At 37.2% G+C, this 144179-nt stretch overlaps 8 protein-coding genes and 2 long non-coding RNA genes across 16 annotated transcripts; 5 read left to right on the forward strand and 5 right to left on the reverse strand.

Annotated features, from left to right (window-relative positions):
- The first annotated feature begins 3085 nt into the window (after positions 1–3085).
- Positions 3086–17419, forward strand: ppp6r3 (protein phosphatase 6, regulatory subunit 3). Of its 3 annotated transcripts, none has more exons than XM_082159611.1 (25): positions 3086–3286; positions 6747–6925; positions 7076–7309; positions 7457–7643; positions 7723–7860; positions 8089–8154; positions 8336–8448; positions 8584–8697; positions 8783–8912; positions 9251–9403; positions 9797–9955; positions 10055–10119; positions 10242–10357; positions 10434–10519; positions 10642–10728; positions 10964–11061; positions 13012–13066; positions 13169–13299; positions 13392–13513; positions 13612–13786; positions 14187–14284; positions 14367–14550; positions 15760–15870; positions 16643–16729; positions 16822–17419. In XM_082159611.1, the coding sequence occupies exons 3-25, from the start codon at positions 7083–7085 to the stop codon at positions 16871–16873; spliced, it is 2754 nt and encodes a 917-aa protein (XP_082015737.1). In that variant the 5' UTR covers positions 3086–3286; positions 6747–6925; positions 7076–7082; the 3' UTR covers positions 16874–17419. The 3 variants fall into 3 exon arrangements, with proteins under 3 accessions (XP_082015737.1, XP_082015738.1, XP_082015739.1); XM_082159612.1 differs by having other exon boundaries at positions 10982–11061; XM_082159613.1 differs by having other exon boundaries at positions 11015–11061.
- Positions 17420–20848: 3429 nt separating this feature from the next.
- LOC309490687 lies at positions 20849–30418 on the forward strand. 2 transcript variants are annotated; one of them, XR_014202813.1, is made up of 3 exons: positions 20849–21203; positions 29776–29900; positions 30317–30418. It is a non-coding gene; the product is annotated as an uncharacterized lncRNA (long non-coding RNA). The 2 variants fall into 2 exon arrangements; XR_014202814.1 differs by lacking the exon at positions 20849–21203 and adding an exon at positions 29093–29239.
- A 1464-nt stretch (positions 30419–31882) lies between these two features.
- gal (galanin/GMAP prepropeptide) lies at positions 31883–36429 on the forward strand. 2 transcript variants are annotated; one of them, XM_082159562.1, is made up of 7 exons: positions 31883–31988; positions 32077–32157; positions 32985–33039; positions 33472–33543; positions 35268–35354; positions 35580–35651; positions 36258–36429. In XM_082159562.1, the coding sequence occupies exons 2-7, from the start codon at positions 32077–32079 to the stop codon at positions 36317–36319; spliced, it is 429 nt and encodes a 142-aa protein (XP_082015688.1). In that variant the 5' UTR covers positions 31883–31988; the 3' UTR covers positions 36320–36429. The 2 variants fall into 2 exon arrangements, with proteins under 2 accessions (XP_082015688.1, XP_082015689.1); XM_082159563.1 differs by lacking the exon at positions 33472–33543.
- A 142-nt stretch (positions 36430–36571) lies between these two features.
- On the reverse strand, positions 36572–41772 carry LOC309490408 (C-signal). 2 transcript variants are annotated; one of them, XM_082159560.1, is made up of 6 exons: positions 41558–41771; positions 41420–41471; positions 40689–40876; positions 40385–40540; positions 40163–40273; positions 36572–36837 (listed from the first exon to the last, which is right to left on the reverse strand). In XM_082159560.1, the coding sequence occupies exons 1-6, from the start codon at positions 41702–41704 to the stop codon at positions 36724–36726; spliced, it is 768 nt and encodes a 255-aa protein (XP_082015686.1). In that variant the 5' UTR covers positions 41705–41771; the 3' UTR covers positions 36572–36723. The 2 variants fall into 2 exon arrangements, with proteins under 2 accessions (XP_082015686.1, XP_082015687.1); XM_082159561.1 differs by lacking the exon at positions 36572–36837 and adding an exon at positions 39930–39961 and having other exon boundaries at positions 40130–40273; positions 41558–41772.
- Positions 41773–41895: 123 nt separating this feature from the next.
- Positions 41896–49978, forward strand: tesmin (testis expressed metallothionein like protein). The gene is made up of 12 exons (XM_082159558.1): positions 41896–42208; positions 42800–43195; positions 43330–43428; positions 43519–43608; positions 44337–44508; positions 44965–45074; positions 45836–45906; positions 46020–46079; positions 46273–46375; positions 46482–46619; positions 46705–46823; positions 49462–49978. Exons 2-12 carry the CDS (start codon positions 42833–42835, stop codon positions 49655–49657), a joined length of 1521 nt encoding a protein of 506 aa, XP_082015684.1. The 5' UTR covers positions 41896–42208; positions 42800–42832; the 3' UTR covers positions 49658–49978.
- LOC309490412 lies at positions 44168–56057 on the reverse strand. Its single transcript, XR_014202681.1, has 3 exons — positions 55924–56057; positions 50706–50839; positions 44168–45120 (listed from the first exon to the last, which is right to left on the reverse strand). It is a non-coding gene; the product is annotated as an uncharacterized lncRNA (long non-coding RNA).
- Positions 56058–56177: 120 nt separating this feature from the next.
- Positions 56178–57487, forward strand: cox8b (cytochrome c oxidase subunit 8B). Its single transcript, XM_082159565.1, has 2 exons — positions 56178–56402; positions 57255–57487. The coding sequence occupies exons 1-2, from the start codon at positions 56286–56288 to the stop codon at positions 57363–57365; spliced, it is 228 nt and encodes a 75-aa protein (XP_082015691.1). The 5' UTR covers positions 56178–56285; the 3' UTR covers positions 57366–57487.
- A 1022-nt stretch (positions 57488–58509) lies between these two features.
- On the reverse strand, positions 58510–67342 carry psmd13 (proteasome 26S subunit, non-ATPase 13). The gene is made up of 13 exons (XM_082159559.1): positions 67148–67342; positions 64235–64313; positions 64117–64151; positions 63919–63974; positions 63758–63801; positions 63589–63675; positions 63018–63189; positions 62736–62815; positions 61945–62070; positions 61734–61796; positions 61473–61553; positions 60978–61094; positions 58510–58729 (listed from the first exon to the last, which is right to left on the reverse strand). Exons 1-13 carry the CDS (start codon positions 67246–67248, stop codon positions 58634–58636), a joined length of 1137 nt encoding a protein of 378 aa, XP_082015685.1. The 5' UTR covers positions 67249–67342; the 3' UTR covers positions 58510–58633.
- Positions 67343–68752: 1410 nt separating this feature from the next.
- Positions 68753–81157, reverse strand: ric8a (RIC8 guanine nucleotide exchange factor A). The gene is made up of 10 exons (XM_082159557.1): positions 80703–81157; positions 77560–77607; positions 73446–74072; positions 72371–72465; positions 71682–71832; positions 70955–71050; positions 70322–70466; positions 69893–70037; positions 69672–69791; positions 68753–69580 (listed from the first exon to the last, which is right to left on the reverse strand). The coding sequence occupies exons 1-10, from the start codon at positions 80790–80792 to the stop codon at positions 69445–69447; spliced, it is 1653 nt and encodes a 550-aa protein (XP_082015683.1). The 5' UTR covers positions 80793–81157; the 3' UTR covers positions 68753–69444.
- Positions 81158–90112: 8955 nt separating this feature from the next.
- ehf (ets homologous factor) lies at positions 90113–98733 on the reverse strand. Of its 2 annotated transcripts, none has more exons than XM_082159892.1 (9): positions 98549–98733; positions 95144–95252; positions 94095–94352; positions 92978–93034; positions 92741–92797; positions 92525–92593; positions 91287–91316; positions 90888–91083; positions 90113–90788 (listed from the first exon to the last, which is right to left on the reverse strand). In XM_082159892.1, exons 2-9 carry the CDS (start codon positions 95241–95243, stop codon positions 90689–90691), a joined length of 867 nt encoding a protein of 288 aa, XP_082016018.1. In that variant the 5' UTR covers positions 95244–95252; positions 98549–98733; the 3' UTR covers positions 90113–90688. The 2 variants fall into 2 exon arrangements, with proteins under 2 accessions (XP_082016018.1, XP_082016017.1); XM_082159891.1 differs by having other exon boundaries at positions 92741–92800.
- Positions 98734–144179: the final 45446 nt, after the last annotated feature.

Genomic DNA, 144179 nt, shown 5'->3' on the forward strand with positions numbered 1-144179 from the left:
TGAACTCGTATTTACATATATGTAAAGTAACATATAACTTGCTTATTCAGCTGTGTGTAAAAAAAAGAGCCTCAAATCATGTGGCTTGTTAAAGGCAGATGTGCTTTTATTTCTCTAAGTGATCCGAAAGGCAAAAAAAATCCCTTAGATTTACAGTGAACAAAGAGCCCGAGGCTTCAATAAGGCAAATGTTAATTGAATTGAGCACGGTGTGTCTCAGTCCAGTGGTAAACCAACAAACATGACCAAGAATGCAGAAACACTTTGGATTATTCCAAACAGAGCTTTATGAAATGTTATTGTTGAATGTGACATTGCTGTAGTGGAATTGCGTGTTACGGTAATAAAATAAATCTGTGTTTGATCATTGCCAGTGGTTCGGGATTTCAGCCATTTTGTCTTCTGCTGCCCTCATGTGGGTAAAAACAACAACAAATACAAATGAGGTTAGTATGGCCCTCCTCCCCTCTCATATTTATATTAATATCTTATTCCTATTTGGAAAGTCTTAAATATATTTTCTTTAGTTTTTAGTCTTTAGAAAATAGTCTTCTTCATGTATAAAAGAGGCCTATTTACCCCGTTATACAGAAATGTGTACATATAATTTGTTGGGGGGTGGGGGGATATTACCTGTAATAGTACCATTCTCTTGAAAGACATTTGCCCTTACATCATTATTATTTTTTACTAAATGTTTCCATCAGATTATGAATGTATTACAAACGTCGTTTCACAAAGGCTGTAAAAAAATGAGGCCCAATGCTACTTTACAGCAGTTGGGAACTACACGTCCATTCCCCCTTTCTCATTTTTCATCTTAAAGGACTGTCTTCAGCACTTGACAGAAGTGAACACATGTTGTCAGGCTCCTGACTGGGCTGAAGGGGGTGGGGAGATGTCGACACCCCTCCGTGTACCCATCTGTCTGTCTTTGTTTATGATCCATGTAGTAGAGGAGTCAAAAACACGCCTTGGAAAAAAGACACATGAGAACACGTTTATACATGTCAGGAGGGAAAGAACCCACGGCATCCTGGATCTCCTGATTATACATTTAAAGACAAAATTGTGTAGCAGGCCACGTTTTGCCTAAAATGCCTGGTTTAATATATATATATTAGTTTTATTTATTTAAATATATATATTTTTTTTATTAGTCAGAAATCAGGCACAGCAAACTACTTTCTTTAGGTCTGGTTTAATTTTTGCCAACTAAAACTATTAAAATGTGTTAAATTCCATTAAGTAAAAAAAAATTATAATAATGAAATACAATAAAATAAATAAATAAATAAAAGAATAACAAAAATAAATTTTTAAAAAACGTCAGATTAATTTATTTTTTATTTTTTTTGCCTTGGCAACAAATTGAAATAAAATAACACCGATTGGAGCCCAATATGTATAAGTACTATGCAAACTAATCTGTGATTAATAACCCCAATTATATAATTGTCCCCAAGATTATCATTCTCTTCTGAACAGGCTCTTGTGCAGAGCTTCAAGTTTCATTCCTTTGAGTGTTGTTCATCTGAGAGCAGTACATTCAGAAGATATATGAAGAGAGCAAAATACCAGACCAAACTGTGCAATCGTGATAACTGCCTCTGTCTGATGAAAGATGGCATGAGAACCATCTTTCTCACAGCCCCAAAAGCCCAAAGTGCTTCTTAACATTCATTTTACACAACTTTCATGACATGATCTTTGATTAGTAGAGGCAGGATTTTGTTAGACAATCATATGCACATGTTTGATTTTTTACAGAGTAAAACCGCTTCAGTAAATTCATGGTTTTTGTCATAGAAACCCACGTCAGCTCATGGCAGTCCGTAATCAGAAACACAGTGGAATCATAGGGTTAATTTGACACATGTGAAACACATTAAATATGGCTGCTTTTACTCTACACAATGAATACATTGCAGATTTTGTTATGATTATGGAACATGCAACAGAAAATAGATCTTGCATGTCTGATATACAGCCGTCATCAGCTGTAACAGATCAGTTCCACAGCCTGATGCTGTAGATTTATGCCTCACATTTAACATAAGGGTCATACGTCAGATCCTATTTGCCATGCTACACTAAACCCGTAAATGCCTGTCTGCACTATGGACAGGCTATAGAGCATAAAAATGGGGCCCTGACCTTTTGACCCATATTTGATCAAAGGGCTCAATAAACAGAAACATAAAAAATACATAAAAACAAAAGAAAGATAGATTAGGTTCTCTTAAAGGGATAGTTAAGTTCACCTGGAAATAATCATTCACTATTCATTCATTTATTCGTTTGTTTGTTTGTTTGTTTTTGCGTGAACTATATCTTAAAAACACGCTTATTTTATACTATATGGGTTGGTGTGAATTAAACTCCTGTTTTATGTGATCAGCCCATTGAAATAATGCCTTTCTGGCAAATAATTCCAATCTGGCTGCTCCATTCAGTAATATGTGTTTCACGCACTCGTAGCTGATTGGACCATCTGCATGTCAATCACCGTGACGTCTTATTGTTGCTAGGGCGTTGCAAGTAACGAGCCGGTTAAGGCCAGGTTAAGACAGAAAGCGACACTGTGAACGAGGTGCTCTGTGTAACATTGTGAAGAAACTACAAACCCGTCGTCTTTATATTTTGGATATGATGAAATTTAAGAACTCAGTTCAAGGGACAAGCTCTCACAAAGAAGGTAAGATAAAGCAATATGTGCGTTTTGATATCGCCGTACTTTAGTTTTGAAATCGGCACTTGATTGGCGTTCTCGTGATCCAATCAGACGATCGATTTTAAATCGACCTAAAATACTATTGGCCCTAGGTAATGTGGGTGTGTTTAATTATTTAGTTTCACTTAAATAATGCTTCTAAAAGAAATGGTTATAACACTTTTTCTATTTCCAACAAAGGGGATGGTGTTTTAAAGATTATCCTTGTTTACATGACGTTTCTAAATCGAAGATTTACCTCACACGGTCCGAGATTACAAATACGACCAGCTTTAACTGGCATGCACTGTAGCCAATCAGCGCGCAGCAGTGGATTTTGATTGACAGCTCCTCTACCTTAGGTGGGGGTTGGGGCTGTTGAAGTTGATAACGCCGCCATCTTGAAAAGTGAACTCTGATGGTCTCTCTTTTCGCGCCTGTCACAATCTGTTATAAACACCTCATTTTCTCATACCTCGACCTGTTTTTTCTTTTTTTATTCCGGTGACCGTTTTATCCAAAGGTTCGCCCGTCTTCATGCCGGGCTTTGGCAATATTCCGCTTTCTTAATCGGTACGTATTTGTGTTGTGTGTGTCTCTGGTAGCTTAGCATTAGCCAGCTGCCACTTCTCTGTTTTGTCGAGTCAAAATGCTTTATATCTCCAGCATTTCTCCCATTCAACTAAATTATTTTTTACATATAATATGGCTAACGGCGTATTTAAACCAACCCAGGCTCTATAAAAGTGTCAAATCTGAACATTTCGCTGGCGGAAGCTCAGTGTCGGCTAATGCCGGGGCCCGACATACCGAAAAACTTCAGAAAGTGAGACACAAAGCCTGTGTATCAAAATATTTGTGAATTGTCCGCATAGACAACATTTTGGGGCAATTTGAGTGCTTATGAAGATTCTATTGTAATGTTCGAACGGGCTTGTGGTGCCCAAAAATGCTGTCTAGGTAGACAGTTCACTGGGTCTTGAGACATCACCAAAACACCAACAGAAAACCCGTCTGCACATGTTGTTTTTAAGATCATGTTTTGGAGACCCAACAAATCGAGTGTTTTAGGTACTGTTTTTGTTTTCATATTAAAAAAAAGTTACACATGTGTTTCATAAGGATCTTTCAAGGACTTTGGTTATATTAATTAGAGGGTAAGACATTGGGTTTAAAATGTAATTCTTTTCTATAATAATCTTATTTCACTGTAGATTCTAAACAGTCGTCAAGCTCTGTGGAGTTGGTTACGAGGCTGATCTCAGATCTTTGTGTTTGCATTTATTTTCCCACATCCTTATAAACACTGCCAAAAATCTTCCAGCTGTTTATTTCTTATCTTGTGTGATGTGATTTTATATGAAGGCGCATACAAGACTGTTAGCATGAGCAGATCGCTCACTCTTGTTAAAGACAATCTAGTTGGTTTGACAAGGCAGGCCATTTTTATAGTTCACTCAGGCAGATCATCTTTGCAGGCTCGATTCTGAGTGCAACCGGAGGACTTGTGGTGTTGTTGTGGCCTCTGGGATGCTGGAGAGGTTTGGCAACACTTTTTATAGCCCCTGAGAGGGAGTCACGAGGACTTTCTTCAGCTCAAAGTTGCTCAAGCTGAATGGTACAGGTATATAACATCTAGTGTAGTATGTTGTTCTTCAACCTTTTGCACTAGATAAAGTGAACCTGGAAAGATTTGTACCGAGTGTCAATGTCTTAAAAGATCACATCTAGCTTTGTGATGAAGGTAGAGACTAGTAAATCACAGTTAAGTAGAAATGGTCTTTTGGTATAAGGTGATATAAATAGATGACATTCATTTTAAAGCAAGTGTCTGGAATAGATGTTCTTGACGACCAAGATATGTTTACGTTAAATTGAGACTTTTATGCCAGTCAGTTTTTAAGTGCATGTGAAATTTTCAGACTTTAAAAGATGAAAAAGAAATGTGCCTAATTCTAGTTATGTAGAAAAGGTCATTCTACTTATATCCAGTCATAGAAGTTTATTGACCAAAAGTATGTTATGTTTCTGTAATGTTTTGGATGTCAGCTTTATGCATAGTATTATTAATATACTCGTTCAGGCAGTCTAGGCTACAGAGAAAAACCTGTGGTGTCTGTTTTTTAATGCACGCATATAATTATAGATGTTCTATTTGGCTCGTCGCTACCATAGACTGTAAAAAATAGGTCGCTACATATTAATTTAAAACTCGCTCGTCACTATTGATTAATGAGTTAAGAATAAGAGGAAGGGCTAGATAATCATGATCTGTCACTTTGATTGATGGTATTGTTAGTATTCCTTTTTTTCTTTTTTATTAATGTAAAAAAAATTGTCGTGGTGTTTTTAAAAATGTTTTTGAAACAAGCCTCTTATGCTCACCAAGGCTGCATTTATTTGCACAAAATTTACAATATATTATTGCAATTTAAAATAACTGTTTTCTAATCAATTTTAAAATGTAATTTATTCCTTGTAATGGTAAAGCTGAATTTGTAGCTGTCTTCAGTGTCACAGGATCCTTCAGAATAATAATAAAAAAAAGTGTTTAACAGTTGTGCAGGATTCTTTGATGAATAGAAAATATTACATTTATTTGAAAGAACTTAATATAATGTAAAAGTCTGTCACTTTTGATCAATTTATTGCTTCCTTGACTTGCTGAATAAAAGTTTCTTTAAGCAGGTGTTTTGACCTGAAACTTTTGAACAGGCCATTTCATTTTGTGTGAAGAGTATTTGTTGATATACCCAGTAACTAAGTATCAATAGGCTATTAATTGTCATTTTTTAATTAATGAGAATATGTGAGCACACAACCCTCCAAACTGCTTCACCCATGGATGTTGTTTTTGCAATAGCAGTGATAATTTATGCCTATATCATTTGAGTTTGTCTATAACTGCTTAGGCTTGAACAACTATACATTTAAATACAGATTTAAAAGTAAATCAGGATTGTTATAGGAAATTAAGTTCTCTTTATTAATTCGGTCACAGACTTTTGAATTCTATAGCAAACTTCAAGTTAATGTCACTGTACAGTGAAATGTTTTAACGCTTGTTATTTTATTTGTGAAATTGATATCACAAGAACTTTTATAGCAATAGCTCTTTTTGAAGGAGTTTTAGGAAGAATGTTGGGTTGTTTGGGATGTTTTTAAAAGTCTGTAAATTGACGGAAAGCATGTTTACTTGAGAATGGATGGAGGCCAATGTCAAAGCTCTTTCGAGTGAGCCTAGCTCAACTCCCTTAGTCTATTAATAAGCTTTCCTTCCTCTTAACCATTCATGAAAGTCCAGATGGCTGCTTGCCAGCATTGTAACCTTTCACCTCAGTGGTGTGTGTCCATCCACCTTGTAGACTGGAAAAACAGTTGGGTACCCTTAATAATGCATAGCTGCGTGTTGGTCTCTTCATTTATAATAATTTGATGCCAAAGCTGTCAAATGGTCATATTTGGATTTAACCCGGTATAATTGAATCTCTTATTTGGATTTAACCCGGTATAATTGAATCTCTTATTTGAGATATTCCATCATCTCTGCCTTATTTGAAAGAAAAACTAACTGAAAGGAAAATGAAACCACAAAGTCATGTGCACATTGAGGTAGTGACTGATCAGAGTAGTTAGTCTGGTATTAGTGCAACTGTTTTTGTTGTGTTGCTAGGTTGTCAGTGTCATAACAAGGAACTTGTTTGTTTTTCTTTTAAATTTGTAAACTGGTGCATTGTTTCTGTATTAAATCACACTTCTTTGATATAACGAATTAAATTGTCTTTTTGAGAACCTGACAAACTGGAAAAGGGTTTCTTGTTGTTAACAGCATGTGTTTTTTGAGATATATTTGTTTTTAATGCCGTGACTAATAATGACTAGCGAGGGTGATCAAAATCGGGCAAGTCTGTTTATAGAAATAACTAATCTTTGATTTGTTTGGGTTAGAGGAGAGATGAATTTCACTGTTTTTTACCGATGGCTAAGGTATGTTAGATGTAACACACTCAATCCTGTCTGTTCTCTGTTGCAGGTGTGTGTTGAGTGCTTTTGCTGTGGCAGAGGACGTTTCTGCTGCATGTATCCTTTACTTGAGGGTCTGTCCAGTTTCTACCGCCTGTGGTGCCTGTAATGGGCCAGAAGTCCCAAAGAGCACAAGCATTATTTTATTTTTAATCAGAGTTTTTACTCTCTGGTCTGTGCTACACTCAGGTAAGCCTTTTCGTAATTAGTCACCTTTTTAAATGTAGCATCTTCACAGTCACAATGCAATAAAAAAAAAACTCATAGATGAACAAAACCTGACTTTGTTTTCAGTTCTTGCATCTGAAAACCACCCCCTCCTATTTATTTATTCCTCAGCAGCACCATGTTTTGGAAATTTGATCTGCATACGACGTCCCACATTGACACGCTCCTGGAGAAAGATGATGTTACGCTGACAGAGGTAATGGATGAGGAGGACGTCCTACAGGAGTGCAAGGCTCAGAACCACAAGCTTGTGGACTTCCTGGTGAGGCCACCGTGCATGGAGGATCTCGTTGGCTACATCACCCAGGAGCCCAATGATGATGTGGAGGAGAAGATCAAATATAAGTATGAATATGTTTAATGCTTGCTCAAACACTTGTGCTAAAAAAGACTGTTTGACCTATGTTGGATGTCTAGTTTTAGGGTGCATTAAATTAAGGGGTATTTGACTCATTATTTAGATGTTTAATTGCATGTCTTTTTCATGGAAAGGTATCCCAACATATCCTGTGAACTCCTGACCTCAGACGTTGGCCAGATCAATGACAGGCTGGGTGAAGATGAAAGTTTACTGATGAAACTCTACAGTTTCCTACAGAATGAGCCTCCCCTCAATCCACTGCTGGCCAGTTTTTTCAGCAAGGTCCTGAGCATCCTTATTGGGAGAAAACCAGAGCAGGTACGTGATCAGACGTGCTGGTTTGTGTTCAGGAGATATGGAGGCATGAAGGTGAACTAAATCTCCTTTTTACCTCTAGATCGTGGAGTTCCTCAGGAAGAGGGAAGACTTTGTGGATCTGATGATCAAACACATAGGGACCTCTGCCATTATGGACCTCCTGCTCAGGATGCTCACCTGCATTGAGCCACAGCAGCTTAGACAAGATGTATTAAATGTGAGTTATCATACCTACATGAATGTATATTAAGGTTTCTATGATGCTACGTCTCTGTTTTGTTGAGGTAAAGCGGTTTGGTTTTGTGCATGCACAGTATTTTGTTTTGTAGATCTGGATGTTTTTTATTTGAATACAGCAGGGAATTCATCATGGATTACTCATTTAATCCACTCACTGTCATCATAATACCACCTCACAGTTTCCTCTTCATCTGTTCTCCTGCAGTGGCTAAATGAAGAGAAAGTTATACAGCGGCTGGTTGACATGGTACAACCATCACAAGATGAGGATGTAAGTGAAGTCCAATAAAGATATTAACAAAACAAAAAATTCTATTTAAAATGTATAACTTTTTTTTTGTGGTGGAAAGTTAAACTGAAATGCGTGCCTGACCGTCTCTTATTGTTGAGTCCTGATGACCCATCCCTACTCGATAGCTGCGTAACAGTAATTGTTTGTTCCCTTCACATAGAGACACTCAAACGCGTCCCAGTCGCTCTGTGAGATTATTCGGCTGAGCAGAGATCAAATGTTCCAAGTACAGGGCTGCTCGGAGCCTGACCCCCTGCTGGCCACTTTGGAGAAGTAAGTCTGTCCATGTCAATAAATGTATTTCTATTGACTTCATAAAGTGGCATTTTTGGAGGGATTAAGGTTGAGCTCCAGTTTCAGGCACGCTAAAACTGTAGTACTGAATTGAATGTTTTTTTTCCTATTCAGACAAGAGACAGTAGAGCAGTTGCTTTCAAACATCTTCGACAAAGAGAAGAACGAGTCTGCCATAGTCAGTGTAATCCAGATTCTCCTAACTCTCTTTGAGACACGAAGACCAGCGTAAGTACATTTTAGCACAAGTGCATTTTTGTTTTTTTGCATTTTCAGTTTATGTCTGAAAATCATTCTTGGTTTTCTCTTTCAGGTTTGAAGGCCATCTGGAGATTTGCCCCCCTGGAATGAACCACCCATCATTCTCTGTCAATCAGAGTATTCTAGATGCCGTCAGACCAAGACTGAAAGATTTTCACCAGCTTTTGCTCGAGCCCCCAAAGGTGAGTGTGAAAACACTGTGAATGTGTGTTGCAACTTTGGCACATTATATCAGCTGACCTCATTTAGACTGTAATCTCCAAATTCCTAATTACATTAAGCTTTAGACAACAAGACTTTGTTCCTGTACAAATATATCCTGGCAGAATTCTTACCCTTTCAAAGAATAGCTTGTTATACATACATATGCTGTGATGGTATCAAATTCAATGAAACAGTTTAGCCTTTAGCTTTATAAATAGCTTTATTTATTTATTTTTACAGACTTTATTTATTTATTTTGTATTTCATTTAGGTCTTTCAGACTTGTCTTTACTGTTTGTGTTTTTTTTAACATTAGAAAACTGTCCTGAACACCACATGGGGAGTGTTGGATCCACCGGTGGGAAATACTCGTCTTAATGTGGTGCGACTAGTGACCAGCCTTCTACAGACCAACACGCATATCATCAACCAGGAGCTCATTGCCCTCAACACTTTGGGAGTCATACTAGTGAGTGTTTGAGACACAGTTAAGAGATCTGTGACATCTTTTTGCTATGAGAAAAGCTTGATTAGCTATGAATAGAAAGTTCAAAAGAACATTTATTTAAAATAGTATTTTTTTTTTGTTAATGTCTTTACTGTTTTTTTTATCAATATAATGCATCTTTGCTAAACAAAACAATAAAAAAAAAAAGAAATCTTACTGACACCTACATTTTTAATGTGTAGTCAGCTATCTTGCTTTATACTTACTATATATGCCGTTTTATAATTAGTCACACTGAAACTTTACATGCTCATTACAGTTTAGACTATTTAGGACAGAAAGGATGTTTATAATACAATCTGTGCTTTATAGCCATAACTGTTTTAAAATAATTTTTCATTTTTTTGTCTACAGGACATGTACTTCAAATACTTATGGAATAATTTCCTACACACACAAGTAGAAATCTGTACGGCGATGATCTTAGCGATGCCTTCAACCCAAAGTGAATCTCCTGAAATAAACAGAGAAAACGACCAAGAGCCCATAAGAGAAAACATCCTTATTAAACATGTGGGTTTTTCATCCCTTCCACCCACTCACTCTTTGAGAAACAAGCTGTTTGCTTCACACATCAAAGTTTAATGTATTCTTCTCCATTCTGACCTGCAGCTCTTTCAGAAGTGCCAGTTAATACAAAGAATTCTTGATGCCTGGGGATCAAATGAGAAAGAGCAGTAAGTAACTCCTAAATCTGATTGGCTACATGTGAAGAAGAGGAACCATCCTATTTACACATCTGTGACTGTGATTTTGTCTGGAGAGGCCTTTACTGAATCATCCTCCTTTCTTTCTTCAGGGCCGAGGGTGGGCGGCGGAGAGGTTACATGGGTCACCTGACAAGAATAGCAAACTCTATAGTCCACAACAGTGACAAGGGCCCCAATGGGGCACAAATTCAGCAGCTCATCTCAGGTTCGTTTGACAGCATTAACATATCTTTATGCAATTTTTTTCAAAGCCATTTCCACTCATATTTCCTCGCTTGCAGAGCTTTCAGAGGAGGACAGGGAACGATGGGAGGCCTTTACTTCAGGACAGCTAGCAGATACAAACAAGAAAAACACTGTAGACTTAGTAAGTGTGCTCAGTTTTATTCACTGGTTTCTGTTGCTTTTGTTTTATGATGCTTAAAAGTAGCTTTGATAGCATAATTGGCATCTAAACTATATTTTCCCATTGCTTTCCTCCATTCTCAGGTTAACACGCACCACATACACTCATCCAGCGATGATGAGGTAGATTTCAAAGACAGTGGATTTCATCAGGACTCCTCCCTACAGCAAGTAAGTCTGTGCCTGGATGAGCTCATAAAAGCTGCTATCTGCATGATAATATGTTCATGGTACTGTTAATATAAAACTAATTCTTTCTATTGAAGCTGTTAATGCATTTATAAATTGTTTTAGTCCTTTTAACACTTTTTTGATGCAAGATGCTTAACTGCTATCAGCTGTTTTAAAATTAAGCTTGTTTGTAGTGTCAAGACTATATCATTATCATTGGTCCTGGGTTTGCCAGGCCTTTTCTGATTATCAGATGCAACAAATGACGTCCAATTTTATTGAGCAGTTTGGCTTCAATGACGAAGAGTTCGCCGATCAGGATGATGTCGGGGAGTAAGTACCCATCGTGCATGAAGCTTTTCAAATTTACCGCCTTTTCTGCTGGTAACATTGGGGAGGGTTTAGCATTATTGGTGGGGCTTTGGTTGATTTAAGGTTGTTTTGGGATGTGATTTTGCTTTTCAATTAGGGATGCACCGATACCACTTTTTCCAGAGTGAGTACTATACTGATACTGATACTGATTAATTTTTGGTATTCACCGATACCTGTATTTTCACTGCATTTGTAATTTGTAAATGTATTAGTAGAGAAACCAAAAGAATATAAATCATATTAGTTGGCTTAATTTGTTCATCAAATATATATTTCCTTCTGTTATTTTAATGTTTAATTAAGCCTGCTAAAATGCATTGTATGAGCTTCTGTTACTTTCACTGTTCATTCTATTGCTCATATTTTATTTTATCTTTCATTTAATAGTACAGCACATATTTAGAGCAGCTCCAGTGGGGGTCAGTGGTTCAAATGTTTAGACACCAGTGAAATATCAATTCTTTATTCCAATTTTGATACTACAACAAAAACTACCAGCCTAATTAATGTGAATTTAAAACATTATTAGAGACAAGTAAGCAGTCAGTTCTAAAATAAGAACAAATAATCGAATTACAAATAGCACAAATACAATAGAACAAAGGCTGCAAATAGTGTTTTTTAGAGTTCGGGATCTAACAGGTACAGAAATTTGAATAAAGTAATCAAATGTGAAAAAAACACTGCATATTCTTTACTGTATAAATTAAATACAGATGGATCTTTTTGCAAAGTTACAGAAGGTAGCCTATTTAGTCAAGAGCAGTGAGTAATTTTTTTTTTTGTCCCTTGTTTGATTAACATTAAAACAGCAGCAGGGTTATTAGACTGCTGCCCCTTTAAGACCGAACGCACGGACCCCGTTTGAAAATACTGTATACGTTCACTTGAGATATAACTGACTTTGTTTACTAGGATACTGTGTTTTTACATAATTTTGTGTGAATTCGTCCGTACAAGCGCAAGACGTGAAAGGCAATTCAGTATTTGCGCGTTGTCTGAGATGTTTGCGTTCATGGAACTTCTTGACCTGCGCACGTCCTGTAATAATATAGGGAACCACTCATTATACATCAAGTAACAGTTCATGTTTTACTTGCATAAACGGTTTAGTTTTTAATCCTAATAACATGTGCTGAGTGAAAAAGCAATCAAGAGCATTCAACAGAATCTCTCTCTCTCTCTCTCTCTCTCTCTCTCTCTCTCTCTCTCTCTCTCTCTCTCTCTCTCTCTCTCTCTCTCTCTCTCTCTCTCTCTCTCTCTCTCTCTCTCTCTCTCTCTCTCTCTCTCTCTCTCTCTGTGTTAACGTTAATAAGCTACATCCCTTGTTTTACTTTCTACAAACTACAAACTTTCCACTGACGTCTGTGAAAAAGGAATGCGCTCGACCAGCTCGCGCGTCTGTGCCGATGCGCGCTCAATCCACTGCGCGCTTTTCTCTTATCAGCTTGCGCACTATATTTTGTTTAATATTCCACTAATAAGATACATTTACTTCATAGACAGCCTTCTTATTTATCCCCATTATAGCCTTCTCTCTGTTGTCAGTGTTTCTTTGTCTGGACACAAACACTGTACACGCACTGCCTGGTATTGGTTGTTGGTATCGGAGCATTTTTATGAGTAAGAGTACATGAGCTCAGAATCGGTGCATCCCTATTTTCAATGAACTCACAAAGCCTGTTTTGGGGGTTGTGTGTGTTAAATCATGGATCATACAGTGTTTTATCTGATCACTTAAATGTCTCCGTTCTGATTACCCATGTGTTCTGAATATTCTGGTGTGGTGGCCTTGGTGACCGTAACACATTTGAATGGGTTCTTCTTTTGTGTTAGTCATGCTGTGGGTGATGGGGTGCTGCTCTAAGGACCTTACCAAACTAAAACCTGTTCTTTTTAACCTTGCAGTATTCCCTTTGATAGAATATCAGACATCAATTTTTCCTTGAATACTAATGAAAGTGTAAGTATGTGATACATTTAATCAAATTAATTTTAATTATTAGCTGAATTTATTGTAAAGCTCATGATGTGTTGTCATAGTTTGTTCATGCTGTTCCCATAGGCAAACATGGCACTCTTTGAGGCTTGCTGTAAGGAGAAGATCCAGCAGTTTGAAGATGCCGGATCAGATGAGGAAGATATCTGGGATGAGAAGGATGTCACTTTTGCCCCTGAAGCCCAGAGACGTCCCAGGTATTGTAACCAATGGAACATAACTTTTGAAATGCTTTTCATCATGTTGCTGCTGTTTTTTTTTTAGTCTCCACATCTTACTTCCTACACAGGAGCTCAGGAAGTACAGACAGTGAAGAGAGTACGGACTCTGAGGAGGAGGATGGGAAGCGAGACGCATTCGAGTCCACTAACGCCACCTCTGACGACAGAATGGAAGTGGACACGGGGGATGGTGAGAATAGAATTTCTCAGCTGCGATATACCACCATTTAGCTTTTAGCTGAAGTTCAAGGATCACACATCCTTGTTCTGTGTCTTGCTTCGGATCAGGGCCGGTATGGACGGCAAATTTTGATGACATACCCATGGACACTGGCAGCTCCACTACTCCCAGCGCACCTGTGTCAACCTCACCGGCTGCAGCACCTGAATCTTCAGGCTGGAGCTCTCCAAACGCAGAGACAGAGACCAGTTGGGCCGACTTCTCCAGCTTCACACCCGTCAGGTACATTCACATGCTGTGTTGAATGCACGTTTAAAATGAATTTGCACTGATTGTGCTTAAGGTCATGTGAGCGGTCATGCATTTATTATTATTTTTTTATAGTCTATGCAGACTTTTATTTAACAGTCTTCTCAATTTTCAATGGTTTTGATTGTAAAAGGCTCCCTTTTCTCCTTTTTAATATGTATATTAAATATTATGTGTTAACATTTAAATGCATTATATAATAATAAATAATTATATTATAATAAATTATATTCATGCATTTTTATGAATTGTAGAAATGCATTCGACCCACACTAGTGAAGATGTACATACTGCAGCTCAAAGCAAGTAAATGTGGAAAAATCATTAGAGGTTTAAAAAAAAATTCTTTCTTTTTTTTTCTTTATTTATTTAGCCCCAAGGATCCTTTGAGGAGCAATTCCCCTGTAGCCATGGATACCAGCATAGAAGCGGTGGACCCTCTGGGAGTCAATGCGCCCATGCATCAAGAAAGTAAGAATAGGCCCTCTTACTATTCCTCCTGTCCATATGTCAACTCTCGCAGCGGTTCGAATAAAACCATCTTGTTGTTTAGACACGGATCAGTGGCTTTCCAATGAAACCACCCCGACTTCCCCTAGAGGGAAGGTAGGGGATGGCTCGGACCCTGAGGAAGAGCCTGTCAGTGACCGCATCACAGAAACAGTCACCAATGGCTCTATGAAGGAGACGGTCAGTCTTACTGTAGACGCCAAAACTGAAACTGCTGTTTTCAAAAGGTGAGTCCTGCAGGTTTCACACGCAATGCCTCGCATCACTTCCTCTTCTCCCCTTTGAGACACAAGCTTCACTTCACTCTGCATGTAGACCTGATTTTTCCTTGTCACGTATCGTCGTCCTCCTGTACCTAGAGTCAGTCAGGCCCTGGACCGCCCACTGTCTCTTTTTAACGGGGGCTGTTAAGATGCAGAGCTTTGTAACATCTGTTTTGTCTGTTTGAGAATGCAAAAAAAAAGAACAATCTGTCCTTCTTGAACTGCAACTCTTACAACATGAGCTTCCTCTCTCTCTTTGGCGTGCGTGTGGCTTCAGAGTGTTGAAATCGTATCGGTATGTACAGCCAATCAGGGGGCGTGTCTTGTTTTATTTGGTTTTTCCCATGTCAGCCACTGCGTTTTGGTTTGTAACCATGTTTTGTTTGTTCGTTCGTTCGTATGTTTGTTTGTTTTTCTTTTAAGCCGTAATGTATCATCACCATTTGCATGTTAATGTCAGTTGTACAGGTTGTTAACGGCATGAAATGCCCTATACATCCTTTTAGATGTAGCTCATTATGATTCCAAAAGATTTAAGCCCATATGTTTCCCAGTCTTTCCAAATCAGCAGGTGGTGATTTATGGTTTCCCTCCTCATCCTCTGCTGAGGTTTGGTCCCATGGTTCTTTCACATGGTTAAATTAATGAGTATGAGCAGACCCGTTAATATCCAGACACTGCGTGAACTTTAATTTGTGTAAATCCGTCTTGATAAAGGAGGATGCTTCTCTGTAGACCTTCCCTAGACCAGAAATATGCCATAATCTTCTTTGCATCAGTCTTAAGTGGAGGATATAGTTGTTACTGAACCCTAATTAAACACCTTTTTACTGATGCCACCCTAAAGGTAAAGATGGCTGGTATGCGATCATGTTGCAAAAATGGCTAGCTTTATTACACCATTTCACCTACTAAACGTACTAAACGAGCTCATCGTCTAAACCAGTTCTTGTGTGGTTCATAGTCACTCCCATCTCTGTAAGTCGGTATGCTCACATCTCATTTGTCCATCGAATCCCATTTCAGAACATTTTTCGTTTTGCCCCGTTGCTTTGAATGTGTGGTCCGTTACGTTCTGCATGTTTGTCCAGGGATTTAAAATGGGGGTTTTCGTATTTAAGAGAGCAGCAATGAAAGCTCCTTAAAATGCTGTCCTCTCTGATTGTCCTGTAGCGAGGAAGAGAAACGATCTACCTCTGAAGACGCATCTGCAAAGTTGTTTGTTGCAGAGAGTGGGGAACCTGAGAAAAGCAATTGTCCTCCTGGCAACTGTCAGAAACCAGGGTAAGAGTCTTTATTGTATTAATAAAACAATTAATTTTCTTTTAGTAGAGTCTAGGAACTGGCCCATATGGGGCTTTCAGTGATGTTACTATAATGCCAACATAAACATAATGCAATTGAATTTACATACAAGATGCTTATTTACAATATTTGTTATTCAACGACAAGACTTTCAGTAGATTTTAAAACTGCCTCTTCTGTTTATTGGCCAAAGGTGTCTCTAGGTTTTTAGGTTGTCATATTACCAAAAGTACTGGCTCCCCTTTGTGTAATATCCTGAATCTACTGACAATCTTGTTGATGGATAAATACTGACCCATAAATATATTCACTGTTATAATAGTTCAGTTATGCATTTATAACACACAAAATATGTATAAATATATTAATTTCAGATATTGTCTAGATACTAAAAAGTTCATCACTAGAACTATAAAATGCTTTCCTAATTTGTCATGTATATGGAAGTTTCGGTTACACTTTATTTTAAGGTGTCATTGTTACAGTAATATGTAATAGCAATATTAATTAACGTACTTACTAGGGCTGTAAAATTGATGAATCGCATCTCACATAAGTCTGTTTACATAATGTGTATATATTATATTTCTCACACACACACAGTATGTGTATAAAATATGTATAATTTTCTGCTATTACTATAGTTTGTACATGTGTAACAAGGACACTAATATTAAGTATTACATACATTTCTTTCCCCACTATTTTTATGCTTTTATTTTTAATTGTCATTTTTCTTTTTCTCCTTCAGTCTAAAGCACTTAGAAGAGAAAGCAAAAGCCCATTGCGAAGCTCTAAATGGTCCTCTTGAGGATGCGGCCGCTATGGATGAAGCCAAGTAAGTTCTGTGCCCTCCACCTTTTTTCCATTTCCTCTAGTTTTGTGTTGCTTCCACCAATCACATCAAGCCCCTCCCCTTTTCCCAACCAGATCAGAGCAGCGCACGGCCAACCCCGAGGCAGCAGTGAACGGTCCAGCATGAGAGAGTAGCGCTGTCAGTCCGCTCCTGCCCCCGCACACCCCTCCTCCAGGGTCACCTGGAGAGGCCAGTGTCAGACTGGAGCCCCCAAGAAACCACCACCACCACCATCATCACCACCACCGCTGCTGCTGTCGTCTCTTACTCCAGCACTGCACTGACGCCACCAGATCAGGACCAGCAATATTCATATTAGACAGTTGTACAGAAAATTTGAACTGTTATGAAGAGAAACATACTCTAATGATTTTTTTCAGTCGTTTATATACTATTGTTCTTATTAGGTGATCTGTCTGACATCTTGCCACTTAAAAGTGAATAGTAATGTTGCTAGTTAAAAATGATTGTATGAATAAAAAAAACAATATTTTATAAAAGACAAATGTATACAGAAACAGAGGATTGTTAAACCGAAATATACCGATTGGAACGTTAAAGTGTGACCAAAACATAAGCTGTCTTTTTGATAGGATTTTCCTCTTGCACAAAAATCTGCTATTTAATTTCCAAGTAAAAGCAACAGCTACCACAGAAATCTTAAATTGGCAACCTATGTCGGTCTGTTTTATTCTTAAACGTATTGTTAGGGGAAACTGATTTAAGATATTCTGAAATTGATTTATTTTGCCACCGGTGTTAATTGTAAATTTTTCTTGTATCCTTTCAATATGAGCAAGATTTGGACAAAAGAAACACATTTTGGTATAGTTTTTAACTTAATTTATTCTTAAAAAGAGATGATGTTACATACATGCCCTCCCACCCTTTGATGAAATTTGAATCTGGAGTGAATGAACAGATGGGTCTCCATTTGCATGTAGCTAGTAAGACTGATTCTTACCTACGGGCCTGCATTAAATACAGCCCAACTTTTATAACCATTATCCTCCCCAAACAAGTCAACCTTTCTACCTGAAGAGTGATGGGAATGCAACATATTCCTGGTAATGCTACAATGATCATGCATCAACTTTTTTTTTTCTTTTTGTAATAAAACGCTATCTGTGCCAGCAAGAAAGAAAAGGTTCTGTCTGTGAATCAAACATATTTGTGAATGAGAGTTGATTGTGCCAGTGATCAGGGCAAGGCCTGTCCTACTTCACTCCAGGTCTGGTATGTGCTTCCATCATCCTGATCAATATGGTGGATTTATTTCCAACTGGCTGTTCTTAACTGGGCTACTGTTTACATGTAGGCCTGATTCATCAAGGAATCTTCATGATAGGTCGTTATAAAAATCCGTTACATAGTTTGCTTTGTGAAGGGAACACATTGCATGGCTTCAGTTTGCAGGTCAGTACACAGTGTATGTCCAATAGGTGGCGGTAAAATATTGCAAAATAGTATGGAAATACGCACGGTCACACTTGAAAGGCTTTAAATTATTAAGTTTCATAACTTAATGTATGTCTCTTTATGTTGTAACGCATAGGTTGTGTAAACACTAGTCAATTCATTTACTGATTTTTATTTTATTTTCTAACTCGTGTTTCAAACTTGTATATTTGGGATGAACTGTCCCTTTAAGAATCCTCTACAAAAGAGTTAAGACTGTCAGTAGCTGCTGCTACTCAGTAAATAAGGTTTTAGGTCGTGAATTATCATTATCAATAATCAGCATACGGAATAACAATGATTTAAATCTATCATTACAATCCGTCGCGTGTAGTGTTGATTATAATTGGAGCGATTTAGTTCCCCATCTAACGTTACATCTTGAATCAGTCAAATCCAGTTTTCTGCTGTTATCTGCTCTTCCTGGCTGGTTATGCTGCGAATTTGACATTAGTTCAGGTTTGTTCTTGGTCGCATCAGCTCATTACTAGCAGCTCCATGACCTGAACTGAGTTTTTCTGATTAACGAGACACCTAAAAATGCTGCAGCCTGTAGCGCGATGACGTACTTGATTCATCAAAAGACGTAGTGGAGTTGATGTTCGACGCGCATGCGCGAAAATGAGGTTTTTAACGTATGTATTAATCTCGTATTTAATGTAATTTAAACTGTAATGCCGAGTTAAAGATAGAATAAATAGATACAAATGGTTGTTTCATTAGACACTACTAGCTATAGAGTATTTAAATTTTATTTAAGCAACGAGGGTGTTTTGAATAGCCTGTAATTATTATTTGTTTAATTCGTTTAATTTGGTTGTTTATGAATACAAATAGACTGAAAATATCTATAACTATTGTCTTTATTTTTTCCATTCATAGTCTGTCTTATATAGTCTTCTGTGTTATGTGTTTCATATTTCTGTAATGTAGCCTAGCAGTTTATTCATATGAATGAATCAAATATATTATTTTTCTCTCTCACTCGCTGTTAGCTAGCCTAACATGACAGATTATAGGCCTAAGAGTTATACTAAAATATGTGGGACATCTTTTTTTATACCATAAGAGACTTCATAAATATTGATGTCAAGAAGAAAAAGAAGAAAAACGATCTTGTGTCTGGTATCCGATCTTTTAAAACATCCAAATGTCCAACAAATTCACAAACTGTTGGGGACAATGTCAGGTTATAATATTAATACAATGAAAACAATAAAACAAATTATGCAAATGAAATCCCTAGAGATAGATCAACGTTCTAATGAATAAAGACAGTTTATATTGATAGCGTTGAATGCTCTACAAATTATTATAAGTTGATAACAAACGATAGCTTATTAATTAGCCTACATTACTTTGCATGGAAAATAAAAATCCGTTACATTAAAACCTAAGGATTCAATGATCCAATCAATTTCTGATGAACATTATATTTCCTCCTGTTGTTTTTGAAAAATAGGAGGGAAAATTATGAAATTCAAATCAATGGACTGCATTGTTTTCCACGCATTATGGAAACACAGCTAAAAATAAGATGATCATAGGATTCACTTTTTGCAAGGCTTATTTGGTCATAAAATTTAACAAGCCTTGCAAAATATTGGCATTTATGCTCTAAGCAGATGCTTTCTCATCAAAGAGACTTATTATACAGAAATATGTCTGACTTTTCACTGTCAGCTCATTGAAGTGTTGCAACTGAAATGTTAAAGGGGTGGTTGATTAGGATTTCCCTTTTCTAACTTTAGTTAGTTGTAATGTTGGTGTTTGAGCATAAACAACATCTGCAAAGTAACAACTCTCAAAAGTTCAAAGCAAAGGAAGATATTTTCTTTTAAAGAAAAACATTTTTAAGGACTACAGCAAACGGCTGGTAGGGACTACAATGAGCTTCTTCACATTTAGTGACATCACTAACCCTACAATTTATATAAACCCCACCCCTGGAAACACGATTTATAGATTATCATGACAGAATATGCTAATCAGTGACTACAAGATAACTACACATAGCTACACAAGATAGCTACATAAATTCATCAACTAACCATTCAGAAATGTTGTCTACATGTTGTCACTTCTTCTTGAGTCTCTCCATCTTTGTCTGACTCCGGTTTGAACATAAAAGGCTAAACGTTTTGGCTCTGTGTGAGGTAATCGAAGCTGCTAAGAACCAGCTGTTGAAGCTCCACCCTCTGTGCCGGGAGCAGCAGCTCATTTGCATTTAAAGGGACACACAAAAACGGCGTGTTTTTGCTCACCCTTAAAAAGTGACAATTTTAACATGCTATATAATAATATCCAGCCCGATCTCATCCCAAGGCGTCATATACTGACGCTTTTGACATTTCGTCTACATCCAACGCACATGGCACCCTTTAGCGTCAATATGAGACGCAGATAGATATGGGCCAGAAGGCGCCTCCTAGCGGTCTAACCCTAACCCTACCCCAGACCTAAACCTACCCATAACCGAACAAAGCTCTGTGCGTGTCATATTGACGCTAAAGGGTGCCATGTGCGTTCGATGTACACGAAATGTCAAAAGCGTCAGTATATGACGCTCTAGGATGAGAATGCGTAGCAATATCTGTGGGGTATTTTGAGCTAAAACTTCACATACACACTCTGGGGACATCAGAGACTTATTTTACATCTTGTGAAAAGGGCATTATACCACCCCTTTAAGCAACAAGCATCAAATACCATCAGATAAAAAGATTTTATAGACAGATATACACACTCTCCTGCTCATGTATAGCACACATAAGGAAAGGGTTCACACACAGAACACATGAGTGTTATGGCAATGCTGATATCATTTGTTTCCTTTCAACAGTGAGTTTCTGTCTGTCATCAGAAGGAGGATGACTGCAGCTCTTTGATGTGTGTGTGAGAAGAGAGAAGTGAGACAAACACACCTCACACACACTTTCTCATTCTTCTATTACACTGTAATACGGTGTAATCTGAGGACATCAGCCCACATAATGTGGTGGGTAAAACTAAAGTTTGATGGACTTGATTCACAAATGGCTAGATCTATCTATCTATCTATCTATCTATCTATCTATCTATCTATCTATCTATCTATCTATCTATCTATCTATCTATCTATCTATCTATCTATCTATCTATCTATCTATCTATCTATCTATCTGTCTGTCTGTCTGTCTGTCTGTCTATCTGTCTGTCTGTCTGTCTGTCTGTCTGTCTATCTCTGTCTATCCGTCCATCCATCCGTCCATTTATATTCATTCATTTAAGCTATTTATTGTTTGTTATTGTTATATGGCTGTATTGAAAAGTTTTTATTATCATCCTTTTTATTGGCAAAGTTTTTTACCCTTCTCCCAGACCCAGATTTTCAATCCTAAAATATGAAAAACTGCAATTAAAATACCAGTTATTAAATGTACAAAGCAATGTTGTAATTAAAAATATTTATAATAGCTTATGCTAATAATTTGTTTTATGATTAATTATTTACATATACATTTATAAAACTATGATGATAAGCTAAAAAAAAAAAACAATATATTATTTTAATAATTATTATGGGAAAATATTTTTATGATTTTTGTAATTAATTTAGCCACTAATTAAGTTTTATTTGTTCCTTAAATAAGTGCAGTTTTTTACCAACAGTGTCAGTGAAGTCAAAGTCATCTATTTCTATTCCGGAAAAAAAGAACTAAAGTATTTTTCCTCACCTGTCATTTCTATCAGAGAATAATTTGTCATTTGAGATGTGATGGAAATTATGTTTTTCATTGGGACAACAACAACAAATTACCTCCTGTAGTGCATTTATGCACATTTAACATCCATGGAACCTTTCCATTCCACAAAAGCTTATAGTGGAAAAATGTTCTTCAGATGATTCAAATGTTCTTTACACTATATGAACAATGATTCTTTTAAGAACCTTCAACTGGAGAACCAGTGTCTTCAGTGTCATCACTGTGAAAACTCCCTTTTGGAACCTTACTTTTTGATTAAGTGTTGAATGTTGTCATCAGAAAAACTAAAACTAGCGAGAGTGTGAAGAGTGTGTTTAATTTAGGGAAGGCCTAGTTTAGTCTCTTTAATTTAAGTTTAAGTCCACAGAGTCAAAAGAAACGACTGTCTGTGAAGGGAACAAACATGATTTTTATCAGTGAGTGACATTAAAAAACAAAGCTGTAAAATAAATGGGACATCTTGAAAGCATCGTAGGAACGATGTTATGACATAAATGGCCACGGCATTGCTGCCACACAGAAGTTTATGAGCTTGTGCAACATTTTCCCAGCGTGTTGAACTAGCGCATCACAGTAAGATAAACGTGTTCGCGGAGTGTGTGAGCTATTATGCCCTATCTTTCCAAATAACCCATAATTGCAGTGTGACACTATAATGTTTTGAAATTGCTAATGTTGTGCTCTTTTATTACTAAGGTAGTAAAGAACTGATGAATTGAGTGTAATTTGCACATGTCAATGGTTTTTGCTAATATACTTCATGCCTTCTATCAGGTTTCTTTTGAGAAAGAGTTCTTTGGACAAAATTAGACACAATTAGACATTATTATGTAAGAAAAGGACAGAATAGAGTGTCTTAAGTTAGCTTCATAAAGTATATAATATATGAATTAGAACAGTATAATATATATATATATATATATATATATATATATATATAATATATATATATTAATCAATGGTTGAAGAAAAAATGATATAAGAATTATTTGACAGACTTTGTTTTTTAGCATTTATTTTTTATATTTGTCCATTTCTGTGACTCACTGAGTTATGTGGCTCATTTCTATCCGTTAGAACTGAAACTTTGACCTTTAACTCAATTTAAAGCATGCAGCACAGAAGTTTAAACAACATTTGTAAAGACTGTTTTGTCGATACTGACAGGAGGCAGACACACTTTGGGTATTCGCTCAGAATTACTGTCTAACACAACACAATAAAGCTTTCATTAAAGTCTAGAACAAGAGGTTTAGGACAGAGGCCATGTGTCATGCAGGACATTGTCCTGATTCGATGGCAAGGTTTGAATGTTCATACGAGCTACTTCCCTTGGCCATATGCTTTATTTCTGACTAATAGCCTATGACCAATTTAAGCCCCGTTCACATAAAAAAACAATAATTATATTGATAACCACTTTCGTTCATCTTCAGAACACAAATGAAGATATTTTTGATGAAATCTGAGAGTTTTCTGTCCCTCCATTGACAGCTACGCAACTACAACTTTGACGCTTCAAAAATTTCATAAAGAGATCGTAAAACTAATCCATATGAATTGAATGGTTTAGTCCAAATTTTCTGAAGAGACTCGATCGCTTTATTGAACTTAGTCTTTTATTCACATATAAACATTGATCAGCGAACGTAAACAGAAGCTCAGCCGTATCTGTCCAATAAAGGGATGGTTCGGAGTAAAATCAACCTAGGGTCCTTTGCACCATGACCTCGAGCCAAACACCCCCCAGAAGCCTTTGGCCTTGGTCGAAGATTATTAAAGTTAGAGCTTATTTAGAGATATCAGCCGGATGGCTTAGTGCAGGCGCTAATGGATCCAAGGATGTATCCCGTAAATTACCCCACTAATAATGCCCAGAATGGTACCAAACTTCTACAGTAGTACAAATAGGTTCTGTACTCATAAAACAAGGCATTGGAAAGTTTGTAAGTACATCAGGAGTTTATTTAAATAACACTTGCCTGACGGCTCATGCTACTGCTAACCCGGACGTTGAGGTCACTTCAGTGATTTGGGAAAAGCACGTAAAAGTCCTGGCAGAAAGCGATGCATAAGGATGTAGTGTAACGACGAATTATAATTTTTTCTGAAGTGTTGGCAACTTAGTGTTAACTAATAATTGTTGCAAACTGGTACAACCAACAAAATATTAGTGCATTCCTGGAAAAGGGTGTTGTTACACTACATTCTTATGCATCGCTTTCTGCCAGGACTTTTACGTGCTTTTCCCAAATAACGGAAGTGACGTCGACGTCCGGGTTAACGGTAGCATGAGCCATCAGGCAAGTGTTATTTAAATAAACTCCTGATGTACTTACAAACTTTCCAATGCCTAGTTTTATAAGTACAGAAGTTTGGTACCATTCTGGGCATTATTAGTGGGGTCATTTACGAGATACATCCTTGGATCCATTAGCGCCTGCACTAAGCCATTCGGCTGATATCTCTAAATAAGCTCTAACTTTAATAATGTTCGACCAAGGGAAAAAAGGCTTCTGGGGGGTGTTTGGCTCGAGGTCATGGTGCAAAGGACCCTAGGTTGATTTTACTCCGAACAATCCTTTTAAAGTCCAGACACATAATCAGCATTATATATATATATATATAAAATGCTGATTATGTGTCTGGACTTTAAATGGACAGAAATCAAAACCCTGATCTTTCCTGTCCCTTTTCATTTTAATCAATTTAGTCAGAAATGGCATGTAAAGACCACAAAGATCAATTTTCAGCTTGTCGTGCAAAACTCCAGCACGTGGACTGTCTTTCCATGCCGTCTCTTTGTGCTTATTCTGAGGGAAGCTTGTAATGTGCAATAAATATTTCTATTCAGGTCTCCTTAGAGTCCCCATCCACTGAGGTGAAATCCAGTTTTTTAATACATATTTCAAACCCCTAATCCCACTCCATTATTTAAATAGCTTCCACACAAGGATTGTCACCAATCTACCATTGTAATGCTAATACGGTGTTATGTAGCTTTCGGAAAATGCACACTTCTGGGAAGCAGAGTGAAATGGAGCTTCGAGCTAATGTCTCCCACTGTGTTCTTCGAGACATCACCCGTGTCCCTGTGCTGTTTTTCTCCTCTGACAATGGGTTGGTACATTCACCCGGCCCTCCTGATCTTAAGCCTCATCCTGCCTTATAACAGACCTAATCATTTATATTTTGTGATGTGTCCCATTTCCTTTGATGGTAGCGTCAGAGGAGATTGCTCTAAAAGCACTAAAAGTCAGCAGGCTTTAGCTTGTTATTGCAGGAGTGTGTGAGAGGATATCTGACACTGTGTTCTAGTGTGACCTGACATGGTGGAGATGTTCTGCTCATCGTGATGTATCCTAACAGAAGAACACAAGAAATGTACGTCCATGTATGTGCAGAAAATGCCCCTTATTATCCTCATCAAAAAGTTTCATCGATAATGTGATTACAAGCTACAGAAGTTACATTTGATAACTGAACAATCAATTGAATAAATGTTAAATACACATTTTGAATTGAAAATGCGAGGGTTTTCTTTATGATTAACATAATCAATATTTTTTCTCTGCTGACACTATGTGGGAAAATATAATTATATTCTATTAACATAATTATACTAATTTATAGTATAATACACACACACACACACACACACACACACACACACACACACACACACACACACACACACACACACACACACACACACACACACACACACACACACAAACACACACACACAAGCACATCGTATCATTTTTGGGATGCAGCACAGTATTTTACTCAAAGGGAAAAGTAGAAGATCTGAGAGTAAACTAAGCAGTGGTGTAAAGTATTTGCGTAAATGTAATTAGTTACTGTACTTAAATATATTTTTGGCTACTTTGGAGTTTGACTGAGTTTCAACGTTAGATAACACTTTATTTTAAAGTGACGTAGTTACTTACAAATAAGTACTGAGTAATATTAATTATAGAGTTACGGTTAGGGATTAGTTTAGAGTTAGTTATTTTTAATTATGTATAATTTACTGTTATTAATATAGTAAGTAATGTATAATGTGTAACTAAGTCACCTTAAAATAAAGTGTTACCCACAATTATTAGCAACTTTTACTCCCTACTTGCCTAATGTACTATATTCATTATGAGCAGAGGTGAACAGTATCTTGAGTAAAATACTTGAGTACTGTAAGTACACTTTTTGAGTATCTGTACAGATTGACGTCAACATCCAACGTCGGACAGAAGTCAGTTTGACGCCAGAACCTGACGTCGGATTGACGTCAACATCCAACGTCTGTCCGACTTTGGATATTGGTTGGAAATGAAAGTCGGATTGACATCAGATTTTCATTTTCAACCACAATACAACGTCTGTCCAACGTTGGAGATTAACGTCAATCTGATCGTCAATCTGAAACATTTTCAACGTTGAGTTTGGTTTTCTAAATGCAAATTTTGTCATTGTTTTGGAGCACACTAGCTTATAGATAACAGTAAGGGTAACATATTCGTACTAAAAGCCCAAAAACTTTAAATAGGGCACTATTTGAGGGAACCGCCATTTGGGAGTCTGAAACCATTGTGGACGTTATTGAGTGCACTTATTTGTTTTATAAATAAATTTGCTATTGATATGAGGGTAGGCAGATATAGATTCAGAGGCATAATGTACTGTAAGTATTACATACAACAATGCAACAATAATAAAACAATGCATTGACATTTACTTTTGATACTTAAGTACTTTTAAAAACAAGTACTTCTGTACTTTTACTGAAGTATAAATTGGTCTTTACAACTTTTACTTGTAACGGAGTAATATTTGACCAGTAGTATCTGTACTTTCACTCAAGGAAGGAAGTTGTGTACTTTGTCCACCTCTGATTATGAGTAAAAGACTTAAGTAGGCCTACTGTTACTTCAATACATAAAGACCTATCCGGGTTTGGATTTTGTAGACTCTAAGACTTTTACTCCTGTGTAATTGGTAACTTGTAATTTGTACCTTTGTAATGGAGTCATTTTCCCTGTAGTATCTGTAATTTTACTGAAGTATGGTTTTCAGGTAGGCTACTCTTTACACCTCTGAAACTGAGTATTGTTATTTGTCCCATGTTACATACATACGAGTCTTTCTGATGCAGTTCTTCTGAACAAACCTGAACATATTGTCTTGGAAAACAAACAATGGAGTGACTATCAGAGATCGAGATCCTTTACTTAAACATGCCATATCTCACTACTAACCAAATGATACCGTTGATTATGTTAAATTTCATACAAGCGTCTTTTCTTGACCCTGTATACAGTATAACCTAATCACACCAACCTAATCAACTTGGAGTCAGACCAGTTTGGTGCAAATTAAAGTCTAAGTTATTTGTCTGTATGCCAAAGGGCAAGAGCAGCATGATAACCATCTAAAAGTGCATATTTTTTTCTAAGCAAAAGTTATTGTTAATGTAATCAATTGTAGTTTTCCATTGAAAATACTGCTGTGAAAGACTGGACGTGGCCACACTCTCTAGGGTGCAGCTGGAGTCCTAAACAAAGACAAACAAAAAACACAAGATGTTTATTAGGGGGCATTTACACATGGTCACTTCATGATATCAACATGCCGGTTACATACTTCCAGCCAGGGCTGCATATGGCAGTGAAGAGAAACACTGTGTGTATGTGACAGATAAACTGAGAGCTAACTTTAATGTTCAGCGTCCTATTGCACCTCATTTGATGTGTTAACCACTCTCAAAAAATAAAGGTTCTCTATTAGCATGTGGTTCCTTTAACATCCATGGAAATGTGGGGGAAAAAAGTTTTTACAATATTTAAAGATAATATAAAATAATTCTTAAAAATAATCTAAAAGTGGTTCTTTGAAAGGTTCTTTGGGAAACCAAAAATAGTTTTTCTATGGCATCGCTACAAAAAACCTCTTTTGGAAACTATTTTTAAGAGTGTAAAGCCCGAATTTTCCTCATGATATTTTGACAAAAAGACTCTAATTTGAACCACATTACCTTGTCTTGCACTTCAATTTCATCCAGTCCCTATAGCTAAACACAACGTGGCATCCAAGCAGAGCGTATCTTTAGTTCCATCAGAAACACAACAAGCATTTATGCTCAGCAGAGGTGAGAAACTGACAGCTGTGTGGAACCACAATATAAGTGACAATAATGTTAAATGGCGCAAAAGGAGGAACTGCTCTGCCGGTTAATAGACTCTAAAATAAACTTATTTTACTAAAATAAAAAGGTTTATGGTACCTACTAGGTTGGTTTCCCTAGAGACAAATCTGAACACACAAAAAGAACAAACGTGTGACAAGAATAGAGAATTTGTTTGTTTTTGCTCATTTGCTAACCATGACTAAAAGACCTGATTTGATAGTATATCTGAATATAGGCCTATACTGGATCTGAATCACTATACAGGGAGTCTTCTTCAGATAAGAAAAGAAAGTCCACCACAAATCGGATAAGTGTAATAAGTAGGAGTCAGTTGTGGTCATCAGGACATCATGCGTCATAATGAGTCAAATCATGGTTTTCTTTGATGTGATCTTAAGTTATAATAGACCTGAGGGACAAAGAGAGTGTAATTATGGCTGTGAAATGCTAACATAGACCTACTTATTTAGGACATAAAAAGTCAACACTCAGTTCTAGTCGAATAAATGAGAAAATTAGTCTGAAATTGATATGCTGCCCACATAAGAGAGGCTAATCACTCATCTGAGCTAATCGCTAATCTGAGCAGCTAATCACTCAGGCTAGTTCATTTAAAATAGTTGATTTTTAGGCCTACTTTAAAAAGTTCATCTAAATAAAAATGTATGGCATCTTAAAAGCTAATTAAAAATCTTTGGAAATAAATAAATACATAAATATTGATTTTAGTTTATTTATTTTTATAAGAAAGGGGTTCTAATAAAGGCGTGATGCGATGATGCTATTGACCAATCAGAAACAAGCATTCCAGTAAATTACAATATGATTAAAATATAGATTAGATGTCTTTATGTTTTAGGTAGGAGTTTTAGGAAGTGTTATCAAACGTTTCAATCTTCCCAAAAAGATGGATGACAAATTTGTTTACTGTTTAGTCTGATAGGTTCGGTTGACTTGTGTGAGAATGTCGCGGTCGACTGTGGTGGTTAGGTAACCACGGCAACACTAGTCCTATGATTTTGAATTATGTTCAAAATAGCAGTACGTTAACGTTAACACGGAACAGACATGCAACAGAAGACGGACTTGAAAAAGCAAGAGGCTAGTGACTGAGTTTGATTTATTCTAAACACAATAACTAGGGCTATCAGGTTTGTTTCTCTTCTGATGTCTTCGTTTGAATTTGAGATGAGAAGTAACGTTAGCTGAAATCAGGAAGCGAAGGAATCTTATTTTCTATACACGCAACGTTAGGCCTTTTAAATATCAAGCAGCTTTCAAAAGTTTCAGTTAAGACAGAAGGTAACGTATATATTTCAAAAGCTTTCAAAGGTTCTGAATACGTCGACAAGTAACAAGTTAAGTTAGGCTACTGTAATTATGTTATCTCAAATATAACAAAATGTTCTGTCTTTTTTATGTATTATTATCTATTGACGTTTAGCTGCGTCAGTTGACCCAAACGGACAACAGCTTTCGCGAGACGAACCTCCACAGATCAGAATACGCGTTTTTTTAGCGTTTGAAATACCTTTAAAATAGCCTTGCCCACCCTGAAAGTCGGTTTACAATTCACACAATAGCCGAAACTATATACTGAATGACAATTGGAATAATATATATATTTTGTCTCATAGGTCATTGAGACACCTTCGACCATGAACAAAGACACGTCCGGTGGTCACTGCCGTGTTGTTTTCAGATTACTCATTATGCATGATGGAACGACGAACCAAAGTTTAAACCAGGAACAGGTTGCAAGGTAAACTTCCTTTTCCTCTTTATATGAGAATGTTTCATTGATGTACTGCTGAATATGTGCTACGCTGATACTGGGTAACACTTTATTTTAGTGTCCTTAGTTGTTACATGTTACATGTACTTACCAAAATAACAACAGTAAATTATGCACAATTACATGCAAGTGACCCTCAACCAAATCACAATCCTACCCTATCCCTATAGCACGTACATGTAGTTAAATAATATGAATTATCAGTACTTAAATAGGCCCTTAAAATGGCACCTTAAAATAAAGTGTAACCTAATATTGTATGCAATTTTTTCAGGTGTTTTTCTAAATTACAATAATCTAACAGTAGGCCTACACAGTTGCATTAACTGATTTCTTTAGAAAAAAGAAGATTAATAGTGTGCGCTCTGTTCCATTTCATCAAGGACCTCATCAACAGCTTCCTCCATCATCCATCCAATTGGTCAGGGAGATCATCAGAAGAAATGCCCTGCAGACACTCAAGAACGTGGCTCTCAAGAAACTGATGAGCAGATGGAGGAGACCGTCATACAGACTCAAACCAAACACACAGAAATAGGCAATAAGGAATCTGAGAGTCCTTTCCAACAGAAGGAACAAAGCCTTTATGGAAGAGCAATCAGACTTCTATTCATCTTGTTCATTATTTTGGGAGTAATTGTTATTTTCGTGATTGCCAGCCAGTGTGTTTACTTGGAAGCAGGACATATCTCAAAGTCAAATGCAAATAATGGCTTTATGAAACTGCGCTTTGTTGGAATGTACAATCCACCCATATGAACAAATGAACCCATATTGACTTCAGCGCTCAATAAAGCATTTCAAAATGGCCTCTTGTGGTTTGAATAGTGGGGAATAGTGAACATGGAGAGTGATGTGAGCAGATGTAGTGGACATTATATTTTAGTGAATTTCTCTGACACCATAATTGTCACCGTTTTAAGTCGGTCCTGAATGTCCTATAAAGAGCACATTCAGGGCTTTTCAGAAATACCAAATGTTTAGAGGACAACAACTTATTGGTTATTAAAAATGACTGACATTAATTTAGTGATCAAATTTAGCACTTTTCAAATTGTCATAAATCAATATCTCAGGAAAATGTTATGGGGTTTCTAATCAAAATAGGACTTTATGTTACAAAACTGTAGAGGACATCAGGACTTAAATCATGTTTATCAGGAATATGGGAGGAAATTATATATCAATATTCATTTGAAATATTATATTATTATGAAAATGTTGACTATATGAATTCTCCCATTATTACTTTTATTTGTCATTACATGTTGCCCCAAGAGAACATTAATGTGCAAATTAGATACAGTGCATAGATACATTGTATTGAATGGGACTACACATTTATGGCCCACGTATTGCATAAAGTAAAATGGTACACCTTAAAAAAAATTGCTGTCTTACATTTTTAATTACAATCAACTTGGATGTTTAAGTCATTTCAACTTAAATTACATTCAACTGACTGAGTTGAATTTTGTACGACTTAAAATAAGTGTGTATCAATTCATTTCTTGAGGTTAAAAATGCATGGAACAAATGCATGAATAGAAATGTTACATTTCTAAAACCTTAAAACTTTAGATTTTAAAAAGATTTCTCCATTTTATCATCTCGGAGATCATTATTAGTCATTGACCCATAGGCTATATAAAATGTATTTATTGGTCCACAAAAACATTACCTGTGAAGCAAAATAATATTTCTGTTATTGTAAAATGTGTGAAGCTATGCTGAGCTGGGAATGTCAAACTAGATACATGTCTAAAATCCATAATATCACTAGTGGTCATTGAGTGGCATCTAAAACCGTGACTTATAGCTACAATAATCAAATGATCTCATGGACATGGACTCGATTGGAAACTTGCTCTGTCGTCAGTGATGAAGAGACTGGCTTTCACCTTTTGACGTAAATACGTCAGAGGTGAGACATTCCCTTTCAATAAAAGCCTCCGATTCCAGGAGGATCAGAGCACCACGAGCAAGGAAGAAGCAGGAATTATTTTACTAGTAGCCTACTGTTTTTACTCTCCAAAGACCCAACTGAAACTCAGGGTAAGTTCTCGTTCTCCCTGTTTTCTTTTTGCTTGTTTGGTTATGCACGTTCTGTATGTTTCATAACGCTTCAATAATGCTGTTTCAGATGAACAGGTGTGTCGCTGGAGTTTGTGCGTCTCTTATTGTATGTGCTTTTCTTTCGGAAACACTCGGAATGGTGATTGCGGTAAGAGTTAGGCTACTTTGATTCAAAATGGTTTCTTTCATTATTTAATACTGTATGTTTTAATGGAAGTTAAATTAGAATTCGCGGAAAAGTTGAAAACTGCTGTGATTTCGAAAGATCCTGGGGAAATACTGTTACAGGGCAGACCGGGGCAAGTTGTCACATTTTTATTAAATTTTTTTACTCGAGTGAATCATTCTCAGGGTGGCTTTTTCTTGAAGTCAGTTCTGTTTAAACACATGCCTTAAAAATGTATTCGCTATTAAAAAGAAACATTTCCATTGTTGTTGCGTTAAAAAAAAGAAAGAAAAAAAAAAAGACTGTAGCTTACGTTGACCTTTGTGACAACATGCTCCAATACATGGACAAGTTGTAATAACGGGACATGGCATTGGGTTTGTCAGAAAAATAACAGCATAAACGTAAATGTAAATGGCTAAAAACGTATGTTTTAAGCTAAAAATACACACAAAAAAGTATATGATCAATAAGTTATGACAACATATATTTTTACATTGCTTTACCTCATCAAAATAATATTAGCAATTTTCAACCTTATACAATATTAAATCAGTTTAATGTAATTTAAGTGGAAATGACTTAAACATCCAAGTTGATTGTACCTGAAAATGTAAGGTATAGCAAATGTATTTATTTATTTTTACAGTGTGTGATATTTCTATGATTTTAGTTTGGATGACAGATTTAAACAAAAAATATATTAAAATGATTAAGGACTTTTTGCTAGAGAAAACAATTATTTGTGTAATTGGGGTTTTATATTTAAATGTATTTATATAAATATATTTCTATATTCTATAAAACAGGCAAAAGAGAAGAGAGGATGGACCCTCAACAGTGCTGGGTATCTCCTCGGTCCTCGTGAGTTCTCCAACACATCTTTTTTTGTCTGTCTTCTCTCTTTACCTTTCCCCAGCTGTTTATGAAATACAGTTGCGTATGATTTATGTGGTCACCCAATATTCTGCCAAGTAAGTAAGACATTCTGGAACAACATTACTGTCTAAAAATGTAGTCTTAACCCTATCCCAACCCATAACTTATCCTTAAAATCAGAGGGAAATGATGAATTACTAACCCTGCATGGTTGTAAGCCTAAACTTGACATTAACTGTAATCTTGTCCCTCAAACCTGAGCTGTTTTGATGTATACATTCTTTTTCCTTATGAGCGTGCAGGTCTACTTTTTAAAACCCGTTTAGTTTCCTGTTCGTCTTTGATGAAATGTGTTGGGGTGCACTGATGTTGAGCTGATGTTGTGTAGGTCAGTTACAGAAGCTCCCTGTGTTTCAGGTCGTATTGATCATCTTATACAGATTAAGGATTCTCCCAGTACAAGGGGGAGCGAAGATCTGCTTGGTCAATGTAAGATTGCTCCTGCAGGTTGTTGAAGTCAGATGAGGAATTGCTCTGTGATGTTTTGCTCTCTGTGCCATTTGCGGTTTTGCATTGCTGGTGATGGTTCCATTCATGAATCACAAAAAAATCTTGATTTGAAACCATTGCTGGGATGCTGTTTGGTATATATAATTTAGATACATATTTTATGTGAGGTTTGTGTATAAATGCATGAAGTTCTTCATGCAAATACTGTCAAACTGCTAGTCTTATATGAATTAGTACTAACCCATTTAGCTGCTGGTTGCTTTTTGAATAAGCAATAATTTTCTCTCATTTTCTTGCATTAATGGTGACGATTAAGGGAGATTTCACTCTTTCTTTTGCTTTACTCTCCGCCTTTGCTTTTCCACTCTTGCTGTGAGCTTCTGCTGTCATTTTTGCTCTTTTTGCATTTGCTGGCGTTGTGAAAAAGAAGTACACTTTAGCATATGTATTACAGAAATAATATACTTTAAAAGTATATACTTAAGTGCGAACTGAATTGAATGTTTTCAGACATTTGATTGCATTTTATTTGCAATTAAATTCAAATGTACCATTGTTTAGATTTATATTAAATGCAAATATCTGAACTTAAGGGATAGTTCACCCCAAAATTAAATTTGTCATTATTTACTTACTATCAGGTTGTTCTAAACTAACCCTTTTTTCTTCTGTTGAACACAAAAGAAGATATTTTTAAGAATGTTGGTAACCAAACAGTTACTGGTCCCCATTGACTTCCATAGTATAGAAAAAGAAAATACTATGGAAGTCAATGGGAACCAGAAACTATGTGTGTTCTTCTTTTGTGTTCATCAGAAGAAATACATTCATACTTGACGGTGAGTAAATAATGACCAAGTGCAAACTGAAATTAATGTTTTCAGACACTTGATTGCATGTTATTTGCAATTAAATTAATATGCGTTATAGTTTAGATTTTTATTATATACTTATGAGTGCTTTTAGAGCTTAAGTACATCTTTATATGTATTTTTCTGTTAAAATATGGTTAAAGTTTACTGACAAGTATTTATGCTAAACTAAAATATACTAAAACATGTTATGTATTTAAACACATTTGTAATTACTTTTAAAATGTATTAACTTTAAATGCAATAGTGATTAACACATTATAATCAAGAACATTACTGTAGTGTGTTTAGTCAACACACCAAATAAAAAAAGCACGACAGAAATGATTGAAATATGATAAATGTACAACTTTTAATTTGATATTATTATTACAAAGCGCACTTTTTAAACGTGTACTTAAACAGCTGTGATAGTGGACTCTATTTAAGTACACTTCAGTGGCCTTTTATTTAGGTAATATTATATTACATGCAAGTACAGTAAAGTATACTTCTAAGATTATGAAGTAGTGTATTTACAAGACATTTAAGTGCACTTCTTTTTCACAAGGGTGTGAGTGTGTGCTTCGCATTGCAACAAAAAGCAATTCCATGACTCAAGTCCTGCAGGTTGCTCTACTCAATCTGTCCCAAAAAACAACAAAAACAACAACAACAACAACAACAACAAAAAAGATATTCCTCGGATAATGACTTGTCGCATTAGGAACATATGTGTGCCACAGGCAGGTCTATGAATATCAGCCGTGGCGTCAGGGTCTGGTGGCTCGGGTTCTCAGCGGGTTGTTCAAATGATCAGTGTGATTATGTGTGGTTGTGCTTTGTGATCAGATGCCATAGACAGCCACAGGAGTCTAAGTGACAAGCACGGGCTGGCGGGGAAGAGAGAAATGCCCATAGAAGAAGATTTCAAGACCGGTAAGAAACATGCACCGCCAGTGTAAAAGCCCTGGGTTAGCTGAGATCAGTTTCTGGATGGTTTATTAGTCTCTAAAGGCTAGGAAGTGTATTTAACGATCCATTTAGATGATCATTAACTTTTAATTATGTACGTTCACAGATGTTGAAGCAAAGCTTTGTAATTAAAAGAATAAATGATAATGACCCTTATAAAATCTTGTAATAACTGTTTCTGGTCTTCAGGAGCTCTGAGGATATCAGATGAGGAGGTTGTCCACACCATCATAGACTTTATTTCTTATCTCAGATTAAAAGGTAAGTGCAATTGGTTTTTTTGGGTTTTTTTTTTTGAGAGATTTCGCTATAGATTTATATTTTATGTGCTGATTTTGGGGAAAAGGGTTTTGCATAATAAACAGCACTGATAGTATACATAAATTATTGCAGGAACTATAGTTTTAAATAAGATTATCATTTATATATATATAAATCTTAATAATAATATGTGTGTATGTATTATATATACTGTATGTGTGTGTCTGTGTGTATATATACACACACACACACACACATATATATATAAATAAATGTAATACATATATATAAACAAAAACTTTTATGTTAGATGAGATTAATCGATCTGACAGCACTACTATATGCATATACATACTGTATATACACCAGAAGTTTAGGGCCAGAAAGTTCTTTAAAGTAATCAATACTTTTGTTTAGCAAGGATGCATTAAATTGGTCAAGTGTCAGAAAAGACATTTCTAATGTTATAAATGCTGTTCTCTTGAACTTTCTGTGCAGTTCTGAATAACATCTCTGAAAAAAACACTGTTCATCTAATATATCTTGACTGCAAGGAAGTGAATTGTTCTAATTTTCCCTTTTTTTTTTTCATACTCCATCCTGCAGAAATTGGGGCTCTTGACAGTCTGCCTTCCTCTTTCACATCAGAGGAGATAAGCCAACCCTAATTTTGATGGAATCCAGCATTTACACACCCTGACCTCCACCCCACTCGTCTCTCTCAGAGGCTCTATTAATGTTCGACGTCTTCTCCACGCGCTAACATGTCAAGTTTACCATGTACCTTTAATCTGTCAGAATCACTGATGTAGGGATGGATTCAAAAAATAAAACTCATAAATGGCATTTGACTCAACTTATTTTCTGTCTTATATTTTATTTTTTATATTCATAGAAAAGGCAAAAACCATGACAGACTATTTCAGACAGGTAGCAAAAACCTTTTTTTATTTTAGAAAGATTTGTACTTCTTGGTTGGGACACACAGGTGGAAGCATGAATAATTAATCCCGCAGGTCTTAAGCTCCTCAGTGGTCATCTGGCACTCGGACAATGTGACACAATATGGAGATCACCAGGGTAAGCTTTCTCCAGTGTAGTCTACAAATCCACCGTGATGTTTCTCCTTGAATCCAGAAATGACAGACAACACGGATAATATGCTCTCCTCTGGACTCAAAGGTGCCTGTAAATGGCAAAAAATGGGTTCAAATAAGTAGTCAAAGGGATTGACACAATTTTCATAATTTAATGACAAGCTTGCGATTTGATTCCGATTCACAATTCCGATTCAGTTTGATTGGATATATGTGACCCTGGACCACAAAACCAGTCTTATGGGTATTTTTATTTATTTATTGAGATTTATATATTATCTGAAAGCTGAATAAATAAGCTTTCCATTGATGTATGGTTTGTTAGGATAGGACATTTGGCCGAGATACTAAATATTTTAAAATCTGAGGGTGCGAAACATTGAGAAAAATCGCCTTTAAACTTATCCATTTCTGTTGGCGATTTTGCTGCATCCACTCACAAAAATATTTTTTTCATATATTTACAAAATATCTCCATGGATCATGATCTTTACTTAATATCCTAATGATTTTTGGCATAAAGAAAAATCTATAATTTTGACCCATGCAAAGTATTGTTGGCTATTGCCACAAATATACCCGTGTGACTTATGACTGGTTTTGTGATCCAGGGTCACATATATCAGGTACAGTACATGTCAATTCTTCTCAAGGAAAAATCTAAACTTGTTCAAATGAACAACTGATTTGTATACATTTATTTAAATTGCACATAAGGCAGTTTTATAATAATGTTGTTCTGAAATCAAACATTCAACCAGTGGCAGTAATGAATATGTAATATAGTGCATACATTTTGCAAAATGCTCATTTCTAGTTCATTTATTTAACTACGGAACTTTGGTCATTGAAGCTTTTCTGAGGTAAATGTAATGTTACGTGACATTGTTTAAAAAGTTTGTCTTTTAACAATAACATGAGACTTGAAACATTTCAGTAACTTGTACTGATTCGTTCAACATGCCTTCTAATGTTCATTCATGTTTATTTCGTGTTATAACAAGTAGTAAAGATGCATCATGTTCAGGAACTCGAGATGCCGAGGAAAACATTCCACTGCAAGTTAAATTAGATATTACAAATAATAAGGAAGTAAAACAATGTGTTGCTGGTGCAAAGATGAGAATGTGTATTTTGTACAAAAACTAAAAAGCAGTTGCAAATTTAAGTTGTGGCTTCTGTTACATAGGGACTACTAAACAGACGTTTCTTTTAAAGGAGCACGCTGACTTTTTGGGACTTTAGCTTATTCACCGTATCCACCAGAGTTAGATAAGTCCATACATACCCTTTTCATCTCCGTGTGTGCCGTAACTCTGTCTGACGCACCCACCGCTAGCCTAGCTTAGCACAAAGACTGGAGGTAAATGGCTCCAGCTAGCATACCGCTCCCAATAAGTGACAAACTAACACCAACATTTTCCTATTTGCATGTTGTGATTTGTACAAATAACAAGGTCACATGAGACACAGCCATCATCTAACCGTATACATACTGGGAACTATATTCTCAGAAGGCGAAGCACTGCTACTTCTGCGGGGTGGGTGCGTCAGACAGAGTTACGGCATGCACGGAGATGAAAAGGGTATGTATGGACTTATCTAACTCTGGGGGATACAGTGAATAAGCTAAAGTCCCAAAAAGTCAGCATGTTCCTTTAAAATGCAAAGTATTGAAAATCTAAATAAAGCTCTGTAAACGCTTGTTTTTTTAAAACACTATCCCATCGGGGAATCAAATTCTAGGTCTTGAAGGATCCACTTGAACCCTTGGGCCAAAGACAGGAAATACATGATTTAAGTGGTCAAGTGCAAAGACCGCAGGTGTGGGTATTTGGACAGGCCCTTTGTTGTTTAATAGTGCAGTGATGATGTTAAACACCTGAAGACTAATTCGATGCTGGTTTCTGTGCTGCTCACACATCCAAAGCACGCTCACAGAAAGACTCCTCTCACATAGTGCGCAAACACTGAATACTGTTCTCTTTCAGATCTCATTGCACTTGAATGGACAAATACACACATAAACAGTTGAGAAAGAAAACACAGGTGTAACTACAGTATATTGAATCCGTGCATTTGGTCTTAAAGTGACAGCAGCCTAATATTCCAGCTGCCGTCTGTGTGATTAACGCAAATCAAACGACAAAAGACAAAAAGAAAATTCACTCGCTGCTCTTGACTTAATAACTTTTGTAACTATATTTGTAATGTATACTTTATTTATAAAGTGCCGTCTTATTTTACATTTGATTACGGTTTCTGTTCCTGAATCTCAAAACACTGTTTGTTTCAGTTGTATTTATGTGTGCTACTTTTAATTTGTTTATTTGTTCTCCTTTAATTACTGAGTGTTTACTTGCCTTTAATAATGCTTGAAATTCATATGAGCTAGGCTAGCTGTTTTTGCTGTTGTATTTTTAAACCATAGACAAACTTTCCTTGTGTAAGTGTTCTTTAGCCTATTGATTTTTGTTCATGGTATTCAGTTGCAACTAAATGTTTGGCAAAAAGACTTAGAATAAATGTGAATTATATCTTTTTTTTTTTTTTTTTACCTTATTGGAATCGATAAGAATCAGAATCGATAGGCAGAATCAGAATTGCTAAAATTCGAACAATACCCAATCCTAGTCTGTGGTAAACATAAGGTGACAATACTAGGACATTTTGTTCTACAACAAAAATTACACACATTCACAGCCCAACCGTTCTTATGTAGTTATTTATTAGAAACATATGTTGTATTTTATTTTTTATGAACATAACAGCTTCAAAATGTGCGCTTTTTATATGGGTGTGTGTAAATTATGTTGTAGAAGAAAATATCCAATTATTGTCAACTTATGTTAACCACAGTCCTTATTTTACACACACACACACACACACACACACACACACACACACACACACACACACACACACACACATATATATATATATATATATATATATATGTATATGTGTGTATATATATATATATATATATATATATATATATATATATATATATACACACACACAGAGAGAGAGAGAGAGAGAGAGAGAGAGAGAGAGAGAGAGAGAGAGAGAGAGAGAGAGAGAGAGAGAGAGAGAGAGAGAGAGAGAGAGAGAGAGAGAGAGAGAGAGAGAGAGAGAGAATTATGAATTATGGGCAAAACCCATAGGAGTATCTCAAGGGAACCATTGGCAAATTAGTCTTCCAGGTTTTGACTTCATCCCTGCATGAGAGTTGCGCTACAAATAATGTTTATTGTAAGTTTTGTTCACGCAAGTGAAAAAGTCAAAAAGGTTGATTATTGGGATTCAAGAACCGAGATCAGTTGATCACAATGAGAATCGATTAATATATTTTAAAAACACAGCACTAAAAATTGATACATTTTATCAACTGAAAAACACATTCATACTCACCAATGGTCCGCCCATATCAGTGCGCACCCAACCAGGGTGAAGGGCGACGCACAAGATCCCATCAGCTTCCAGATCAATAGCCAAACACCTTGTAACCATATTCAATGCACTCTATATATATAAAAAAAAGATTAAAAAATAAATAAAAATCAAAGTATGCAAGTTCATAATATGACAGCAACTGAATCATTTCCCCCACAAAGCAAATAACAGGTGTTTTACCTTAGATGCCCTGTAAGCATAACTCTTGAAGCTCGCTCCTTCGCCCCAGTTGAGCTGGCAGGAGCCCAGGAGAGATGACACATTGATCACAGCGGCTCTGTGGATTCCCATGTTACTGCCTTCAGCTGCCGCCCTTCTCAACAGCGGCAGGAAAGCCTGGAAAAGACCATAGGGAATTCAATAAAGAGGAACAAGAAGTTTCTACAAAAAAATAAATAAAAATATATCATTGCAGTTCTAAAAAGTATTAGCAAATAGATTAAAGTTGCCAGTGTTTGGTTGGTAATTGGTCCAGCCATATTACCTTGGTCACAAAAAGAGGAGCCACTGTGTTACTCTCAAAGGTTTTCATCATGGCATCTCGTGTGACGGTGTTCAGTTCAGAGGTGATGTTAATCGCCGCATTATTAATTAAGCAGTTCAAGCCATCAGCTCCCACAAGAGATTCCACTGCCTGCACTGCTGCATCCACACTGGTGTCACTGGTGACATCTGATAGAAATAACAACCGGTTTGATCCAATTCATTAAAAAGAATGGACCACACAAAATAAATATATAGCAGATGAAAAAGTACACAGAAGCATAACTAGAAAATGTTTTATTCTCAGTGGAACTTTCCATTGTTATTCACAACCAGTGTTGTTATTGTTAACTAAAAAAACTGATATTTCCATGATTCCCAGAACTGTTTGAATCCTTGTCATTGGTCTCCACCTACTGGACATATACGTTATAAGAATTGCACTCCAGTAGTAGTATTTTGGGCGAATTCCGGAAGTAGACATCCTACTTGTATAAACAAGTTGTAAACTATGCTTTATGTGTGTGACTGTGTTCACTTTCTGCTTTGTAAAACTTGGTAAAAAAAAATAAAAAAATAAAAAATTATACATTTCTTGCAACTTATTTAAACTTCATTTGACATGCATGACGTTCTCAAACAAAACAAAAGCACTTGAACTATTCTGTTTACGCTAGCTCGAACTGTCCCTCATCTAGCTTTAAAACGATTGGATACCCGACAGTAACTCACCTAGAGGCACAACATGAACGCCTGGATTAGACTGGGCAAGCCCTTGTAGTTCCTGACAATGACAGCAAACATAATCGCTCGTTAAGCAAGCTTGTTATTGTGCATATTCGCTGTCTGTCGAGCACTGTGATAGCTTACCTCTGCAGCTGCTGGATTCCGGGCGGTTGCAATGATCTTTTTGGGTCTTTCCGGGGTAGCGAGCAGCTGTCTGACCATTTGCAGTCCGAGCCCTCTGCTCGCGCCCGTGATCAGCACCGAGTGACACTTCGTGAAATTGATCATCATCTTCAAAACGTCGCGAGCACTCCTCGCGCACTCTCTCTTTAAAGGGTTTCACAACTTATGTCAAACTGGAGGCGGGGTTACTTTCATAAGCGTCCTCCCTCCAAACATTTAACCAGATTTTAGTGAATTAATGCATTAGAAATGACGGGAAAAGGTGATGCCGCTAAATTCAAATAACTCGCTTCACTAATGTTTATATTATGATTAATTTACTAATTTACTTAAAAGTTTCATATTATACAAATATCATTAAATCACCTAAATGTACTGTTTAACTAGCCGATTACAAAATAAAAATATATATAATTATGTGAAAAACAGGCGCGCGCGACCTCTCGCGGTTTTTTACTGTTAATGCGCGTGAGCTCAAATGCGAGCGTATTTACCTTCGAGCTATTTTACAGAATCTGTAACGTCGAATATATATAAACTCTTATATAGTCTTATATAAGTCAATTTTGTTATTTTAAACGGTCAAAAAATCCATACGTACTTATTTATCTGGTAAGTGTCTCGTAATGGTTGTACATTTTTATAATTTATTAATATCTTGAGGTAACGTTAACGTTAACGCAGATGAAGTGATAAGCTAAATCGCTAGCTTAACAAGTTTAACGTTACGTCAAAGTAAATAAACTAATCTAACAAACATCTAATTAACAATACTTGGTTATCTGTGTATATTTTATACTAAAGCCGAACAGTTGAATGCCTTACACAAATGAAATATGTTGCCAATGAAATTTTACAGAAGAGTAAAAAAAAAAAAAAAAAGTTTACAGAAGAGTAACTTATTTAGAAAAAAAATATATTTACTTTCCATTAACGTTACTTATTAAGGACCAGTGTTACTGTTGTTAACTAAAACTAAATTGTTATAAGTATAATTGAAATAAAAAAATCTTAGATGAAACTATTAAAACTTAATTAAAAAAGAAAAGTTCAAGTAATACATTTAGAAAATGAAATGTTTCAAATATAAAAAAATAATAAAATGACAAATGCACATAACAAACTTACTAAAATTAAAACGAAACCTGTTTTATAAAATTGTAGATAAATATGCTTCTCTCTTTTATGTCTGTGTGACTCCAGCGCCATCTACATCAGCACTATAATATCAGGAGAATGAATGAGTTGGATGGGCAAGAGTTGAGCTACAGAAGATACTTATCCGACGGGTCTCGGGTCCCCCTAAACCACACCCATGAAAGTCCTAGAATGGCAAATCTCTTCAGTCATGGGATGCATTCAGGACCGGGATACGCCAGGATGGAAGAATCCCTGCGGGAGGACGACTACACCACCTACAGGATTCTTCATCCGCTAACATATGATCCTTTGCCTCCAGTAGCCCACTTTGGCTCGGCGTCCTATTCTGAATACTTGCTGGCTCCGTCAAGCCATTATCAGCATGCACTAGGCCAACCATACAGCTCCATTAGAAGCCCATGGCCATCCCAGGAGGCTTTTCACTATGGCATGTCATCAGTGAGTGTGCACAAATCGACGTATTTATTATGTGAAATCCTAAATCTCATGCCTTAAGCATTTTCAGTTAGTAGGTTATGTCTCTAACTCATTAAATAAGCAAAACTTGTCTCATTTGTTTGTTTATCTCACAGGCAGAGATCTGTCGATCCGTCAATACTATCAGCTCTGAAAGTGCAGATGATTACAGTATGGAGGGTTATTCTACACACCAAGGATTCAGACACGTTAATGTAATGTGCCGTCTGAAGATGTTTGTGTGTATGTGAAGCATACGCTCGGTTCAAAGGGAATTAATGGATAGTTAATTTATACTTTTTCAGAGAAATCAGCCACATGGTCTTCTTGTGTCACCTCACGACCAGCACGAGATGGGGGAGAAGCCTCCAGTTCAGACGTCCAATATTTGTCAGGTATTAGCTCTCTCAAATGCTCTCTTACAGATATTTGTAATTGCTGTAATTGGCAGGTTTTATGGGGCTTATGAACATGAAGTGTGCATTAAAAAAATAAATAAATACAATTCACATAATTTCCCACATCCCAGTTAGCCATTTGTAAGTCAACTTTCTGAAGAGAAAGGTTCTCAACCTCAATGTTTCTTGAGCACCAAATCAGCATATTACATTAATGATTTCTGAATCAAGTTATTATGTGAGTAATGATGCTGGAAATTCAGCTTTGCATCATAGGAATAAAATTACATTTTAAAATATAAAAAAAGAAGAATATATTAGGGTTTATACTGTATCAAATAAATGCAGCCTTGGTGAGCATAAGAGACTTTTAAAACAAATTTGAAAAATTAAAAGTCTGACCCCAAACTTTAATTCTAATGCAGGGGTGCCCAAATTATTTATTACTCTTGTTACAAACATTATAATAATAATGTGTATAAAAAATATTGTTATTCTCTAAAGTAGATTTGACAAAATACACACACAAAAAAAAGAATAATGTACAATAATAAAATATTTGCCATTTATAAGTGTTTTTTAATACATAGTTGCTTATTTAGATTGCTCCACTTAATTGATGTTCTTTTGAGTGTCAAGGACAGATTACGCCAATAAACTGGAGGTCTTTGATAACTGAAAATGAAGCCGTTTGAAAAGTCTTGAAACAGGCCATCTTCTCTTAGATGTTACGGCCCATGCAGTTCGTGTGTGATGGAGGGCAGGTCGTCATGTTGAACCATTGCAGTCCTGGTCATATTCCTCACTCTATGATGACGGATCTCAACACAGAGTTCTCTCTGTCTAAGCTGTCAGTCCAGAGCTGCTCTACTGAGGACCAATTACCTCATGGACAAGGTGAACTTCAAACCTCAATGATTATAACACATGTAGATATTTTAATTGATTTAAAGAGGTCATATAATGCATTTTTTGTATCATTTATGTTTTCCCTTGAGGTACATGTATAATGCTCATTCAAGGTTTTTTTTAGTGCCAAAACTATTAAGCCATAATTTAGTTTCATGCCCATTTTCCATGCTCTCCATGCTCTTTGGAGTCGAACAGGCTTGTTTTGTTGCTTTGCCTTTCAGTCTTCTATTTAAATAATCCCTTTGCATGTAAAATGAATAACAGCATTTACTGTTCCGTTCTAATGCTGACATACTTCTGACTTCAAGCATTTTTAAAGCTAATGGAAATTTTATTTCTTATGATCTGACCCCTTTCAGATTGCTTGGAATTTTTATTTTAAAATGGACTACAAGTTTAGTAGTTGTATGTATTGTTGAAGTATTTGAATGTCCTGTCCAGCGTCAGATGCCAGACGTTCAGAGAAGACTGTGTTCACTGGGCTGCCTCAGACCCACACGACATCTGCAGGTGTGACGTTCAACCTCACGCCAGGACCTTATGCTTCACAGGTAGCGTTGAAGGCAAACAGCATTTTCAGCCAGTCTCATTTGAAACCTGGAGTAAATATAACACATAATTATGTAAAGGTTTCCTGCAGCTCAAACAGTAGAGCGTTGGAAAGCAGGGACAGCAAGAACTGATAAGAATGTAAAATGTGTACCTTGAAATGCAATGCAAGTCGCTTTGGATAAAAGCGTCTGCCAAATGCATTAAAGTTAAAGGCCTATACATACATAATGAGTAATTGTTTGTCACACTTTACCTAAAAATTAAAAGAAAATTACATTTTGCTTAAAATTAAAACAACTTTTAACACTATTAATATATTTTCTCATTGTGACATTAATAATACAGTAATGAAAATAAACTTGCTTAAATTAAAATCAACTTTTATATCATGCTTCTATGATGTATACATCCACTGTACTTTACAATTTAATTAATTATTAGTGTTTCTCATTAAATTAATGAGAAAGTATTTTTTTAATATATTTTAGAAATGGGAATTTGCAGAATTTTCATGAAAATAATGCCTCCAATCTTAATGGTCCTAAATTTACATAATTTTATTTATAAAAAAAATTATTTTGATTTTGGGGTAAAATATGGCCAGGACATTTCTTCTTAGGTTTCCTAAGTATGGTATGTGCGTATTGTATGGTTGTATTTGTCTAAATACAAAATAAATAAATAAAAGTGCAAATATAGTTAAAATTAATTTAAAAGGAATTACATTTAAAAAATATATATTTTAACTTTTTTGTTTTAGCTGCATCAGACGCTTTGCCCTACTGCGACTGTAGAACAGGAAGAGGAGGGTCACACTACAGGACGTGGACGGTACATGTGTTATTACTGTAAAACCTCACATCTCATGTTTATTCCTAAAAACAGACCTATCCCTTTTATCCCTTTTAGTCTCAACTATGGCATAACTGTTCTTTGTTTATTAGTGTGAAGTGGGAAAAATCAAAGAGGCCCTGCAACTGTACAAAATCTCAGTGTCTGAAACTGTAAGTATTTTCATGTTGTAGTTTTTTTTAGCTTCTTGTTTGGTCAAATGTGACCTCAACTGATTCTTGGTTGTATTACCCAACAGTGTCTTTATTTAACACAATGATCTGTTTTATACTTGCTTTGGTCATGATGACTATGTAAAATACTATGTAAAATCAGCTCCAAATGACCAAATAATTTCTCTGACAGTTATTGTGAATGTTTTGCGAACGGAGAGGTCTGCAACAACTGCAAATGCATAAACTGCTTCAATAATACTGAGCATGATGTAGAGAGATCCCAGGCTATAAAGGTGAACCACATAGCAATAACCTCTTACAACATACCAACTCTAATGTGTTTCTTTGATTAGATGCCACTTGTAACCTCATTATATTTTGCATTTTATTGCTCCTAAGACCTGTCTGGAGAGGAATCCAGTGGCTTTTCGGCCTAAGATTGGCAGTAAGAAGCAGGGGAATGTAAAGGGACGTCACACAAAAGGCTGCAACTGCAAGCGTTCAGGCTGCCTGAAGAACTACTGTGAGTGTTATGAGGTAAGCTGGGATGTTTTGGCTGATCTTATATTATATTCAGTAGTGTGATTGTTTTGGAGACACTCTACACTGCAATTCCACACAGGCCAAAATCATGTGCACATCCACCTGTAAGTGTGTGGGCTGCCGAAACTATGAGGAAAGCCCTTTGAAGAAGAGATCAGACCGGGACAGGCCTGACTCCATCATCTACAACCCGACCAGGTACATATGAGTCCATTATAATACTGAACCATAAAAACTTTTCAGTGTTTTTTTTTTTAAATATCTTTTCTCATGAAAAAAAGAAAAAACAGGAATTGTAGCCTTATATTTTCAAAAATGAGCAGACTAGATGTGTATATATATATATATATACACACACACATACACTGGCTACTGTAATAGGTACACCTTGCTTGTTCCATGTTGGACCCCTTTTGCCTTCAGAACTGCTTTAACCCTCTGATGGTTTACGGGGTCTTTTTGACCCCAAATGACTTTTGCTCAAATTAAAAAAAATGTTCCCTTTGTCCAAATGGTATGAAACCTTCTACGGCTTTTCACACTTTCTAGATCTACAAAAAAAAATATTAAATTGGAATGATATCTGTTTTTATGTTAGCGTGACAAAAATTGTGACACTCGTGGTCTTCGGGGTCTCTGGAGACCCCGCAATCAAAATATACAAAATTCATCATCAAAATCAGAAACAACGCAGAACACATCGACAGAAATGGCACAAATAAAGTGGCACACTTCCACCAATGCAAAAAACATCCACAATGCTAAATTATTTTGCTCACAACACGCGCACACACACACACACACACACACACATATAGAGGAATACATTTTTGAGACTATAAAAACTGTTCTCTTATCATTTGTCAAATAAAATCATCCAAAATGCAGTACCACCACAAAAATAAATTGGTGACACTGACACATTGAAAATGTGCACACTCACACACACACGCACACACACACACACACACACATGCACACACACACACACACACAGGAACATTTATAGGGCTATAATTTGTCAAAATTATGGGGGGGGGGGTTCAGTACAAAAAAATGCTAAACTTTGACAAAAATATTTTATTTTTGTTATAATTGTGATTTTATAATATTTAGATATGAATCCAACTGAATCCAACTTGTGAAAAGATATCTTTCAGGTAGTCAAATAGCAAATAGCATATAGTGGAGCTCTATGGCCATCTAGTGGTTAAAGTGATATTTTTTTAATTTTAAAACTGCATTTTCCAAAAAATGGGCATAAATGTTACATTAAACCATTTAAAATGGTCCATGTTATCCCCATGAATGAAAGTTAGAAATCTGGGTCTTTTATAAAGTGAATTTTACATCATATGCTGTTTTTTTGTAAAAAGCTTATTTAAATAAATATTTATTTATTTATTTATAGAAATTTAAAAGATATCATAAATTCTCCAAAAACTGCACAAATGTTGAGTAAAAACATTAACAAACAGAATAAAATTACATTTGTAAAAAAAAAAAACTATTATCTTGTTACAAAATTAAATGTTATTGTCTGGGGTCTCTGGAGACCCCAAAAAACACGAGTGTAGACATAAATATAGACCATCAGAGGGTTAATTCATCATGGCATAGATTCCACAAAGTGCTGGAAACATTCCTCAGAGATTTTGGTCCATATTGACATGATAGTATCACACAATTGCTGCAGGTTTGTCGGCTGCACATCCATGATGCGAATCTTCCGTTTCACCACATCCCAAGGCTGCTCTACTGGATTGAGATCTGGTGACTATGGAGGATATTTGAGTGTAGTGAACTCATTAGCAGGTTCAAGAAACCAGCTTGCGATAATTGGACATTTTGTGACATGGCGGGTTATCCTGCTGGAAGTGGCCATCAGAAGACGATGCACTGTGGTCATAAAGGGATGGACATGGTCAGCAACAATACTCAGATGTTTAAACAATGCTCAATTGATACTAAGGGACCCAAAGTGTGCCAATAAAATCCCCCCCACACCATTACACCACCAGCAGCCTGAACCGCTGATACAAGGCCAGATGGATCCATGCTTTCATGCTGTTCACGCCAAATTCTGACCCTACCATCTGAACGTCTCAGCAGAAATCGAGACTCATCAGACCAGGCAATGTTTTTCCAATCTTCTATTGTTCAATTTTGGTGATCCCGTGTGAATTGTAGCCTTAGTTTCCTGACAGGAGAGGCACCACACCAGCTCTGCTTCAAGGTTCGACATGTTGTGCGTTCAGAGATGCTCTTCTGCAGACCTCGGTTGTAACAAGTGGTTATTTGAGTTACTGTTACCTTTCAATCAGCTTCAACCAGTCTCTGACCTCTGGCATCAACAAAGAATTTAGCCAAACAGAACTGCCACTCACTGGATAATTTCTCCCTAGTGATGGCTGAGCGTGAAAATGGCTGAGTTTCAGAAATACTCAGATCAGTCGGTCTGGTACCAACAACCATGGCACATTTAAAGTCACTTTAATCACCTTTCTTCCCCATTCTGATGCTCAGTTGGAACTTCAGCAGATCGTCTTGACCATGTCTCCATGTCTAAATGCATTGAGTTGCTGCCATGTGATTGGCTGATTAGATATTTGCATTAACAAGCAGTTGAACAGGTGTACCTAAGAAAGTGGCAGGTCAGTGTATGTCCTATAAATATATATCTACATTTATGGCATCACTGGTAACTAGTCCAACGAGATTGAGATTAAAGGCTGTTGCTTCTGTCATGCTTTGTTGGTTGTTTTTCAAAAGGAAGTAAATGAGAGCAGTAGGGTTTTGTTATTCCTCCAGTCACCGAGGGTGTCTCTGTTGATAGGTGTCCTCTGGCGTGCATCACGCCTGATGTAGTGGAAGCCACATGCGGCTGTCTCCTCGCCCATGCTGAAGAGGCAGAGAAGGAAGGGTACACTTCAGCTCACGCTGAGAGAATGATTTTGGAGGAGTTCGGCCAGTGCCTGACGCAGATCGTCCGATCGATATTCAAATCCACCAACGTGCAATTCAATGTGTAGCTCGGGAACAAGCGCTCGGTGTTGTGATCGATCCAGATGTGATTTAAAATGGTTACCAACAAGTGTTTCTGTTTTTGTTTCCTTTAAATGTTGAGAGATGCTTTAAAACTCACATCCTCATGACTTTAATAGCATATTTTATTTATTTATTTATATTTATTTATTTAAATACAAATGGCGTAATTTAAACATTATAAAAATGACTATTATTTATATATATTTTTCCATTTATTTCTTTATTTCCCACCGTATCACATCTGCTTGATTTTAATTGAACATTTTATTTATATTTATATGCAAATTTACATGTTAATTAATATTTTTTTCTATTGTTTATATATTATTTCAGTTTATTTATTCATTTATATCCATTTCCACTTCATATTCGTGTGATTTTAATTGATCATTTTATTTATATTGAACTATATTATTTAAGCATGATTGACATTTTTATTAAAAAAAAAAAGAAATATGTAAATTATTATTTGTATTTGTTTCCATTTATTCCCACCATTTGTTTTGTAGTTTGTTGAGAATACCTTATATCATCTAAAGAAAAAAACACTTGCTTTTAAACCATTTAACCAGAAGCAATGTTTACATGTTTCTCCACGTTAATTGTTGCTTGTTCTGGAATGTTTTTTTGCTGTTCTGAAATTTTATCTGGTTTCTCATGTCAGGGAAGTTCTGTCAGGTTGTATGAGCAGTCATTTCCGTGCATTAAAATTTTTATTGGCATTTTAATTTTGTCATTTGCAGTTGTGTTTATGTACTGGAGCTTTCACAGCGTTTATGCATCAGTGACTAAATTGATTGACATCCTGATGTTTTGTTAAAAATCTTGCTTATTTTCTCATTTTTATCACCTACCCGAATCTGCCAGGCTTATACTCACTTTGATTAATAAAAAGGTCATTTTTACGTCACCTTTCACGCAAGCAACTCATTCAAGCCATTTCGGATTCAAGGTTGAGACACTCTTAAGAAAAACATGAGTGTTTTTCTCATGTGCAGAATTTTAGAGACACAGCTTTAAGGAAAACCTCACCGTATTGATTTTCATTATAGGAGACACTCTTGACGTCAAGCATTTGTGCAGGTTAATGTAGAAAGCGTTCCCATGATAGGACAAGGTACAAGCAAGTGATGTCTCTCGCAGGGGGTTGTATCGAACCTTGGGTCCTGTTGTTAAAGAAGAACATAAATAGAGGAGTAGGGAACTGGACCGTTCAGATTTGTTTAGTTCTTCTCATCAAAAACAATTCTTGATCCAACAAAAATGGTAAATATACATACATGTATTTTTACGTGCATACATTAGCATAGAATAAAAGATAATGTTTCATCTGTTTTCTCTTTATAGATATCAAGAATGTGGATTTTATGGACATGCACAGTTGTGATATTTTTACTGGTGAGAGAGTGTCATTGCATTAAAAAGGTATGTTTTTTGAGTTTTCATTATAATTATTTATGCTGTTTCTTTTACTTATATGCTGCAAATGTATTTTTAATAGACCACGTTATCTAAGAACTGGGGACCACAGTCAATGCTGTATCTAAAGGGAAAACGTGAGTGTTGTCTGACCTCTTTAATTCACTTTGAGTAATCAAATTGACTGCCTGCTTGTTTTAGCTGATGATCTTCCGTTTGAAATTAAGTATATGTGGCCAGATTTTGATTTCTTGCTGTATTGAATTTTCATTTCTTTTTTCCAGATGGAAGACGGTTTGTCCCTGACATTGATGACATTATTTCAAATTCAGGGTTGAAAAGCTGGTACGCAATTCTCAAAGGTGTGAATCAATAATTCCTGATTGCTGCAGATATACAGCTCTTGATTTGTTTAATTTTCAATAAACTTGACTGTTGTGTTTTCTTCAAGGGTTTCAGAAACTGAAGTCGTTGAATGCAAGAAAACAATCAGGATTGTTCACAACACAGAACTTTGTTCTCCATTAATTGGAGTGAAGGGTTTGTGTACAGTGTGCCATATTTTGTAATGTTTAAGATTCAAAATAAATCTATTTATGTCAAATATGTGGGGGGAAAGAATTTTTTTTTTTTGTCTGCTGTTTAAGATAGTTCATATTTAGGAAGTGTCACACTTTTTAAGTCACTTTTTAATGTTCTGACAGTGGTGAGAATCATGTTTTATAAAATGAAATAAATAACATTCACACTGAAGTTGAATTATATCCCCAGTTGTGGTTATTTTATGCTTCTGCATTTGTTTCAGTTTCTTTACACTTTTAGTTGCACTTTTCTTGATAAACAGAAGTCATTGTGTGTATATAGACATAAATCCAAGGCAGCTGGGGTACTTTAGATGACCTTGGATACCTCAGAATCGCAGCCAAAGTCCAGCAGTTGCCAAAGGATATATCATATCATGTGAGCCAGACGTGACGCCTACTCGGAGAGCAATGGCTTCTTTCACTGCCCTCACATGCACTTCAGTCTTCAATAAAAACTATATGGGAGCTATTCTCTCACTATATGTGTTCTGTTTAACAGTGTAGAATAATTTAGCCTATTAATCTCATTTAAAACTGAAGCACTGCAAAGCAAACAAGTGGATATTTTCAAGTCTTTAGCCAGTTTCATTTTCTCGAGGTCACATAACTTTGCATTAAAGCATTCTGAATATGCCTGTGTTGTAATTTAAGTATTTGCACAACAAGTGTAGACTTTTAGATATATAGTCTGTTAAAGCACAGGCAAGTTAACATTATCAATTACAGCATGATTATTAAAACTGTCAGGAAAACTTGCAGGAAGCGCGTTAACAGCTAAAGTTGCAGTCTAATGCATCAAAATATCAGAATTTGTCTTGTTTGTGCTGTTTTCCCACCAAATATGATGTCACTTCCTGAAGGATGATGTCATTTAAGAACTGACAGTTAAAGGGGTATTACAAAAGACTATGACAATCAAAATTCACTCCTTTGTACACTTTATTTTCATTATCAACTATGATTTTCATCTTTAAAATTGTAATATTTTAGGCAATATAATGCTATCCATACACAGTGGTGCGTTCAAGTCATGTCTGAAAGTCAAGATCGTATTTACGAACGCCACTACAAACTCGAGTGAGAAGCTCGGGATTTTCTTATAGGAACACTCCACCGTTTTTTGAAATAGGGCTTATTCACCTTCTTTCCTACATTTAGATAGGTGGGCAAATGCATTTTTGTCTCAGTGCATGCATTGTTTTAGTTTGACAGGGTCGGCGCCAGCTTAGCTTAGCATAATGAATGGAATCCTTTGTTGCCAGCTAGCATGTCCTGAGTAAAAGTGATAATTTTTTTTTTTAAAACCCACCTAATTACTTCTTGTGGCCTGCGTATTCACAACAAGTACAAATAGCGATGCAGATTAACACTAGACGATTTCCTATGCAGATATTGACTTGGGACTATATTAGGGGGAAGCACAGGTGAAGCACTGCTACTTGGGCGCAGAGATATCACGCCCAAGTAGCAGTGCTTCGCCTGTGCTTCCCCCTAATATAGTCCTTAATATATAAGTCAATATCTGCCTAGGAAATCGCCTAGTGTTAATCTGCATCACTATTTGTACTTGTTGTGAATACGCAGGCCACAAGAAGTAATTAGGTGGGTTTTTACATTTTTTTATATCACTTTTACTCAGGACATGCTAGCTGGCAACAAAGGATTCCATTCATTGTGCTAAGCTAAGCTAGCGCCGACCCTGTCAAACTAAAACAATGCATGCACTGAGACAAAAATGCATTTGCCCACCTATCTAAATGTAGGAAAGAAAGTGAATAAGCCCTATTTCAAAAAACGGTGGAGTGTTCCTTTAAAGCCCCGTTCTTTACGAGTTGGGGGTGTGTCAGTGAGAAGCGGTGGAATACCACAATATTTACACACTAAAAAATGCTGGGTTCTTTTTTAAATAATTTTTTACCCATGTGAAATAACTGAAAAAGGCTGTTTTTGTTTTTTTATGCTGTTGGGTCATTTAAAAAATAAAACTATTTTTACCCAGGTGCTAGGTTGCCAAATAACCCAGATTTTTATTAGAGTGTAGGCTAGGTATTTGTGACATGGTAAGGCTTTTTTTATTTACAATAAAATAAGCTAATTGCCTGCACAATATATAATAGCATTGTAATAAGGCTACATAACAATAGGCTACAGCCTAACTAAAAAGTTTACAGTGGCTTCATAAATTATTTAAAACCATAAAAAAGCAAACCTGACACAAATTCGTTGTTCTTCATTTTCTAGAAGTAGAGTTTAAAGCTTGTTGTAAACATTGCTGTATTTTTGTGTAGTTTGCTAATGCTGGGTACACACCAAAAGATAATCGGGCTGATTTTGGGCCGATTTCTCCCCTTCCGACAATCCTAGCTATGTCCCGATTATCTTGATGGTTTAACAGATTATTTTATCAGATTTTCCCTTGGTGTGAGGTGTGTTAAGAGTGTCCGAACCTGCTCGGAAGAACGTCGGAGCCGCTCCGATCGCGAATCGTAAATATTAAACATGTTTAATATTTACGATCAGAAATCCTGATGTGTGGGGGGAACTCCGAGGACAAACACGCGCACGCTCTGGAGATTATCACGTGAAACGAAACAATATCCAATCAGAAAGCGAGATGATGGAATACACGGTCATTCTCTCTCTCACACACACACACACACACACTTGCAGGAAGCTTAATGTTAAGATTTAGTATTCATAAGTGTAAATTTCGAGGAAACAAGCCTTTGTTTTTCATTTTAAGAGCAGAAATTTTACAATACCTAAACACAATATTGGGTTTGAAAAATAAGAAAGCTGCAAAGTGCGTTTCAATCTGTAAATATTTTCAAATTTTTGTTTAACTTTTAAGTTTGTCACTGTTAATGTATATGTCTTTTTATGTTTGTTTATCGGCTTTACTCTTTGGTACCCCCCTGACTGTAATTGTATAATTCTTAAAATCAATTAAAAAAAAAGATTAAAAAAAAAAAAGCTGAGTGTTAAGGGTTCAGTGAGGTTCTATAGACTAGAGGGATTAAATAACTTTTTCTAAAGAGACAATAAATCCAATAAAGAAAAAATAAAGACAATAAAGAATGAATATATTTCTGTATAAAAGGTTATATATAATGGTAGGTACAATGTTTTTTTCACGTGAATTTTCTGTGAAAATCATTCCAAACACTATCGCAATTTCTTACTGCATATCGTCCGTCATGCTTATTCTGAAGTCTCACGATATTTTGCGAGATTTCCTGTGTTCATAGTCGGTTGAAAATCTGTTTGTGTGTGGTGTGCTGTCTTTGTCACATCATGGCACACCACACACTATAGGAGCAAAACGCTTAAATCTAGGATTTTTTGTCCTCATGTTTGTGGTCTGTCACATTTTGAAAATCTTATAAGATGTAAAAAATCTTTTGGTGTGTACCCAGCATTAGAGAAGGGAAACCGCCATATGACGTCATAAACACGACTTACCATCTCGTAAATACGAACTTCCCAGGAGACTTGAACGCACCAAGGTTGGGGGTCGGTAAGATGGCAGCATTTATTTAATAAAATAATCATAATTAAAAACAGTATATTGTGAAATATTATTACAATTTCAAACAACTTTTTTTTATTATTATTTATTTTTTTACTGTATTAGGACTATATTCTAAACCGTAACTTTCATGAGGGCAGAGCTGAATTTTCAATCTTGTCACAAACATTCTCCAGAAAGCATTTGTGCAGATTTGGTGCTCAAGAAACACGTGCGTAATGTAAAAAAATAGCTGATTAAAGGTAGTTTTTGGATTCTTTGGTGAACAGAACGTTAAAAAGAACAGATTTTATTTGTAATAATTCGTCAATTTAATGGGCCAATCCTTGCTGAATAAAAATAATATAGCTCCATCTTCTGGTACATTATTGGCGAGGCAGAATGACTGGTTATATCCAAGGTTAATAAGTTCTGAACATGTTTTTCAACAGTACTTAAGTGTTTTATGAGTTGCATATAGCCTACATTTTGAAATGCAGGTTTGAAATGGATCCATTTACTGAGAGCAAGGAGGACATGGATTATTATAGCCTACTATTAGTATTGTAGTAAGTTTAGTTATTTTTGTTGCAATACAAAAGCCTACATAAATACAATATAACACTGAAATGTAAGTAAACAAAGTGAAAATTGGGATACAAATGGAAATCAAAAGATATTGTAAATCTTGTTATTTATAGATAACAAGAAGCATGCAAAAAAGCAGAAAAATACGTACGAAACAGACTGCATTTTTGCCTTCTAACTTCTGTGGTTCAGTTCTTCCGTTTTAGAGCACCGTAGAGAAGACCTTACATTTTAAGACATCTCGCAGGTTTCATCCATCTGACTGCAGGCACGAAAACACTCTCCATCTTGACTGGAGCGGGACAGCCAATTAAATAGACCGAGCTTATCACACTCGCAGCGGATTGGCAAACACACACATTTCTTTTTCTTTTTTCCTCGCCCTGACCTTAAATAGGAGTTGGCAGGTAGACAAGAAATTGCAACTCGTCTCGCTTTCCCTGTAGGGCGCATTACCACTCGAGGCGCGCGCAAGTGGCGCATATATTGTAACGTTTGGATATATCCAACAACATGACAATGTCAGCCTTTAATTGCTCTTTCAACCTGCTGAGGGCTGCGATGAGACATCAAATCATCCCTAAAGCCAACATTTCAGCCAAACCAGCCAAACATGTGCTGTCCGCTGGGGTGAGTAAGGGTTGACTTTAACTGCGCACTTTACCACCGGACTGACTGCGCGCGCGAGAGTGTGACGGCCTGTGAAATATGTTAAGTTATGGATACTCTCGAGCAACTTGCTAAATACATGAATAGGCGAAGTGGTAAAAATGTTTAATTCTGTTATGAAAACCTGTGAATAATATCTTAGTCAGTGTAATTAAAAGTCAGACGGGACTAATGCCGATAACGCCATTGATCCTTTTTGCGCGCTCACGTACAGGGTGGAAATGGCGTTCGGGTCCAGCTTTCTGTCATGTCGACATTTTCATAGTCATAAAATGAAGAAATTAATATTAGAGTCTGTAATGTAATGAATGTGTTTAAAGAGCTTCGTGCCCTTATACGTTTCTGGAAAGTAGCCAATTGTACGACCCTGTCGGACAAATAAAGTTCACCCCTGTTTGGAAATGCAGGTTAGGATGGTGGCTTGGAGCTGCTGTTTCTTAGCAGGTCATTTGCTAGTCAGCCAACTAGACTGTTTCAAACACCGGTTTATTGCTGGTATTCTAGCCTGGACCAGCTAAAAAAAAAAAAAACATTTTAGACCAGCTATAATATCTAACATGTCCCAAAACACAAATACCTCATATTTTATTTCCCATCTGGGATAGTTTTGCCCAAATAAAAATCACATGAAACTGTAATCTCTAAGGAAAAAGGCACCAAAAATACAACGTGCTTGAGTTTAATGCATGGGAAAAAAGTTTGGTTAGTCTATTACTAAATACACCCCACCCCACCTAAAAAATAAAACAAACAAACCCATTATAGACTAATATAGTTCTGCATCTCACTACTGTCACTGTGTTCTCAATGCAGGAGCAACTCATTGCAATGGGGACCTTTTTCGTGACCATCCTGGGCCCCTCTGGATGGATCCTGTCACATTTGGAGAGCTACAAGAACCGTCCTGGTGCAGCCCAAGAATAAATGTCTCTCTGTCTTTGAGCATTCCTCCTTACGACGCCTATTTAACCTTTGAATGTTTTAATAAATGATTGTACTCAACTGGTGGCACCTGGTCTGCATCGATTAAAATATATTAAAATGTACATGGCTATGTTGCGTTAATGTTTGTTTGCTGTTAGATGATCACAAGTCAACTAGCAAAAGAACAATCAATTCTGAAAACTAAGATAATGGAAGAAGGTAAAAAAAAAAACTTGCAATACAATTATATCATAAATGAACAATTCAAAGTAAAGCAGACATTTTAAATTTGTTTGTTGCAAGTACAAAACTATTGCAATAAGGACACTAATTGCATGCACAAGTTAAAGTGTCCATTTTTCTAAAATTATATATTGTCCATACTGAGATTAATCATGTAAAGTCTTGAGTTTGTTTTTTTGGAAATTAATTACATGTCAGAATAAACAAATAGCGTATGCATGCATGCTGGATAAAGCAGTTGTATGCATAATGCACGTAACTACATGATAAACAAATATGGGGAGGAATCCAAAAAAAAAAAAAAAAAGATTAAAGTTATTGTAGAGAGCAGATGGAGATACTGATTCGATATTTGTAACAGATGCATATAATTGTACCTCGCATATGACACAGCAGAAATGTGTTGCTAGGATACAAAATGAAATAAAATGTGCAGGGAAAACATCTCGTCATCTATTCTCAGTAGTGTAGGATGATTTTGGACTGGTTTTTTTTTAGAGCACAGGTCCATTGTTTCAGAGCAGGATGTGGGTGTAACTGCATTTCAAATTAGATTTTGGAGTTGCAAGGTCACATTTCCAAAAGCTCTTAAGCAATTCAGGGCTTCACTTTGACAGTGCTATTCTTAATGGGCAATACAGATGCCTTATTAATCATTATATTGATACAAATGTATGTATTGATAATTGTGATTGTGGTTCAGATGAGTAGAAAATAAAAAAAACTTTCAAAAATCAGCCTGTGATAGATTATGCAAAAATGAATATTCTGTCATCATTTACTCACCCTAATATCACTCTATACTTAACATAAAAGATGATATTTTGAAAATAGATAGAAGAATTTTCATTTTTGGGTTAACTATCCCTTTAAATTTGATACAAAACCCCCAAAACAATGATTGTGAAAACAAGTTACTTTAATGACAATGAAGATACTGACACGCATCAAACAAAGAACTGAGGCTTGTGGAGAATGCAATGTAAGGGAACGTTCGGATGGGCCAGACATGGTGAAGAACACTTCTAAGTCAGGATGTCCTGAGCCTGGTGTTCCACCAACATGGCCATGTTCTTAACATCCCCACACCAGAGGTCCAGACGATCCTTCATGCCCTTAATCTGTGGAGATGGGGGAAAAAATCCTTTGTGTTGGGCATAGGAAACCAACAAAGACATACAAATAACAATGTAGAAACAACATAAAATGCTATATTTAAAATGTTTAATGGTATCTTTCTACTATGAATAAAAGCTAGCTTGATACCAATAATGCAACTGATGTCTCTACTGAATACATTTTTAGCCATTCAACATTACAGTATAACTGAAACCCAAAATTTTAAACTTTTACTCTTAATTTTAGTGAACTTAATTTTTTCCCCCACAAATTATAAATTGTATATGCATAAACTATAAATTGAAAATAGATGAATCATTTTAAAGCTACAACCGTTATTCAGTCAAGTGCAGTGAGCGATTTTCTCTTTTTCTTTTGTTCTATGATCAACATTAATGCCAGACTGCAGCAGGTTAATTAGGCTGCTGTCACTTTAAGACCTGATTTGATTTTCTCACAACTATTTACATTCACTTGAAATGAAAATTCTTTCATTTTCTCACCCTCATGTCGTTCCACACCCGTAAAACATTCGTTTATCTTCGGAACACAAATGAATATGACTGTTCTCGCGTCAAGATTGATGCGTTGTGTTGCTCTAGTGATTGGAGATTTATGATTGTAAAGTAGTAAATTATGTTTTTTTGCACAAACAAAGCATTTGTGTCGCTTCATAAAATTGAGGTTAAACCACAGGAATCACATGGATTACTTAAAGGAATACTTCACCTCTGGGAAGATGAATGTGTATTTAAAATAGGTAATTTAAGTAGAAGAAATGTGAAGACATTTTTGAATTTGGAGCTTTCTAGACTGAGAAAAGCCAGAAAATTTATTTTTGGCTTATGTGGATGAAAGACAACAACTCCCAGTATGCACTTGCTTCGCTGCCCTAGGAGGCCACGCCTACCGGTAAGAGAGCGCAGTTGAAAACAACAAGGCTATTAGGCTAGCCTACGTGATGAGTTTTGCCAGGGATTTAGAGATCGCCCAAAATGTCTGGGATTCGGCTTTTGCGTTCTACAGTCGCCATTCATCATGTTTACTGTGGTGAGCAGGACGAGGCTGACGGCCGCGGGAGAACGGCGCGAGGCCGGTGGCGTCATTACTGAGACTTGTGGGTCTTGCATCTCTCACGGAGGAGCGGGAATTTTCTTAGCAATGGTAAAACGCACATCAACCGATCACTTGTTTAGCGTTCATGTAAACACTACTTTCAGACTCACCAATCGGAATGAATTCAATTAGATTGAAACAAAAGGTGTGCATGTAAACAATGAATGGCGACCGCAGAACGCAAAAAGCTGAATCCCGGACATTTTGAACGATCTCGCCCGCCGGACAAGTCCGGGAAAAGGAGGATGGTAACCCCTACTTACTCAGCTTTCTCCTACTATTCAGCTTTCTCCACAGAACAAGAGCCTGTTAGCTTAGCTTCCAAAGAAAGACGGCTGATACTGTGTACATTCTGTGAGTGAGATCCCTCTATGGGCGGGCTGAAAACATGCGGAACAACGCCATCTACTGGCTGTAGTCTTTTGCCTCTGGCCAGAAAATCCTCCGATGACGCAAAATGACGATTTTTGCGTCATCGGTGGATTTTTTCCAGACAAAAAATACATAAATCTCTTGTCTCAGGGGGATATGAGGGTGGAAAGCACGGTAATTCGAAAATACTACAGGTTTTCTACTAATACAAATCTTAATGCTAAATCCTGAAGTATCCCTTTAAATGATGTCTTTACTGCCTTTCTGGGGCTTTAAAGTGGTAGTTGCGTAGCCGTCTATAGAGGGATAGGAAGCTCTCAGATTTCATCAAAAAGATCTTCATTTGTGTTCCGAAGATGAACGAAGGTCTTACGGGTTTGGAACGACATGAGGGTGAGCAATTCATTTCAGAATTTTCATTTTTGGGTGAACTACCCCTGTAAAACTTTTTAACTCATTTAAGACTGTGCTTACAAGGATACTCGCCAAAAACTTGCAGCAAAAAAAAAAAAAACCTCAACGTGGTACTGGAGCGCTGTCTGAGAAGTGGCTTTCAGTGCGCACGGCCACGTGTGTGTCGAGTGTGTGTTCACAGAGAGACGCTTCTCAGACAGCACTCCAGTTCATATGCACCTTATTGCACTTGAATGGTTTAAAAGCACTTGAATGAACAAGAGAGTAATCATATACTGTAATACTGTAATTCAGTTAAACTGAAAATATATATCGACATTTTGGAGTCTTTGGTTGAGGTGGACATACCTGCTGCAAGTCCAGCACTCTGGGCTGAACCCAGGTCATGTGAACTTTCTTTTCCACCTCATCGATGCTTCCCTTGATCAGTCCGACAGACAGAGCCTTCATCACCAACAGCTCCACCTGAGGGGAAGGATAATGATAAGATTAACCCAGACACAGATTAACTCTAGTCCTGGATTAAATACACTTTATGGTGACTGGCCACAGACAACACTTCATTAACACTAGCTGTAAAAGTTATATATGTTAACTATTTAATGCAGTGTCATATATATATATATATATATATATATATATATATACACACACACACACACACACATTAATAGTATAACATATTATATATAGTAATATAAAATAAGCACTCTATATACATATCAAGTACTATGGTACTATGCAAAAATAAGTACTATAAAAAAAAAATATATATATATATATATTTTACTTATTTATATTTATATTTATTAATATACACACACTCAAAAAGAAAAGACAAACCTCGTTCACTTGTATTTTGGCACTCTGTGCAATTTCCTGGAACGTCAGCTGCCTGTGATTGGCTGGCCGTGTGAAAGTCATCTATGAAGACAATCAATCATTAACTGTGTTAGCATGGTTTTACTCGCAGTAATAACTCTTCCTGTGCCACTTAATAATTAATTAGTAAATAATGATGTACTTCTTAACTAAATGATACTATAAGGACTTAGAATTATTTACCAGCTCATCACATTTGTAAAAAAAGAAGAGCATTTATACCTCCATGACACAGAGTAATTGGATCTTCTTCATGAGTTTGCCCTCATGAGCTGCGAGATCAGGCTTTGAGGAGGAAAAGAAAAATTCAGACAGGTTCACTTACTAACAATATATATGAATTTCTAATCCTCTTCAACATATTTTTAGAGAAGAAAAAAACAAAACAGAAGTTGACAGCTTTTCATTTGCATTTAATCAGTCATCTGCTCACCTGTTGGCCCCATGCGGTCTTCAGGGATTGGAATTTCTCCACGTTGCCTGCATTAAATGCGTAGAGCGTGTCTATGAGCCACTGTTTATCTGTGTTCCTCAGTGACTCCAGGACAGGGTGCATCAGCTTTAAATATCAAACTCATGTTGTTAGAGCAAACAAATCCATCAAGACAAGCAGCAGCCAATGAGGGAGACATATAACAGTACAATGCTGGGTTTTTTTTTTTATTAAAATTAAAACTAAAGTATAAAAAAAAAATTGCATTAATTGAAAAAGCTGAAATAAAACAAAATATTAATTTTGCATAAATTAAAAATTTTGCTTTTACAACTAACTGATATAAAATGTATAAGTTAAAGCAGAGTTATTATCATTGGCTAAAAATTTAATAAAAACATTTATTTTAAATGAAATAAAGCCAAAAATAAAAACTTGGCAATTAAAACAAAATAAAACTGAAATAAAAATAAATTAAACCTAAATAGCAAATATTTGCCTTTACAAAAAAATATAGTAATTATAAAATATTATAATAATAAAAATGACAAAAGCACATCACGAAATGACTAAATTACAAAAAAAATTACAAAAAATATACATATACAATCTCATTCAAAATATGAATAAAACTATAATAAAAATAAAGCTAAATAGAATAAAAATAAATTAAAAAAGAACATAAAATTACTAAAACTTAAAATAAAATTAAAATGAAAAAATACTATAATAGTATATAAATACTGACACAATAACACTAAAATATCACTGGTACAATGACAGGCACTAACCAGTTCTCCAAAGTTGTACACCCCCTCTCCGAGCAGGCCGGCCAGACCTAATGTGAAAGCTCTTTCTTGTTGCTCTGCTTCTGTGGTGAGAAAAGCACAAAGCTGGTGTGAGCATTAAACCACAATCCCAACCGCATTAGCATCTTCTCATTTTCACCTGAAATTATGCAGATCCAATTCTACTTTCCAATGATTACTGTAGATGTGCTGAGCCGACACTAGAGGGCGCTGCTTTAAATATCTCATCAAATGTAAACATTATGCAGAAGTCAGAATCCTTACCAGGCAAGTCTTTAGCTTCCACACATCCCAAGTACCGCAGGGCATCCTTGTAGTACAAAGCGTGGTTCCCAATGATGCGGTAATATTTGCTCGACAGATCGTAAAATCGCCCATGCACTGATGTCACACCCGGGAGGTTGTTCAGCATCTCTTCCACTTCCTCTATTAATTTCTGCAAAATTATTATTCAGAAGTAGAATTATATGAATAACAGTCTCAAATACAATTGCCACTCTTGCCAGTTTGTGAATAGATCACCTTGCAATTCAATTTTGATGTGGGATGTAGCTTTGTAAAAAACATTTTCAATAAGGAGTCCTCAATGTCTAAGTGTGGTGATGTTATGAATTTAGGGAAGGTAAATTAATTGCAGGCCCTAATATTGATTTGATAATAATACTAGCCTGTTAATAATAATAATAATAATATTAGTAGAATCTGCGTGACCAACTCGAACCCGTTGTGGTCACATAGATTTCTATTGAAATGACTTGATTTCGCACGTGAAAAGAGCAACTGCAAATGTGGCTGCACCTTAAGAAAAGAAATATATGATATTATTATGAATGACCTTTGTCGCTGGGAGATCGCTGATGTCGAGCTTGAGGCTTCCAACTGAGGTTTTGCAGAGGATGACGGCCTCATCACTGGATTTGACCTGGGAGAGAAATGACAATGACTTCAATATGTTGCCAATCACGTTGTAAACTCAGAGTTAAAAACACAGAACAGCTCGCTACCTTCTCCTTTGTTTTCTCTAGAAAGGTGATGGCTGTGTTTGGATCTGTTTAAAAACAAGACGTATGTTATTAATATTACAACATAGTAGCATTTTTGCTCACTCTCTATAGGCTTTGCGATGGAAGTCAGCAAACAACACTATTGGAAGATAATGATGTACCTGTCATGTGTTTTGCAACATGAAGGATGATTTCTACTAAGGACAATGGGTTGATTCTGTCAAGAAAAAAAAGATTAATTTATTTTTTATTAAATTGCAATAAGCAGAGGTTCCAAAATTATCTACTGCTTTATTATTACCAACGGGAAAATTCGGTTTTCACGTGCATGGGGAAATCTCATCAGAAATGCTTCTTACCTGTGTTCAAAATCACTGAGGAAGTTTTCATAGAGCTGTGGGAAGCAAATGAGAATTATGAAAGGTTTCACCTCACATTTCTTAAGTGTGCAAATGCATCTGAATTGTGATCTGATACCTGAATGAGTCCGTCCCCTTTGGCGAAATAGGGGTCCTGCACAAAGTCTGTCAGCTTCAGAGTCAACTGATGCCACAATCTGTCAAAGAGGCAGAAAACAAAGGGAAGTTGATCTTGATATTCATATTACTCTCAACATGTGGATTTAATCTATCTATCTATCTATCTATCTATCTATCTATCTATCTATCTATCTATCTATCTATCTATCTATCTATCTATCTATCTATCTATCTATCTATCTATCTATCTATCTATCACCACTAAACACTGTGGTGATAGTGCTAAACACCACTACAAAGGGAAGGTAGAAGAACACTTCTCCAACTCCAACCCCCGACGTATGTGGCAAGGTCTCCAGATCATCACAGACTACAGGACCATCAAACCCTCCCCCGCATCCTCTGATGTCCCCTTCCTCAACGAGCTCAACAACTTCTATGCTCGTTTTGAGCGGGGGAACACAACAACTGCAACTAAGGCAGAGGTGACTCCAGACCACCAACCACTGACTCTCTCCCCCACTGATGTAGGAGCGGTGCTGAGCAGGATTAATGTCCACAAGGCTGCAGGTCCTGATGGCATCCCTGGCCGTGTTCTCAGAGCGTGTTCAGTGGAGCTGGCAGGAGTGCTGACGGACATATTCAATCTGTCCTTGGCCCATGCTGTGGTACCGGCCTGCTTCAAATCCACCTCCATCGTTCCGATACCCAAAAACTCCAACCCATCAAGCCTCAACGACTACCGCCCGGTAGCCCTCACCCCAATCATCACAAAGTGCTTAGAGCGGCTGGTCCTAGCACACCTCAAATCCTGTCTCCCCCCCACCCTGGACCCCCACCAATTTGCATTCCGTCAGAACAGGAGCACAGAGGATGCAGTCTCCATAGCGCTGCACACTGTCCTCTCACACCTGGACAATAAAAACACCTACGCCAGAATGCTGTTTATAGACTTCAGTTCAGCGTTCAACACAATCATCCCCTCACAACTCATCAGGAAACTCACAGACCTAGGCATCAGTTCCCTCATGTGCAACTGGTTACTGGACTTCCTGACCTGCCGGCCCCAACATGTCCGGCTGGATAACCACTGTTCATCCACCATCACAATGAACACCGGTGTACCACAAGGCTGTGTGATGAGTCCCTTCCTCTACTCCCTCCTCACCCATGACTGCAGACCTGTCGATGGTTCCAACACCATCATTAAGTTTGCAGATGACACCACGGTGATCGGCCTCATTAAAGACAGCAATGAGGCCGCCTACAGGGAGGAGGTGGATCGTCTGGCTGAGTGGTGCGACACCAACAACCTGCTGCTCAACACCGAGAAGACCAAAGAGCTCACCGTGGACTTCAGGAGGAATGCTGACCCACATCCACCCATCCACATCAAGGGGACGGCTGTGGAGCGTGTGAACAGCTTCAAGTTCCTGGGAGTCCACATCTCAGAGGATCTCACCTGGACGACCAGCTGCTCCAAGCTGGTCAAGAAGGCTCACCAGCGCCTCTTCTTCTTGAGGACTCTGAGGAAGAACAACCTGTCCTCAGACATCCTGGTGAACTTCCACCGCTGCACCATCGAGAGCATCCTGACCAACTGTATAACAGTCTGGTACGGGAGCTGCTCTGCCTCGGACCGGAAGGCGTTGCAGAGGGTGGTGAAAGCCGCCCAGCGCATCGCTGGAGCACCACTTCCTTCCATAGAGGACATCTACAGGAAGCGGTGTCTGAGAAGGGCCGGGAAAATCATCAAAGACCCCAGTCACCCAGCACACAGACTCTTCACCCTCCTGCCCTCTGGGAGGCGCTACAGAGGCCTCCGGACTAAGACCACCAGGTACCGGAACAGCTTCTATCCTACAGCTGTCAGACTCCGGAATTCTGCCTCCTGACATCTCACCCACATTAAAACTCATAGACTGAACATACACGCACTCTCACAACCACTGACAACAACCCATAACTGAACATACACACAATGGACAAAAAACCCCAGTATCCTCATACACACTCATACACAGTGGCTGGACCACCACTTACAGCCACATGCACTTTAATATTACTACTGTATAAATTATTCATATATATCTTACTGTAAATACTGTATAGACAACCATGCTGTACAATACAATACAATAATTATAGTTCTACAGCTGTTATTAATACTTGCATATTGTATATTTATAGTCTGTTATAGTCTTTTATTTATATCCATACGTATAACCTGTTCATAGCCTGTACATAGCTTGTACACTTACTACAGTTATAGCCTGTATATACTTATAGTTATAGCACTCATAACATTCCTTCATACCGTGTACATTGTAACATATCTAAAATATATCTATATTTTTGTAATATATCTATATTCTTGCTAAAGCACTTCTGGATGGATGCAAACTGCATTTCGTTGCTTGTACTTGTGACGTGCAATGACAATAAAGTTGAATTCTATTCTATTCTATTCTATCAACTGAAGGGCTGATATGTTCAGACACTCAAGCAAGTCACTGATTTGATACCCATGATTTGCATCCTTTAAATGAATAAACCATGGTTTTAGAAGGTGTATTACATTAGGAAATGGTCTACTTTATAATTTTATAAACCCTCAATAAATATTATATTATATGAAACACTTGAGAACAACAAAAGTGGCATATAACAAATATCTCACTTCAGCAATGACTTGCTAGCCACTAGAACTCATTTTACAATGATTAACTACATCAACAAATATAAAACCATTACGCAAATAAACGGCCAACACGGTCTTTAAAAGACATTTCAAAGTGGATAAAGTAGCTTATTATTATCCATTGTGCAAGTAATATATGTTGCCTTTAGCTTAGCATGCTAAATGACTCAGCTAGCTAAGATTCAGACACTGAACAGACATCATTCTTACTTTCTGTTGTAAAAATCCTCCAGTGAGTGCCACTCCGCGGCCATCTCGGCCGTCGGGCTCTTGCTCTGCTGTTGTTTGAGGTATCCGATGACATCTTTCATCTTGAACGGAGATCTTTGACTGTTTGAGTGAGAAAAATTGAAGCTCTCGCTGCAGTCACGAATAAATCTGCACTACTAAAATAAATGGACGCTGAGGCGAACAGAGCGCTACCGCCACCTAGAGCAGCGGAGGATACACAGAAGCGCAAACACAGTCCCTTCATGGAGTAGGGAGTAGCGGAAGTCCGCAGACCTGGAGCCGGTGGATATGTGGATATACGACCTAGGCAGTTTTACGCCCCTGTTGTTCCTGATGCGTCCAGTAGGGGGAGGATGTGCAGCGACACGAATTGAGGTATGTTAAATAATCTGCTAAAGTTATTGTTGTTTAGCAATGATGCAACATTTATTATTTATAAACGATTAGCTAGAAAGAGCTAGGGTAGGTAGATATCAATTAATTTCTATATATCAATGGATGGGTCTATAATTTATTTCGAGAGACAAAAAGTTCTGGATGGTCAGGTTGATGTTCTGTCTGGCTCAAACTTAGCTAACCATACAGTAAATGTGGTTTACTGTAACTGCCCCTAGTCTTCTCACTTTCAAAATAATATATTTAATAATAATAATTTTCTTTTGTTGCCTGTCTTTAGCTTGCGTGACATGGCCTCTTCTGGTAAGACCCTGTTTTCTCCTTGCATTAAAACATACTCCTGGTTTCTGGGGCAACATTACAGTATATTGGAAATATGTGAACTTGTTTTTTCTTTTCTTTTTTACAGTCTATTGTGTGAATACACAATATATGTATGTATGTAAATCTCTCTCAAAGTAAAGAGTTGAACTGCACACTCACTCAAATATTTGGATTATTTCCAACGTCGTACTAAAACCCTTTTTTGTTTTCTCATATATGGTTTGAATGTAGATTCTGTTTTGAGTTGTTTCTTATAAATGAGATGATCTAATTATCTAATGTATGTTAATATAATTTTTTTCTTAAAATAGCTTACTGATCTGGACTAAAATGTAGGGTATGTGCACTTAGTGTGGGTTTTATCATTCTGTCTTTACCAAGTTCTCTTTAACTTGCATCTCATAAAGGTGTGTGTTTGCTTTAAGAAATGAAAATCTCTCTCTCTCTAAACTTGTATAAACTATAAACACCCATCTCTTTTTTTGACTGCATTCCAAACCAATAGCTTGTCTAGTAAATAAACTACTTACAGAGACAAGACTGAATAAAGTCTTTGGCGCAAACGTCTTCCCCTTAAAAAAAGAAAAAATATATATAATATTTATATATGTTTGTATATATATAATATATATATAATTTTATTTTATATATATATATATAAATGTATACAAATCACACATATATATTTATATATATATATATATTACCTTATGTATAATATTATTATATTTATTGTGTATTAAGGTTATATATATATATATATATATTTATAAATCATCTAAATAGCAACAACAATAATATTAAAATATATAAATATAAAATGTAATTATCAATAGTGTATAACATTTTTAAAATGAGACAATGACAAATTCAGCTCTTTTATTATCATCTCACAATAAATTTCTTTTAACACAACGTGATACAAATCATACAACATTCCCTTCAGTCTTTCATACACAACTACACAGGCCACCAATAACAATATACAGCAATTGATCCCTTTACCACAAAGAACAAAAGAAAAGTTGATCATAGGAGGCTTTATATGCTCCTTTCCCGCATTAAAACCAAAAAGTTGAACCGTTTTTCCTCATAAAATATCATAAACTATCTATGTATCATAACTTTAAAAATGCTCCTGCTCAGCTCAGCTCATCCTAAAACCAAATAAATAAATAAATAAATATCAGTGCTCCATCATTGTCATCATCCATCCATCGACATTCTAAATGAAAAATAATATCTGTGCTCCTGTGATGTATAATAAGTTAGAGTTCCATTAAATTAATTCTGTTATATTAGTAAACTAGCACTGTGTAAACAAACCATGTTTTCACTGTCATTGTACAGAAAATATTACCTAAAGACAGGCCAACACAATAAACCTCAAATGAAATGAAATAACATTCACCAGGTGTTTCCCTTAGGAGTAAAAACCAAGCATTTAAATCCTAAAGTGTCAAAAGATTCAATTCCATAATATAATTCATCAAAAACTTTTGTTTTTGATTCAAATTTGATAAGCAATCCTATCCGTCCTGTTTTATAGACTCGGATTAGTTTGTGTCGCTGTCGCTGTCAGAATTATTGGACTCTCCGAACTGTTGGCGGGCTAAAAAACGAAGCTCTTGTGGTTCCAACGAAGTCATTTTACCATCAGCTCCAATTTTCATTGGCTGGATCACCTGCTCCCTGAAAGAAAAGCACGTTTGCAGTTACTTAACAGTCATACTATTTTAAAAACACGTTGAAAGTTTGGGGTTTTCTGACATCGCTTTATTACCTAGAGAGTTTGTCGAACATGTTGACCAGTTTCATGGCTTCGTATTCTTTCTGTTCTTCAGTCATTCCCTCCATAGGGTTGGGCTGCTCCTCCTCCACACGGCCAGTCACTGGATTGATGCTGTACAACATAAAAAAAATAAAAAAAACACACAAACATCTCTGATTTTTTTCTAACCGTTATGGCCATTCTGATATCTGACAGTGTTGTTCATGACATACTGAGGTTTAGCCTCTCTGTACTCCTCAGTATCGCTGTCCTCATCTTCAGAGTAATGCCCAGGGTCTCGACCGCCTCTCATCAGTCCTCGAGCGGCCAGGAGCCCCGCCGCGTTACCGTAACCCGTGTACTTGATAAACCTGGAAACTGATTCACAGTGGATCAAATGCCTATTATTATTTATCTTCGACTTCGAAATAAATCTATATATCCACTACCGTTCAAAAAGTGGATCAAAAAAGTTCATCAATGTTGTCCTAAGACAAGAACGGGTATCGTTCAAAATTCATGTATAACTTTGATGAATGGTTTTGATCCACTTCAAATGTCGACTACTGTATATATCAGGATCAAAAGAACCAAGAGAACCGAACTACAAGTGTGAACACACGCTTAGCGTACTTGTAATGATATTGTAGTATTTGACGTACCGCTCTCCTTGCACAGTACAAACAGGAACTCAGCTGCGCAGTGCTTCACGTCCGTGTCTATGTGGGTCATTAGACGCACTATCTTGTTCCGTAAAGCGTTACCGACCTCAGGTCTGTTTTTGACATCTCGTAATGGGGGAAGCACCTGCGTAGACACACAAACAAAAATGAAAATAGGCCACATTTACTAAACAGGGAAAATTAGCGTTGTAAAAAAGCGCAGGTGGGAGTGGAAAGTGATCTACTGATGATGTGCAAATTAGCCGGATCATTTCCATAATGACGACGCAATCCACGAAGAGTAACGTAAATTAGCGTCTTGTTTAAGACTCGTATAGGGCCGTTAAATAATGGCGAAAATACCAGTAAATTGACTAGCGAAACCTTAGTAAATCACCTTCCTTTAAATACTCTCTTCGCATTCATTTTGCGTCTGGAAGGGAAACTCTTACAAATGCATATGGAATGAGTTCATATAACAACAATAACCCCGTCCACGCCTTTTCAGAGCAAATTTTTCACTGCGTGTCTTTAGTAAATCCTGACAGTAGTTTTTAACGCCGAAAGAGGGTTAGCGCTGGCGCAGGCTGTAAGTAAATCTGGCCAATGGCACAATGAAGTTCACAATCTCACCTTCATTCGTAAAAACTTCCTGGTCTCTCTGTGGATGCGAGCGCTTTCCGTTAGTAGATTTAATGAGGGCAGCAGGGTTTCCTTCAGCTTGTTTCCCTGGAAATACAACATTAACAGGTGGAGGAGTTCAATTGTTTAACACTGGAGCTCCAGCTGTGTCCTGGTCTAGAAATCCCTCAAAGTGTTCCCATCGCACCCAGCACAAAAACAATAACAAACCAGCCAGCACAAACAGGTGTAAAATAAATAACTTCAGCGCAGGCGTTTCACCTCAACCTAACCAGGCACGACAGCAAAATGCAAGTCAAGTAAAGTCTCATTTATTTGCTTTATCACTTTTTCAAAGCAGCTTTACAGAAAATTATGGTGTTAAATATCTTAATATCACACAATTCTCGCTGGGCGACAATACAGTTTACATTTCGTGATAATACTAGCAATCAAGCAGTTGAGATTTAGATAACATATATTACTTCAGGCGTCGCTTTGGATAAAAGCACCTGCTAAATTATTAAATGTAAATGTAATACATCAAAACTAAGTGGGATTTTGAACCAATGAGATTCACTTTGGGCAGAGCTACCCACCAAATGACATAAGAAAATGTCTTTATGTGAGACAATCTTTACTGTCTCATCTGCTGATGAACATTAAACTGCTTTTAATATGTCTGAACCTTTTTAAAGATGCTTTGAAAGATTAGCAGAATACTTGTTCAGGCGCTCACCCGGCCGAGTCTTTTCTCCATAAACTCCAGCAGCACCATAACGGCGTCCATGTTGACGCCCATGTACTCGATAGAGCCCTGCTGGACTTTAGGCATCAGCAAAACGTCCAGACACGGAAGCGGCAGGTTCCCCAGCAGGTTCACCGTGTGGCTGTAATACAAATTCGCATCAGATTTAGTTTCCTTTTACAAATTGACTAATTAGTTGGGACTGAGGTCCCTGTGGATCTGCTCTAATTTGTTACCAATCAGAGCACATGAGACACATGACAATCTGTGCCAGTGTGTCAATGTGTCAGACAACTTTACTTGATTCAGTTGTGTTTTATTGCATTATTCAGAACCGGTATACTTGCTTCCATAAACCTTTCTGCATCTAGATCTTCTGCCCTGCTGTGTATGTGGTCCTGGTCAATGTTATGGGGATACAATGTCCCAACAAAGATTGCAATACCAGAAGTCTTTGACCTTGTGGAGAGATTTTTTGGTCCTCATGAGGAAAGCAGCTTATAAATAATACAGAATTATGTTTTTTGAGAATCTAATAATGCAGAAACTTTTCGGTGAGGGTTGTGTTTAGGTGTAAGGTTAAGGGATAGAATATACAGTTTGTACAGTATAAAAATCATTATGTCTATGGAAAGTCCCCATAAAACATGGAAACCCAACATGTGTGTGTGCAAGGGCACCTGTGCATCTCTTCTGTGCGCTCCTCTCCCTCTGAAGTGCTCATGATGCAGTGTCTAAGTATGGCTCCCAGGTGTCTGTAAGTGGCTGCTTCTTCCTGCATATCACACACACACACACAAACACAAACACACACACACACAATGCAAGTCCCATGAAACCACATTAGATCTCCTTCACTAATTAAAAACTGTTATTTACACCGAGAGAGCAGATCTAATTGCTGCGGTTATGTAATGCTTATTCAGCAACTTGTGATAATGCCTTTTTAACATGCCTTTTTAAAGATTATGAGAAAATTAAAATATTAAAAATGACTTGTTTTCTTATAACAACATTAAGAGGCAAGCATCATAAAATAACATTATTACATTAAATAACATGCACAATATATCAGTATTTGCTTTTTAATTATTACACCAGTCTCAATAGGCAGATTATGGAAGCATCAGCTTATTTTTCCAGCTCAATATGATATGCATCTTTGCTGGTCTACATTTCTATTACACAGTAAAAAAATTGATGACTGATTTCACTTGAACCATTTGTTTGAGTTTGTATGAAATGCACTTTTTTTTTTTTATTGACAAAGTATAGATTTATAAAATTGGCCATATGATGTATTTTTTTTTTTTTTATATATATTTATATTTTATAGTATATTCCATTATATTATTTTTTGTATTGTGTTGCATTATTTTTCATGAGAATATCCTGAAAATCCTGTTTTTATTTTATTCCATTATTTTACTGTAATACATTAGTAATAATATTTACTGTATAGCCATAAAATGGGAAAAAATACCTTGTTGTCATTAAAGAATGTACTGTATGTATATTCTGTATATTATATTCTAAATATACTGTGTGCATACACATAGTATATTTTTCTTTCTTTCTTTAGACTAGAACAAGTTCTTTGCAGGTTTCGTGAGATTCACTCATTGAAATTGGCCAAAGTTTATAATTATAATTTTATAATCAGGGCACACAAATGTAGGAAACAGCAGCATTGTCACAGTTTAACTACATAATGTTTCCTGACACAATTAAATGTGGCAGCAAACACAGTCTCACCTCGTCCACCTTACGGCGGTTGGAATCAAAGGTGACGTTAAAGAGGATCTTCAGGATCTCCATGGCTCGCTCGGTCTCCTGCCTCCCCAGCAGGGGCAGCTCTGAGCAGCCGTCGAATCCCGCGCGGGCCACCTCGTACATGTCGGGCCAGCAGAGGCCGAGCGTGGCATCCAGAGCCTCCGACAGCAGGCTAACACCCCGCAGCTCGCGTGCCAGCTGGGCTCTCACGTCCACGCGCAGGGCGGTGATCAAAAACGTGAGGCGCAGGTCGAAGAACCGCACCTCGTGGTTCCACTGCGGCTCGCGGCACTGCTTAAGCCTCTCGGCCAATCCCACGATCAGCTGGAGCTCCGCCCCCGCCTCCTGAGCCGCATCGCTGTTGAACACGATGTTGCACAAGCACTTCAGGGCCTCCACGATCACCTCCAGGTCCGGGATCTCAGGTGTGACGCCCTCACCCTGCCCGAGGCCGGCGTGTCGGATCAGGATCTGCATGGCGTGGCGGGTGGCGAAGGGAGCCAAGCTCTTCTTGTCACGGGACAGGATGCGGATGGTTTCCAGGCAGGCCAGCTGACAGGACGGCTGGAGGTCTCTCTCCAGGAAGCCCAACACTAACTCACCCAGACGCTGAGAGACGAGAGAGAGAGAGAGGGAGAGAGATACTGTGTGTGAACAGCAGCAATTATCGACACCATCACCTTGCGGGCCAGCGGTTCTCAACTGGTTTTCCGTCGAAACACAGATTTTACACTGTACAGTCTCAAAATTGTTTAACCAAAGTTCTCACTACTTAAAATGACTTTTTAAAAATGAAATATAAAGAGTAGGCCTACAACAATATAAAAACTACAATATAAATTCAATAAACTATTAAAAAATATAAAACAATTCAAAAGTTTCAGAAGTCTCAATTTATTTATTTATTTGATCCAGTCAAATTTTTGAAATTTTATTACAATTTAAAATATTTTAATGTATTTTGAGATGGTAAAGCTGAATTTTCAGCAATTTCAGCAAAACTATGATAAATTTTTGTCAAGATTTTTTGATGAATAGAAAAAGTTCAAAAGAACAGCATTTATTTGAAATAGAAATCTTTTGTAGCATTATAAATGTCTTTACTGTTACTTTTGGTCAATTTAATGCATCATCGCTGAATAAAAGTATTAATTTATTTTAAAAAAAACTAAAAAAATCTTCCTGACAACACGTTTGAACAGTAGTGTCTATATTTTATATTTCATTTTATTCAATTATAATTTACAATTTTAAAAGATACAAAAATCAAAAAAGTTAATATACAATATATAAAAATATAGTACATATAGAATAATATTTTTTTAAAAATACACATTAAAATGACATACTTGCAACCCTATCAGAACAGACCTGTGACCCATTTTTGTCACACCCCACCAGTTGAGAAACACTGTTACAGACCATGTGAGAGAATCTCATGGGTGTCAATATGGTTAAAAACGTTCAAGGTTTTGAAGCATACGTTTATTGCAAGAGTCCTGTTTATGCAAAAGCAGCAACATAACCTTAATGATCATTTTCCCCCCCGCCCTTCCCGGGATAATAGAAGTCAAAACCCGGAAGACTAATTTGCCACTGGTTCCATCGAGATTTTCCAAGGGGTTTTATAATTGGGTTTTTCAATGTATGAGTAAAAATAAAATCTGTGGTAAACAAAACTTGACAATATGTTTTGCTCTACAACATAAATTACACACACCCATATTGAAAATGTTCTTATCTTACTTATTAGAAACACTTATTATTTAAAAAAACATAACATCTTCATGTTTTTGATGTGTTATTTAAGTTGTAGAGCAAAACGTCCAAGTTTCGTCAACTTGTTTGCCACAGACCTTATTTACTCATACATTGAAAAACCCCATTAGAAAAATCCATAGAAAAATCTTGAGGAAACCAGCGGCGAATTAGTATTCTTCTGGGTTTTGACGTCATCCCTGCACCAAGCTATTTAAGTTCCTGAGAGGTATCATTTATTATTGTTATAGTGGACAGCTTGCTATAAATACATGGGTGGATGATTGACAACTCCTCAAATTCTCCCTGACTGCGCCTGACTGCCAAGACCTCCGACTGTCTCGCTGTAGAGTTTAGTTACCAAATTGGAGTCCAACTGTGACACGTCCTTACATAACCCAGTCAAGCAATGAACACAACCAGATCTGATCATCTGTTTGAAACCTGTCAGTGACATCTCACGATTACCAAATATAGTAGCATTATGGTGTTATAGTCTTTTTTACAAGGGTATCATCATGTTTGGGGGTCCTTGGCATCAAATGGTTTGAAAAACACTAGTCTGTACATCTCATTGTGATTTACTGTAGCGGTTACATTGCTGCAGATGGGACTGTTGAAAACAATAATGACAGGAGTCAGCCTTTATGTCAGAGACCAGAGTCACAAACAGCCATGAAGGGCACTGTATGCCAGTTCATATTAGAGACAAAAGCAAAAATGTGGCCAGCAAAATGCAGTTTGGGAACTAGACTAGACTGACCACAGAACTGAACACTGAAAATAATGGTAACACTTCACAATAAGGATCCATTTGTTAACATTAATTAACAATGCATTAGTTAAACTACCAATGAAAACTTTTTTTTTTTTTTATCTATCCCAAAAATTATTATGAATAATAAACAAAAATTTGATTATTAATTACATTACAATATTTAGGCACTGAAACATTCTTTTAAAGCATTTCATAATCTTAGTTAATGTTAATTTAAACATTTAATAATACATTATTAAAATCAAAAGTTGCATTTGTTAATATTTTTTGTTAATTTAACTGTTATCATAACTGTATATTATAACTAATTTTACCTAAGATTAATGAATAGGCTTCTATACTAAATGTATTGCTCATTGTTAGTTAGTGTTAGTTAATGCATTAACAAACTTTAATTAAACCTTATTATAAAGTGTTACCAAAATAACAAATGTAATGCAAACATTAACAGTTTTATTAATATTATGAATAAGCTTTATTTTTAAATCTTTATTTTCCATGTTCATTGAAAGTCATGCTTTCCTCAAGTAATGCTATTTAGTTTTATTTCAGTTTTAGATACAGTTTTTATTTATTCCCAGTTAATAATTTACTTATTTCAGTTTATTGCCAAGGCAACATTTCTATTTTCATTTAGTTTGTTTTAACAAATATATTTTTATTTTTTATTTCAGCTTTATTTCAATTAACATACGTTTTTAATAGTTTTAGTTAACAATAATAACCTTGCATTAACAAAAAAAAATTAAAAGTAGTAATAGTCACATCTGCAAAAAAAAAAAAAAAAAAAAATCTTTTTAAAAGCTATCCTATTTTTGCATGAATATATGACTAATGTTTTATTGTGTGCATTAATATTTGATTTTATTCAGACCTACGACCCATATTCGGGTTGTGACCCATCAGTTGAGAACCCCTGATCCTCATATTAGCATTGGCCATTAAAAAACCCATATCGATCGACCATGGGCAGAAATAGGAAAATATCACTGGTGTAAACAATGCAAATGAAGTGGGACAGCATACAGATAAAGATTTCATTTCTGAACCACATTGATTCCCATGAAACATTCTCCAACCATCTCAACACAGTGTAATGTTACAAAATCCCAAAGAGTATTTCTTTATATTTTTGGAATGTTCCCATCATGTGAAGTTATAAAACCTGCTTTGTTCAGTAGCCAATCAGGAATGAGAAATAGCCTTTGGGTTCTACGCTAATGCTATGCTACATCCAACACATTGAGCTACGCATATACCTCTTTCAAATGTCCATCCTATCACAAAAGGCCAGCAAAAAAAAGTGCACATAAAGTCAAAGCAAGGACACATCACAACAGCAGTGCTTTAAGACAAGATTCAGTTGATGTCATCTGATATAAGCACAAAAGCTTCTTACATTTATTGCAAATCAATTGAAGACATTTGGCAATGCAATATTCATGAATACTTAAAGGCCATGTTTTAATGTATCTAAAATGGCAAGACAAAGCATAAAGCAGAATGTTCTTCTGGGTTGAATTGCTGACCGTTTGCATTATGATGTCGGGTAAGCCTTACCTCTCTGTCTTCCTCTTCCCCAGGGGTAAACAAAAAACACTGGGATTTCTAAAAGAGTAAAAAAAAAAATTAAAAAAACATTATTCAGACAACTGTGAAATACAAATACATTTATGCATGAATAGAAAAGACATAGTTTGCCAACAAATTAAAGGAGTTGTATATAATAATGTTCATGTATTAATCACTTTTTTTGCCAATGTGTGAACAGCTTGTAACTAAAAAAACTTCCTAGGTTGCTTTTGAAAGCCTGTTGACTGACTTTTTATGTGAAGGGTTTATGACTCGGGTCGTTTTTGCCGGGAAAATTAAAAGCATGTGACATCTTACCGCTGCCATTTTTTTGTGTGTGTGTGTGTGTTCATTTTGATATTGAGAGGAAAGCGCCTTTTCGCTAGCCTAGAAATCTAGACGCACCCTAGCGGCAGCAAAATGTATTTTGCAGCCAGGGCAGTCTAGCAACTCTCCATAGACTTTGGAGCTGCAAAAACCTAAATTGGGTCAGGCCAATCACGTCGCGTATAGAGTAGGCGGGGCGGGCTTAACATATGACGACAGAGTTGCGACGGTTATCTGGCTGCGACTTGAAAACAAAGAATGACGAACATCTTTCGAATCGGCTTTGTCCGCGACTCTGGAGGACTTGGAGTTAAGCTTTTCTTTGAGAAAAGAGCAAAGAACGGCACTTAAGTCATTCTTAAAAAAAGGAAGATGTGTTCGTCGTTTTGCCGGCCAGATATGGCAAAAGTTGAATCTATCAACTAACGTTAGCTTCGCTGTTGGGAAAACGCTCTGGTTGGTTGAAGCGCTGTCCTATTGCGTGCAGAGGGAATTTGAAAGACAGCCGTTTATCCCGCCCATCGGATTAAGCCGTGTCTATGGTGAGTTGCCAGACTAAACATCTTGATGTAGGTCTGGCTTGCCAGGCTACCTTTTCGCAGAACTTTGCAATGAATATATAGAGGTATTGAATCAAGTTCAGTACGCTAGCAAGTACGAGTAGCAAGTTGCTGGATGCAGTTCACTTAACAGCCACAGGTGGCGCTAATAACAAGGGTTACTGAATTCCACATATAGCCCCTTTAAAAAACTAAATATCAAACCAAGTGGCATCTATTTAAATGTTTTTATTAAAACATTATTCTGATAGAACACCTGTGTGAACTTGTTTGACATACAGTACATCAACAAAAAACAGTTTGTAGGCCTAGTTGGTTAAAATGAACTGCAAGTTTGGTAGGCTATGTTTAATGCAATGAAACATACATTTGTAAATCTGACCTAATATGTAAAAAAATGCACATTTTTGGCCAAACATACTGTATGTGTGTCATGCATCTAATTGCAGAGGCATACATTTTGTAATTACATGATAATATTAACTCATAACCTCTTCATATGTATCACTGTCACATCAATTCTGTCCTAAATACGATTAGAGCGCTTATCTGCATGAACCTCTGTGATACCGGCTCACGAAGCATCAGGATCAGCCTAAGAAATCTATTTGTGTTACTTGAGTGCTAATCCAGCCGTCGTCACACAAAGTTTTTCAACTCGTATGACTTTTTAGGTAAGACTGATTGAAATGTACCTACTAACACATTTCCTATACAGATCATTTGTTAAGAATTCGAAGGCCTCTTATGTGTCTTTTTGAATCCTTTTGTTATGATTTTAGGAACAAGATCTAAAAAGAAAGAACCAAATAAGGGTACATAACAGATTTAGTTAAAGCTGCAGTCCGTAGTTTTTCCTCTTTGTCGCCATCTCTGTTCGAAATCTGCGATTGCAGTTATTCGCGGAATTATCAACTTTACGTGGGTTTTGCCTCGGCACGGCACAGCGCGGATGAATCCAATGTTTTGAGGAGAATGCGCGGCTGTCAATCACCGCGCCGGTGTGGATACTGGCATTCGCAATCACAGAATTCTAGAATTTTCACCAGAAAATGTCGTCTGAACAAGTAAGTAACATCCACTTTTGTTCTGACCAACTAAGGGGGAAAAAGCATTGCAGTAAATCACGCTGATTAACGATCGCTTATCATAACACGTCAAACCGCGCAAATTATACTTTGTTCTCAAATTGTTAATGTTAACAATATCAGCATTGTGTGACTACATTTAATGCCCTTCCGATATTTGTCCTTGTTTCGCATGGGCCCGGTTGCAGTCTCTTTTTTTCTGTAGCCACTCCGAAGTCCGAAGTCTTTTGCTTTTTACACTTGTGATTGTCGTTTGAACCTTTCTGGATCCGCCGTCAAATTGATACGTTTAATTATATCAAGTGCTGTGAGAAAAGGCTATAAATCTCCACCTCCAACATCCTCGCACGCAATAAAGCTGACTAGCCGAGACTCCTACTTTATGTGTACAGATGTGACGTAATGACGCAAAGACATGCTCGAATTTCCCACGCAAATCCACCAGTTACCACTGGAATTAAAAACATTATTACAAGCTTACCGTTTTGAACTCGCTCAAAAAAATATTTTGGATAATTTTTAACCCAAAAAAGTTACGGACTGCAGCTTTAATAAATGGGTTAATTATGTAATACGTATAATAATTATGAGAATATATTGCAAGAAAGGAATGTTTTTGAGAGGGATCGAGAGAAGGTCTGCATCCCTGTTGACATTGGATGATGATATGAGTCTGACCACAACATTAGAGCCCATCAGCTTTATTTGAGGCTGTTTTAATTGCTTTCCTAATGCCTGTTCCACAACATGAACAAATCCATTTACTGACTCCATAAGGTACTTATTTTATTCTTTATTTGAATATGATATTTCTCTTTTATTATTTTTATATTCTATTCTGCAGATAAACATCTATAAAGATAAACGACACTCATTTTATTTCTGTTACTAGTGCAATTAGTACATCCCCACAAAACATAATGTATGATCTGACCATGGAAGCTCCTCGTCGATGGTGTTTTTCATGCAATATTTACACAACTGAGGATCTATTAATGTATCATCCAAATGTCACAGCGCAGCAAACTCTCTCTCTCTATAATAATTAGTATTGAACAAGAAACACTTTCCCTAGGCACAAAACAGACACTTCATTCTAGAACATAGAAATGCATCATCTTATAACAGTCCTGATTTACATATATCTGATATGTACCTCTTTATTATAGGTCTGTAAAGCTGTCAGTGCGGCGTCCTGGTCGCCCGTTTCCATCTTCTCTATGATGGCATTTAAGTCCATTTTCATCGCTGTTCCACCTTTCAGCTTTCAGGAAGAGCCAAAAATCATGTAAACAAAATCAGCTTCAATCCTCCAGCTTTATCCCAGCGATCCAGAAGCTCCTGGATGATGCGATTAAAGGAAGATTGCGAAGATCACTGCAGGGAATCATGGGATTTGTAGTGAAGCCTTCCACACAGACAAGACCCGCATTGTTTGTTGTGGTTGGTGCGGCTGTATGAACGACGTCTCAACGGTCCAATCACCGATTGCGTGTGAGAACCACACCAGCCAATCATGTTGCAGGAGGCGGGACTTGTTGGTATACTTGCTGCTGAGGGTAATGGATTATGTAGTCCAGAAAGACAATTTAAAAATCGTCCAAAATATAAACAGGTAGATAACTAATTAAATACATTTACATCGAGACTTAACTTTTTCATGCATGAATTATGACAACTTAAGTCAGGATTTTTCCATATGTGTTTTTATTGCTCTTTGGGCATGAAAAATATATATTTAAAAAAAAAAAAAAAAAAATTAAATTATACAAATGTTTCCCTTTTCTTTCCTCTTTCTAATTTATGTCTTGTGATGTTATTGTATTGTGTTATTTTGTCATTTTACTATTTGTTTTATGTGATGCAGTGGCTGTATTTTTGAGGCCAAGACAAATTTCCCTCTGGGACAATAAAGTATACCTTAGCCTTAACCTTAATCTTGGTTTGGAGAAATAAAAAATAAAATAAAAATAAAAAACATACAACGGCCCACTGTGGGCAAAACCCAAGCATATACGCAAGATATGGCTTTTTGTATACTACAGCTGCTAAACAGGGATTATCGGTACATTAAATATAGGCTACTGTCGAAATGTTTTGAGATGTAAGTTGAAATATGTGATTTATGTGTTACATGACACAATGAAAAAAAAAAAAAAAAAAACATGTTACAGATGTTGAAACATTTCATGATTGACATTTCCCTGTTTCATTTGAATCCCATTTGCGTGTTATAACATGTTTTTATTTTTAAGGCACTCGGGCTTATGTAACAACTTCTTATCTTGAGTGTTTTACCAAAGGGAAGTGTTTTGTTGAAATGATGGAAAATGAATCACAACAGTTAATCTTGTCTTTGTTTTCTGGAATCGCTTGAGTTTTGAGGATAAATTTAGACCCATTAAAAAGCACCTTAACCTGCAAAACCTGATAGGAAATATTAACATATTTAACACAAAAGAAAAATAAATTATTTATTTTTACCATAAATTGAAAATGTGTCCCCTGTGGATGGAGTTTCCTCATTGATTACAGTGTGTTTCTACACTGACCTCTAGTGGATGCAAATGGAACATTAGCGTAGCTCTCTTGATCTGACTGTCACTGATAAGAAAACTGAAATAGTTCATGACTCTCTCTCTCTCTATATATATTTAACATTGACAGTAAGTTAAGGAAACCAATTTAAGGGAATCAAGGCCATGCTTTTCTATTGACATAGCCAAATTAATCTGGTTTAACCGCAACAAACCACTTCCTCGTTCCCCATTAAACCTTTGTTTACACTTAAGATAGCTGAACATCTTAGAGGGATTTTCGATTCATTCATATTTTCTCATTGGAGGAAGTTCCCTCTAGTTCTCATGGGTCTTTTTGACATTGTTAATTGTGTTTCTGGGAATATTGCCTTTGATGTAACACTGACAGCATGATCTATACATGACATGTCTATCAGTCAGAAAATGGATACAGTTAAAATCAGATAAGAAACAATGAAACGAGTTTGTTTTCTTCTTAAACACATATTGTGGGAAAGGCTTCTCTGTAAATGCTTGCATGCTTTCAGCAAAAAAAATTATAAAAAGATTGACATACAGCCTGCCTGCAAATTTAACATGACTTTTATATCCTCTGCCAGATCTTAAAGGGATAGTTTACACAAAACTAAAAATTCTGTCATCATTTACTCACCCTCTCAAGTTGTTCTAAACCTGTATTAGTTGCTGTGTTCTTCAGAACACAAAATAAGATATTTTGAAGAATGTTAGTAACCAAACAGTTTCTGGTCCCCATTGACTTCCATTGTATTTTTAATAGTTTTAATACCAGCAACTGTTTGGATACAGGTTTGTAGGTTTGGAACAACTTGAGGGTGAGTAAATAATGACAGAATTTTTATTTTTAGGTGAACTATCTCTTTAAGGCAAGTGCGTTCAAGTGCGCAAAGCCTGACACCACGGGACTCCAGTTCTTTGTTAAATAATTAAGTAAAATAACACTGCTTGTCATCTCAAATCTGCTGTGGACTGAAACAGAAAATAAAAATAAAAAAACATCTGAAGACTTACTGATGACTCATATTAATGGGTTACATTTGTCTGTTCTATCGTATCAAGTTCAGCAAAGTGTGAATGCCAACCTTTGTGTGATTGTCTCAAACATTGATGTGACTCACACTTAATATAGATGCTTCTAGTGTATTGTGGTTACTGTCAAAACTCTGTTCGGGTGTCTAGCTCAAGAATAACAATACACAAGGGAAACATTTGGTCCACTCAATCTCAAAAGGTTCCCTCAAAGTCATAGTTTCAGTCGCATTATTGCTTTTCAGAATTTTACGTCACATTATTATCAGCCTTTCAGGAAGGAAGACAAACCTCTGGTCAATTTAGTACTGTCATTTTTTTGTTTCTGCTTATGTATAATAATCATTTTTGATTTTCCCGAAGATTCTGGACCAGGAAATAAGTTTTAATGAAGATATTTGCATGGTGGGTTAGTGCCTTTAAACCTAGTATGCAGGGGAAACCCCTCTCAGTGGTATGAGGCTCTTACAGGAAACTCTCTGCACAGGTTTCACCTGTTCGGTGTGTAATCAGTTGTCATCATGAATTAAATTAAACAAACAATATGTTGAGTTTCTACGTGAATGGGATGTGTTGTTGTCCACCTAAAAAATATGCAACAAATGTATATGAATATATGGTACTCTATTGCATTGTATAGTAATTAATATAAATATAAATAATATAATGCAAAAAAGTTAATTAAACAAGTGTGATATCAGAGCAGGAAGTATGCCTGAAAAGCATATTTGACATGGAACAGTGACGCTTTCCACTTTTACTGTAGATCTGCGTCACTCATCCGGGTCTTAAATGTGTGTTTTTTGTGTGTGTGTGTGTGTGTGTGTGTGGCATTTTCTATATTTCTACCAAAACAAAAGAGCCTTGTAACTCAAATGGTTTCTTTCAAAGAATTCTTTCTTAAGAATTTGAAAAATAATGTGAAGCAGTAAAAGTGAACGCGTGCAGTTGTCGGTAATTTACATTTACATTTATTTATTTAGCAGACGCTTTTATCCAAAGCGACTTACAAATGAGAACAATAGAAGCAGTTAAACTAACAATAAGACAACAATATGCAAGTGCCATGACCCTTCCCAGTTTAATCTAACGCAGTACGTGTATTTAAAAAAAAATTTGTTGAATTTTTTTCAACAAATACAAATTGAGATGGCATCACAAGACTTCGTTCACTTGCAGAGTGCAAGTTTCTGGATGGCACGTAAGTCTGAAGTAATGAGTTTAGGTAAAAGGGAGCAGAACCACTGTAGGCAAAAGTCTGTGACTTGAATTTGATGCGAGCAGCAACTGGCAACCAGTGCAATTTAGTGAAGAGAGGAGTGACGTGTGCTCTCTTCGGCTCATTTAAGACCACTCTTGCTGCAGCATTCTGGATCAGTTGCAGAGGTTTGACAGTGCAAGCTGGAAGACCAGCCAGGAGAGCATTACAATAGTCCAGTCTTGATAGAACAAGTGCTTGGACATGGAGTTGTGTAGCATGCTCTGATAGGAAGGGCCTGATCCTCCTAATGTTGTATAAGGTGAATCTGCAGGACTGGCCACTTCTAACAATGTGGTCTGTAAAGTTCAATTGATCATCAATCACAACTCCAAGGTTCCTGGCTGACCTTGATGGAGTTATGGATGACGAACCTAGCTGAATGGAGAAGTTGTGGTGTAGGGTTGGGTTGGCCAGGACCACAAGCAACTCTGTCTTCGCAAGGTTTAGTTGAAGGTGGTGGTCCTTCATCCAGCCAGAAATGTCTGTCAGGCAGGCTGAGATGCGAGCAGCTACCGTCGGATCATCAGGCTGGAATGAGAGGTAGAGTTGTGTGTCATCAGCGTAGTAGTGATAGGAAAAGCCATGTTTCTGAATCACAGATCCTAGTAATGTCATGTAGACGGTGAAGAGAAGTAGTCCCAGTACTGAGCCTTGAGGTACCCCAGTAGCTAGATGTTGGGTCTTATGGCACTTTTCCACTACACAGTACCAGCTCGCCTCGCCTCGCCTCGACTCGCCTCGACTCGCCTTTGTTTGGTTTTCCACTGTGTAAAAGTTGTACCTGTACCTGCTTCCAGGTACTTTTTTTCGTATCACCTCTGGCGAGGTTCTGAGCGAGCTGAGGCGATACTAAAATGTGACGTAAAAACAGAGCAGACTGCTGATTGGTCTGAGAGAATCTTCACTATTCACTGCGTCATCATTGCACGCGCCAGACGCGATTTCCTTCATTGTCCTGTGAGTGTGGGTAGTGGGTGTGTGTCGCATAGAAGATTACGTCACTGCAGTTTCCTGCGGCGTCGCTATGACGACCAGGTACTATCTGCAATGGAAAACGGAGCGAAAAGCGAGCCGAGCCGAGGCGAGTCGAGTCGAGTCGAGTCGAGCTGGTACTGGTAATGGAAAAGCGCCATTAGACACATCACCTCACCCCTCCACGACACCCTGAAGGGCCTACCTAAGAGGTAAGACTTGAACCATTGGAGTGTGAACCACTGCTGTCAGCTGTTAGGGTTGATGAAGGAGGAGGAGGGTTAAGAAGAGAGGAGGTTGTTTTGAAAAGCATGCAAGAGTCAGAAGAATTGTTAATTTTGTTGTGATAGTAAGTCATTTTAGCAGAACAGATATTAGCAGAGAAGGAGGAGGGGAGGGATTGATAAAGACAAAGGTCAGTAGGATCTTTCGATTTGCGCCACATCCTCTCTGCACCCCTGAGTTTAGAACGATGTTCGTGGAGAACATCAGATAACCAGGGGGCAGAGGGGGTGGTGCGGGCTGGCATGGAGCAAAGGAGGCAGAAGTTGTCCAAGCAGGATGTTAAAGTGGAGAAAAGAGTATGAGTTGCACTGTTAGTATCTAGTGTTGAGAGCTGATCAGGGGGAGGAAGTGTGGATGAAACCAATGAGGATAGGCGAGAGGGTGAGAGTGAGCGTAGGTTTCGCCGAAAGGTGACCTGTGGAGGAGTGTGTGTTGTGTTCTGAGGCAGGTTGAGGTTGAGAGCGAGGAGGAAGTGATCTGAGGTGTGCAGCGGAGTGACCAGCGAATGGTCAGTGGAGCAGTAGAGCGTGTAAATAAGGTCTAAAAATTTGAAAGAGAACGCTAAAAAATTTAAAATGTGTCCTAATTTACTCACCACTTTAGTAGAAACATTTATGACTTAGGCCTACTTTCTATGGAGCACTAAAAGAGAAATTATGAAGAGAAATATGCGGCTGGTTGTTTTGTTAAAATGGATGGAAAACCTTAAAATAGTCAGATTTACAATATAGTCATATCATACGACAGATTTTTGTGAACAACAGACCCATGTCGAAGTTTAACTTGAGAATCGGATCAGTCCGATACAATAATAAATCAGAGCAGTTTTGCGAAAAGGAACCAGATCAATAAATATCTGACTCTGAATTGCTATAAATAAGCACTTTCTGAGTTGCTACATTTTAACGAGTCCATCGTTAGGGTTAGGGTTACTCCATAACCCTAACCCCTAACCCTAACCCTTAACCCTAACCCTATCCATCGACATGAGGGTTAAAAACAGACACTGAATCATATTCAGTGACACTGTCACACTGAATCATATTTTGATTTGAGTTAAAGGCCATTCTCACACCAAGGACTATAACTATAACTATAACGATATAGCTTAAGTTTTAATATCTGTTCTAATGTTGTGAGAATATGGAAGTCCACACCACAACTATAACGATAAAGGTCACAGAGGAGCGATGTTGGAATCTCTTTCGCAATGTTTTTTTTTTTTTTATCATTCAATGAATGATAAAAACATTGACAGCCAATCAGAATCCATCCTGCTTTAATGTGCTAGACCATTTAAAGCGATAGACAACAAAACTGTATGCTTTTATAATAAACAGAATGTTATCATCTGTTGGTGATGCAAATACAGCTATAGTGCTTGTTGTTAAACTAGCAAACAAAATAGGGAAAACTTTTTACATTACACAACATGGCTGACACACGCCTCTTAGCAATCGAGCCCTGCCATCATCAGCCGAACTAATGCGCCTCACATGAGACCTCAAAGGAGATTTTGAACGGGAAGCTAAGAGATAAGATGGATCCAGACTACACAGAACAAACACAAAGCCTCCTCTGATCCAATATCAGGTGATAGAGTCCCATCTGTTGCCACTGTCTTTACTACTGTTGTTATCTGCCATCACTTCCTTGTTCTGGATGTTGCATCTGATGATCAACCTGCTTTAAATAATGAACCGTCTGAGTAAAACACACATGGCACATTCAAATATGTACATAATCAGTGTAGTGTTAAGTTCAAGCATGTAAAACAGAATGCTAATGCTATCTTTTGCTAAGGATAAAGGTGTGTTTGGGGTGAAATTTGATGAGACGTGCAAGTGTGTGAGCTGCAAAAATCATTTTAAACCAGAATTTTGTATTTCTTTCCAGTAAAAATATATTTTAATGCAAGATAAATGTGCTATTTACTTTATATAAAAATATATCTTGAATTAAGTTTCCAAGTACTGATAAGTAGGTATAAATGCATTCAATTAGATTTAAAGTGAGTCTTTATTAGTTATATGCCGCAGCTTTTCTGCCCCAAAATAAGACTCTGTCGTGTATGTGGTCAGGTGTGACCCTCGGCCCAGCTCTGAATTTATTAGCACGTCGGCCTGTGATTTGGCCGAGCAGCGTGCTGCGACATGCACCGAACAGCTGGCCGTCTTTCATTTTTACATTTTTCCTGCTCATTCCAACACCAGGCAGTGTGAAACATAAAACGCTGTCAGACATACCATTCATTTTCTCTATCACAGCCTCTCCTCTCCATGCCACGGCCTTTGAGCGTGGTATCCATGGATTTCATGTGGAAAAGTTGTGTTTTACGTGCAGAAGCTTCTTGCATTAAATCAGGGTTTCTCATGTTTTGTTTAAACCAAACGCTCCTTTCATAATCCTAAACTGTTCTCCAACACCAATATGAGAAAGAGGAAAGAACAATATCAACAACAATAGACCAAATAAAAATTCAAGATGTTGTCATTGACCCATACAGCTAGTTACCCTAACAAAATGAGCCATTAAAAATATTTTTTTCAACCTTCACAGACCCTTCATCCAGACTAGCAGGTATAAAAAAAGCCCAAAATAATTATCATAAATTCTTGTAACTATAAGGCTATATATACTAAATCAATTAAAAATCCAAAATGACATATCAATGTACAATATTTTTACAACATCTTTTATTCTGAGTTGATGATAATTTCAACATAATAATTTAAATGATTAATATTTTAATTCACATAAATCAATAACTACTTTTTAAAAATAATTTATTAGGTAACGCATTATGGATGAACATGAATGAACAATAGTATATTTTTAAATGAACTAACTACAATAAAATGTTGGACATGTATTTATAATTAATAAAAAACTAACAAACAATAAACTAGATTAATAAATAAATATGAAATAAAAAAACATACAAAATTAATATTTCATTTCAGCTTACCCAGGAAACATTTCAAATTTTTATTAAGTTTAAATAACTGATACTAAAACTGAAATAAAAAATTAAAAGCTATATAGACATATATATTTAAAAATGATAATGTTAACAGAAACTATAAAAATTAAAACTAATACAAACTATTAATAAAAACCATAATATAGTATCTTAATGATTCAAATGAAAATATTTTAAGAAAGTTTAGTCTTTTCTTCTGAGGCCATGCAGTTCCTCCTCAGACCCCCAGGGGTCCCTGGTTTGAAAACACTGGTACTAATGCATTAGTCCCAAAACGCCTCAACCAAACATTTAGGATTCACGGTTACAGAAACTATATAGTCTTAAGTGGATTATCCTGAAATAATAAACTTGTTGACAAGCATTGTTCACTCCAGCAGCAACGCTTCAGTTATTCCCGTTTGCATCTCCGGTGTCTTGTTTTACAGGTCCCCTCCATGATAGGAGCCCGTTTTCCTTAGTTGGAGATAAGGAATGGAGAGATAACACAACCATACGGTGGCAAATTTTGTGGGTGTGGATAAAGATAAGGATTAAATAAATCCCTGTGAAATCACGTTTATGAAGAGAACCATAATACTCCAGAAAGTGACGGGACAGAGTTGGAAGGTGAGAGAGGGATTTGCCTATGACAAATCAGACAGGAAGACAAAGAGTGAGGCCAGAGAGTGTCAGCGGCTCTTATCTCACGGAGCAGCAGGGAGCCGTTTATCTATTGTCCGGAGGTGGCAGCACTGTGGCCGTGACACGCACGATGGAACAATTAACTCGCTGGCATTTCGTCTTATCTAACATAACTCAGCACTGACAACATCTCTGGCCACAGCTGCTGCAGATCATTACCATCCGAGCAACAAAAAGGAAAATAAAAGACTTGCTTTGACATCCAGCATTGTCCCCGTATGTGAAGGGATGAGCCGTTCCCAAACTTTATTGGCCACTGGTTCAATCAGGTTGAAATTCATCTTCTATGTATAAGTCAAGTCTTTTAGAAAGAAGAACGATTTTTGTGTCCTGTACTCTAAGGGCCCTGTCATACGAGCGCAACTGGCTTTTAAAGGGAATGGGAGATGAGACTCTGATTGGTTTACTGCACGTTACGCCCAAAACACACCCATTAATCGTTAAGAGCGCCAACCATTTTCCTAGCGTTAAACTAGCAAAAGTGGATTCGGACATGCACTAAGTGCACTTGCGCCCTGTGCTTTAGACTATGCGCTTAGATTGTATATATGTATATATATTATATTTGCGATTCATGTAATTCATATAAAGTTTTTAATTTTCATCAATTAATTTGAAATAAAATGTAGCCATCTGCAGGTTAAAATAAAAAATGTTGTGACATCTTGGCTAAATCTGGCAAAATGTATCAATCATTGTGATGTTAATTAATATGTCCCTCACAAATAAATAAAATAAATACAAAATGACTCAATTAAATGTTCTGTGTTCGCCCCGAGGAAATAAAAGCTTCATTCAGTGTTTAAAAAATGGTTTTATTAGTGTTTAATTGCAAAATGCACAGTCTATATACAAGCATTAATAAAAACTTGACATTGTGTCTTTTTGTGGTTCATGATGTGTATTGACATGTCAATAAAGACCACAACCAGCAATCTTTTTGTGCTTTTTTACATTTTAGTCCTTCATTTCAACTCCTTTGCTGTTTTACTATGGTAAAAGTCTACTCAAAGAGTTCATTCTACTTGCATTCAAGACAAATGAAGCCATTTAAAAGCCAAACTGGAGTCATCATCTGGATATTTCTCATTTTCAAAAGCCGGTTAAATAGTTTTTGACAATGTATATTCAAAACTGTTACGCTTTAAATTCAAATTCATAAAAAACATTGGTACATTTTTAATGTAAACAAAGTGTTAAAGAGCATCTAAAAATAGTCAAATAACAACAACAAGGTGACAGACGAGTACACAATTATTATAAACACAACATCATAGTCCCAGTTCTTCAAAAATAAAAATACAAATAGAATGGCCATAATATTATAAATAAGAGTTTCACTTGGAAGCTACATGTGAAGACAAAGTCCTTCACTTCTCAGACTCTCTCCAGCCTCGAGCGTTTCGGCCAAACTTATAGACAAGTCTACGTCCATCCACCCGTTCCAGGATCTCTCGTTTATAATAATACCTTTGGAGGTGAAAACAGAGAGAGATAGAAACATGTGAGAAGCTCGGAATACTGATCAGAATCCTTTAAAAAGTTGCAAAACTCCAGGGAAGATGTTACCTCATGGCTCGACTGAGTTTCTCGTAGGTCATACTGCTGTTATTTTTCTTCTTGCCCCAAAGCTGAGCCACAGCTTCCGACTTAAGGAAGCGGAAAACCCCTTCGGAGCGATCCTCCCATTTGATTAGGCCAGGGTTACGCTCAGGGTTCAGGAGAATGTCTCGGATGAACTCCCACAGGTGCGTCCCACGAGGGTCTGGGAAATATGGAAATATTGAGATTGTGTAGAGAGATGAGAAACCAAAGGAATCTAAAGCTTGAAAAAGCACATGCACGTGCCAGAGGTTTCGGTATGTGCTTCTGTCAGGTATTCAAAAACAACAGCTGGGTGAATCTCAGAACATATGAACAGAAAAAAAACCTTTAGGGAAGTAAGATATTAATAATCTGTCAACTTACTGTGTCTTTTGACTTGTGACCGTTTGGGATCTGAAAGGAGAAAATGGAAATGAAACCATATTTATTAAAGGGACATGTCACATTTCTTTTTGGATCAGGAAACTCCAATAACTATGAATAATAACTAAAGTTGTGGCTTTAAAATATTTTATGGCTTTCGAAGACTAGAGCATGAGTCATATGAGCTGCGTCCTAAAGCTCAAAAAATGTTGCCTTCAAAAATGGATCCTTTGCTGCCTTTGATATCCCACAATCCTGTGCGTTCCATTCTGTGTCAGTTATGCTTAAAATAATAATGAAGGCGTCTGAAGGTACAGTTGGTGGTCAGATTGTGTAAATGTACATTTTTTACCAACTTTTTCCACTTTTTTTGTCATTTCTAGCGAGAAATTAGTACTGTAGTAATTTAATATATGCTTAGTTATCACTAAAGCTCTCTCCATTTTGTTGTAGAATAGATCATTAAACCTCAGTAGTCTGTCCAAAATCAGTTCCGTGAGATACTTTCATGGGCAAACGTTGCTTGCAAAGTTGCAAAGCTGCCTAAGATTTCGGACGCAGCCATAGGTTCGATTCTCAATACCGGCTGGAAAACGTACTGTAGGTTGGGGGAGTGAATGAAAAGCACTCTCTTCCACCCTCAAAACCCACGACTGACCCCCTCAATTGCTCTCCGGGCGCCACAGCGAATGGCTGCCCACTGCTCCGAGTGTGTGTCTACGGTTTGCAGTGTGTATGTGTTCACTACTCACTGCTCTTAATGTGTGTGCACTAACTTGGATGGGTTAAATGCAGTGGACAAATTCCAAGTACGGGTTACCATACTTGGCTTTCACTTCACGTCACTTTAAGGGTGCTTTGATGACCTTTTTGTAGTCCAGTTAGTATTCATTCCAATGTAATTGTATTATAACTATGAACATTAGTCTGTAAAAATATTTATTTGCAAGCGAGTTAAAACAGATCCATTTATGGATTTATATTCATGCATTTGGCAGATGCTTCTATTCAAAGCAACTTAAAGAAATAAATTTGTATCTGTTAATTGCATTCCCTAGGAATTGAACCCATAACCGTGTTGGTACACTTAATAGATTTTATATGCATCAGGATAATTAAACAACAAATATAAGCATTACCACTATACTATACCATACCATACCATGATACCGGCATAGAGAGGAAGCAATACTGTTTTTAGGCTTAGCTTTAGGACAGTTCAAATTAAGATCATTTACCTGGGCTTGAGGGAGCCGGTGAGGCCAATGTGATGTTGGGCTGGAATGAGCTTTTGATATCAAACAGTTCTGAGGAAAGAGGAAATATGACACAATATTATCAAACCATCAGATTAATATGTGCATAAATAAACACACATCATCTTGTTTTCATAGGAAAGATGTAAATCACATAAAAATTCGTTTTAAAAAATAATTAATGGATTTCACAGGTACCTGAAGGGCTGTAAAAGCTGGGTTCTTCCTTGAAGGGGAGGATTGAACATGGGAAATCTGCTGAGGAAATTGAAGCACTTGGTCACAATATTGCGACATGAGAAGTCTACAATTCTTTCAAGAGAATCGGTAAACTCTGTTTTCAGCAGCAGATACGGGTCAATGTTAAAAGTAACTGGAATTATGTGAACTTTAGGGATTAAAACGAAATCAAAAGCTTTTTGTGTATTTACTCACCATCTATTTCTGTTTTAATGTCCCCTGGTATAAACATATCTGTTTGACCATACTGACCTGTCAGACATTAAGAAAAAAAGAAAAACAAAATGAGTGTCTAAAAATGTCTTCAAAACAGAGTGCATGTTTTGCAACGACTATCATCAAATTTCCAAGTCATTCCCGCATCATGTTGTCTTAAACCAGTTTAACTGGCTGGCATGGTTCTCACATGTCACTAAGTTTTCTGGATTTTATTAGGTTTAGTAATACACTGTAATGGAAACTGAATCAAAAGTATAGCCCTGACTGTTTATGAACCTCTGGGTCTTGTTAGCAGCACCCCTCTGGATTCATTATAAGTACATGGAAATGTACCGTCCATTTCATATATTTGTTTCTCTAAAAACAATTTCATGGGAATATCTATGGGTGAATACTGGGTGAACAATTCCCATGTACTATACCATAATGAATCCAAGAGGGACACATGCTCAATGGCTGGACTTTCCAAGCTCATGCTTGTGAGATTTCACTAGAACAAACACTAATTTTTCCACAAAAGAATGCTTCTAGTGATTAAAATTGGGATCCCCAAAAGGCAAGCTCTGACAAGGATACTTGCTGCCAATTATACCACTTCATTTGAAAATTATAAAACATACCGTCATATTATTTTTGTTGAACACTCATTTATGCATTTATGCAACACTCAATGGAATGTTCAATGTTCCTTTTTTAAAAACAATTTCTGGCCTTTCTACCTTTATTTTGATAGGACAGTCAAAGAGACAGGGAATGAATAGATATAAGAGCGGAGAATGGGATCAGGAATGGACCACGAGTTGTGACTCGTGTCGTCTGAAGTAATGTTGCACCATGCCCACAAGAACTTGAAACAACATTCCTATAGCATACAATCGAAAGATAAACCCACACAACCGCAACCCTTATCCCTAACCCAAAACCCATAACCATAACATATTCCGTGTCAGAGGGAATCAAAGGGAAACTACGGATTGTCAAGAAGACCTAACCCAAAGTCAACCCTTAAACCCAACCGTAACAATCTGATATCTGGTTGATCAAGGATCAACAAGGTTGTTGATCCAGGACCATGTTCTAAATGACATCTTACCGCTCCACTTGAGGTCAGTCAGGCTCTGGAAAAGTATAGAACCTACGGATCCGGCCGCCCGGGTGAAGTCTTGGAAGCTCATGTTGCACAATTGCCTCCCGTCAAGGTCAAAGTTCTGGAAGGGAATGCTGGTGGCATCAATTTGGTGCATGTCCAGCGTCTGTTGGAGCCATTCCCACACCTGGTACTTGGTCCAGTTCTGTGGGTGATGATCCTGAGACCAGAGCCGGCTTGTGTAACCGGATGTTACCATGGAAACTGGGGATGCAAGTTGAAGCAGAATAGTTTCAAAAGGATTTAGCAAATGTCTACTGAAATCTTTTTTATGCTGGTTGGTCAAGTGGACCAATACTGCCACATTTGACCATTTTAGTGAAGTTGGTTGACCAAAAGAAAGACTTTATGGTTTATCTAGAGTGCACCAGATAAAACTACTAACTGGAGTAGAATGTTCAATCCTGCTCCTTGAGACCCACTGACCCTCAATGTTTATTACCAACCTGCTTCCACAAACCTATTTATGATTTTCAAGCAATCATGAAGACCTTGATTAGTTCAGGTCTGTTTGATTAGGGTTGGAGCTAAACTCTGCAGGATAGTGGGTCTCCAGGAGTTGGGTTGAAGGTCTCTGAGCTAGACTGCAGGAGAGTAGCATCACATGTGGGGACAATCAGATCCAAAACAATATATATGCTGTTGAACAGCTAAATAAGTATTTTCAGCAGTGGTGAAACTAATATTCACTGAAGAAGATTCAGTTCCACACTGTAAAAAGCATAAAAAGTACCTCACACGGTTTCTAGATAAGTATGAATCACTTTCACTATCTCTATTATGGTCCCCTGTGCATGCAACTGATAACCTGGTAACTCCAGCAGTGACTGCTAGAGTAAATGATTAACCTGACAGAGAGAGTCTCCGCTGATTAGTGATAAACGAAACCTACAACCTAAAATCTTAACTGGACTTACACTGGATTGCAGAATAACCATAAGTGCACCTTCTTAGACTCTTTAGTTCATGGTGTTTCAGATGAAAAAGACATTTACCATCAGCACAGTTGTAGTGGGCCATCCATGAAGCAGGTAGCTGGTTGTCGACACTCACAGAAGCTGGGATACTCATGACACCGCTGGCCTGAAGGACCATGATCCAGTGCTGTTGAATACAGGATATAGAAAATAAACTTTACTTGTTGCCTTTATTGACCCAATGTAAATTTGGAAGATCAACATGGACTAGAAGAGTCTAACTTAGCCTCGGACATAAAGTTGATGCCTTATAGCTTGTTCCTGGTGGAAAACATTATTGTAATAGTAAACATACATACAGCATCACAAATGGACATGTAATTAAAGTATAGACGTTATTCTAGTTGCCAGGTTTGATCAGTAAAGGAAAACAAAGGTCTTGTATGTACAGAGAGGTAAAGGGAGGGGGGTGAAAGTTGCGTAGGCGTCCTTCGTGCTACATTCAACCACACATGCAGATACATTTGCACAGGAATGTGTTAGTGTCTAACTGCTTTGCATACATAAAGGTCCACCTGTCCTTCAGTTAAACAGTTAGATCAATGGTACAGTCATACCGTGTACTTGCAACAGCATTATACAAAACACTTTTTAAAATCATCTGTCGATGTGAATGCATTTGTGATCTAAGTTCCAGGTTAGCTGAAAACTACTGCACAAACATAATTGTGTTTGATTCTGACGTTTTTGTACGTAGGAGCCCAATAAAAAACTTGAGCATAATCTAATCCCAATCAAGTATCCTGAAAAACTGATTGTCTTTTAACCTTTATAAAATAATATTCTAATATGATCATTCAAAAACCTAGCTTTAAGATATTGTAGTCCCTGTTCAAAAGGTTCAAAAACTAAATTATGCAGAGAAATGTTGATTATAAATTATAAATACACTTTTAAAATACAAATACAAAAGTATTTTATGCAATATTTGTATATTTTATGTATTTTTATGTCCGAGTTTACACTGTTAGCTTAGCAATATGCTAACATAAACTCAAAAGAAAACAGTTGTAAGTCGCATAAGAAGTGCTATTTTTGTAGTGCATGGACTTGTTATTTATGTAGCCGCTTCAAATCATTCCGTGCAAGGTTCCATGATGTTTCTTTATGACCTATTGGATTTTCTAACTTTATTTGTGGGATCAAATGAGAAAAATAAGATATAATTTTATTTTCACTATAAGATTCCTTGCTGCAAAAAAAATACATTTACTGTAACCCTTAAATTAGCATAATTATCAGTATCTCACATGACATGTATCACGTGAGCTCCACCGATTGTAGACGAATCAGGACGCTGCTCATTTGCATAAAGAGAAACCTTTCTCAGCTTTGTCGCATTGCTTGACATTGAATCATATCATCAACGCCAACTTCCGCTCAAGTTGTTATATCCGGTTGTTTTGACGCCTTGAATCGCTGTCAGTGTGAATGTCCACTTACAAAGAAACCCAGATCTAAATTAGATAATGGTCATAATCATAGAGAAAATATGTATGATATGAACATGGGGTGAAAACATGATGCTAAAAATTTTAATTAAATCCTCTTTCTTTTTTTGTGAATTTGTCCCAAAAAAACAATAAAAAATTCAGCAGGGTGCCAGTAGCAATGACTATAATCAATTATTTACACAGTTTATTGACATTCCTGGGAAGGCTTGTAAACCTGTTTAGTTTGATTTCGTAGTCAACCGTAGATTCTCGTATATACTGTGTATAATGCTGTATGTGAACAACCTGTGTTATCTGCTCTGCTAACAGACTTCCTACTTGAAATCTGACCTATATTTGTCTTTTTATAGATCTAAAGATGACTGACCAAGCACATCATTTTATGGAATGTTTATAAAACTGGGGGGAGCTATATGCTAACAATAGGCCAAGATAATGTTCACACCTAGAGCAAATAAAGGAGATTAGAAACTTAGCATTTGTATTGTCCTAAAAAAAAAACTTCAACCACTGCTTAGTTAAGCTAAGCTAAAATTAATCTAAATGTTTCAATATTCCTCCCACATTAAAATTGCTACCTGAACTATTTAAGTACAATCAACTTGGATGTTTAAGTCATTTCAACCTAAATTACATTAAACTGGCTTTAAAAATTAGTTGAATCTTGTATAATATAAATAAAGTTGAAAAGTGCTTTGATGAGTTAAAGCGATGTAAAGACATATGTTGTCATAACTTATTGATCATATCATAATAGTAAAGTAAGTAAAAGTAGTAGTAAAAGTAGTAAAAGTAATTACTAAAATGTATGAATTAATTTGTGAAACACATAACTTTAACAGATCCCAGTTTCCCATTATTAATGGACATTCTGTATAATTACAATTTGTTTTACATAGCGAGTTGAATCTATTTTTTTCAACACATATATCATTCAAAAATCTAATTACTAATGAATTGCTCTTTGTCTTTTAACTGGAAAATCAGGTTGCGAGTTTCTTTCCACTATTATGAAACCCATCTGATGTTTTCATCCCAGACTGGTGTGTTACTATGGTGATGTCTACTGTAATGTATGAGGAAAAGAAATCTATAAACGCATCTTTTGGTGTTTATGGCATTCCTTACAGTGACTGACATTTCCTTCACCTGTTATTTACAGCGCAATAGGGGCCATTTACACTCAATTTGGATGTGTTGTTTACAGCATGCAAAGGGTTTCCCAGTTACACAGGTGCCCTAAAAGTGTTTAGACACTTTCACACTTAAAAATGTATGAATGTCAGTGGATTACATAAAAATAATCAAACCAAATGGCATCTGCAACAAATTATGCTTTTCAAAAAAAGTAAATTCACCATTTCAAGCTGTTTTAGCACATTTTTTCATGGTCCCAATTTTAGTGGATGCATAAAGTCAGTTCCACTAAATTAGCTTTAACCGCAAGGTGTCAAAATAAATATGAACAGTATATCGTTATATTGAAAACCTTGCTTAAAAAAAAAAATGATTATTGACTTCTAAGAGTTTGGGTTAATCCCAATATTCCTCCACTGAAAAAAAAAAAGATTTTGCCTTAAATTCTCTTCAATTGCCTTAAAGTCATTTCAACTTAAATTACATTAAACTGAGTTTTAAAAAATTAGTAGGATCATGTATAACTTATAAAAAAAGTTGAAATTTTTTTTATTTACATTTTTAAGGCAATTTTATCACAGTGTATCAAATAGTTCCTGTTTAACGTGATTCTATATTTAATAAAAACTGCTGAGAATGCTGCACATATGCAAATGTTGAGAGAGTAAAGGCAAAAAAGGCACAAAATTCACATTATTTTTATACAACTATTGATTGTCACTTGTTAAACTGAATTGTTTTGCATCACCTGGGACCATCACTGAAGTGCATGAGTGAATAAAACCTGTTCTGCAGAGAATCAAAGATAATTAAAGTGTGTCATATTGCTCACCAGAGATGATGAATGTGATCCAGATGGACTGCTACCTGTTGAAAGTTAAATGTCTTTTTCTTCTCCCTCTAAAGTTTTCAGCGTCTGTATGGGGAGAAAAGATTTCAGTTTAATGGAGAGACTGCGTTGTGTACCTGTGACACAGTTTAGGCCTGCCAAACTTCTGTGACGGAGTGTGACCTTGTTCACCAATGAGGATTTTTATTCCGTCTGCTTCCTGTTGCTTTGATTGGCTTCTTTCATGTCAGGTTGGTTCCTAGGTATTTGCATACTGTAAGAAAGGTACTGTTGTAGCAAGTCACTTTCACTATGAACACACTATCAGTCTCTCTCTCTCTCTTTCTCTCTCGCCCACACACTCACCCACATGCTTCAGCAATCCTGCTAGTAATTAATCTATTGATGTTTAACAAGAACCGATCTATCCAGTCGTCCTTTTTGTTTTAACGTAATTTTTTTGTTTTTGTTTCTAAGGGTAAAATTAATAACAGGCCTATAAACAAAAAAATCACAAAGAAATTTCATATAAGACTAAAAATATATATATTTTTGCCATACTTTTCATGGCAAATAAGCACATAACCCTGCCAAAGATTTCTTTTGAATCACCATACTGTAAATTAAATTCAGTGTAACTGAATTGTTTTTGGCATTACTGTAATGATAATATTTTTTTTAAACAATACAGAAAAAAAATGGTAGTGGTCCTAATTTAAAAAAAAAAAATTCTTTATGGCATTTTTTTGGGTTACACTTTATTTTAAAGTGACGTTGTTACATTGCACTTACTCAAATAAGCACATCATTTATTATTAATGTTGACTAACTACGTTAACTTACTATAGAGTTACAGCTAGGGTTTGGTTTAGGGTTAGTTACATAATATACTGTTATTAATATAGTAAGTACATGTAGTATCATGTAACTACGTCACCTTAAAATAAAGTGGTACAATTTTTGTTCTTTTTTCATGAAAAATGTCTTATAGCTACCGAGAGCTTTCCTGAGATTATACACACTCACTAGCCACTTTAGGTTCACCTGTTCCATTGCTTGTTAATACAAATATCTAATCAGCCAATCACATGGCAGCAAATCAATGACTTTAAAGGAGCCGTATGTAAGATTGTGGCCAAAACTGGTACTGCAATTACTTTCAAATTACTGTAGAGCGGTGTATCCCCTCCCCCTCCCCTGACTCGAGGTTGCCAGATAGGCTGCAGCAGAGTCCTGCACGGGTCCATTTTTGGAGACCCGCCCCCGCCCGTATCCGCAAAGTCCAGCACCAGATCCGACCCGTCACCCGTGATAATATCAAAATTAAATCCGCACCCGCCCAGACCCATTAATATTTGGCCCGTTACCCGACCCGTGCCCGCGATAAACGACACAGGTGATGCGTTCATGTAACATAAGGGTGCGCTGCCAATAACGCACCTAAAAGCTGTCACAAAGAACTGGGAAAAGTAATGATTATTAATAGGCCTGTCAAATATATCAATGAGACATTTCAATTGTTTATTAATAAGCAAGTGTTTTCTGTGTCAAAGATGACGATGCTGACTCGCGATCTTCACAGTAGTGAATGCGCCAGAAAGAAATGCACATTTCATACGGATTATAAGCAGAGAACAGTCTGTTTTCATTCGTTTTGAATTGTTTTGTTTAAAAGTACACATTTCATGCTTTCTATTTCTCAGGTCTGTGAGGCAAGTAGCTTATACGATGAGTTTCGGTTCATTTAAGAGACGATCAGTTCACGCGCGGGCGCCTCCGGCCGTGTCCTGATTATATTGCCTGCCTGCTATATTTACTTATTTATTAAATCCATGAATTTGGTAGATGAAACATTGATTAAAATGAAGATACAATTAATACAAAACGAAATTCACTTTAAAGAAAGGCTTAACAAACTTAATGAAGTGGTCAAAATCATGTCTGCCCACTCCATTTGTCTCACGATATTCGGGATCATCTTATCTTATTCATGCTTTTCACTTTTCATATAATCAACATTAAATAAAAATAAAAAAGTATATTATTTTATTTAAACATGAATATGAAACTAAATCATTTTTTAATGACTGGGCTACAACACATAGGCCTATTAGCCTACAGTACAGAGAAATTTAATGTCGCAACTTGGTCGGACTAAAAGGGGAGAAAAAAATTTAATTGTGTCGGTCCTAAACTGACAGGGTCGGTCGGGTTACGGCAAACAAGAATATTTTTAAGGATGGCCTGACTAAAACACATATTTGCGTATGTGTAATGCTGGTAATTTAGACATACAAAATATTGCACATATTTTTCATCTGCTACCCGCCCGCAAGGAGTTCATTATCCGCCCGCGTCCCCACCTGTGAATTTTAGGAATGTCACAATCCACCCGTTTTAGCCACTTTTATGCGGGTACCCGCGGATACCCGCGGGTACCCGACCCGTTGCAGGACTCTGGGCTGCAGGATCCAGCAGGAACGTTTGTAGCTGCAGCTGTGGTAACTAGAGCAGAGCTGGCAACCCCGATGCCGAAACACTACTGACTTCGTGATTGGTAGATAGGTGGAGGGTGGCGCTTCAGGCCAAAACACAACATGACAACATCAACATCAGTTGAGGGCTGCAACTTTACTTTTTAAATGACAATATCCTGGCCGGACTACTGTTGTCAGTGATATAAGTATTTGAAATGAACATGATTTCTTAATGTCTAGTGACATATCAGGGCCCTTTTATGATTAATTGAAATACATTTCTTACATACAGCTCCTTTAAGTCTCATTCCGACTGTCAGCCTTTTCTTGACGCGCGAGAACAAGCCTCGCTGGTTCTTGCAGAAGCTCAAACGTGCTATGTGAGCTGATGAATGTTTGTGTGTGAATAAAAGCCTAAATGCTATATGTTCATCATATAAAGTGACAGAGTCTCTTCAGAAATTTTTTGACCAAACCGCTCAATTCATATGGATTAGTTTAACAATCTATTTATGAACTTTTTGAAGCGTCAAAGTGGTAGTTGCGTAGCTGTCAATGGGAGGGACAGAAATCTCTCAGATTTCATTAAAAAGATCTTTATATGTGATCCAAAGACGAACGGAAGTCTTATAGGTTTGGAATGACATGAGGGTGAGTTATTAATAAATATTAATATTTTTTTTTTGCTTGAAATATCCATTTAAAAGCTGGGGAAAGAAGGACATCAATGCAGTAATAATCTCAAAACAATAAAAAAAAATTTTTTTGCATAAGACAAAACAACCTCCACACACTGTAAACTCCATTGTCTATCAAAACATGATCAAAAACACGCCGCATGCCTCCTGATCTCAGGTCCATATGATCGAGATGAACACGCCGCCTCCTTGATCTGAGGTCTGAATGTTCACCGACATGCACAGAAACAGCAGGCCGCGAGCGCTCAGGCCAGCAGGTAGCTTTACGCCTCTGATTAAAGAGACTCAAAGCTTTAAGACTCATAATGGGTAAACTCTGCTTCACTCTGACTCAAACATATGTGCTACGTCTGTGGCCTCACACAACATCAGCACACAAAGCAGGTCACAATTTTAGCAATTAGCTAGCAAACATGAACTGAAAAGCTTTGAATAAAATATGAACAGTGTTATTATTTTAGTATTATTTACAGATTGTAGCCTTATTATTTTGACTCATTGGATCGTCTACATTTCACTTGATGTACATTTGAAAGACTCTGAGCTGAAAATCTCCTCAAAGTGCAGTGATTTGTTTTCGTTTTATTTCATTGTACTGTTTCAAACACTTTCAAAATTAAATTAAGATCTAATCTACCGCAGCAACGCTTAGATTTAAGATCAGTATTTAGGCTGAGTCATGAGGAACCGTTGCCAGAAAACCCGTTTTGAAAAGCGAAACGTTCGCTTAGTCTGTGAAGAAGGGCTACAGCTCACGCACTCATTTACAGACGAGAAATCCTTCTTTCCTTCCTTCCCTTCGTTTTCCCCGATCCCTTCATTAGGCTCTCATCAGCACGTTCAAAGCTGTCATCTTTAATATTTCACATGAGGTGGAGAAAGAGACAGAGAAAAGAAAGAGAGTGGATGATTTTATTAGGGTCAATTACAGCTACAAATGGCAATTTCTCGGGCTAAATTGCAATTTTACGTCCTTTTTGTGAGAGAACAATGACTATGTAATTAGAGTAATGAGCACCGCATCAGCCGAATGATTTGTGCTGAATGAAGGGATTCTTGTGTGTGTGTGTGCATATGCACGTGTGTCTATTTGTTGAACATTGCACATGATGGCTAGAGTAATTATACGTATTGTCTAATTACACCAGCTGAACTGGAGAGTCCTATGTCGCGGTGTGTTATGACCGTATGTGTCTGTGACTTCCCTTCTCCTTCTCCTCCTCCTGCAATTGCATTCTGGGAGGACTGGGCCAATGAGCAGTTCCTCTCCAGGCCACTTGATGGCACTGTGAGCTCACTAAAGTGACACCACATGGCTGGAACACTAAAGTGCTTGTTTAATATATGAAAGCTGTCTTGTAAACCACTACTTGGGATGTAGTTTTTCTTTTGAGATATATATTTTTAATTTCACTTGTTTTTACTTTGTTTTACAATACAAAGACTTAGGCTACCATTCTTTGAAATGACCTATGAGAATGGTAAATGCTAGAAAAGGACTTTCTCATACAGTAAGGGAGATTGCACGTTTTGAGAAAAAAGAAGGAAGCATTTGTTATGTGCAAAACCTAACTCCAATGCCTCAGTGGTGTGGCTTGTTTCCATGGTGTTGCTATGGTGTTTTGGGTGGTTGCTTATAGGCCAGAGTCACAAAGAGCCCAATGCCAAGTTTTTATACTATTCTGTTTCTATTTCTAGACTATTCTGTCGTATTTATTTTTAGGAAAGCATGATACCATATATCTGTCGAGTTAATAGGCCTAAATAATTGACAGTACATTAAATTGTATTACATTTGTAAATAGTACTAAATTATTTAAAAATAAACTAATATTAAATAAATAAATAATATAAAAATCTATAAATATTAAACAAAAATACATATTTAAAAATGGTAAACAGTACAAAACTATTTAAAAATCTATAAATATTACATGAATATAAATTATAAAAATAAAATAGAAATATATAAATATTTTAAGTAAATATAAGTAAATATAAGTAAATATAAAAATATAAATTATAATATTAAGATATAAATGATAAATTTACATAAATTATTATATAATAAATGAATTAATAAAAAATATTATTACCACTATTATTACTTATTATTATTAATTCTCAAATAAAATAATTTTATTATTATAACACTATAATTTTATTTAGACAATAGAATAGAATTTTACTGTCCATCACAATTAATTACTGCTTTATTGGGATCGGTAGACATTTAATATCATACATACCACATGGTGCATCCCTACATTTCTTTGCCCGTTTAATCACCCTCAAGGTCAAAATCGCAAGTCTGATCACTTAAAAACATAGTAGCACACATTTTCTACAACAATCTGCATGATTTGAGGTTTGTAGTGCGCTAGTTATGTATTAGGCCTACATTTTTTAACTTAAAGGGATAGTTCACCCAAAAATGAAAATCAAAACAGTTTCTTGTCCATTCAATGGAAGTCAGTGCTGCCCATCTTCAAAATATCTTCCTTTGTGTTCCGAGTACGAGTGCTAATTATAGAAAAGCTTCTTGATCTCTGTTCTGTGTGAACGGTCTTTTCTGCAGCCTACCTGCAAGTCTGTGTTGTTGAATTAGCAATGCTCTCTATAGAACTATATAAGCCCCTGTTATCTGTTACATGCCCGGCAGCCGACAGGCTACGGCCCAAGCGAGCCTCCTGTGATCGGCATCTGCTGTCCAGCGCTGCCCTCTAAAATCACGACCGCCATGGATTTCTCTGGCTCTGCTTGGGCAGAAGGGCTCGGGAAAACCAAGCTTCTGATTGGCTGGACATCGGTAGAGAGGCTTAAATTGGACAACAGAGGCAGAAGCTCTTCTGGAATGATAGTAGCACTAAAAGCCACAGGGTGTGCTAAGGTTGTAAATACACAGACCGAGTCACAGATGGGTAAATCACACTTCAAATCATTTCAAATCGTTTTGGTGCGCTGCCCACATTAAGTCACGGGTTTCTCCGCAAGAACGTCGACAGGCTTTTGCAACAATTATAGCGCTCTTTTGTGTCTGTGGAGGGGTTTTTGGGGAACAAATTAATTCTGAAAGACTCATTCAGACAGAACAGAACGCCGCTCCAGAGCTCAGCGGAGGGGAAGTGAGCTGTTGGCGCCGACATCCTCTGGCAAACCAGGGGAATAATGATTTAAAAAAAAAAACGCAAACAAACAAGCTAAATCGCGTGATTACACCAACAAAGCAGCACTTTTAGGTCGAACGTATCCCTCTTGCAGAACATGACGGGGATTATGACTCACTAGAATGCACTCACAGGTTCCTTTTTTCCCCAAAATAAGGTTTAGTCACAGCCAGGGTCACGATGTGTCTTTAATTGCAGCGCTTTACTATTTCAGCATTAATATACAGCACCGGTGACTCATCGCTTTGAGGTGACATGGTTAAATTGAGCAGTAAGTCTATTCCAGTGGCAGGTGTGGGAGCCAGATGCAGCCTTCTCCATAACCTTTGTAGTAGATCTCATTTGAAGTCTATTAGCATCCTTCAACTCCAATCTTAACGCGAGAGACCTTGTTGGGTGCTCAAGCAATATGCATGCGTTTTTTGCATGAGCGTGCCTGTGTTTACGGCCTTTGATGAGCAGTCATTTAGCTGACGCTTTTATCCGAAGAGATTCACGACAAATTACAGTGACAAGCCCCCTGGAGCAACCTGAGGTTAAACGAATAGTTCACACAAACATTCGTAGGCATTGTTTACGCAAAACCATATGCTTTCCTTTCTTCTTGGAAATGCAGAAATAGGTATTTTGGAGAATGTTCACACTGTTCTTTTACAGTACAAAAGAAAACAGTGACTAGAGTCTGTCAAGTGTTATTACGGTGAATAATGACTTCAATTTCAGTTTGTTACTTACATAAAGCTATTGTATGGCTTTATAAAAAATTACCAAAAAACTATTGAAAAATAAATTCAAATATAACAAAATAAGAATGGAAATAACATAAAAGTAAAATAATAAAAATATATATATAATTAATAATTAATTTAACAAATTAAAAAGAACAAAAAATAACAAAATAAAAAGTAAAATAAAACAAATAATAAAGAGAATAGCATGAGATAAATAACGAATAAAATACAACAAAATAAAATAATTATTAACTTAAGATTTTTTTCAGACATTATAGTATGATAGTTCAATGCACTTATGATGGAGGCGATAACATAAATATGATGAAATGAAAAAACAAAACAAAAAAGAATAACAAAATTGAAATGAAAAGCATTAACATAAATATAAAGAATTAAATAAAAAATAAAAAAGTAAATGAATAGCATCACATAAAATAAAATAATACAAATAAAATGTCACTGTTTCCATTACACATCATAGTGTGATTTCTAGATTAGTGCACGTATGATGGAGGCTATTAAAGAAAACTGTGAGGAAAGGATAGAGCAGAGAGGACAGAAAAGAAGACTAGAGTGACAGTGACGGAGAGAGAGGGAGAGAGAACAGGGGGACAATTAGCATTGCTGTGGCCGTTTGTTTGACTAATTACACGTGAGCGATGTGACATGGGGCTGCTGGGGTTATTAATGGGATTCCTGCTGTTTAATGAACATGTCACACTCCTTTTGTACAAGCAAAAGGAAAGAGACTCCGCTGATCACAGACTGCTGCATTAGACTGCATTGATATACAACAAAACACTAACGTTAGCTTTTAGGGTTTACATGTTTTCACTCACCAAATGTTGCAGTAATGAATAACAAATATTTGTAATAGATAATAGATATTTAACAGATAAATTAGGAAAGCAGTCACATGCATCATATAGACCTTATGTGGCAGAGAACAAGCATACAGTCATCTTTAGAAATTAGTGTTTGAGTTATTGTAGAGTTAACAAAAGTTTTCATGAGCACTGCAATGTTAGAAGCGGATGTCATAACAAATGTCAGTATAGCGGTTCATTCATAAATCTGTAAGATCTTACCTTCATGCTGTGGAAATACAAACCGGAAGACTGAACACAATATTTCTGCCCTATCTATACTGTATATTGCAGAAGTAGCAAGAGCAGTACGCTATTCCAAACATAGCTAGACGATTAAAGGAGAAGTTCACTTTTGAAAAAACTTTTGCTGATAATTTACTCACCCCCATGTCATCCAAGATGTCCATGTCTTTCTTTCTTCAGTCGAAAAGAAATTAAGGTTTTTGATGAAAACATTCCAGGATTTTTCCACATATTATGGATTCCATTGGGACCCAAACGGTTCAAGGTCCAAATGACAGTTTCATTGCCGCTTCAAAGGGCTTTAAACGATACCAGACGATGAATAAGGGTCTTATCTAGCGAAACGATCGGTCATTTCAAAAATAAAATAAAAAGTTGACGTTTTATAAGCACAAATGTTCGCCTTGCTCTGTTCTGTGATGCGCGTTCGTGACGTCACGTAATACGCAATTACGTTGAAAAGGTCAAGTTTGATGTGTTTACAAATGTGCGGAAGGAGGACCATATAAACATTTTCAAATGTATTTGTGTCAGTTTATCGTTTAAAATGCCCATTTCGTGTGCGCATCCTGAGTGTTTTAATATTAAAAAGCCAAAAAGAACATTTTCTTCAATTTTTCAAGCGTGACCTTTTCAACGGAATTGCGTATTACGTGACGTCACGAACGCGCATCACAGAACAGAGCAAGCCGAACATCGTTTAAAGCCCTTTGAAGCGGCAATGAAACTGTCATTTGGACCTTGAACCGTTTGGGTCCCAATGGAATCCATAATATGTGAAAAAATCCTGGAATGTTTTCATCAAAAACCTTAATTTCTTTTCGACTGAAGAAAGAAAGACATGGACATCTTGGATGACATGGGGGTGAGTAAATTATCAGCAAAAGTTTTTTTAAAAGTGAACTTCTCCTTTAAGTGAACGAAAAATAATAGTATATTAATAAAAACTATAATAGTATCTAAATAACACTAAGTAACACACTAGTTTTGGAAGAGAACTTTATTCAGCAGACCATTGTGTAGCTGAATAGAAAAGAAGTGTGTCAAAATGGAAATAAAAATGATCTGTGGGTGTTTTTATTTTGTTTTAGTAGTTAAAAGTCAAGCCTTTCACACACATTTGTTCTTTCCACACACATATGCACAACACAATTGATGTGCGGTCCTCTGTTGAACACAAATAAATTCTCCCCATTGGCTTTTATATGGCGTATAATTGAAACCACTAGAGTTTGATTTTGCCCTCTGAGAGTCATTGTATATTTTCAAGCGAGATGGTCCATATTTATGAATTCATAAATCTGAACGGTCGCACACGCAGAAAACAAGATCATCACGACGCACAATGAGAGCGCCAATGGCTTTGCGTCCCATCATGTGTCCTTGTAAATGATCTGCATCTGTAGGCTATTCTTATGGAATAATGATGCTGTCATGCAGCACTACAATGATAATGCCGATCGCGATAACGATTATGATCAAAATTGCCGCGAATGGTGGTAATCTAAATAAAAATTATACTGCAATCATGACATTTTGTTTGATGTTGTTTTTACTTTGAAGCCTGCAGTTATGGTGTTTTAAGTTTGATTTATCGATCTCAGCAGTATGCTGATTAGGTTTAGCTTCGGTTCATACATGTAAATCCCCCATGGATTGACTTTTATGAACCCTTACAGCACACACTCTTACCCAGAATTCCTTGAAACAGCAGGAGACTTCTCCAGCAGTTATGGGGTGATGTACTTTTTTTTTTTTGACAAGGGCACTCACAGTTTGCCACTTCTCTTTCAGGTTGAGGAAAGCAGGAGAAGCCAGACTTCTAGGAGCTCTGAGAGGTGTAGAAAAAGAAAAGATGTTATCACAAAAAATAGACTTCAAGCTTCTCTGGTTTTAACATGAAAAATCACAAACACTTCATGGCGTGAGGACGCCATAAATATACCACTCGAGTGCAAAAATACTTTTTTGGAGTGTTTCCAATTTCGTGCCACTACTAAGCAATAGAGTTCTCAAATATTGTTAGACTTTTTAAAAACATTTATGATTAATCTGCTCAAAATGTAACCAATTGTGATGACGTCATGGCAAATTTGCATAGTGATCTTGTCACACTCCTCAACGGCACTACACTTCCCAGCATCCCTCATGTTTCCCATGCACACTATCAGCCATAACCTTATCTATGTTAATTCTACTTTTTGGTTCTTTTTAAACTATTTTCGTTGGAGCACAAATATGCAAAAACTCTCAATATATTGTGTGTGAAATGTACATTACTAGATATTAACTTTTTGAATACTGTTTGTAGTTTTGAAACGATTGTAGTACAATATCACTCACGCAAATGTTGATTTACAGAATATTAAATATACTAAATATTTCCACATTTAATTTACACACAGAAAAAAAAACCTGAGCTTTCCTAAAATCTTAACACTATTCTTTTGCAAGCACTGGCATTTCCTTCAGGAAAAGCAAATCTAGTTTAGACTCATCCCTCAGTTTGTAAAAATGAACAAGAAGTGTATTTACAGTAATCCACTTACAATGTAAACCAAGCAGGGAGACAGGGGCAATAAACCTTTAAAATATGCAACTTTCACACTATTGTGGCTCCGAGACATCAGGTTGAACCCTTTTAATGAGTGATGTGTCTGTTCCATGAAGCTCTTATGGGAATATTTAATGCCTTAAAGTGTCAAATAGCACTTTGCCATGTCATCCTCAATTAGGGCTCAAAAAGGTTGCGGCAAACCAGAGTGCACTTAAAAGTGAGTGTGCTTCTCCCAGTTGGTGGTCAAGGATTCCTTTCACAAATAGTTGAAGGGAAAGGCGACTCACCAAAACAAGTACTATGTCTCTTTTTCCTCTCTTCCTTCAACCACCACCCCAAACACACATCTATTTTACTCTTCATTAGGGGGTGAAGAGTAAACTGCATTTCTGCAGCTAATCAAGGAGAAATGAGAAGAGGCGCTGAGGTGAGACAGCAGATATTACTACCGCTGGTTTCCCAGCACTCCCCTCTCACTCATTCCACACGGCTGTTTTACATTCACACCACATCACCTAGCAGAAGAAGCACTAGTCATGTTATGAGTAAGGCAAACCCCTCTTTCTCTCTCTCACACACAGACAGAATATGAAGGAAATTGAAAATACAGTGCATGTACACACTTAGGTTAAGCAGAGGCCCTGTTCACACCTGGTATTAAGGGAGACATTCCCGTTTACACCTTTTATTTTAATCCATCTCTTCTGTCCTGATTTCTACGAGAGGAGGGTCTATGGGCGGGTAAATGTAGTTATTCAGATCTGTTAATCTCATAGACGAAATAAGCTAATGTGCTTTCGTTTCTGCTCTGACAGCCGCAAAACCAGTGTGTGTTGGAAATCAGGAATGGTGAGAGAACATTGTGCTTGGTATGTTTTTTGTCTTCAAACCAAAACTTGGGTCTCCAGCCAAAGTTTAAATCCCGTCTGGCTAGCGCTTCCCATAATCTTTATTTGGTCAGTAGGCGAAGAGTTAGCCTACATTTTACCTGTTCATCATATAAAGCGATTGAGTTTCCTCAGACACTTTGGACTAAACCACTCAATTCATATGGATCATATCTCTTTATGAAAGTCACTGTGTCAGTTGCATAGCTGTCTATGGAGGGACAGAAATCTCTCAGATTTCATCAAAAAGATCTTTATTTGTGTTCCGAAGATGAACGAAAGTCTTGGAACGGTATGAGGGTGAGTAATTAATGACAGAATTTCAGAATTTTCATTTTTGGGTGAACTATCCCTTTAAATGCGGTTGTCACCCCTGAAACTTTACAGTGTATACGTGGCCTATGTGGCCTCATAGGAAATTTGAAGGTTTTATGGTGTCATGGGAAATTTTAAAGGTTCTATGGCATTAAAGCAACTTTTGAAAGTTCTTCTACAACTCCAAGCTATAAATCTCTTTGCAAGACCTTTATTTTTATACGTCTGGTAAATTTTAACTCTGTGAGTGCAGCAAACTAAAACTTACATCTTCTCTTTCAAACGTACCAAATAAATTACCATGATGTTTTCAAATAGTTCATTTTCAGATGCAAGAACACTCAGTTGCTTTTCATCATCAAAAACTCTGAGCTTGAGGGAGGCGAGCAGGGCTCTCGAGCTTTTGTTTATGCTGCTGTATACTTTGATCACGCGGCTTTGTTTGGGTTGATTGCGGTGGTGAGGGCAGATCCCACAGAGATGTATCTGCTCCATAGGGCTAAAGGAGAAAAGACACGGAGCTGGACTGAACGGATAACAGAAACACTGAGCTGAAGAGAAAAGGTAATTTCAGTACAGATGTGAGCCACACACACCGTGTGGTCCAGTGTAAACATGTTCCTACTCTGTTTCTTACCATTTTTATGCGGTTTTCTATCTTTGTTTTCACTCTTTCGCCATCTCTATCCATTCCATCATCCATTCATTGCTGCCTTTCTCTCATCCTTTTTCTCTTGTGCCTCTTTGCCCTGGCAGCAATTCCAATGATGCAACTAAGAAAACAGATTGGAACAGCATAACATTAGATAATGATCCGAAAACTCTGAAAAGGAGAAACAGAGAGAGATGTGGACATTTTAGCAAGACAAAATCCGAGACTTTTGAAGTTAGATTAGCAAGAATCTCTCATAGATGCACTAGACGCATTGGTTTTCCCGATAACCCAGTTACGTTTGGCTCCAGAATGCTCTGGGAACATTAGTTTTACACTAAATTACACCTTAAGGTCCTTGCACACTGAGTCCGAAATTATCGTGTGCGTTTTTTCGTAGGCTATTCGTCATTCAGTGGCTCTGACTTGTCAAAACACCTCTCAAAACGGATGCGAACAACGCAGAAAATCGAACCTGATCAGAATTTTTTTATGACGGACGAAAGTTTCGGAGGCAGTGTGTAAACGTGATTGAAACAACATGAGGTTGTATTTATTTTTTGCGCAAATTTCGGACGAGAATTTCGGACTGAGTGTGCAAGGACCTTTAGGTTCTTACACCCGGAATCCGGCTTGTCCTGTAGATGGTCTGCTTGCGCACTTTTACCTCGCACACGAGCAGTTCCGTTTGTGCTCTGGAGACGGCTTTGGTCTTTCCACTATTAAATTCCGTCATGTAAATAGCTAATCTCAGAGCCATAGAGAGAGAGAGTTGCGACACTCTTTGATGTCGCCGCTATGGCTGTCACGTGGTTCATGTAAGCCCCAATAGTTCCAAAACGTACGCTGGCTGTCATGTTCTTCTATGGGACAGACAGCAGCGATTGCATTATTGAACGGTAAATATAAAATAAAACACACACCCAAGTACTTTTTCAGCTGTTATTGCATTATTGCATTTTGTTAATGTCAGTTTTGCATTTGGAGATAAGTTTTAAGCTATATTTTTGGAGGGAAAAGCTTAGTGTTCATGTTCGCATGGGTAGTAGCACTGGCTTTAGCGGCTCTAACTTAACTTTTCCATATCATTCATCTGATGATGGACGTCTCATGATATTTATTTTAGCACAACTGGGCTGTATTAGGCTATTGATTCCCGTGATTTTTCTTATAAATTTTGATTCAGCCATTAGCCTACCTTCGTGATCACGCAAAGAGGTCTGCCGTGGCGGTCCGTTCAGAATTCGCTTAGAAGCTAGCTCACTTCTTCTGATGAAAGTGGCCACCCCCAAGACCACAACGTGAAACATGATCATGTTAAGACTAAGAATATTATTTTAAGATTAAGGCCATACACATTATCAAAACTATAACAGATTAAAAACGAATTTAAGCATGGCTGATACAAATGAAGGTTTTCAAATAAAATATTTTTTATTAAACAATGACAGACAACAAAAATGTGTGCTTGTGTGTGTGAACAAGAAAAACAAAAACCAGGGGCAGGTGATCCATGAAACAGACAGGACTGGTGATGGCCATAACAATGCTAAAGGTCCAGCATTGTTCTCACAAGCCGCTTCACTCAAGACAATAATAACATAATGAAAAGTTAGTATATCCCAAAAAATTAAATTAAATAAAAGTTGCTATAAAGGTGGTAGCGATTCATTACCGAACTCTTAGCTGACGAAGTCGCGCTAGCTAACTAACGTTAGCTAGCAGGCAGTGCTTGAAAATTGGTTGAAACAACCAACATAAAATATAAATAATTACGCTGTGCATGTACAAATGAAGACCAGTATAAGCATCGCAAAGGGCCTCTGATACAATATAGACAGTTGACAATTCAAAAGAGGTCGATATTTCGGCAACTTAACTCTGGAACAACTCGACGTGCAGCAATGTAAGTGAATGGTGTCCAACGCCCAAATGACAGTGTTTGGAACTATTCCGATCTTCATATCCCGGAAGTAGGCGGTTAAAAGCGCCGCCATTATTTACAACGGAGGTCTATGGGAGTGTCGCAACTCTCTCTCTCTATGGCTCTGGCTAATCTGCCATGGCGCGATTGCAACTGGCATTTAAAGGGAATGGGAGATGAGACTCTGATTGGTTTAACACACGTAAATCCCAAAACACACCCATTACTCATTAAGAGAATAGGGACAACCCTTTTAGACCATGCGCTGGGCGCACCGCTGGGCGCACCGACCATTCGCACCGACCCATCGTTAAACTAGCCAAAGTGGATTCGGACAAGCTCCAAGTGAACTTGCGCCCTGCGCTTTAGACCATGCGCTAGGGCCCTTAGTCTTAAACCATGCCCTCATAGAAACCTAATGACATTTAAAGCAAAACATGATTTGGTCATTTTTGCACATGTTCGCAGACGTTTAAAACAATTCACAAACCTGTCCATTTACATTTTTTACATTTACATTTATTCATTTAGCTGACGCTTTTTTATCCAAGGCGACTTACAATTGCTATATATGTCAGAGGTCGCACGCCTCTGGAGCAACTAGGGGTTAAGTGTCTTGCTCAGGGACACATTGGTGTCTCACAGTGGATTCGAACCCGGGTCTCTCACACCAAAGGCATGTGTCTTATCCATTGCGCCACCACCACCCACACACAAACCACAACACATAAACCAAGACACACGAACATTCCCACCTCCTTCACAGTTTGCAGCTGCAGGCCTTGAGGCTGATCAACTGTTCTGACCCAACAATGACAGCCTCCTCCCTCCCTCTTTTACCAGATCGCTTCTCGCCTTGTCTCTCCATATCAAATCTCTCTGTGTGGCCACAGGCTGAAAGAGGTTCAGATGGTTTAAATGCTTCATTATCTTTTATTTTAACAGAGATTAGAGCGAGCCTGCGGTGGAAAGCGCTGCCTGTCGGGTCCGTTCTGCACAGCTTCATTAAACGTCAGCTACTCTCCTCCATAAATATACAACATGCCTGCAGAGGACCAACCAGCAGAGATCGGCCCCTCCTGAGTCGTGATGCCGCAATAAAGTTGTAATGGAGGATGATTGACAGTTTGATCTCTGCATGGAAAAATGTCCCATGCAACTTTAAGACAGGTTATTGTCTCCCTTATTATTGTGGATTTAACAGCATAGTACACCAAAAAATTACGCAATCATTTAGACTATCGTTTAAAAGTTTGGAATAAATTATTGATCACAAAAATACAGCAAGAACAGTAAAATTGTGAAAAATAATTACAAAAATGTTTGAATGTATAGTAAAATGTCTTATATTCCTGTGATTCAAAGCTGAATTTTCAGCATCATTACTTACATCAATGATCCTTCAGAAATCATTAGAATATGCTGACTTGGTGCTCAATTATTATCAGTTATTATTGGTGCTGAATTGTTGAAAATGGTAATTGCTGCTTAAATGATCAGATTTTTCATTATTATTTAATAAATGAAGTTAAAATAACAGCATTTATTTGAAATAGAATGGTGTATCACAGTTTCCACAAAAATATTAAGCAGCCACTTTTATCAACAGTGATAATATTAAGAAATATTTCAGCAAATCAGCATATTATAATGATTTCTGAAGTATATCATGTGACACTGAAGACTTGAATAATGATGCTGAAAATTCAGCTTTTCATCACAGGAATAAATTACATTTGAACATATTAAAACACAAAACATATTTTAAATTGTAATTAAATTTTTTTGTTTTTACTGTCATTTTCATTAAATAAGCCATAGAAAATCTTAATATTCCAAACTTTTGATCAGTAGTGAACTTTGTTGTTCCTTCTCTCTGAAATGTCTCTAGGAGAGCTATATTTTCAGTGAATAACAAATTAAATTTATTCATTTTTTGGGTGAACCGCTTTAAAGCAGCGCTCAGTAAGACTGGCTGTTTTCTCGCAGGTTTCTCTCTCGAGCTCCCCCTACAGTTTCGGAGTATATATATATTATGAGAAAACTGTCGTAAACTCGTTGTCAACACTCACCCCTCCCATCTCGCTCAGGCCATGTGCATTTGTTTTCAGAGAAGCCGGCGAACAAACGGAGCCATGTCAACTGAAGTATGTATGATTCTCAGAAGAATATCATATAAATGTTGAGATAGTGTATATTTGTATTGTGTTGCCAAACGTAATCAGTAACATTATGGCGAAAAACAATACTATAAGAAATATTCCGCTATTTATTTCTATTTAAGTTTGAACTATAGCTATAGACACAAGTATATATTATCAAAATAAATGTTACGTTACATTCTTTTATAATTTTGACGGTGATCCGAGTTGTCCATCATAACGATTGACCAAACAAAGTCAAACACGTAGCCTAGTTTGTTTATTTATTTTGGCTATAATTTATTCGTTCATAACGTTTGGTTTGAAATTTCATAATAAGTTGTATTGCTAGCTAGCATCCTAACATGCTAGATCTGTGAACATGCAACATATAACGTTACTAATTCTGAGGCAGACGGCAAGCTAAACTAAAGCATAATTTGAAGAATTTCATATCGATTTATAGGCGATCTCAGTAACACAAATAAAACCTGATAGAGGAACGGACAAAACACTACAGAAAACAAACACGTTTGTTTACTACTGAAAATGCTAACATCTACAGTAGCGTACTAGTAAGCCCGTAACAGACAGCGACCATAATAAAAACCTAAACAGACAATAACAAACATCCTGAGGTCACAATTACAAGAAATACAAACATTAAACACAGTTTATTCTAAAGATACAAGTGCAACAGCAAGAAGGCCAGGTCAGCATCGGTTTTGCAGGCTTCGGTTTCTTTCAGTTCTCTCCATTCTGAAAAAGCCGGTCCAATATTAACTCTAGTCTGACTTCACGCTCGGTCAGTCTCCCGTTTCCTCTTTCTTTGGTCCTCTGACAAAGATTTCCTAGCTTTCTGCTTCTTTTTTACATGTTCAGCCATTATGAAAACTTGAAGAACTCAATATCTAGCGTTACCTTGTTCTTATAGCTAGCCGGATACTGGATGGATGAGGGCGTGTACGCGTGCAGTGCCGTAAAGCAATTCGTTACCTCGCGAGACCTGATATCACACGATACTTCCTAACACTGAGGCCGGCGGCCCGCCGGCCCAAAGTTGCAAGGGTGGTTTTGCGGCTCACAGGCACCAGGGGGGTGCGAGACGACCACCATTCAACCCGAAATCAGTAATATAACCATTACAATGACTCCAAAGCTGTTCGGTTAAGGTAAAAAAGTTACTTAGTTCACCTTTAAGTATGAGTTTTTATATGCATGTGTTTAAGCAAACTAGAGTTCACCTGCAAATCTCAGATCTTTTGCTCATTTCCTCTGAAAGGAGCTCTTAGGCTTGAGCCCTGGAAAATCCAAGGAAAGGCGGCAAATCCTATCGGAGAAATGGAAAATGGAGGAGATGAACTGGAGAGATATAGAGAGGTAGACATTTGAGGAAGTATTTTTTCCCCCAATCAATCAGTGCAGAGACACCATCACAACATACAGCACTTAAAATCACCCTAAACAACAAGTGGCATCTGATTGGGCCATGTTAATGCTCGAGCTCTTGTGGGATTTCACCGTAGCACTACCCCACCTGTTTTCCAGAAATAATGAGTCTTCAAATCAGTGGGAAACCAACTGTGAGATGTTGTACATCTGTGGAACAAATGCACGTCCTATTGCTTTCACTGTATGGCACACAAACAGTATCTCTGTTGAATTTACAAAACAAACCAATCATTTACCAAACATACAATCCATTGTCAGTTGCAATCCCTGATAGCAACTATACAACAAGAAGGTGTCTATTTGATGTGTCTTGTTTCATATGAAAGTCAATTTCAGAGCATTTGCTCATTTGTGACCCTGGACCACAAAACCAGTCTTATGGGTAATTTTTTTTTAAATTGAGATGTATACATCATCTGAAAGCTGAATACATAATCTTTCCATTGATGTATGGTTTGTTAGGATAGGACAATATATGGCCGAGATACAACTATTTGAAAATCTGGAATCTGAGGGTACAGAAAAATCCAAATATTGAGGAAATCGCTTTTTCATTTCTATTGGCGATTGTGCTGCATCCATTAAAAAAAAAAAATGTTTTATATATTTAAGGTGGGAAATTTACAAAATATCTTCATGGAACATGATCTTTACTTAATATCCTAATGATTTTTGGCATAAAAGAAAAATCTATAATTTTGACCCATACAATGTTTTGTTGGCTATTGCCACAAATAAACCTGTGTGACTTAAGACATTTACATTTATTCATTTAGCTGACGCTTTTATCCAAAGCGACTTACAATTGCTATATATGTCAGAGGTCGCACGCCTCTGGAGCAACTAGGGGTTAAGTGTCTTGCTCAGGGACACATTGGTGTCTCACAGTGGATTCGAACCCGGGTCTCTCACACCAAAGGCATGTGTCTTATCCATTGCGCCACCACCACCACCCCTACTGGTTTTGTGATCCAGGGTCACATTTGTGATAGATTGCCGGAACATTTCTTTTGATGTTACAAGTACATTCAGCATGCAAGTATGATGCTTTTATAGACAAATATTTAGAATAATCTAGATGGGGCTGTATATAAACAATTAAGAAATACGTGTTTAAATCCATGCATCTATCCAGTTTGGATAAGCCAGGACTGCCACTGGTGCCACCACCCAACCAACCAACCAACTTACCAACCAGTTTGGATAAGCCAGGACTGCCACTGGTGCCACCCCCCAACCAACCAACCAACTTACCAACCAGTTTGGATAAGCCAGGACTGCCACTGGTGCCCCCAACCAACCAACCAGTTTGGATAAGCCAGGGCTGCGTTCAGCCCTGACAAAACGTTGCACAACGTTTTTTAAACAGAAACGGTGATGCGTTGAACACACTGTTCTGATGACGCAAGAGTTGCAACTATGGCAGCTGAGAAGGCCATTCTTTGTGTTCTTTGTGAAGAATTTTCGGTGCCTGATGAAGTCGGTATAAATATGTGTTTAATACTACAAAATATGCCCGATGTTACAGTTACACTGCACTTGCTGCCCAGAACAAAAGAGAACATCCCAATCGAGTGAAGGGATTGCTGAAACTGAAATGGAAGCACACATCTTACCTAATTCAGACTAAAACACATCTATTTAGCCTCACATGCCGACTTTATTTGTAGTTCATACTGTTTTAATACCCTGTATTTTCTTTCTCATTTTTAGGAAAAGCACTTAATTACCATTGTTTATTTCTATACCAAATGTCATACACTTGCAATGAAGCTAAAAATATAAACAACTACATCATTATGTTGATATCCTTTATTTTTACGATAAAACTTACGACAAACATGTCTTCTAATATCCTCAGTTGTTGCGTATACCTAGCTGCATCGAACACATTTGTAAATTACTTTCCTTGAACCCATTGTGCGAGTTCACTTTAATACCGCGTGCTTTATATACATGTTGCTGCTGATTGGACTGCAGTTCTGACACACCTACCAAACAAGAGAAAACGTATCTCAAACCCCGTTGCACACCGGTGCACGCCGTTTCCAGGAAACATGACGTTCAACCTGGAAACCGTAGCAAAACGTTGCGCACCGTTTTGAACTTGAACATGCCCCAGGATTGCCACTGGTGCCACCAACCAACCAACCAACCAACCAACCAACCAACCAACCAACCAACCAACCAACCAACCAACCAACCAACCAACCAACCAACCAGTTAACCAACCAACCAACCAACCAACCAACCAACCAACCAACCAACCAACCAACCAACCAACCAACCAACCAGTTAACCAACCAACCAACCAACCAACCAACCAACCAACCAACCAACCAACCAACCAACCAACAGTTTGGATAAGCCAAGACTGCCACTGGTGCCACCAACCAACCAACCAACCCACCCACTCACCCACAAATAAATAAATAAATTATTGTAGGTAAAAAGTGTTTGTCTAAAACATAAAATTAAATAATAGTAAATAAACAAGGAACAGGTCACTGGTGCCACGATACTATTAATACTATTAATTGAAAAAGGTAAAAGAGTGCTTCACAACAATCAAATATTGTACACAAAGATGATGCTTAATATACAATGGGATGCTTTCCAGATACACTTTTTCACATCAGCCAATAATTCAGTCAGGGGTTGTCTGATAGGTTGTCCCCTCCTAAAAATAGAATTAAAGTATGTGTATTGTAAATAATACAATGATATATACTTAAAATAATTGTTTAAGTAGTAAAATAATAAAAATGCAAACGGGGCAACAACAAAAAAAAACTTTTACAACTTTTGAGTCCCCCACCCTTGCCTCACAGTGCTTTGGTCCACTGCCGGCTCCCCTTTTACCTCATCATCACAAACTAGTCCAGTGGGAGAGAACAAGGTTTTTCTGTTGTGGAACTCCAGTAAGTCAAGGCTATTTTATTCACTTTAAACCTCGGATGAAGTGATTATTTTCTCTTTAATACAGATTATGCTGCGTCATTAATAAATCATGACAAAATTTTTTATGATAACCAATGTAACGTTAGTCCGCCTCGCTATGTTGGCGATTATAACCTTGTTTTATACAGTCTGTGCGTTTACCTAGATTGTTTAAAACCGTTCCCTCACACACACACACACACACACACACACACACACACACACACACACACACACACACACACACACACACCCATAAAGTGTACGCATAGGCTACACTATGTGTAGTCTTGTAGATTACACAAGGGTGCGCATTTACATTTTCACACTTTCACTGTGTGATTTAGTCAGTTTATATCGTTTAATATAGTTAATCTAATATAATATCACACAAAGAGTGCAGTTTTTCTCCTGATATTAACATGATAATAAATGTGATTTAATAAATTGATTATTGAAAAGTTTGCTTTTAGACACCATATTGCCTGTTTTAACTCTATTTCGCCAACGAAAATAGTTCAAAACTAAGCCAAAGCACTGTATTTGCGTCTCTGAGAAACACACGAGGTATTTCCTTACTGAATTATTAATCAGCGTTTTGAACGAATCAGTTGAATCTCAATGACTCACTCATTAACAATGAATTGCTGCCACCTACTGGCGGTTTTAATTTTACATTTAAAGTATCATTTCATGTTTTAAATCATTTTATATATCAATATTCAACGTTTTATGTTTTAAACAAAACATTTTTTATGTCTGTGTAAAATCTAAATGCCATTTCAAATGCAGCTTTTGTGTTTCCTCTCCATTGCAAAGATTTTGTTGATACTTATTTAATTTGATTGGTAACAGCCCTACTGTGTCTTATTATTATAATTAAATTTAATTGAATGTATGAAATTGACACAAAAGATGATGCATGCATATATTTAGGTTTAAAAAATACATTTATAAAGGTAAAAATGCCAATGAAGGTAAAAATCTATTGAAACTTATTGGAAAAATGATTTCTGTCACTGCTGTGAACTGACCGCCACACAGAATATGAAGAATATCAAAAACTTTAGGAGTCGGCAGTCCTAAACATGCCAAGTTACCAGCACAATAACACACTCAGCAAAATATTGTCTAATTATCGTTATCGATAAAATCCCTGAAAATATAGAGATATTTTTTTTTCAATTTCGCACACCAATGAAGAATAATTTGGTCAATTTAGTCAGCTTTTGCAATGAACCAGAGAGAAACCTTGAGAAGAAGGATAATGGCACGGTCTCCATGCTAGCTACACTAATAATAGTAGTAAGGCTTTCCTCTGTGTACACATATCCATAGAAAGTACAATTTTGCCTGTATTATTGGTGTCCCCTTCAAAAATGGCTCTTTAGGAATATTATGTTTATTGTCCCCCCCAACATTTAAATGAAATTTACGCCCCTGCAAAAATGTATGCTTATTAAAAGCCATTATAAAGCATTTGGAATAAAGAGCAGGCCCTGGAAAGTGTTTCAGAATTAGGGTACAAGCTGTATCGGTTGGAATTTGTTGGAGGGAGGTTGAGAAAAATGAAGTTTTCTCCCAGTGTGCATGCTGGGATATCCAGCTGTCTGTCAATGCCACATCCTCCCTGTGATTAATGTCCGCGTGCTGTGGGGAAAACCGGGGCGGAAGGCAGAAAAGAACGATACTATGTCTTTGTCTCCGAACCCGCACGAGTGCACATCACCAGAGCTGTTTGTACACTCTGTATCCTGCACAGATTTCCAGACAAAGAGCATTGAATGATGACTTTTGAAGGAGCTTTCTGAACTACATCCTTTTGTGGGAGGAAATTACTCTTTGTGGGGGACAGGGCTAAGATCATGGCATAATTATGACCCACGGAGATGCTCGTAATTCATTAAAATCTGAAACAAAACTAGAAATACCTGGAATCAGATGTGTAATTACATCTCGTAAGGTTAATATTCAAAGCTCGTCGCATATTGATGTTTATTTTTGTTTTCTGAAGTGTCACCACACAAATGTACGCAAACAAATATGAATGTACGAGTGGTGCATTTTCTCAGCCTTGCTAATCTTTTTCCTAGAAAGGCAGATACGAGCCTATTCAGTGGCACGGATAAAAGCCGTGCTTTTGTGTAGCATGATAACGTGGAGACTGAGCTGACGTGTTATCTGCCTCCTCTGTGGCTATGGCCTTCGTTCCCGGGTTCTTACACTTAAGCCGTAGATTATTTAGGTGCTGTTCAATGTGTTCATTCACATCTCTTTTCTCCCACCATCATTGCCAATGCAGAGCGGGAAAATAAAGCTCAGTGTTAAAAATGAAAGCCCCTTAGAAAATGTCTCACCAGCCATTTCACTCCGTCTCGACACAATTGTGAGGAGTGCGGAACGGCACACATGAAAACAGACGTCACACGGCGGATCTCATTTTAAATGCTGAGTCTTTCTATAACTACACTTCTTAAAACGAGTCTGAGTGCAACTAAATAATGGTGAAAAAAATAACCTAATGTTTATTCTATTGTAGCTTTGTGAATGCACTAGTAGGATATTAATTATTCATGGCTGGTTGATTTTGTCATAATTTTTTGCCGTTTATTGTTTGTCCTGCTCAAAAAACATGTTCAAACCAGCCTAAGTTAGATTTCTGGTCTAAGACGGTCTCCCAGTCAGTTTCTCAGCTGAAAAGTGTCCAAAACCTTGTTAAAACTGGCCAACCGATCACCTAAGACTAGAAAACAAGCCTAAGCTGGTTTGCTGGTCTAAGATGATGCATGTCCCAGCTTGGCCTAACTGATGTTTAGCTGGTTTAGCATGGCCGACTAGCTGCTTTCCCTGCCTGACCAATTTAAAAATGCTCAAAACCCCTTTAAAACCAGCCAACAGACCAGGCCAGCCTTATAGTTGTGTTTGTCTCGAACAGAAGCATTTCTCACACTCTTGGTCTTCAAGATATCTCATATAATAGTCCCTCTGCTGAAACAACAACACAAAACAGATAATTCAAGCCTAGGCTGGTTTGCTGGTCGAAGATGGTGTCCCAGCCTAGCCAAGCTGGTGTTTAGCTGATTTAGCTTGGGCGGCCAGCTGGTTTCTCAGCCTGACTAGCTGAAATGTGTCCAAAACCTTGTAAAAACCAGCCAAACGAACACCTTAGCCTAGAAAACAAGCTAAGCTGATTTGTCGGTCTAAGATCGTGTCCCAGCCTGGCCTAACTGGTGTTTAGCTTGTTTAGCTTGGGCTCAAAACCCCTCTAAAACCATCCAACCAACCAGCTGGAAGACACCTGAGGCTAGAAAACCAGCTTGTTTAAGACGCCTATATATGAAAGGCCAGCCCTGTAGTTGTGTTTGTCTCGAAAAGAAGCATCTCACACTCTTGGTCTTCAAGCTAGCTCATTTAAGAGTCCCTCTGCTGAAAAAACCCACCCATCTAATTCCAGCCTAGGCTTGTTTGCTGGTCTTACATGGTGTCCCAGTCTGGTCAAACTGGTGTTTAGCTGTTTTAGCTTGGGCAGCCAGCTGATTGCCCTGCCTGACCAGCTAAAAGTGCCCAAAACCCCTCTAAAACCAGCCAATGGACCACACAGAAAACCAGTTATATAGGACAGGCCAGCCCTGTATTTGTGTTTACGTGCATCTGTCTCAAACAGAAGCATTTCTCACACCCTTGGTCTTCAAGTTCATATAAAGGAGTCCTGGAGCTCAGGCTCTCCCTGTGGTCTCTCTCTAGGCCCAAAAGGCAGAAATATAATATTATTAGTGGGCATCTGGAAAGGTTACCTCGTTAGAGAGATGGAGAGAAATTTAATTCAGGAAAGCTGTGTTATTAGCACAAAAGCCAGCCACTAAAGGGCATAGCAGAGTCCCTTCGGGGCCAATAGAAAGTACCTTATGACTTTTATAGGGTTTAGATGATCAGAATGTTCCAGAATCGTATATATGGCTCTGTGTTTAGCAAGCGCATATGGCTAACATAATACAACAATGTGGTGTTAGCATGATACAACTGGAAATAACTGTGTTAGCTTTCCTTTTTTGAGGCAATTTCTGACAGTCAACATCTAATATTAGCAATTTGGGTAACAAAAAGAACAAACTTTCAAATGTGTTGATTTTACTGATGCTATAATCTTAAAGGGGTGGTTCGGGATTTTTGACATCGGACCTCATTTTTAAGTCAGCCTGGTTGTTATTCATCAGTGGAGACATTTTTTTTTCAAAATTATCCAGTCCTTATATTTGGATAGTTAGCCGATGCTAGGCTAGCGCGAGTCAATGGTATATGTTAGCCAGCCATTAAAAACCGTTTTACCCACTCCACAGTGCACCAAACGCAAATCAATTATAACACTAGACTATCGATGCAAATGTCCGTTGAGAGAATAATGTTAGAAATCAAACTTACCTTTCATCTCAATGATCCCAAAGGAACTAGTTTCTCAGCAGCTGCGGAATTTTACTTTGCTCCGGTTAGTAATGCGGCAAAAAGTAAACACAGAACAGAAGCGCACTGTAATCAGTGTACCAGCGGCAGGTAAATACACTTGCGTCATGTGTGTACCGGCTCACTCGGTTGCCTAGGTAATCTATATCACTCCGCTGCTGCTGTAGACAAGGCTTATGATTACAGGGAACAAATTATAACTAATGCAATGTGATGAAAGGTAAGTTTGATTTCTAACATTATTCTCTCAACGGACATATACATCGATAGTCTAGTGTTATAATTGATTTGCGTTTGGTGCACTGTGGAGTGGGTAAAACGGTTTTTAATGGCTGGCTAACATATACCATTGACTCGCGCTAGCCTAGCATCGGCTAACTATCCAAATATAAGGACTGGATAATAAAAAATAAAAAATGTCTCCACTGATGAATAACAACCAGGCTGACTTAAAAATGAAGTCCGATGTCAAAAATCCCGAACCACCCCTTTAAGTTATGTTATAACACTTGACCGGGGCAAGTTGTCACACTGTTTACTCAACTGAATTTTTTTTTTTTTGTATAACGTTTCTAGTGTTCACCACTGTTTGGGGTCAGCATGATTTTAAAATGTTTTTCAAAAAAGTCTCTTATGCTCTCCAAGGTTGCATTCATTTGATCAAAAATACAGTAAAAAACTGTAATATTGTGAAGTATTATTACAATTTAAAATAACATTTTCTATTGCAATATATTTTAAAATGTAATTTATGTGATAGAATTTTAACAAAACAATTAATAAACAACAAAAATGAGGAAACATCTAAATATAAACTTGCTGTGAACTTACAGACTCATTTCATGTTATATCAAAAAAGCGAGAGATTCCAGATGTCCTAATGTTCCTGCAAATTGACCCAGGACTGGAATAAAAGGCTCCTTTTTCCCCTCATCTCTCTGTGGCGGAATGCATTTGCATATGCAAACAGCTCTGATGTCAGCTGTGTAATCTACAAGCGCACACTGAGCCAGAATACAGCGTTTGATGACATGTTTTAGTGTTATGCTTTACCACAGACGATTTAATGGTACCTACAGCCTTTTTAACCGACACCTACCAACCACCCCGATACTTGATCGGGTTGCCGTGGAGATGGTTCTATCATCATAGAGATGATGTTATCACCGTGGCAATGGTGCTATCTGCGGCGCCTATCTCTCTCGGTGGCCTCTGGTAATCAAATGAAGAATATGTGCTCGGTGGAGCTTTGTGAAATTAAGCTTTAAATTGAAAGAAGAGTTTTGGAGCAGGATGGAGAGGGAGCCGGGGGGACAGAGTATAGATTAAGAAGCCTCTGATCAGGTAGAAACACTTTAAGAGGTACAAGGAGATGAGCATTCATGTAAACACACACGTAAACATGTACAGTGGCGCCCAAAAGTCAGAGTCCACATTGAAAATCTAAGGATGCAAAATCAGATTTAAAATACACCGTTTTAGGATTCTGAACATTTTAAAACAAAGTAATGTTTTGGTAACACTTGACTTAAAGCCTTTATGTATAATGCATTGTAAAAGTATTTATAATGTATTATGTCCTGTTATGCAGCTTATAATGCTTTGTACGCTTTCATGAATAATTGTTATAATACAGTTATAATACATTATAATACCTATCTATTAATGTTTACATCTTTAGAAAGTATAATACATTAAATAAATAAATAAATAAATAAATAGTCTTTCCAAGTTCAAGTTTGCTGTACAGAGGAATATTATTAAAATATTTTTTCAGAAGTTTTGTCTGCATTCCCCCTTTAAATTATATTAATATTCAATTATGTAATTTCATAATATTTGGTCACTTTTGCTCTGACTAAAATGGCATCTAATTGGTCTAATAAATATATATTTGAGTGCAAAATACAATATTTATATTCAAAATATTTATATTAAACACAATATTCAAATATTTTATATAGTAAATCAAACATGCATCAACATGACTGACTGATTTTTATAATTCTTCTCCAAAAACAAACAAACAAAAAAAACATTGTTAGTGCATTATTAATATCTTGCACTTGCAGTGTTATTATTAAATAAAAAAAATTATAGTTATAATTTAAATAATTTAAAATCCTTGTAACATTGTTTCATTTTGTCTTTGTTATTGTTGAAGAAAAAAGATTCTTTACAAAAAAAATTTAAAACATAATTTCAGGAAAATTGCTACAGACAGTCAAATTACAAATAAAAGTCATAATTTGTAATTGTAAAAAAAAAATTGGTCTCAGACTTTTGGACCTCATATTCATGTACTCATCATATCATGCAACTCTGCAATTACACACACACACACACACACACACACACACACACACACACACACACACACACACACACACACACACACACACACACACACACACACACACACACACACACACCATTCAATTACTGGAATCTGAGTCTATACAGCATGAACAGAACTGCAAACACTCTCTCTCTCACTCCTGCACAAGCAAGCCATCAATAAAATTAGCACGGAGGGCTGCAACATTGTTTACGACCTTCAAAATGACATTGCAGGCCTCGTCTGACTGCATTCCTCGTGCACAACACCGTAAATCTGAGCCCATCTTTGCTGCCTTTATTATAAACCAAGCCTAGTTGCGGTCATGATGAACGTAAAGTGTGGAGATCCACAATATACCTGCACTTCAGATTCATTTCAATTACATTAGCTGCTCGGCTTTCATTTAAAACACCCCCCACCTCCTTATCACCCCAATAACTAGCACAGATGGACGGCTAAATAAATGATCATTATACGAGCACAAAAGGATGAGCATCACTGTAAACATTTTGATTGATGCAGGCTGGGAGTTATGCATCTAATAAGAGAGTCTGTGATTAGGAATCAGGACATGTTTGGTATCATGTTAGTGTGTGTTTTATCTTCCTGTATCTGTTCCTGCACTGTTCCTTCAACTCTACTGGGACTTATTGACATTACTGTGTAACATCCATTAATCAAATAGTGCCTATTTGCACCGCATCTGAATTTTTGGTTGGAAAAACAAGCACAAAACAACCATTATCTTTAAGTGGGAGTCAGTGGCTGTCATGGTTACTTATAGTTTAACACAAGTGTAACATGTGTAAGCTTACGGTTTTTGTTTAACATGCAATGACACTTGGATTCTAAACCAAACCTGATATATAAATTATTTTACACCAAGTCACTACTGAATGTACTTTATGCTCTTAAAATGACATGAAATTGGTGTCCATCTACACACAAACATTTTATGAAGACAAGAGCAAATCTTGTTTTGTATATAGACCTCTCATGAATACTTTAGATCAGTAGTTCAGAAGGGGCCGGGACCCACTAGGGGGCATCAGCACGCTTCAAAAGGGGCCGCAAAATGGCTTAAAATAAGAATAAACACTTTTATATTAGCTAAAACAGCTAAATATCAAGATTCAAAGTAACATCGTGTTTTTCATTTCAATTAGTTTTTGACCACTGTGTTTTTTATTAAAAGGCACAGTAAACTGAAAATTGCATCCGACTTTACTTCAGTATTGTGACGTATTTTTCCGAGTGAAACAGAATATTGAATGAGAAAAAGAGGGCGTGGCATGTTTTTCACCGCTGGGAATTGATTGGATCAGGAGAAGTGGGCGTCTCATTCAGCTCATTGTCAAAGTTCGCAGCAGACTGACAGTTGGAGCGAATGTTGCACTCAAGCTGTCAAACTGACATCATCAGAAACAGAAGGCCATTCTAGAGGGGAAGTTCATTTTCAGATTTTGATCAAAGATTACAAAGACAAAAAAAAAAATATTCACATATAAACATTGATCAACACACATCAGTTGTGGTAAACGGAAGCTTAAAGGGATGGTTCGGAGTAAAATCAACCTAGGGTCCTTTGCACCATGACCTCGAGCCAAACACCCCCCAGAAGCCTTTTTTCCCTTGGTTGAACATTGCTAAAGTTAGAGCTTATTTAGAGATATCAGCCGTATGGCTTAGTGCAGGTGCTAATGGATCCAAGGATGTATCCTGTAAATTACCCCACTAATAATGCCCAGAATGGTACCAAACTTCTACAGTAGTACAAATAGGTTCTGTACTCATAAAATGAGGCATTGGAACGAGGCTCATGCTACCGCTAACCCGGACATTGAGGTCACTTCCGTTATTTGGGAAAAGCACGTAAAAGTCCGGGCAGAAAGCGATGCATAAGAATGTAGTGTAAGGACGCCCATTTCCAGGAATGCACTAATATTTTGTTGGTAGTACTAGTTTGCAACAATTATTAGTCACTAAGTTGTCAACACTTCGGAAAAAATAATAATTCATCGTTACACTACATCCTTATGCATCTCTTTCTGCCAGGACTTTTACGTGCTTTTCCCAAATCACTGAAGTGACCTCAACGTCCGGGTTAGCAGTAGCATTAGCCATCAGGCAAGTGTTATTTAAATAAACTCCTGATGTACTTACAAACTTTCCAATGCCTCGTTTTATAAGTACAGAACCTATTTGTACTACTGTAGAAGTTTGGTACCATTCTGGGCATTATTAGTGGGGTAATTTATGGGATACATCCTTGGATCCATTAGCGCCTGCACTAAGCCATACGGCTGATATATCTAAATACGCTCTAACTTTAATAATGTTCGACCAAGGGAAAAAAGGCTACTGGGGGGTGTTTGGCTCGAGGTCATGGTGCAAAGGACCCTAGGTTGATTTTACTCTGAACCATCCCTTTAAGCATGTTTGCTTGATGTGCAAGAACCAATGAGGTTCATTCTTGTGTGTTATGCAGCACTTTTGAGCTTCAGCAAGAACCAATGAGGTTTGTTCTCGCGCATCAAGCAAGAATGATTTTGCTTCTGTTTATATTCGCTGATCAATGTTTATATGTGAATAAAAGCTTAAATTCAATCTGTTCATCACATAAAGCGATCGTGTCTCTCCAGAAAATTGTGACTAATCCGCTCAAATTTGTATGGATTCGTTTTACAATCTCTTTATGTACTTTTTGAAGCGTCAAAGTTGTGTAGCTGTCAATGGAAAGTACAGAACTCGATCCGATTTTATCAAAAAGATCTTCATTTGTGCTCCGAAGATGAACGAAAGTCTATGGGTTTGGAATGACATGAGGGTGAGTAATTAATGACAGAATTTTCCTTTTTGGATTAACTATTCCTTTAACATTGTGACTAGAAAGATTAAATGCACAGTCTATACTTCTCACAAATATGAGCATTAGCAACCTGTGATGTTGTGCTGTTTAATTAACATTTCATTTCTAATTTTAAGTCTGTGTCCTTGGGAGATTCCTTTCAATGTGTTGTTTACTTGAGCCACACACATTCACACTCTGGATGCATTTACCTCTCACCTAGAGCCTCCCCTGTGGTTGACAGTGTATCCTTGAGTGGTTACTTCCTCTTGTTATTTAAAGAAAACTCACAGCACACACTGAGCCACTGACAACTGCAAGAAAAGGCCATTTGATCTCAGTACCTTGGAGAAAACACATACACAATCATGTACACACATACTCAGCATAACAAGAAGGCGACCGCAGACTTATTGTACAGACATTTGTATCTGAGAGTGTGGACATGGGGAAACGTCTCAGGACGGGTCCGTCTTGTTGGTCGAGGCGTGTGACGTCTCCTGTTCGCTCTCACTACTGTCAGTGGAAGGTTCTAATTAGGTCCATGGTGGCAGTGACTATATGATTCTACTGCTGTGGTCACCTTCAACTCGCAACTGTCATCAAGTAGTCCCACGACAACCCATTAGAAAACACACACATACACATGCAGAGACAGAAGTGGCTGAAACCGTCTGTCACCTATCTGTCGTCATCTCTGTTCCTCGGCTTTCAACTGCTTCAGATGCATTAAAGTCAACATTATTTAAAAGTAAACAGACCTCAATTACATAATACATATTCATGTTATATTGTGTGCTATTGTGATTCATCTGTGCATGGCTTTTCCAAATTGAAATCATAAATCTAACCCATTTCAGTGCGATGTTGTGCATAAAACAAGAAATAAATGACAATGAGCTTAGAAAAATAGAAAAATACTGAAAATAGAAAAATACAAGATATAATCTCTGAAAACAAAGGGATAGTTCACCCAAAAATGTAAATGTTGTCATCATTTACTCACCCTCAAGTTGTTCCAATCCTGAATGAGTTTCTTTCTTCTCCTGAACTCAAAAGAAATTATTTTAAAGAATGTTGGTATAATCAAACAGTTGACGGTAGCCATTGATTTCCATTGTAGAAAAAAAAAAAAGGAAGTCATTGGGTGCCGTCAACTGTTTGGTTACCAACATTCTTTAAAATCATTTCTTTTGAGTTCAGGAGAAGAAAGAAACTCATTCAGGTTTGGAACAACTTGAGGGTGAGTAAATAATGAATAAATCTGAACCATCCCTTTAAAGCCATTCAACGACAGTCGGATCCGAAGAGGGTTGTTAACAAAACAGTACAACATAAGATATCGTACTTTGTCTACTCTTTAAATAGCATTATGATATGATAAAAATGGAACACTACGGCAACAGCTTTCTTACCTGTATGCAACAGTGTTTTGCTTCGGGCGGAACTGACAGAATGGCAGTTTCTTTCAGATTTTCCCCTTCATTTGGCCTAAAACACTGTGTTGGTGGCCATCCAGTTGGAAGCGTTAACTCCAAACACATTTTCGGTCATGTGCATGCATATCATGTGCTATAAGCACGTACTGTTTCTTTACAAAATGAAATCAACTACAAAGAAGAAATTTTCCGTTTTTAGTACATCGTTGTTGTGTATCCCCCCTAAACATACCCTGAATCTGTTCTCGAGTCTCCAGTTGAATTAAAACAGACATGAATTTTTCATGTCTGAACGAGCGACGAAGCGGGAACTCAAAGCTTGCAAGTGCGCATTAAAACTAAGTTAGCCTATTAATGAAGAATTGTAGTCTTGTTTATTGTAACTCATATTTAGATTATTGATGTAGTGTATGTAAAAATCGTATAACAGTAAATACATTTTTTTTGCCTTTTTTGACAGCCGTTGTCAGAATAATAAATGCTAAAATCTTTGACATTTTGATTGCAGCCTTTTAGGCACGATAACTATACCGATAACTATATTTGTGTCCACACCAACGCACAATATAATTTTATTTATTATAAGCATGCGCTGCAGTTTTGTCGTCTGTGGCTATGTTGAATCGCTTTAAAGCAGAATTGATTCTGATTGGCTGTTATCATCAATCATCAGCAGGAGAAAATCATTGTGAAAGTGATTTCAGGGATACCGTTTCTGTGTCGTTATCATTATAGTTGTGGTGTGGACTCTGTTAATCTTTAACATTTAGAACAGTTTTTAAAACACTGTTGTTATCGTTAGTTATTGTTCTTGGTGTGAACCAGTCTTTAAAGGGATAGTTCACTTTGAAATTAATTTTTGGTATGTTTTAGCTTACCTCAAGGGCATTCAAGATGTAGGTGTCTTTTTTTCCGCAGTAGTTTCAATTTTTTAATTTTTAGGTCAAACCGTTCTTGTCTGTCAGTCATATAATGCAGGTCTATGGTCATTATCTCAAAACACAAGCACAGAGTCCAAATTAAAACAATTCCCCGTCGTCCAAATTAAACAATTCCCCATCGTAAGTACACATTGATGGCCTAAGACACGAAACGAGCGGTTTGTGTGAGAAAACGAACAGTATTTATATCGTTTTTACCTCTTATACGCAGCCATGTCCGAGTGATCTGATCTGACGTGTACGCAGACTGGTGCATAGATATATACACACTAGATGTCGCCTTAAAGACATTCGTTCCAATGAACTGCCGTAGACAAGGCGACATCTAGTGTGTATATATCTATGCACCAGTCTGTGCACACGTCAGATCAGATCACTCGGACATGGCTGTGTATAAGAGGTAAAAACGATATAAATACTGTTCGTTTTCTCACACAAACCGCTCGTTTCGTGTCTTAGGCCATCAATGTGTACTTACGATGGGAAATTGTTTAATTTGGACGACGGGGAATTGTTTTAATTTGGACTCTGTGCTTGTGTTTTGAGATAATGACCATAGACCTGCATTATATGACTGACAGACAAGAACGGTTTGACCTAAAAATATAAAAATTGAAACTACTGCGGAAAAAAAGACACCTACATCTTGGATGCCCTTGAGGTAAGCTAAAACATACCAAAAATTAATTTCAAAGTGAACTATCCCTTTAAACTGCAAATCTGAGCAGTGTGAGATGCGTCAAATTACGGTGTTTTTCTCCATTTCATCTCATTATTGGTCGGGAACATCTTACAAGATATCTTTGTCATTTTCTTTTCGAAATTCACACACATACATGCACACTGCATCTGACCCTGCAATCATGCAGCTGGGAATCTAACAGGATAGGAGCAATTTCCCTAAACAGCCAAAAAGCCAAAATACGGGTCATTATTGCTTAGCGTGATGTGTCATTTTAGACTGGGCGGCAAGTTCGTCAGAGAAAAAGAGTGGAAATCGGTGCAGAAAGATTACTTGAAAGGTTACTGAAGTCAACCCATCACACTACATTATTAATACGTGACAAATGACATCCATTTTGCGACCATTAAATATACACAGATACCGTGTAAAGACACATCTCGACCTATAAAATGAGGAGGTGAGAGTGATGATCACGGGAATCATTTTAAATCACTACAAAGTGGTGGGGATAGTGCAGTGATGTGATATAAAATTATCATAATATCATACAATTATGTCGTTGTTTTATCACTGTACTTTGAAGAGCGACTTCAGTCCTACCTGAAAGAAAAGCACAGAGAAAAAGTGTGTGAGACAGTCTGAATCAGATCAAAGGGAAACACCTTCATTGGTGGTCTCCATAATTCAGCAGCTATTGCTGGGGTCCGATTTGAGTCGCGAACGTGTAGATGCATCTTTAATACAGGCCTTTCAGAGAATAGTGATGGAGTCAGCCATGAGGAACGTCTATTTGTGTGTGTAAGAGATAGATATTAAGAGAGAGCAGAGGGTATATTGAGAAAGGGATCGACACAAATGGCAGTGGGAGTTTTCTCAGAGGGTCTTTTGTGATCCGAGCAGGACAGTGAGAGAGCAAGCTCACACTATTCAAACATTTACAAGTAGGATTTAATGAGGAACGAGAGGTTGATAGATTGAAAGACATGGAACTGTGGTACAAGACATTGCTTTCAGAAATCAAATTTCTGTCCCACTGCTCGTTCCCTTCATGTATTATGTAATGGACCTACTCTACTATTCTCTAGATTTCGAATACAAGGGCTGAACCCAAGACTTGAGGGATAGTTCACCCTAAAAATAAAATTCTGTCATCATTTAGGCCTGCTCACCCTCGCGTTGTGGAACACAAATGAAGAAATAATAGGCTACAAAATACCAATAATGGGGGCTAATTAACCAAAAAAGCTCCACAAAAGTAATCCATATTACAACGAGAAGATTTGTCATAGTTCTCAAATCTCAATAATAATATTCAATACTTTAACGAAACGAACATTCGACAATGCTTAATATGAAAAACGCGTAACGTAATTTAAGTTTTCTCTTTCAATTTGGATGGTGCCGTCCCTAGCAGTGGAAGAGATACTGAGATGAGAATTGTGAGAGAAAAGTTCTCACTGTTTCTGTTTTAGTACATTAAGCATCTTTCAAGTAACTTTAGCTAAGCCAATTACGAATTAGAAAGAATTGCATACTTACGTGTGAAAAAAACAATTTCCGGTGGATTCAAAATAGGAATATGAACACTAATTTGTTCCGACCTTCTTTTTAGTATTGATGAATGAAATAAAATAAAAATATAGCGTTGCTCTAAAAAAAAAATCGAGACCCGCTCAGGAACACGAGATGATGTCCGATTTATGAACGAAGCGTTCTTTAGAGCCGATTCTTTCCAACGCCGATTCAATTAGTCTGATTCGACTGCAGCTGTTCGAAAATCAGATTCATGGAATCTAACTCCCTGATTCAAATGATCCAGTCGGAGTAAATCTATACTAAATAACTTAGGCTACTGATGTCGAATCTTATTGTTTATTATAAATAAAAATCATATTTAGGTTATTGAATACAATGAACTTTGCAATAATTTTCCATTTTCATTTTAGTTAATGATTTAGTTTTTTTAAATGCCTATAGTTTTATTCATTTTTATTTTAGTTTTAGTTTTAGCTATTTTAGTACATCAAGTCAAACTTAAATGAAAATGAGAGTTTTTTTTTTTAGCTTTTAGTATGAATATGTTAGCATTAAGGTAATAAATAAGCCTGTGTATTAGCTGGTGTGTCTCACTTCCATTTTAGCGGAAGTGAGAGACTGTAAGTTTTGAATGCTTATATCTCCTAAATGAGAATTTTGTCATTGTTTTGGAACACACAGGCTTATTCATTGCTTTAAAGCTAACATATTCATACTAAAAGCTAAAAAAATTCAATTTTGATTTCAGGGGGCCTTTAAGTTTCAGTTAAAGTCCCCCTGTGGTGAAAATCAAGTGTCGTTTATATGTTTATGTGGTGTTTTTAATATTAAGACAAACCATGTGCAAAAATTCATAAGTCAACACCATTGTATTTTCTCCTTAAAACTGCTCCTCAAAAACGTGGTTTGAAATCGCTGGTGTTTCTAGAACCTACCTTGTAACCAATCAGGACAATGTGTGATCGTCAACAAGTGGATCTCTGAGCTGATGAGTGGGGGCGTATTGCATATTCATAGAACCGCGTATGTAAATGAGGCAAGGATGTAGAGTTATTTTCAAGCTATTTTAAGGCAGGAATATATATATTTTTTAAAGGGGTGGTTTACTGCTTTTTTTCTTTGCATGATTGTGTTTATGGGGTGCAATATAACATGTCTTCGGGTTTTTTTTTTTTTTTAAGTCTTATTTTTCATAAATTTCACCTTTATTGTAAGCCGCTTTCTCCTCTGTCATTTGAACGACCGGTTGACTTCCTGATTCTATGAAACCACTCCCTCAGAAACAGGCAATGGGCTCAGATTGGTTAGTTGGGCCGGTGTGTTGTAATTGGCTAAACTGCGTAGTGCATGTTATCCGGAATCTTCACGCCCATTACCTTTACGGGCGAAAGTTGCATGTGCTCCGGTCAAATGTAAATAATGGTGTCAATACTGCCGTATCAGTTTGAGCCAGAATCAGACCCAGAAAGCGGCAATGAAGAGAATCAAGCAACCTCAGCAAACACGGCTCTTACAAGACGTTTCTGAATGGTACTAATTTTTTTATTATTATTATTCTATTCTATTCTATTCTATTCTAATCTAATCTACTATTATTATATAAGAATTTCGATACGCTGTTACTTGAAAATGCTACTGCTGCTTGTTAGCTTTTGATATACGGTTTTCTCCTGATTAAACATTTAATATATAACTGAATAAATGACTGAGTAATACCGTTTTTTAAAGTTATTGTTTTAACTTCAACAGCTGAAGTTGGCTGTTGCGATTACATATAATTTTTTGAACTTTATACACGTTTGTCTTATACACACAAAATAGCATCGAACTAACTGGCTATAAACAAACAGCGTTGGCATTGGTTTACGTTCTTGATCAAATCGAAAAATTACGTCATAAAATATACATGGAAAATACATTTACAAAATTAGTACATAATTACAAATTCAGGTCCAAAATGTTTGTACGCGTTTGTACGTGTAAGTGGCTACTAAAGCCAGCGCTGGCATTTGTTTACGTCCTTGATAAAACTAAAACATTACGACTGAAATTATACATGCAAACATTATTAAGTCTTACTTACAGGTTGTGTCCCAACAACTGCTGCCTCTGGTTTTAAAGTTGGAACTGCTTCATGTTTTAGTAACAGTTTCTTGTTGAATCCGGCATTGAATTCGTGGAGATTCTGGAAGCTGTCTTCCGTAAAATGCGCAGCACAGAGAGCTTTTACGATTGAAATTTTCAGGAACATAATCAAACATAAATTTTAGCCATTGTTGACGAACTACAGCGTCCGTATGAAGCCCGAACACAGAAGACCTGACAGCTGGGTGAAAATAACACACTTTCGACGGCATGGCTACAGCTCTCCACTATAACTCTTCCTCTTCGACAAAGCCGCAGAAATATGGCCATGCCCCCTTTTTTGCATGGGTTAGTTACGTATAAAACCCGGGAAGTATCTCGTTGTAGTCCCATTCGAGTCGTTTTTGTAGGCATTAAACTTCCTGATTTTTAAAAGACGATATCTCTGCTTACGTTGAACTTTCAGCGCAGCAACTTTGCAGATACTGTTCATGCACCAACAGCAACATTACACACCATTTAAAATGAAAAAAGTGAAATCACAATCAACCACCCCTTTAAATATGTCATTTTGGTGATCAAAGATGAGTTTTAAGTAATATGATTATTGACTCCAGGGGGACTTTAACTATAATAACCCTGTTTCAAATTATATAAAACATTTCATCTTAACATATTACATGTTCCTAAGGCATCCAGGAGCTTTTTTTTGAGTTGGTCCTACATTTAGAATATTTTAATAATTTAGAATGCAAACATACTTTCTCTATGAAACATACTTTTTCTATGCATAACTGTCTTTTCCATTCAATTAAGGAACACAATAAGCCGACGCAACGTCATTTTTGTTTTACCAATAAAGAAAACAAAACAGTCTATTATCAGTTCTGACAAACTCTTGGGGCCAGTTTTGATAATGTAATCCGGTTGCTGCATCAAAGTCGCCTGTTAAAATGCACACCCTGAGAATATGAGGTTGCCTAGTCCCATTGTGTGTGTTACTACTCAGGCTAACATTAACTGTTCACTGATGGCAGAAAATTGAGCGTATTCCGAGCTCAGTTCCACGCCTCTAGGGCCCCAGATCACTAATCATTTGATGCTGAAAGCAGCCGCTCCCTCTGCCGCAGGAACGAAGGGTCAAACGCATGTTAGAAGCGAGCTGCTTCTTACGCAGGACACGTCTCTCCCCACGTGCCTCTGAAGCAGCAGGGGACCCCATCAAGAGCGGGAAGAGAGCAGTAGAGGAGAGGAATGAAATAATTTCATCTCCTGCACTGTAATGCTCCCTCTTAAATCAGCCTGTGAGGAGTGTGCCAAGGCTCAGGGAACGGGAGGGAGGCAAGCTGGAAAGAGAGACAGCGGTGATATTGGCCCCAGCTTTGATGAAAGATCTCAGGCAGTGGACACACAGAAACAGATCTGCAAACAAATGGACAGATCTATAAAGAGTGGGAGGGAGAGAGAGAGAGAGAGAGAGAGAGAGAGAGAGAGAGAGAGAGAGAGAGAGAGAGAGAGAGAGAGAGAGAGAGAGAGAAAGGGATGGAATAGATCAGGAATGAGATATTTTGTTGGTATTTTTTCTTTCTTTCTGGAAGAACAGTCTAATTTAAATTTATTCATTTATCTGATGCTTTTATCCGAGCGGTTACAAATGAGGGGACATCACAAGCAATTTGTCAAAGGATCACAGGTGTTTGATAACATTCTTTGGAGGAAATGACATTTTGAACATTTTGGGAGTAAAACGATCGACTGGTTTGCCTTGCTATCTAATTTCATTGCTAACATTTAATGTCTTCTAAATAAACACAGTATTTTCAAACTTTTTGCATAATCTCACAATTACAGCTTGACTGGAAATGTCAGATAAAAAAAATTATGTTCAGTGACATTTATCTAGATTTTTTTGTCTTTGTCATCTTCACACATAACGTTGCAGATTTCATCTCAAGCACCTTTAATGACACTGTTGCCTATTTGGAAATACTAAAAAAGGGGTCAGAAATGAACAGTGTCATAGAAATCAGCCAAGGGATGGTTGTATATCATATTATGTATGTATATATATATATATATATATATATATATATATATATATATATATATATATATATATTTCACTCTGTTTTGTTTATCATAGTTTTAAAAATGTATTTTTATTTTATTTTGGATTTTCATATTTAGGATAAAGCATAAATCATATACATTATGTATAAATACATAAAATACATAAAAAAAGAATTTAAGTTTTAATAGGAAAAAGGTTAAATGCTTGTATTAACAAAAATAAACTTATGGGATACAAAAGTGCTTGAAGTTCGAGAAACACCAACTTAGCACAAGTTGTTAAACTTAAACAAGCTTGCATGTTTAACTTTGGGTGGTATTCCTTCCAGCAAAGTCTCTCTAAAAAGCCTGTTCCAACCAAATCTCTTCCAATCTCAAGTTTTGGCCTGAAAAAAATTATCATTACATATTCCTTCACACTAAAATATTACGATATTGCAATCCACAACATGTTGCAATAACATGACATTTGATTCAGAAACTAGGGCTGATTTTTTAATAGTCTGGATAGTGAACAATTCTTTCAGGCATTTAATCTTTTTTCCAGGAAACTGGCATTGGACTTTGTGTGAATTTGTTGTGTGCTTCAGTGCGGAAAATAGTGAATATTTAATTATTTCCTGCGTGTTGTTTAGTCACATCACATTGTGACCAATACCTTCCTCTGGGCCAATGAGATTATGTTTGTGAACAAGAGATAGCCCACACATCTTGACGCAGTTTGGCACAAGTATGTAACCTTAATAAACAGACATGGTCAGATGAATCTGTCCTTCTTTCGAGGGTCTGATTCCATTGGCCCGCCTGAGCCAAAAGTGGGTCACCGAGAGCTGGGAGAAGGTGCTGGCATGCTGCTGACTTGGACCCAAATGAGCTGTAAAATGGCAGTAAATGGGCTTGAGAGGAAGTGGGAAACTGGAGCCTCTCTAAACGCACCAACCTGCAAACAAGACAGAAAAAACAGACAGCTAGAGAGAGAGATGGAAAGGTCTACCAGCACCCCAGCAGGGTCTCTGCAGCCATTCCTAATCTGGCTCTTTTATCCGGTCCCTGTGGTCAATGCCATCTGTGTGGAGTCCCAAGTCAACTTCCTCCAGACCAACGTGCATATTTTGAGGAGCAAAACAACCTCTTAGCCTGCAGATCTCTGGTTTCTTGGAGAGCTTTTGAAACCAGCATCTCAGTTAAAAGAAAATAGATGGCACACTGAGGCAGAAGGGCTGGCAGACTCGGACTAGTTATCCGCCACATCAAAGCGCCCATCCACATCCTCTTTCACATAACGAGATGTTTTTTGGGGGCCGTGTGTGAAAAATTCAACACCTCACCTTTGAAATCCAGAGATCGTGCTATAGATGGACTCCTGTGCCCTGGTCAAGACTGGCGTCAATCCTTTAAACCCCAACAATGCATTTCAACAGCTTGTTTGGATTCATTTCCTGTCTAAACAATCAATTACTGGTGATCTGCATTGTCAATAATCTCTCACTTGTGGTACATACAAAAACAAGCAGGTTTGAAACCAAGGCTCTAATCCAGCACTACCCAACTCTGTTTTGTGACAACCACAACTGCAATAGTAACAAACATGTCATCTAACCGAGTTAATAAGAAGCAAGCCTGAAGGGTACATGACTGTATACCAGATAATGGTAGAACTGAGTAGACTCTGCTGTACACTGTAACATTATCAGTTGACTTAACTTAAAAAAGTGAGGAAACCCATTGACTTATATTGTTAAGTAAATAAACTTCATGCGTAACAAAACATTAATCACTACTAAATCTCCCACTTAACATTAATCTTGCACAAAAAAAACAAAACAAAAAACAAACACATTACAATACACTTAATTTTAACATTTACTCTCCCTTTCGAGTGCCATCTGCAAAGCATGCTGGGAAATAGACATCCCAGCCGTTTTAGTTAAACTTAAGTTCGTCTAAATTAAAAATAAATAATTTCATAAAACTCAAAACAAAGAAACAGTTCAGTTTACTTAAAATATATGAGTTCTGTGAACTTGAAAGAAAAAGAAAGTGCTAAATACTCATAAAAGTTAATTTGACTGAACTCATAACTTTTTCCTCATAACTTTCAGTCTACAACTCTCTACCCCTGCACCACCAATCCTCCCACCAGTCACTTTCAGACGAAACCTGCGCTCACTTTCTCCCGCCAATCTTTCCTCTGCCGTGTCATCTTCTCTTCCCTCACCCTCACAATTCTCATCTCTGGATGTGAATACCGCAACGGATACCTTATTCTCCACTCTAACCTCTTCTCTAGACAAAATCTGCCCTCTCTCCTCCAGGCCTGCACACGCTACTCCTTCTAACCCCTGGTTATCTGAGGTTCTTCGTGAACATCGGACCGAACTCAGGGCAGCGGAGAGGAAATGGCGCAAATCAAAATACATCGTCACCAACAAAACAACAACTATCAGCAGTCAGTTCTCAGCTCCACACACACAGGAACCCAGACCAACCTCTCCCACAGCTAATAACCTTCTCTCCTCCTTCTCTCCGCTAACCAAGGAAGAAGTATCTAAACGTATTATGTCCAGTCATCCTACCACCTGCCCTCTAGACCCTATCCCCTCACACCTTTTACAAGCCATCTCTCCCACACTTCTATCAGCACTCACACACATCATCAACTCATCCCTCCATACTGGCACTTTCCCTACTGCATTCAAGCAGGCTCGGGTAACCCCACTGCTTAAAAAACCAACACTAAACACATCATTTGTAGACAATTACAGACCTATCTCTCTCCTACCATTCATTGCAAAAACACTTGAAAGAGCTGTTTTCAACCAAGTAACATCATTCTTGTCTCTGAACAACCAGCTGGACGCCAACCAATCCGGCTTCAAGAAAGGACACTCAACTGAGACTGCATTACTGTCGGTCACAGAAGCCCTACGGATCGCAAAAGCTGCTTCCAAATCCTCAGTTCTCATTCTTCTGGATCTGTCTGCTGCCTTCGACACTGTGAATCATCAGATCCTTATGTCCAGCCTCTCAGCACTGGGCATCACAGGAACCTCCCTCCACTAGTTTGAGTCCTATCTCACAGGTAGGTCCTTCAGGGTTGCATGGAGAGGCGAGGCATCCAGAGCACATCATCTGACCACAGGGGTTCCTCAGGGTTCAGTTATTGGTCCCCTCCTCTTCTCCATCTACACCACATCACTGGGAGACATCATACAGGCACATGGTTTCTCCTACCACTGCTATGCTGATGACACACAGCTCTTCCTCTCATTTCAACCAGATGATCCCACAGTAGCTGCACGGATCTCAAGCTGTCTGGCAGACATCTCAACATGGATGAAGGAACATCACCTGCAGCTCAACCTGGCAAAGAATGAGCTTCTCGTCCTCCCTGCCAATCCGTCTCTGCAACACGACTTCACTATCTAGCTAGACTCATCATCAATCACCCCATCAAGGTCGGTCAGAAATCTTGGAGTAACAGTTGATGACCAGCTGACCTTCACATATCACATTTCAAAGACAGCTCGATCATGCAGGTTTGCACTGCACAACATCAGGAAGATCAGGCCTTTCCTAACTGAGCATGCAACACAACTTCTCGTCCAGGCCCTGGTCATTACTAGGCTTGACTACTGCAATGCTCTTCTGGCTGGACTTCCATCATGTGCAACTAAACCTCTACAAATGATTCAGAACGCTGCAGCTCGTCTTGTCTTCAACGAGCCCAAGAGGGCACACGTCACTCCTTTGTTCATCTCACTGCACTGGCTACCTCTCTCTGCTCGCATCAAGTTCAAGGCATTGATGCTTGCTTACAGATCTGTCACAGGCTCAGCTCCCTCCTACTTTCACTCACTCCTACAAGTCTACATACCAGAAGCCTTCGATCAGTCAACGAGCGACGTCTCGTGGTCCCATCACAGAGAGCCAAAAAATCACTTTCCAGAACATTCTCATTCACAGTTCCATGCTGGTGGAATGATCTCCCCACCGGCATCCGGAATGCAGAATCCATGACAACATTCAAAAAAGAGCTGAAAACTCTTCTCTTCCGTGAGCACTTAAAATCTTTTCCTGTAAATTCTCGCTTATCGGGCTTATGCTACTCTGAATAATGCCTGAACTTCGTATTTTGAGCACTTCTTGCGTTGTTTTTTGCCTCTTCACGATGACTTGCTTAATTTAGTCCCAATTTGTAAGTCGCTTTGGACAAAAGCGTCTGCTAAATGACTAAATGTAAATGTAAATGTGAACTAATTAGTTTAATTTAAGTTTGTAATACTCAAACCAATTAATTATTTTGAGCGTTAGGGTTTGGACGTTATTGAGCATACATTTTATATTAATGCAAATTCTATTTTCATTAACATTAAATAACTACACATGAATGTCCATTAAAATGCACATTAAACATCAATGCAATTAATCTATATGCAATACAAATTAAAGTGCATTAAATTTAATTTAATGTGCATTTATGTATAGTGTGATCTATTATAGAATTTCATGTACATTTATATAGTATTTCATTTACATTAATATAGAATTCAATGTTAATTGTTTAATTCTAAATTACATGAGAATAACAATAACATAAAATTCTATTAATGATTTTGACATTAGTTATAATTTATATAGAATTGAATGCGCCCTACCACAATTTTAGGTATTGTGCACTAATTTAATTTAACTGCGTGTTAATGTGCTGATATACTATAGAGTTTAATGTGTAAAAAAAAAAAAAAAAAAAAAAAAACTTTTATTTGTATTGTCAAAACATAGGAATTACTATGCAACACAGAAACAATCTGTCAAATTTTCAATACAAAAATATTTGAACAAATGAACTAAAAACATCCTGCTTTGCGGCCCATGACCCTTTCAAAGTTAAGTATCACCGCAGTATTCATTCCTAATGCTGAGTCCTAATCTAATTCAGTCTTCAGCTATCCATTCAGCTCTTTATGGGAAAGGAATATTGAGCAGCTGAACACATAAAAATAGGCCATACGTACACACGTGCAGAATGGGTTGCAGGGGAGGAGGAAAGCGAGGAGGGAGGGGTGGGCTATCAGTTCTCGTTCAGCACAGGCATAAGCATCTCACGCCACCACAGCTCATTCGCTCAGCACACCTCATTACCGGGCCACATCGACTCCAGCTGATTGGCTGAAACCAATCAGATGGTGAAATGAGTATCTAAAGGGGGGAGAAAAAAAGCATTTCTCTCTCCCCGCTCTTTTATTCCACTCCCTCTATCTTATTCCCATTCCTGGTGCAATGAAAAATTTACTTGCCCGGTATGGCGTCCTGAAAAAATTGCAGATGCTGTGCACACACAAAGGCAGCGCATGAGTGCCATTACCTCAACTTAATCTGCGCTATTTTTTCCTGCTTCCATTCGCCTCTCTCACCTGCAAAAAAAAAAAAAAAAAACACCAAATCAGGCAGATCTAAAATACGAACAGATGGAAATTCATATGGATTAGCTGGAGCCTCCTGGAGGGGCTGAAATCCTCGTATGAGATTTGGCTAATGCATCATCAGCATCATCAAAGCCTCACTGATGAAGTCTTCAGGGGCTGGAGGACAAATGGCCCTTGACCTGCCACTAATGGATGTGAAATTCAGTGAAACAACATGTGCTTTACCATGACAACCAGTACTATATTATTGCTAGTACAAGGAAATTACATCCATAATATTATCAGCTATACTCTTGTGGTGAACAGCTAAATTAAAGGCTACGCCCATTAGCAGTGACATTATGAAAGTTTATATGAAGGCGCAATAGTGCTACTGACAGAAACAGTGTATTGGATAATCCTCTCTTCTATAAGTTTTGTTTTATTTTGCATTTTTTGAACCCCAGATGGTTTCTCTCCATGCACCTTTAATGGATTCCTGCCATTTAGAAACAATTGTATCAATATTTTAGTATGACTATACCATTAATATTGTTTTATAGTATATGTATATGCGTAAATAGACAATAATAAGAAAACAGTAAATTCATCAAGAAAAAAACTAAGGCACTAAGTAATGAATTGATTGGTAATTAATTGGATGGTAAAAAGTGGGCAACATACCAGATTAGAGTCAGATGTGAATATGCATGTTTAAGTAACACGGTAAAAAAAAGTTGCTGACTTAATTTTTTTAAGTATACTCA

The sequence above is a fragment of the Leuciscus leuciscus genome, assembly GCF_965113295.1.
Source record: "Leuciscus leuciscus genome assembly, chromosome: 25".
Classification (NCBI taxonomy): domain Eukaryota; kingdom Metazoa; phylum Chordata; class Actinopteri; order Cypriniformes; family Leuciscidae; genus Leuciscus; species Leuciscus leuciscus.

Excerpts from the sequence above, each read along its gene's own strand:
- psmd13 (XM_082159559.1), bottom strand. The coding sequence starts at position 67,248 with ATGAAAGATGTCATCGGATACCTCAAACAACAGCAGAGCAAGAGCCCG. Across the intron at positions 63,975-64,116 it reads CTCAGTGATTTTGAACACAG|AATCAACCCATTGTCCTTAG; the intron begins GTAAGAAGCATT and ends TTTTCTTGACAG. Across the intron at positions 62,071-62,735 it reads TGTACAACTTTGGAGAACTG|CTGATGCACCCTGTCCTGGA; the intron begins GTTAGTGCCTGT and ends TGATATTTAAAG.
- gal (XM_082159562.1), top strand. The coding sequence starts at position 32,077 with ATGAACAGGTGTGTCGCTGGAGTTTGTGCGTCTCTTATTGTATGTGCT. Across the intron at positions 33,544-35,267 it reads CGAAGATCTGCTTGGTCAAT|ATGCCATAGACAGCCACAGG; the intron begins GTAAGATTGCTC and ends CTTTGTGATCAG. Across the intron at positions 35,355-35,579 it reads AGAAGAAGATTTCAAGACCG|GAGCTCTGAGGATATCAGAT; the intron begins GTAAGAAACATG and ends TCTGGTCTTCAG.
- ppp6r3 (XM_082159611.1), top strand. The coding sequence starts at position 7,083 with ATGTTTTGGAAATTTGATCTGCATACGACGTCCCACATTGACACGCTC. Across the intron at positions 9,404-9,796 it reads ACACTTTGGGAGTCATACTA|GACATGTACTTCAAATACTT; the intron begins GTGAGTGTTTGA and ends TTTTGTCTACAG. Across the intron at positions 13,067-13,168 it reads CCTTGAATACTAATGAAAGT|GCAAACATGGCACTCTTTGA; the intron begins GTAAGTATGTGA and ends CTGTTCCCATAG.
- LOC309490408 (XM_082159560.1), bottom strand. The coding sequence starts at position 41,704 with ATGATGATCAATTTCACGAAGTGTCACTCGGTGCTGATCACGGGCGCG. Across the intron at positions 40,877-41,419 it reads CGTTCATGTTGTGCCTCTAG|ATGTCACCAGTGACACCAGT; the intron begins GTGAGTTACTGT and ends TATTTCTATCAG. Across the intron at positions 40,541-40,688 it reads CTCCTCTTTTTGTGACCAAG|GCTTTCCTGCCGCTGTTGAG; the intron begins GTAATATGGCTG and ends GGTCTTTTCCAG.
- ehf (XM_082159891.1), bottom strand. The coding sequence starts at position 95,243 with ATGGTCCTTCAGGCCAGCGGTGTCATGAGTATCCCAGCTTCTGTGAGT. Across the intron at positions 91,317-92,524 it reads ACCGGCTCCCTCAAGCCCAG|ATCCCAAACGGTCACAAGTC; the intron begins GTAAATGATCTT and ends TTCTCCTTTCAG. Across the intron at positions 91,084-91,286 it reads GTCACAAGTCAAAAGACACA|ACCCTCGTGGGACGCACCTG; the intron begins GTAAGTTGACAG and ends CATATTTCCCAG.
- ric8a (XM_082159557.1), bottom strand. The coding sequence starts at position 80,792 with ATGAAAATGGACTTAAATGCCATCATAGAGAAGATGGAAACGGGCGAC. Across the intron at positions 71,833-72,370 it reads CGCACAGAAGAGATGCACAG|CCACACGGTGAACCTGCTGG; the intron begins GTGCCCTTGCAC and ends TTTGTATTACAG. Across the intron at positions 69,792-69,892 it reads TACAGAGAGGCTAAACCTCA|CATCAATCCAGTGACTGGCC; the intron begins GTATGTCATGAA and ends TATGTTGTACAG.
- cox8b (XM_082159565.1), top strand. The coding sequence starts at position 56,286 with ATGACAATGTCAGCCTTTAATTGCTCTTTCAACCTGCTGAGGGCTGCG. Across the intron at positions 56,403-57,254 it reads AACATGTGCTGTCCGCTGGG|GAGCAACTCATTGCAATGGG; the intron begins GTGAGTAAGGGT and ends TTCTCAATGCAG.
- tesmin (XM_082159558.1), top strand. The coding sequence starts at position 42,833 with ATGAATGAGTTGGATGGGCAAGAGTTGAGCTACAGAAGATACTTATCC. Across the intron at positions 43,196-43,329 it reads TTCACTATGGCATGTCATCA|GCAGAGATCTGTCGATCCGT; the intron begins GTGAGTGTGCAC and ends TTTATCTCACAG. Across the intron at positions 43,609-44,336 it reads AGACGTCCAATATTTGTCAG|ATGTTACGGCCCATGCAGTT; the intron begins GTATTAGCTCTC and ends ATCTTCTCTTAG.